The sequence below is a fragment of the Salmo salar genome, chromosome ssa20 (assembly GCF_905237065.1).
Source record: "Salmo salar chromosome ssa20, Ssal_v3.1, whole genome shotgun sequence".
In the NCBI taxonomy this organism is placed as follows: Eukaryota; Metazoa; Chordata; class Actinopteri; order Salmoniformes; family Salmonidae; genus Salmo; species Salmo salar.
Window position 1 is genome coordinate 69958657 of NC_059461.1, and position 111370 is coordinate 70070026.

General features: G+C 43.0%; 5 protein-coding genes and 3 long non-coding RNA genes across 12 annotated transcripts; 5 read left to right on the forward strand and 3 right to left on the reverse strand.

Moving 5' to 3' along the window:
* The first annotated feature begins 5321 nt into the window (after positions 1-5321).
* siae (sialic acid acetylesterase) lies at positions 5322-30141 on the forward strand. Of its 3 annotated transcripts, none has more exons than XM_045703860.1 (10): positions 5324-5663; positions 12937-13101; positions 13819-13976; positions 14048-14186; positions 14329-14509; positions 14756-14874; positions 14965-15098; positions 18795-18961; positions 19183-19369; positions 19767-20410. In XM_045703860.1, the coding sequence occupies exons 1-10, from the start codon at positions 5606-5608 to the stop codon at positions 20010-20012; spliced, it is 1554 nt and encodes a 517-aa protein (XP_045559816.1). In that variant the 5' UTR covers positions 5324-5605; the 3' UTR covers positions 20013-20410. The 3 variants fall into 3 exon arrangements, with proteins under 3 accessions (XP_045559817.1, XP_045559816.1, XP_014018620.2); XM_014163145.2 differs by having other exon boundaries at positions 5326-5663; positions 18807-18961; XM_045703861.1 differs by lacking the exons at positions 18795-18961; positions 19183-19369; positions 19767-20410 and adding an exon at positions 30085-30141 and having other exon boundaries at positions 5322-5663.
* Positions 30142-33195: 3054 nt separating this feature from the next.
* LOC106581216 (sialate O-acetylesterase) lies at positions 33196-37706 on the forward strand. The gene is made up of 9 exons (XM_045703399.1): positions 33196-33199; positions 33293-33457; positions 33778-33935; positions 34180-34282; positions 34415-34586; positions 34785-34888; positions 36621-36798; positions 37020-37206; positions 37354-37706. Exons 1-9 carry the CDS (start codon positions 33196-33198, stop codon positions 37558-37560), a joined length of 1278 nt encoding a protein of 425 aa, XP_045559355.1. The 3' UTR covers positions 37561-37706.
* Positions 37707-38301: 595 nt separating this feature from the next.
* Positions 38302-43327, reverse strand: tbrg1 (transforming growth factor beta regulator 1). 3 transcript variants are annotated; one of them, XM_014163144.2, is made up of 15 exons: positions 43009-43323; positions 42582-42754; positions 42315-42372; positions 42112-42194; positions 41879-41915; positions 41328-41390; positions 40744-40980; positions 40482-40552; positions 40133-40356; positions 39880-40019; positions 39469-39615; positions 39242-39339; positions 39037-39147; positions 38691-38835; positions 38302-38495 (listed from the first exon to the last, which is right to left on the reverse strand). In XM_014163144.2, the coding sequence occupies exons 1-15, from the start codon at positions 43303-43305 to the stop codon at positions 38490-38492; spliced, it is 1890 nt and encodes a 629-aa protein (XP_014018619.1). In that variant the 5' UTR covers positions 43306-43323; the 3' UTR covers positions 38302-38489. The 3 variants fall into 3 exon arrangements, with proteins under 3 accessions (XP_014018619.1, XP_014018617.1, XP_014018618.1); XM_014163142.2 differs by having other exon boundaries at positions 38687-38835; positions 43009-43322; XM_014163143.2 differs by lacking the exon at positions 41328-41390 and having other exon boundaries at positions 38687-38835; positions 43009-43327.
* A 128-nt stretch (positions 43328-43455) lies between these two features.
* Positions 43456-51651, forward strand: LOC123729286 (uncharacterized). The gene is made up of 2 exons (XR_006761012.1): positions 43456-43578; positions 49297-51651. It is a non-coding gene; the product is annotated as an uncharacterized lncRNA (long non-coding RNA).
* Positions 51652-52243: 592 nt separating this feature from the next.
* On the reverse strand, positions 52244-57030 carry LOC106581228 (collagenase 3). The gene is made up of 5 exons (XR_006760945.1): positions 56015-57030; positions 53286-53434; positions 52981-53112; positions 52708-52861; positions 52244-52424 (listed from the first exon to the last, which is right to left on the reverse strand). It is a non-coding gene; the product is annotated as a collagenase 3 (long non-coding RNA).
* Positions 57031-58675: 1645 nt separating this feature from the next.
* On the reverse strand, positions 58676-65390 carry mmp20b (matrix metallopeptidase 20b (enamelysin)). Its single transcript, XM_014163141.2, has 10 exons — positions 65151-65390; positions 61640-61884; positions 61158-61306; positions 60792-60917; positions 60497-60658; positions 60161-60332; positions 59927-60060; positions 59270-59426; positions 59048-59151; positions 58676-58945 (listed from the first exon to the last, which is right to left on the reverse strand). Exons 1-10 carry the CDS (start codon positions 65289-65291, stop codon positions 58845-58847), a joined length of 1491 nt encoding a protein of 496 aa, XP_014018616.1. The 5' UTR covers positions 65292-65390; the 3' UTR covers positions 58676-58844.
* Positions 59609-61933, forward strand: LOC106581225 (uncharacterized). Its single transcript, XR_001323043.2, has 4 exons — positions 59609-59762; positions 59857-59936; positions 60146-60216; positions 61646-61933. It is a non-coding gene; the product is annotated as an uncharacterized lncRNA (long non-coding RNA).
* A 28124-nt stretch (positions 65391-93514) lies between the features above and the next one.
* LOC106581219 (collagenase 3) lies at positions 93515-98551 on the forward strand. Its single transcript, XM_014163130.2, has 10 exons — positions 93515-93648; positions 94007-94251; positions 94454-94602; positions 94843-94968; positions 95058-95213; positions 96783-96903; positions 97003-97136; positions 97447-97606; positions 97730-97833; positions 97947-98551. The coding sequence occupies exons 1-10, from the start codon at positions 93550-93552 to the stop codon at positions 98045-98047; spliced, it is 1395 nt and encodes a 464-aa protein (XP_014018605.1). The 5' UTR covers positions 93515-93549; the 3' UTR covers positions 98048-98551.
* The last annotated feature ends 12819 nt before the right edge of the window (positions 98552-111370 follow it).

Here is a 111370-nt window from a genome sequence, read left to right on the forward strand (position 1 = left end):
CTAAATTATAGATGGGCTATGTACAGGTGCAGTGAGCTGCTCTGACAGCTGGTGCTTAAAGCTAGTGAGAATGAGAATGTGTTCTCAGTCAACTTACCTGGTGAAATAAGTGTTAAGAAAAAAATGGAGTGCCAGCTAGCTAGCTGGAGCTTATGCTTTCAGTATGAAATTACTTCTCTGATCCTTTGATTGGGTGGATGACATGTCAGTTCCTCCTGCAAGAGCTCTAGTAGGTTGGAAGACGTCCTCCGGAAGTTGTCATAATTACTGTGTAAATCTATGAGCCTCCTAGGTTTTGTATTGAAGAAAATGTACCCTGAGGAGGATGGAAGCGAGCTGTCAACTGGCTACACCATGGTGCTACTCTACAGAATGCTGCTGACGCTACTGTAGACCTTCATTGCAAAACATTGTGTTTTAATCAATTGTGAATATATTTAGTATAGTTGTATCTAAAAATGATAACTTTTTAAATGTTTCACTTTTTATTTTAGGAAATTCACTGAGGAGGATGGTCCTCCCCTTTCTCCTCTGAGGAGCCTCCACTGCTGTATACAATTATTATTTCCAGGGTCTTAGGCATTTTTATGAAAAACAAAAGATGGTGTACAAAATAGAATTAGGAGGAACTGTCTGCAGCTGTGCACTTGGCCTTTCTCTTATAAGAAAGGCACGTAGAAATGTATGAAAAAGCATGTCTGAAAGGACGTGTATTTTGTCTGCATATTACTAGCACTTTATGGTACAGTACAGCACAGGCATTCTGAGTGTGCACATACCTCCAACACACAGATGTGTGGGCGAGCACAGCAAAATCTCTAAGTGTGTGGGATTAGAAAAATAAGATTAGTCTGAATAGCCATATTATAGTCCGGCTCAGACAAAGAAATACATTCAAAGCACTGTCTGTTAATGAAAATCAAATTATTCATATACATATACTAACATCTAAGAGAACACACAGTTTCTCTGACATTTATAATCCTCTGTGGAGATACCATACGGCTAAATACACAATGAAAAACAATATCCTCATTTTTACAGTGTGTTGTTTATCATTTGAATGACACGTTTTGTAACTCTACTGTTAGAAGTGGTTTGCAGGTGTGCTGACAAGCTTGTAGCTTGATATGTTGCTAGGGACTCTTTTGGAAGAAGCTAGCTAGCTAACGAAGAACAACAAAGAATATCTAGTTAACAGAAGAAAAGAAAGAGAAAATCAGGACAGAAGAAAAAGGATATCAAAGTGAAACAGTTCTCTAAAGACACAGGAGACAATAATACAAGAAACAACACTTCTGTAGCTTGTCAACTATGTGTCTGTCTATCCCTGTTCTCTCCTCTCTGCACAGGCCATACAAACGCTTCACACCGCGTGGCCGCTGCCATTCTAACCTGGTGGTCCCAGCGCGCACGACCCACGTGGAGTTCCAGGTCTCCGGCAGCCTCTGGAACTGCCGGTCTGCAGCCAACAAGGCTGAGTTCATCTCAGCCTATGCTACCCTCCAGTCCCTAGACTTCCTGGCGCTGACGGAAACATGGATTACCACAGATAACACTGCTACTCCTACTGCTCTCTCTTCGTCTGCCCACGTTTTCTCGCATACCCCTAGAGCATCGAGCCAGCGGGGTGGTGGCACTGGAATCCTCGTCTCTCCCAAGTGGACATTCTCTCTTTCTCCCCTGACCCATCTGTCTATCTCCTCATTTGAATTCCATGCTGTCACAGTTACCAGCCCTTTCAAGCTTAACATCCTTATCATTTATCGCCCTCCAGGTTCCCTTGGAGAGTTCATCAATGAGCTTGACGCCTTGATAAGTTCCTTTCCTGAGGATGGCTCACCTCTCACAGTTCTGGGTGACTTTAACCTCCCCACGTCTACCTTTGACTCATTCCTCTCTGCCTCTTTCCACTCCTCTCCTCTTTTGACCTCACCCTCTCACCTTCCCCCCCTACTCACAAGGCAGGCAATATGCTTGACCTCATCTTTACTAGATGCTGTTCTTCCACTAATCTCATTGCAACTCCCCTCCAAATCTCCGACCACTACCTTGTATCCTTTTCCCTCTTGCTCTCATCCAACACTTCTCACTCTGCCCCTACTCGGATGGTATTGCGCCGTCCCAACCTTCGCTCTCTCTCTCCCGCTACTCTCTCCTCTTCCATCCTATCATCTCTTCCCTCTGCTCAAACCTTCTCCAACCTATCTCCTGATTCTGCCTCCTCAACCCTCCTCTCCTCCCTTTCTGCATCCTTTGATTTTCTCTGTCCCCTATCCTCCAGGCCGGCTCGGTCCTCCCCTCCTGCTCCGTGGCTCGACGACTCACTACGAGCTCACAGAACAAGGCTCCGGGCAGCCGAGCGGAAATGGAGGAAAACTCGCCTCCCCTGCGGACCTGGCATCCTTTCACTCACTCCTCTCTACATTCTCCTCTTCTGTCTCTGCTGCTAAAGCCACTTTCTACCACTCTAAATTCCAAGCATCTGCCTCTAACCCTAGGAAGCTCTTTGCTACCTTCTCCTCCCTCCTGAATCCTCCTCCCCCTCCCCCCCCTCCTCCCTCTCTGCGGATGACTTCGTCAACCATTTTGAAAAGAAGGTTGACGATATCCGATCCTCGTTTGCTAAGTCAAACGACACCGCTGGTCCTGCTCACACTGCCCTACCCTGTGCTTTGACCTCTTTCTCCCCTCTCTCTCCAGATGAAATCTCGCGTCTTGTGACGGCCGGCCGCCCAACAACCTGCCCACTTGACCCTATCCCCTCCTCTCTTCTCCAGACCATTTCCGGAGACCTTCTCCCCTTCCTCACCTCGCTCATCAACTCATCCTTGACCGCTGGCTACGTCCCTTCCGTCTTCAAGAGAGCGAGAGTTGCACCCCTTCTGAAAAAAACCTACACTCGATCCCTCCGATATCAACAACTACAGACCAGTATCCCTTCTTTCTTTTCTCTCCAAAACTCTTGAACGTGCCGTCCTTGGCCAGCTCTCCTGCTATCTCTCTCAGAATGACCTTCTTGATCCTAATCAGTCAGGTTTCAAGACTGGGCATTCAACTGAGACTGCTCTTCTCTATGTCACGGAGGCTCTCCGCACTGCTAAAGCTAACTCTCTCTCCTCTGCTCTCATCCTTCTAGACCTATCTGCTGCCTTTGATACTGTGAACCATCAGATCCTCCTCTCCACCCTCTCCGAGTTGGGCATCTCCGGCGCGGCCCACGCTTGGATTGCGTCCTACCTGACAGGTCGCTCCTACCAGGTGGCGTGGCGAGAATCTGTCTCCGCACCATGCGCTCTCACCACTGGTGTCCCCCAGGGCTCTGTTCTAGGCCCTCTCCTATTCTCGCTATACACCAAGTCACTTGGCTCTGTCATATCCTCACATGGTCTCTCCTATCATTGCTATGCAGACGACACACAATTAATCTTCTCCTTTCCCCCTTCTGATAACCAGGCGGCGAATCGCATCTCTGCATGTCTGTCAGACATATCAGTGTGGATGACGGATCACCAGCTCAAGCTGAACCTCGGCAAGACGGAGCTGCTCTTCCTCCCAGGGAAGGACTGCCCGTTCCATGATCTCGCCATCACGGTTGACAACTCCCTTGTGTCCTCCTCCCAGAGTGCTAAGAACCTTGGCGTGATCCTGGACAACACCCTGTCGTTCTCCACTAACATCAAGGCGGTGACCCGATCCTGTAGGTTCATGCTCTACAACATTCGCAGAGTACGACCCTGCCTCACACAGGAAGCGGCGCAGGTCCTAATCCAGGCACTTGTCATCTCCCGTCTGGATTACTGCAACTCGCTGTTGGCTGGGCTCCCTGCCTGTGCCATTAAACCCCTACAACTCATCCAGAACGCCGCAGCCCGTCTGGTGTTCAACCTTCCCAAGTTCTCTCACGTCACCCCGCTCCTCCGCTCTCTCCACTGGCTTCCAGTTGAAGCTCGCATCCGCTACAAGACCATGGTGATTGCCTACGGAGCTGTGAAGGGAACGGCACCTCCATACCTTCAGGCTCTGATCAGGCCCTACACCCAAACAAGGGCACTGCGTTCATCCACCACTGGCCTGCTGGCCCCCCTACCTCTGAGGAAGCACAGTTCCCGCTCAGCCCAGTCAAAACTGTTCGCTGCTCTGGCACCCCAATGGTGGAACAAGCTCCCTCATGACGCCAGGACAGCGGAGTCAATCACCACCTTCCGGAGACACCTGAAACCCCACCTCTTTAAGGAATACCTAGGATAGGATAAAGTAATCCTTCTAACCCCTCCCCCCCCTTAAAAGATTTAGATGCACTATTGTAAAGTGGTTGTTCCACTGGATATCATAAGGTGAATGCACGATTTTGTAAGTCGCTCTGGATAAGAGCATCTGCTAAATGACTTAAATGTAAATGTAAATGTAAATATGACAGCAAGTCCAATTATCAGAGATGTCTGTTGGGGAATGGCCAAGCATGAAGAACTCTAACAACATACAGGGACTTTAAAGTAAACAAATGAATTAACGCTAGCAGAAAATAACATCTTCAGCAGATATCCAAGTTGTTTGTGAAGCAGACTGCCAAGAGAACAATTAAGACATAAACATGTAGTATAAGTAGCACCTCTCTCTGGAGAACAACTTCTTTAATATTTATCAGTTTGTGAAATGACCACAAACATAAACGAATCACTCCTGTGTGTAGCCTTTTCACGGAGCTGAACATATGAAGTGTAATTCTCTCGTTAGTTATCGCGCCATCCAAGGCAATCTTTTCAATTATTTTCCCATCATCTATCACTAATTTCTGCTGAATGGGAAGTTTATTTTAATTATATGCATGCCAGTAAATCATGGCCTGTTCATGTCTTCACAAAAGGCCAACATGTAAAAAAAAAAATGTCTTACATAAACACATTAATATTGTGTTTCTCATTTGTCACTTTTGACTTATTCTGTCTGTTTTACTGTGCAATAATCACAGTCGCACTATTTAAATATTAACTGGAAGAAACATGTGGCGTCAACCAATATTGATGCAACAGTAATAACCTGCTATAGCTAAGTTACCCTACTCCCCCTCTTCATTCAAGATCCTCCTAATTTTAAGATAGCCAACATAATAATATGCTTAAAAATATGCCATGATGCTCATACAATTTTATTTTTATTTTCATGCAACATTTGTCTGATGCACTCACACGCTACGGAGGCGCTTACCGGAAGGTTGAACAACTGCCTCGGTCAGCCAGAGATGGATGTGGACAATGAAGCTGTAGGCTACTAACATAACGTTTTCACTGTCGCACTGTTTGTCCTTCGCGGCAGCAGTAGTCTGTGCATTTTTTTCCGTTCACAAATCAAAACAAAAGTTGACGAACTATGATACATAGTACTGTAGCGAGCATGATTATTATCAATGTGAACATGTGTGAGCGACAGACTGATACGTATCACATTGGCCTTCAGTAGATTGTTAGAAACAGCGTTATAATGTTCCAGATGGAATATGAAGAAGAATCACGTGACATTTAGCGTTTAAAAGGCAATTACTTCCTTGTTTGGATTGTAGTGTATCCTAGCTAACGTTAGCTACAGTAGCAAGTCAAGTTTAACAATGTGTCTGAGGATATGTTTGTGTTTTCTCACTATTTTAGGATCCTTGTATGCCTCTGGTGAGTCTGTTAATTTCTTGTTTAATACATATTTGAATTGCTACCCATGGAATTAGAATACTAGAACCTTCTTATGATGGTCCAAAGGTCAGCCATGTTGGTCGGGGAGTTGGTCAACCTTGATTTGCCAGTGCTGTGTTAAGATAATGTGTAAAACAATGAATGTGAAGAATTCATGTGCACTGTATGTGTGTGTTAGCTACCTAGCCAGACAATTTTAGAGGAATAATTCCATACACTTTTTCAAATTAACTGCCAATATGCCAACATTGCATTCAAACAATGCAGTTAATCCACAGCCATACACTGGCTCAAATCAGTTGATGATAGGGACCCATGTCATACAAAAAGTTATAATTTTGAGTCATTTATTATTTGTTTTACCTTTTTAAGTCAGTTAAAAGCACATTCTTATTTACAATGACGGCCTACCGAAATGCAAAATGCCTTCTGGGGGGACAGGGGCTGGGATTACACATATTACAGAGACAACACTACATGGAGAGATTTAAGACAACATAGCAAGGCAGAAACGCATGACAATACAGCGTGGTAGCAACACAACATGACAACAACATGGTAGCAGCATAACATGGTAGCAGCGCAAAACATGGTACAGATATTATTGGGCACAGACAACAGCACAAATGGCAAGAAGGTAGAGGCAACAATACATCACACGACGCAGACACAACTGTCAGTAAGAGTGTTCATGATTGAGTCTTTGACTGAAGAGATCGAGATAAAACTGTCCAGTTTGAGTGTTTGTTGCAGCTCGTTCCAGTCGCTAGCTGCAGCGAACTGAAAAGACGAGAGACCCAGGGATGCGTGTGCTTTGGGGACCTTTAACAGAATGTGACTGGCAGAACGGGTGTTGTATGTGGAGGATGAAGGCTGCAGTGAGGCCTGAGAGTTATATAAATAAGCATCAACCAGTGGGTCTTGCGACAGGTATACAGAGATGCCCAGTTTACAGAGGAGTATAGAGTGCAGTGATGTGTCCTGTAAGGAGCATTGGTGGCAAATCTGATGGCCGAATGGTAAAGAACATCTAGCTGCTCGAGAGCACCCTTACCTGCCGATCTATTAATTGTCTCCGTAATCTAGGATGGCCAACTGAATCATTGTTAGTGTGGCAGCTGGGGTGAAAGTGGAGCGATTTACAATAGAGGAAACCAAGTCTAGATTAAACTTTAGCCTGCAGCTTTGATATGTGCTGAGAGAAGGATGGTGTACTGTCTAGCCATACTCCCAAGTACTTGTATGAGGTGACTACCTCAAGCTCTAAACCCTCCAAGGTAGTAATCACACCTGTGGGGAGAGGGACATTCTTCTTATCAAACCAAATGACCTTTTGTTTTGGAGTGTTCAGAACAAGGTTAAGGGCAGAGAAAGCTTGTTGGACGCTAACAAAGCTTTGTTGTAGAGCGTTTAACACAAAATTCGGGGCGGGGCCAGCTGAGTATAAGACTGTATCATCTGCATATAAATGGATGAGAGATCTTCCTACTGCTTGAGCTATGTTGATGTAAATTGAGATGAGTGTGGGGCCTAGGATCGAGCCTTGGGGTTCTTCCTTGCTGACAGGTAATGGCTGAGACAGCAGATGTTCTGATTTTATATACTGTACTCTTTGATCTTCCCCTTTATTTAAGGATGAACTGTGGCTGCCTTCCAAGCAATGGGAACCTTCCCAGAGAGGAGAGGCCGGTTAAAAGGGTCAGAGATAGGCTTGGAGATGATAGGGTCAGCAACCTTAAAGAAGAAAGGGTCTAAACCATCTGACCCAGATGTTTTTTGGGTGGTCAGGTTTTTAAAGAGCTCCTTTAGCACCTCGGACTCAGTGACCGCCTGCAGGGAGAGCTTTGTAGCAGGGCAGGGGAAAAAGAGGGAGGAGTGTTGGCTAGTCGCATTAGAAGGGGTGGGAGATGAGGAAATGTTGGACAGGCAAGGAGGCATGGCTAAGTCAAATACGAGTCCTGACTTAATGAAGTGTCCATTGTGTCCATCTGTCCATAGAACATTCTTTCAAGAGTTTTGATGATCATCCAGGTGCTTTTTGGCAAACCTGAGTCAACGTTTTGGATGACGTGGGTTCCATTATGTCTGGCGAAAACCAAACTCTGCATTCCACAGTAAGAACCTTATACCAACTGTCAAGCATGGTGGTGGTAGTGTGATGGTTTGGGGATGCTTTGCTTCCTTGGGATCTGGACGACTTGCCTTTAATAGAAGGAACCATGAATTCTGCTCTGTATAAGAGAATTCTACAGGAGGATGTCAGGACATCCATATGTGAGCTGAAACTGAAGCGCAGCAGGGTCATGCAGCAAGACAATGATCCAAAACAAACAGTTTTGGAATGGCCTAGTCAAAGTCCAGACCTAATCCCAATTTGATGTTGTGGCAGGACTTGAAAGGAACAGTTCATGCTTGAAAACCCACAAGTCACTGAGCTAAAGCAGTTATGAATGCAAGAGTGGGCCACAATTCCTCCACAGCAAGGAGGAAGCATTTGGTTGCAGTCATTGCAGCTGAAGGTGGCACAACCAGTTATTGTGTGTAAGGGGGCAATTACTTTTTCATAAGGGAATTGGGTGTTGCATGAGTTTGTTAAGTATTTAATTATTATTTGTAAACTCTGGTTCCCTTCAACTAAAACCTAATATTAGATAAAGATCTTATACATTCAGTATCCAAAGATATGCACAAAGACAGAAAATCAGAAAGGGCTCATACTTTTTCACAGCACTGTGTATATACGTAAACTCAGCAAAAAAAGAAACGTCCTCTCACTGTCAACTGTGTTTATTTTCAGCTAACTTAACGTGTAAATATTTGTATGAACATAACAAGATTCAACAACTGAGACATAAACTGAACAAGTTCCACAGAAATGGATTAATTTATCCCTGAACAAAGGGTGGTCAAAAGTAACAGTCAGTATCTGGTGTGGCCACCAGCTGCATTAAGTACTCCAGTGCATCTCCTCCTCTTTACTGCACCAGATTTGCCAGTTCTTGCTGTGAGCTGTTACTCCACTCTTCCACCATGGCACCTGCAAGTTCCTGGACATTTCTGTCCGGGAATGGCACTGGCCCTCACCCTCCGATCCAACAGGTCTCAGACGTGCTCAATGGGATTGAGATCCGGGCTCTTCGCTGTCTATGGCAGAACACTGACATTCCTGTCTTGCAGGAAATCATGCACAGAACGAGCAGTATGGCTGGTGGTACTGTCATGCTGGAGGGTCATGTCAGGATGAGCCTGCAGGAAGGGTACCATATGAGGGAGGACAATGTCTTCCCTGTAACGCACAGTGTTGAGATTGCCTGCAATGACGACAAGCTCAGTCCGATGATGCTGTGAGACTCCGCCCCAGACCATGACGGACCCTCCACCTTCAAATCGATCCCGCGCCAGAGTACAGGGCTCAGTGTAACGCTCATTCCTTCGATGATAAACGCGATTCCGACCATCACCCCTGGTGAGACAAAACCGAGACTCGTCAGTGAAGAGCACTTTTTGCCAGTCCTGTCTGGTCCATCAACGGTGGGTTTGTGCCCATAGGCGACGTTGTTGCCGGTGACGTCTGGTGGGGACCTGCCTTACAACAGGCCTACAAGCCCTCAGTCCAGCCTCTTAGCCAATTGCGGATAGTTTCTGAGCACTGATGGAGGGATTGTGCGTTCCTGGTGTAACTCGGGCAGTTGTTGTTGCCATCCTGTACCTGTCCCGCAGGTGTGATGTTCGGATGTATCGATCCTGTGCAGGTGTTGTTACACGTGGTCTGCCACTGCGAGGTTTTTCAGAGTCCGTAGAAAGGCCTCTTTAGTGTCCTAAGTTTTCATAACTGTGACCTTAATTGCCTACCGTCTAAGCTATTAGTGTCTTAACGACCGTTCCACAGGTGCATGTTCATTAATTGTTTGTGGTTTATTGAAAAAGCATGGGGAAACGGTGTGTAAACCCTTTACAATGAAGATCTGTGAAGTTTATTTGGATTTTTACGAATTATCTTTGAAAGATGAGGTCCTGAAAAAGGGACATTTCTTTTTTTTTTTACTGAGTTTATGTATGTTTAATTGTCATGTAAATGCACCAGTACTTATACGATAGAATATAATAGCACTGAGCTTTCCAAGAAAACAAAATCGGAGCAAATTCTACAAATAATTGCTAAAAACCTGTATAAACTATTTCAGGTTGACTAATTCCATTACAGTAACAGATTGTATCATTGTTTGTAGCTACACTGCATTCGGGAAGTATTCAGACCTCTTTACTTTTTCCACGTTTTGTTACGTTACAGCCTTATTCTAAAATGTATTAAATGGTTTTTTCCCCCTCATCAATCTACACAAAATACCTAATAATGACAAAGCAAAAACAGGTTTAGACATTTTTGCAAATGTATTAAAAATAAACTGAAATCACATTTACATACAGTACCAGTCAAAAGTTTGGACACACCTTATTCAAGGGTTTCTGTATTTTTTTACTATTTTCTACATTGTAGATCAATAGTGAAGAAAGACATCAAAACTATGAAATAATGTAGTAACCAAAAAAGTGTGAAACAAATCGACATTTGCCTTTAACAGCTTTGTACACTCTTGGCATTCTCTCAACCAGCTTCAAGAATGCTTTTCCAACAGCCTTAAAGGAGTTCCCACATATGTTGAGCACTTGTTGGCTGCATTTCCTTCGCTCTGCGGTCCAACTCATTCCAAACCATCTCAATTGGGTTGAGGTCAAGTGATTGTGGAGGCCAGGTCATCTGATGCAGCACTCCATTCTCTCCTTGGTAAAATAGCCCTTACACAGCCCGGGGGTGTGTTTTTGGGTCATTGTCCTGTTGAAAAACAAATGATAGTTGGGACTAAGTGCAAACCAGATGGGATGGCGTAATGCTGTGGTAGCCATGCTGGTTAAGTGTGCCTTGAATCAAACATGCAGAGATCATCTGTTCACCTACCCTGCGTCTCACATGGATACGGCAAAAATCTAAAATTGACTCATCAGACCAAAGGACATATTTCCACCGGTCTAATGTCCATTGCTCCTGTTTCTTGGCCCAAGAAAGTCTCTTCTTATTGGTGTCCTTTTAGTAGTGGTTTCTTTGCAGCAATTCGACCATGACGGCCTGATTCAGTCTCCTCTGAACAGGTGATGTTGACATGTCTGTTACTTGAACTCTGTGAAGCATTTATTTGGGCTGCAATTTCTGAGGCTGGTAACTCTAATAAACTTATCCTCTGCAGCTGAGTTAACTCTGGGTCTTCCTTTCCTGTGGCGGTCCTTATTAGAGCCAGTAATGATGGACTGTCATTTCCCTTTGCTTATTTGAGCTGTTCTTGCCATAATATGGACTTGGTCTTTTACCAAATAGGGCCATCTTCTTTATACCACCCCTACCTTGTCACAACACAACGGATTGGCTCAAATGCATTAAGAAGGAAAGAATTCCACAAATTAACTTTTAACAAGGCACACCTGTAAATTGAAAGGCATTCCAGGTGACTACCTCCATGAAGCTGGTTGAGAGAATACCAAGAGTATGCAAAGGTGGCTACTTTGAAGAATCTCAAATATATAAAATATATTTTGATTTGTTGAACACTTTTTGTTGTTGTTGTTGATTACTACATGATTCCATATGTGTTATTTCATAGTTTGTCTTCACTATTGATCTACAATGTAGAAAATGGTAAAAATAAAGAAACCCTGGAATGATTAGGTCTGGACAAACCTTTGACTGGTACTGTAAGTATTCAGACCCTTTACTCAGGACTTTGGCAGTGATTACACTTGTTGGGTATGATGCTGCAAGCTTGGTGCACCTGTATTTTGGGAAGTTTCTCCCATTCTTCTCTGCAGATCCCCCTCAAGCTCTGTCAGGTTGGATGGGGAGCGTCGCTGCACAGCTATTTTCAGGTCTCGATGTTCAAGTCCAGGCTCTGGCTGGGCAACTCAAGGACATTCAGAGACTTGTCCTGAAGCCACTCCTGCGTTGACCCTAAGCACACAGCCAAGACATTGTCCTGTTGGAAGGTGAACCTTCACCCCAGTTCTCATCAAGGATCTCTCTGTACTTTTCTCTGATCTTTCCCTCTACTGACTAGTCTCCCAGTCCATGCCGCTGAAAAAACATCCCCACAGCATGATGCTGCCACCACCATGTTTCACCGTAAGGATGGTGCCAGGCTTCCTCCAGATGTGACACTTGGCATTCAGGCCAAAAACTTCAGTCTTGGTTTCATCAGACCAGAGAATCTTGTTTCTCATGGTCTGAGTCTTTAGGTGCCTTTGGGCAAACTCCAAGCAGGCTGTCATGTGCCTTTTTTACTGAGGAATGGTTCTGTCTGGCCACTCTACTATAAAGGCCTGATTGGTGGAGTGTTGCACAGATGGTTGGCCTTCTGGAAGGTTCTCCCATCTCCACAGAGAAACTCTGGAGCTCTGTCAGAGTGACCATCTGGTTCTTGGTCACCTCCCTGACCAAGGCCCTTCTCCCCCGATTGCTGAGGTTAGCCGGGCAGCCAGCTCTAGGAAGAGTCTTGGTGGTTCCAAACTTCTTCCATTTAAGAATGATGAACTGTGTTCTTGGGGACTTTCAATGCTGCAGAAATGTTTTGATACCCTTCCCCAGATCTGTGCTTTGACATGATCCGGTCTCGGAGCTCTACAGACAATTCCTTTGACCTCATGGCTTGTTTATTTTTTTCCTCTGACATCCACTGTCAACTGTAGGACCTTACATCGTGTGTGTGCCTTTCCAAATCATGTCCAGTCAGTTGAATTTACCACAGGTGGACTCCAATCAAGTTGTGGTAACATCTTACGGATGGATGATCAATGGAAAGTATGCACCTGAGCTCAATTTCGAGTCTCATAGCAAAGGGTCTGAATACTTATGTAAATCAGGTGTTTTTCTAAACCTGTTTTCGCTTTGTCATTATGGGGTATTGAGGAATTTTGTTTTTATTTAATACATTTTAGAATAAGGCTGTAATGTAGGAAAATGTGGAAAAAGTCAAGGGGTCTGAATACTTTTTGAATGCACTGTACATTGAATGATGCATTTTACTGTCAAGGCAACTGAACAGGTAAATATGTCGATTATATTTTATTGGCCTTTATGCATACTGTCAAATAACATTGAAAGAGTAACTTTAAATATGCGTAATATGATTGTTTAATTGCCTTGAATATTGACTTGGATAAATATTTTCTAATACAGTAGATTTAATAATATTGTTTTTGTTTCCAGGTGGTAGGTTCCGCTTTGCCTCCTATTATGGCGATCACATGGTTCTGCAGAAGGCCCCAGAGAGGGCTGTGTTGTGGGGCTATGGACCCGATGATACTGAGGTCACGGTCTTTCTATCAGGAGGACCATTCACTAACAATGCACCTGCTGTCAGTGTGGCTGCCGGTGAGTTATCTGATCGCAACAATGCCTTTAGTTTAGCGTGCCTATCCAGTCATGTCATGAAGTTGAGGATGAAGTAAGCTGAACTGTAAATTCAATGAGAGTTGATAAAACCCTAAGCTCTTGTCAAGTTATTTTTCTAACAAATGTTAACATCGTACTGTAAAGGTGACTGTGACATGTCCGTCAGAATGAGGAAAAAGCTGAGGAAGTGTGAGGTACCAAAAAAAGCACATTGTTTAAAGTTAATTGTGATCAGTGTGCCACTTTTCTGCCTTGCAATGTACTGTACAGTGTATTTGGAAAGTATTCAGACACCTTGACTTTTTCCACATTTTGTTAAGTTATAGCCTTTATTCTGTTTCCTAATGTAATTTGCTTTGTCATTATGGGGTATTGTGTGTAGATTGAGGACATTTTTTTATTTAATCAATTTTAGAATAAAGGCTGTAACGTAACAAAATGCTGAAATTGAAGGGATTCCAAATACTCTAAGGTATTGCTGTTTTTTGTTTTGTGCAAAATGTTCTAAAAACTATTTTTTTTTTTTTTTTTTTTCATTATGGGGTATTGTGTGTAGATTGCTGAGGAATTGGTTTTATTTAATCCATTTTAGAATAAGGCTCTAACAATGTGGAACAGGGGAAGGGTTCTGAATACACTATATATGAAGAGATTAGCGTAACCTTCACTGATCCATGGTTTTGGATCTCTTCCCAGGGATATGGAGGGTGACCCTTGACCCAATGGAAGCTGGCGGTCCCTACAACGTGACTGCAGTCCTCCAGAACAACCACAGTATCACTCTCACAGATGTGCTGTTTGGGGATGTCTGGCTGTGTGGGGGACAGAGCAACATGGCTTTCACAACTTCTCAGGTATACTCTGCAATGTTAAAATAAGTCTGAGTTTGCATAGTTGTAATAACCATTTATGTCTTGTCCTCAAGGTGTTCAATGCATCAGAGGAGCTAGCTCTGGCCTCCAAGTTCCCTCAGGTGCGGATCTTTATGGCTGCCTTGGAGCAGAGCTACACTGAGCTGACTGACCTGGCTGGAGTGGAGGTGCCCTGGTCTGTCCCCACAGCAAGTATGGACAGGCTCCATACAGTCTATTAGCTCAATAAGATGTGAAATTGAATGTATTTGATAGCTGTCAGCCAACGGACTAATTGAAATGGTACTAATACATTCAGCTGATAATGGAAATTAATCTTAACCCTCCTGAACAGAGTTGCTGGGTGGTGGGGATTTCAAGCACTACTCTGCAGTGTGCTGGATGTTTGGGCGCCACTTGTACAAGGCGCTGAAGTACCCCATCGGCCTAGTGACGTCCTGCTGGGGAGGCACACCTGTAGAGGCATGGTCCTCCCCCCGAGCACTCAAACACTGTGACTTGGACAGGATTAACGGGTAAGTGTAAAGGGACCCTGGAGCTTTACTCTTGCAATAGAGATGTTCGGTAGGTATGCTACTTTACATCTGAAATTAGACATTTTCTTAAGGATTGTAGACTAGTGAATATTTTTGTCTTGTTTCTTTTGGACTAAGTTAATGTGAGCGTTGTTACAGAAATATACAGGTAGCATGCACCTTAAAATATCCTCTCACCTATGGTACTTGATATCAGTTGGCCTATGTCCTGTTCTTTTCATCCAGGTTCCCCATACCATATACACCTTCAATGTATTTGTCTGTGTGGACTCACTCTGTGTTGTGGAATGCCATGATCCATCCACTTCTGAACATGACCATCAAAGGAGCTATCTGGTACCAAGGTAAAACAGCTTGGCGTCACATCTGTTAGCATACAGTAACAGCATAGAAACTGAAGACATGTCTGACCTCTGACCTGACCCCTGTGATAGGTGAGGCCAACACAGACTACAATCAGAAGAAATACTCCTGTTCCTTTCCCTCCATGATTGATGACTGGAGGATGGCTTTCCACCAGAGCTCAGGGGGACAGACGGCACCAGATTTCCCCTTTGGATTTGTACAGGTACTGACTAAATGTTAAAGTTTGACACCAGACTGAGCTGATAACATATCTGTGACACTGTGATTCTGCAGCAGTTGGTGTTGAGACGTCCTACAAGCCTCTCGGCTGGTGTTTACAGAACATTCAGTGCCGTGTGTTAAGGCCCTTCTTATCGTGACAACACCTAATCCCCTGTGAATGCAAACTCAGCAAAAAAAGAAACGTCCTCTCACTGACAACTGTGTTTATTTTCAGCAAACTTAACATGTGTAAATATTTGTATGAACAAAATATTCAACAACTGAGACAAACTGAACAAGTTCCACAGACATGTGACTAACAGAAATGGATTGTGTCCCTGAACAAAGGGGGAGTCAAAAGTAATAGTCAGTATCTGGTGTGGCCACCTGCTGCATTAAGTACTGCAGTGCATCTCCTCCTCATTACTGCACCAGATTTGCCAGTTCTTGCTGTGAGATGTTACCCAACTCTTCCACCAAGGCACCTGCAAGTTACCAGACATTTCTGTCGGGAATGGCAATGGCCCTCACCCTCCGATCAAACAGGTCCCAGACGTGCTCAATGGGATTGAGATCCGGGCTCTTCGCTGGCCATGGCAGAACACTGGCATTCCTGTCTTGCAGGAAATCACGCACAGAACGAGCAGTATGGCTGGTGGCATTGTCATGTCAGGATGAGCCTGCAGGAAGGGTACCACATGAGGGAGGAGGATGTCTTCCCTGTAACGCACAGCATTGAGATTGCCTGCAATGACAACAAGCTCAGTCCGATAATGCTGTGAGACTCGGGCCCCAGACCATGACGGACCCTCCATCTCCAAATCGATCCCGTTCCAGAGTACAGGCATCGGTGTAACGCTCATTCCTTCGATGATAAACACAAATCCGACCATCACCCCTGGTGAGACAAAACCACGACTCGTCAGTGAAGAGCACTTCTTGCCAGTCCTGTCTGGTCCATTTACTGTGGGTTTGTACCCATGGGCGACGTTGTTGCCGGTGATGTCTGGTGAGGACCTGCTTACAACAGGCCTACAAGCCCTCAGTCCAGCCGCTCTCAGCCTATTGCGGATCGTTTCTGAGCACTGATGGAGTGATTGTGCGTTCCTGGTGTAACTCGGGCAGTTGTTGTTGCCATCCTGTACCTGTCCCGCAGGTGTGATGTTCGGATGTACCGATCTTGTGCAGGTGTTGTTACACGTGGTCTGCCACTGTGAGGACAATCAGCTGTCCGGCCTGTCTCCCTGTAGCGCTGTCTTAGGCGTCTCACAGTACGGACATTGCAATTTATTGCCCTGGCCACATCTGCAGTCCTCATGCCTCCTTGCAGCATGCCTAAGGCACGTTCACGCAGAGCAGGGACCCTGAAAAACACCAAAAGAAAGATGCCCAGTCTGTAGAAAGGCCTCTTTAGTGTCCTCTTTAGTGTCCTTAATTGCTTAACTGTGACCTTAATTGCCTACCGTCTGTAAGCTTAGTGATTTAACGACCTTTCCACAGGTGCATGTTCATTAATTGTTTATGGATCATTGAGCAAGCATGAGAAAGTGTTTAAACCCTTTTAAAATGAAGATCTGTGAAGTTATTTGGATTTTTACTAATTATCTTTTAAAGACAGGGTCCTGAAACTCAGCAAAAAAAAATGTCCCTTTATCTAGCATAGTAGCAATCACTACATTGTTTTGTCAATGTATCATACCAGGATGTTATCAACTGCTGCTTATGCTGTTACATTGATTCTGTCTATATATTTGTCTCTACGTCTAGAAAGGTTGAAAAAGTATGTTAACCCCTAGGCTAATGACTCCTCCAAGCTAATTGGAGTCAGGAACCCGCTGACCTGGAGTCCAATCAATGAGACAAGATTGGAGATGTTGATTAGAGCTGCCTTGCCGATAAAACTCACAAAATTTGAGTTTGCTATTCACAAGAAGCATTGCCTGATGTTTTATTTTATTTATTTAACCAGGTAGGCAAGTTGAATGAGTTCTCATTTACAATTGCGACCTGGCCAAGACAAAGCAAGCAGTTTGACACATACAACAACAGTTACACGTGGAGTAAAACAAACATACAGTCAATAATATAGTAGAAAAATAAGTCTATATACAAAGTGAGCAAATGAGGTGAGATAAGGGAGGTAAAGGCAAAAAAGGCCATGGTGGCGAAGTAAATACAATATAGCAAGTAAAACACTGGAATGGTAGATTTGCAGTGGAAGAAAGTGCAAAGTAGAAATAATGGGGTGCAAAGGAGCTAAATAAATACAGTAGGGGAAGAGGTAGTTGTTAGGGCTAAATTATAGATGGGCTATGTACAGGTTTATTAATCTGTGAGCTGCTCTGACAGCTGGTGCTTAAAGCTAGTGAGGGAGATAAGTGTTTTAGATGTTTGTCACCCATGCCTCGAACAAAAGAGATCTCAGAAGACCTAAGATTAAGAATTGTTGACTTTCATAAAGTTGGAAAGGGTTACAAAAGTATCTTTAAAAGCCTTTATGTTCATCAGTCCACACTAAGACAAATTGTCTATGAATGGAGAAAGTTCAGCACAGTTGCTATTCTCCCTAGGAGTGGCCATCCTGCAAAGATGACTGCAAGAGCACAGTGCAGAATGCTCAATGAGGTTGAGAGGAATCCTAGAGTTTCAGCTATAGACTTAAAGAAATCTCTGGAACATGCTAACATCTCTGACGAGTCTACAATACGTAAAACACCAAATAAGTATGGTGTTCATGGGAGGACACCATGGAAGAAGCCACTCCTGTCCAAAAAAAACATTGCTGCACATCTGAAGTTTGCAAAAGTGCACCTGGATGTTCCACAGCGCTACTGGCAAAATATTCTGTGGCCAGATGAAACTACAGTTGAGTTGTTTGGAAGGACCACACAACACTATGTGGGGGGGGAAGAAAAAAAAAAAGGCACACCAACATCAACCTCATCCCAACTGTAAAGTATGGTGGAGGGAGCATCATGGTTAGGGGCTGCCTCAGGGCCTGGACAGCTTGCTATCATTGACGGAAAAATGAATTCCCAAGTTTATCAAGACATTTTTCAGGAGAATGTCCACCAATTGAAGCTCAACAGAAGTTGGGTGATGCAGCAGGACAATAACCCAAAACAGAAATAAATCAACATCAGAATGGTTTTAAAATAAGAAAATACACCTTCTGGAGTGGCCCAGTCAGAGTCCTGACCTCAACCCGATTGAGATGCTTTGGCATGACCTCGAGAGCAGTTCACACCAGACATCCCAAGAATATTTCTGAGCTGAAACAGTTTTGTAAAGAGGAATGGTCCAAAATTCCTCCTGACCGTTGTGCAGGTGTGATCCGCAACTACAGAAACGTTTGGTTGAGGTTATTGCTGCCAAAGGAGGGTCAACCAGTTATTAAATCGAAGGGTTCACACACTTGTTCCACCCTGCTGTATGAATGTTTACATGGTGTGTTCAATAAAGACATTACAATGTATAATTGTTTAAGCAGACTGTTTTGTCTATTGTTGTGACCTAGATGAAGATCGGATCAAATTTTATGACCAATTTATGCAGAAATACAGGTATTTCCAAAGGGTTCGCATACTTTTTCTTGCCACCATCTTGAATAGTAGGAATCACTACATTGCTTTGACAATGTATCACTCCAGGATGTTATCCACTGCTTCTTACGCTGTTACGTTGATTCTGTCTATATATTTGTCCTGAGGTCTCTACATATATAAAGGCCTCCTTAAGTGAGGGATTTCCAAACATACGCTGGCACCAGACTGCAGACTATGGCTTTGCTCCCAACCTGCGTATGAAGAACACATTCATGGCCGTTGCTATGGACTTAGGAGATGAAATGTCTCCTTTTGGCAGGTAAGTAACAATCATAGAATGGATACCACAGTATTTGATAAGCCTGTACTCTTCTAAAAGCTTTAAGCAGTTCACATTTGAATACTGTGAGAATACAAGGCTACGTTCCAATATCGAAACTAACATACCACTTAGGATGCATGCATTGCATCATTCTAAGTGGTACACTAATGAGGATATTAGAATGTGGAACAAGATGTTTACCAGTGACTTTGTTCCAGTATCCATCCCCGGGACAAGCAGGACGTGGCCTATAGACTGTCTCTAGGGGCGAGAGCTGTGGCTTATGGGGAGGAGGGCGTCTCATTCCAGGGGCCTTTCCCTAGCCGGGTCCTGGTCAATGACCAGTATATCAACGTAACCTATGACCAGAGAGTGTCTGTCACTCAATCCAAAGACATCTTTCAGGTAAGTGTGATGGCTGTAGTTGTAATGTGTTCAAAGGTATGGGGTAGCATTTAGCCTAGTGGTTAGAGTGCTTGGCTGGTAACCAAAATGTTGCATGTTTGAATATCTGATCGGACAATGTGAAAAATCTGATCTGCCCTTGAGCAAGGCAATAAACCCTCATTTGCCCCAGAGGCACCACACTACTATGGATGACCCTGTAAAACAACACATTTCACTGCACCTATCTGGTGTATGTGACAGTACAACTTTTATTATTATTATTATTATTATTATTGTTTCTACCGACCATGATCAGGTTGGGCTGGATCTGAATTCTTTCTTTGTTATTGTCAGCAGCTTGGCATGTTGTCATGCCATGGGAAACCATTTCTTAACCAGACTGTTTCTTCCTCAGATTTGCTGCTCAGTGGTGAGGGCACCCTGTGACTCTCTGTCACTGTGGGTCCCAGCTCCCATACTGCAGTGGGGCGTTAGCGCTGTCCAAGTGTCCACGAATTACTGTTCCATGGACAATGTAGCCGGCCTGCGCTACGCATGGAGGGACTGGGCTTGTGACTTTAAGGCATGTCCTGTTTACAGTGCTGATGGGGTTCTACCTGCACCTCCCTTCACTCTCAACCGCTGGCCAGACAAGCAGTGAGACGAGAACCCCCCCCCCTGCTAGGAATGGATTATTCCACCCAAATATGGTAATGGTGGTTAACGAGATGCACTTGTGTCAAGACTGGAAATGAAATGCTTACATTTTCTCTTGAGTCATCAGTGTGAAACTGATTGCAGTCTTGCAGTCTTTCAGTGTGTATCTTTGAATTGTCTTGAACATAATTATGTGGTTTTTGTAGATAACTAATCACCTCTTTGGCTTGTTTACAATTGCACTGAAGCTGAATCATTCTATAATTTTTCATATTGTATTCTACGATTATTTACGCAGTGGGAAATGTGTTTTTGAATGATACAATATGAGCAATGGTTGTCAATCTCTATTGCCTTATTTCATTTTACTATCATTGATCATCAAATAAATAAATAAACAAGTTAGTGGGTTTTTATTGAAATGCCAGGCGTGGTCCATCTACACTTTCCACCAAATCAACTATAGTTCTATCTACACAGTGCTACAGGGGTCAACTTAAAGGTGCTCTACACAAAGAGACCTGAAGAGGGAGATCAGATGAACTGTTTCTTTCACATGATAGCAACAATGTGGTACGCTAACGAGGGTATTAGAATGTGCAACAAGGTTTACCATTGACTTTGTTCCAGTATCCATCCCTGAGACAAGCAGAACGTGGCCTACAGACTGTCTCTAGGGGTGAGAACTGTGGCTTATGGGGAGGAAGGCGTCTCATTCCAGGGGCCTTTCCCTAGCCTTTACCCATGAGCAGAGTCTGTCACTCAAGCCACATATGTATATACTACCGTTCAAAGGTTTGGGGTCACTTAGAAAAGCACTTTTTGTCCATTAAAATAACATCAAATTGATCAGAAATAATGTGTATATGTTGTAAATTACTGTTGTAGCTGGAAATGGCTGATTTTTGATGGAATATCTACATAGGTGTACAGAGGCCCATTATCAGCAACCGGCACGTTGTGTTAGCTAATACAAGTTTATCATTTTAAAAGGCTAATTGATCATTGGTAAACCCTTTTGCAATTATGTTAGCACAGCGGAAAACTGTTCTGATTTCAAAGAAGCAATAAAACTGGCCTTTACATGAGTTGAGGATCTGGAGCATCAGCATTTGTAGGTTTGATTACAGGCTAAAAAGGGCCAGAAACAAAGACTTTCTTCTGAAACTCAAGTCTATTCTTGTTCTGAGAAATGAAGGCTATTCCATGTGAGAAATTGCCAAGAAACTGAATATCTCGTATAATGCTGTGTACTACTCCCTTCATAGAACAGCACAAACTGGCCCTAACCAGAATAGAAAGAGTGGGAGGCCCCGGTGCACAACTGAGCAAATAAACTAGTAAGGACAAGTAAACTCAGCAAAAAAAGAAACACCTTCTCACTGTCAACTGTGTTTATTTTCAGCAAACTTAACATGTGTAAATATTTGTATGAACAAAATATTCAACAACTGAGACATAAACTGAACAAGTTCCAGAGACATGTGACTAACAGAAATTGATTGTGTCCCTGAACAAATGGGGGGTCAAAAGTAATAGTCAGTATCTGGTGTGGCCACCAGCTGCATTAAGTACTGCAGTGCATCTCCTCATGGACTGCACCAGATTTGCCAGTTCCTGTTGTGAGATGGTACCCCACTCTTCCACTAAGGCACCTGCAATTTCCCGGACATTTCTGGGGGGAATGGCCCCTAGCCCTCACCCTCCAACAGGTCCCAGATGTGCTCAATGGGATTGAGATCTGGGCTCTTTGCTGGCTATGGCAGAACATTGACATTCCTATCTTGCAGGAAATCATGCACAGAATGAGCAGTATGGCTGGTGGCATTGTCATGCTGGAGGGTCATGTCAGGATGAGCCTGCAGGAAGGGTACCACATGAGGGATGACGATGTCTTCCCTGTAACACACAGCATTGAGATTGCCTGCAATGACAACAAGCTCAGTCAGATGATGCTGTGACATACCGCCCCAGACCATGACAGACCCTCCACCTCCAAATCGATCCCGCTCCAGAGTACAGGCCTCGGTGTAACGCTCATTCCTTCGCGAATCCCAGCATCACCCCTGGTGAGACAAACCCTCGACTCGTCAGTGAAGAGCACTTTTTGCCAGTCCTGTTTGGTCCATCGACAGTGGGTTTGTGCCCATAGGCGACGTTGTTGCCGGTGATATCTGGTGAAGACCTGCCTTACAACAGGCCTACAAGCCCTCAGTTCAGCCTATTGCGGAGAGTCTCTGAGCACTGATGGAGGGATTGTGCGTTCCTGGTGTAACTTGGGCAGTTGTTGTTGCTATCCTGTACCTGTCCCGCAGGAGTGATGTTCGGATGTACTGATCCTGTGCAGGTGTTGTTACATGTGCCACTGCGAGGACGATCAGCTGTCTGGCCTGTAGCGCTGTCTTAGGCGTCTCACAATACGGACATTGCAATTTATTTCCCTGGCCACATCTGCAGTCCTCATGCCTCCTTGCAGCATGCCTAAGGCACGTTCACGCAGAGGAGCAGGGACCCTGGGCATCTTTCTTTTGGTGTTTTTCAGAGTCTGTAGAAAGGCCTCTTTTAGTGTCCTAAGTTTTCATAACTGTGACCTTAATTGCCTACCATCTCTAAGCTGTTAGTGTCTTAATGACCGTTCCACAGGTGCATGTTCATTAATTGTTTATCGTTCATTGAACAAGCATTGGAAACAGTGTTTAAACCCTTTACAATGAAGATCTGTGAAGTTATTTGGATTTTTACTAATTATCTTTCAAGACAGGGTCCTGAAAAAGGGACATTTCTTTTATTGCTGAGTTTGTATTAGTGTGTCTAGTTTGTTAAACCGACGCCTCACAACTTTTCAACTGGCAGCTTCATTAAATAGTACCTGCAAAACACCAGTCTCAACGTCAACAGTGAAGAGGCGACTCCGGGATGCTGGCCTTCTAGGCAGAGTTGCAAAGAAAAAGACAATAAAAAGACTGGCCAATAAAAAGTTATTATTAAAATGGTTAAAACACCACAGACACTGGACAGAGGTCAGACTTACCTCAAAGATATGTGAATTGAGTGAGACACCCTTCTACCCATAAGCCAAAGCTCTCGCCCCTACAGTCTGTAGGCCACGTCCTGCTTGTCCCAAGGATGGATTCTGGAACATAAAGTCACTGGTAAACCTCTTTTTCCACATTCCAATAGCCACACAAGAATACCACTTAGAATGAAGCAATGCATGCATCCTAAGTGGTATGCTAATATCAATATTGGAATGTAGCCTTATGTTCTCACATTATTCATAACTTGTCTGAAGTTAGAGCTGATTTGGACAACCTGAAACCCAACATTTAGAAAAGCATTAATACTATAACAATTCATTTTAAAGTTTGTAATTTGGTCATGTTTTATTTATTACTATTCTACATTCCAAAACAGGCTGTCTAGCAATGATAAACAACCAATTTGACAGCTTGAAGTATACTTAAAATAATGTGCAAATATTGTACACTCCAGGTGTGCAAAGCTCTTACTTACCCAGAAAGACTCACAGCTGTAATTGCAGCCAAAGGTGATTCTAACATGTATTGACTCAGGGTTGTGAATACGTATGTCAATGAGATTTCTGTATTTCATTTTCAATAAATTAACAAAAACATCTAAAAACATGATGAGTGACATAAAAATCATTAAATCCATTCTGAATTCAGGATGTAACACAAAATGCGGAATAAGTCAGAGGGTATGAATACTTTCTGAAAACACTGAAAAACAGGAGGGATTTCACAGAAAATAATATTGTTCCTTGAGTTTTGTTGGAGTTTAGAGTGACAAAGTAGCTAACAGCTAACTTCTCTCTCCTGTCTCTTCATTGAGCAGTGCAGCCCAAGTGGACCTGTTGCTATGGATACTCACATTTTTATAGCCCCCATGAGCAGAGTACAGTCGTGGCCAAAAGTTTTGAGAATTACACAAATATTAATTTCCACAGAGTTTGCTGCTTCAGTGTCTTTAGATATTTTTGTCAGATGTTACTATGGAATACTGAAGTATAATTACATGCATTTCATAAGTGTCAAAGGCTTTTATTGACAATTACATGAAGTTGATGCAAAGAGTCAATATTTGCAGTGTTGAACCTTCTTTTTCAAGACCTCTGCAATCCGCCCTGGCATGCTGTCAATTAACTTCTGGGCCACATCCTGACTGATGGCAGCCCATTTTTGCATAATCAATGCTTGGAGTTTGTCAGAATTTGTGGGTTTTTGTTTGTCCACCCGCCTCTTGAGGATTAAGGTCTGGGGAGTTTCCTGGCCATGGGCCCAAAATATCGATGTTTTGTTCCCCGAGCCACTTAGTTATCACTTTTGCCTTATGGCAAGGTGCTCCATCATGCTGGAAAAGGCACTGTTCGTCACCAAACTGTTCCTGGATGGTTGGGAGAAGTTGCTCTCGGAGGATGTGTTGGTACCATTCTTTATTCATGGCTGTGTTCTTAAGCAAAATTGTGAGTGAGCCCACTCCCTTGGCTGAGAAGCAACCCCACACATGAATGGTCTTAGGATGCTTTACTGTTGGCATGACACAGGACTGATGGTAGCGCTCACCTTGTCTTCTCCGGACAAGCTTTTTTCCGGATGCCCCAAACAATCGGAAAGGGGGATTCATCAGAGAAAATGACTTTTTTTTCTCAGTCCTCAGCAGTCCAATCCCTGTAACTTTTGCAGAATATCAGTCTGTCCCTGATGTTTTTCCTGGAGAGAAGTAGCTTCTTTGCTGCCCTTCTTGACACCAGGCCATCCTCCAAAAGTCTTCGCCTCATTGTGAGTGCAAATGCACTCACACCTGCCTGCTGCCATTCCTGAGCAAGCTCTGTACTGGTGGTGCCCCGATCCCGCAGCTGAATCAACTTTAGGAGACGGTCCTGGCACTTGCTGGACTTTCTTGGGCGCCCTGAAGCCTTCTTCACAACAATTGAACCGCTCTCCTTGAAGTTCTTGATGATCCGATAAATGGTTGATTTACGTGCAATCTTACTGGCAGCAATATCCTTGCCTGTAAAGCCCTTTTTGTGCAAAGCAATGATGACGACACGTGTTTCCTTGCAGGTAACCATGGTTGACAGAGGAAGAACAATGATTCCAACCACCACCCTCCTTTTGAAGCTTCCAGTCTGTTATTCGAACTCAATCAGCATGACAGAGTGATCTCCAGCCTTGTCCTCATCAACTCACACCTGTGTTAACGAGAGAATCACTGACATGATGTCAGCTGGTCCTTTTGTGGCAGGGCTGAAATGCAGTGGAATTTTTTTGGGGGGGATTCAGTTCATTTGCATAGCAAGGAGGGACTTTGCAATTAATTGCAATTCATCTGATCGCTCTTCATAACATTCTGGAGAATATGCAAATTGCCATCATACAAACTGAGGCAGCAGACTTTGTGAAAATTAATATTTATGGAAATTCTCAAAACTTTTGGCCACGACTGTACATGCATAGTGAGCTGCCTGCGCGCAGGGAGCGAGTGACAGAAAGAGAGGAGCAGGTAATGGATTTACAAATGGAGGAAGTTATTTCGGGCATGGCTGGGCCTTAAATTTGGCAGAAGCAATTGGGCCTGGGTAGGGTAGGGCCTGAACGTCGTGGGTAGGGCTTGGGCTTAAAGTTTAAGTCCGTACAGAGCTCTAGCACAGGGAGCAGCACAAGCAGCGATGACATCATCACATTATCCAAAAACATTGCAGACATTGGATGAATATAACATTGTAATATCTTCTGCTGTGAGTGATGGAAAAAAGAAATTAGCGACAATTATTTGAATAATTCAATGGATGTTTTGTGCACAAAGGTGATGACTAAAGTGTCTTAATTAGGAATTTTCAAATCTGACTTGGAATTCTTATTTCTGGGTCCGCGTAAGTTCAACTGCAGTACCGAAGCAAAACTGTATGAGCAGTCGAAACCGTACATCTAGACTGCAACCCTAGTTTCCTCTTGAGTCATCAGTGTGAAACTGCTGGCAATAATAATAATCTACAAAACCTATCACCGCAATTTGAGTAATGCATTGATATATAGCGCCACAATTTAGATGATGGATCTTTCTATAAACTAGGGTACGAGTGAGGATTTCCTATGCTGGACAACTTGTTACAGCTGTTTAAATCATTGATAATCTGCCAATTGTTTTTATGTCATTACATTTCATTAACCTTTATTTAACTAGGCAAGTCAGTTAAGAACACATTCTTATTTTCAATCAAGGCCTAGGAACAGTGTTCGCCTGCGCCTTGTTCAGGAGCAGAACGACAGATTTTTACCTTGTCAGCTCAGGGATTCAATCTACCAACCTTTCGGTTACATGTCCAACGCTCTAACCACTAGGCTACCTGCCGCCCCACATTACCATATAAGGGAGAACATAGCTATAATCAATAGCTGCAACAAGCTCTGTCTCACGTCAGAATTAGACGTTCATCCATGTTTCTCAAACGTCAAATTTCAAAGTTGTTCCAAACGTCAAATTTCAAAGTGTTTAAGGTTAGGTTTAGGCCTTAACTCTGAAATTGTAAGGTTTGGGATAGGCTTAAAACAAAAATCTCAAACAACTTTCAATTGTTGGATTCAAACATGCAACCTTTGGCACCAGAGGCAGGTGCTTATGCCCATCTGCAATCGCCGTCCACAACGCCAAAACCTACTTGAAGGTAACACCGCTCACTGTTGCCCCTAGGGGCCAATTTCCACGTCATCTCCCGAATTCCTCAGACATGGATGGACGTTGAATACAGACTTGTTTCACGGGTGTCCTGGCTTCTATATTAAGCCCTATATGTACAATTATATATGTTATACAATTGTATAATTGTATAACATTGAGGCCCTAAAATTACAATTAAGTCCTTGAATTTGAATTGTCAATGTCTGTATGAACCCTGCTTAACTTTTTTGGGATAGGGGGCAGTATTTTCATGGCCGGATAAAAAACGTGCCCGATTTAATCTGGTTACTACTCCTGCCCAGAAACTAGAATATGCATATAATTAGTAGATGTGGATAGAAAACACTCTAAAGTTTCTAAAACTGTTTGAATGGTGTCTGTGAGTATAACAGAACTCATATGGCAGGCCAAAACCTGAGAAGATTCCATACAGGAAGTGCCCTGTCTGACAATTTGTTGTCCTTCTGTTGCATCTCTATCGACATTACAGCATCTGTGCTGTAACGTGACACTTTCTAAGGCTTCCATTGGCTCTCTAAAGCCGCCAGAAAGTGGAATGGGGTGTCTGCTGTCGCTGGGCAAAGTATAGGAGCAGAGTTTGTAAGTGGTCAGCCTGGGGACAGTAAGACTGGAGATGCGCGGTCACGAGAACTCGCCATGTTTTTCTTTCAGTCTTTGAATGAATACAACGTTGCCCGGTTGGAATATTATCGGTATTTTATGAGAAAATAGCATAAAATAGATTTTAAACAGCGTTTGACATGCTTCTAAGTACGGTAATGGAATATTTTGATTTTTTTTGTCACAAAATGCGCTCGCGCGTTACCCTTCGGATAGTGACCTGAACGCACGAACAAAAAACGGAGGTATTTGGATATAACTATGGATTATTTAGAACCAAAACAACATTTGTTGTTGAAGTAGAAGTCCTGGGAGTGCATACTGACGAAGAACAGCAAAGGTAATCCAATTTTTCTAATAGTAATTCTGAGTTTAGTTGACCCCGAAGTTGGCGGATGTCAAAATAGCTAGCCGTGATGGCCGAGCTATGTACTCAGAATATTGCAAAATGTGCTTTCACCGAAAAGCTATTTTAAAATCGGACATAGCGATTGCATAAAGGAGTTCTGTATCTATAATTCTTAAAATAATTGTTATGTATTTTGTGAACATTTATCATGAGTAATTTAGTAAATTCACCGGAAGTTTTCGGTGGGTATGCTAGTTCTGAACATCACATGCTAATGTAAAAAGCTGGTTTTTGATATAAATATGAACTTGATTGAACAAAACATGCACGTATTGTATAACATAATGTCCTAGGAGTGTCATCTGATGAAGATCATCAAAGGTTAGTGCGGCATTTAGCTGTGGTTTGGGTTTATGTGACATATATGCTTGCTTGGAAAATGGCTGTGTGATTATTTGTGTCTATGTACTCTCCTGACATAATCTAATGTTTTGCTTTCGCTGAAAAGCCTTTTTGAAATCGGACAATGTGGTTAGATTAACGAGAGTCTTATCTTTAAAATGGTGTAAAATATACTGCTCAAAAAAATAAAGGGAACACTTAAACAACACATCCTAGATCTGAATGCAAGAAACAATCTTATTAAATATTTTTTCTTTACATAGTTGAATGTGCTGACAACAAAATCACACAAAAATAATCAATGGAAATACAATTTATCAACCCATGGAGGTCTGGATTTGGAGTCACACTCAAAATTAAAGTGGAAAACCACACTACAGGCTGATCCAACTTTGATGTAATGTCCTTAAAACAAGTCAAAATGAGGCTCAGTAGTGTGTGTGGCCTCCACGTGCCTGTATGACCTCCATACAACGCCTGGGCATGCTCCTGATGAGGTGGCGGATGGTCTCCTGAGGGATCTCCTCCCAGACCTGGACTAAAGCATCCGCCAACTCCTGGACAGTCTGTGGTGCAACGTGGTGTTGGTGGATGGAGCGAGACATGATGTCCCAGATGTGCTCAATTGGATTCAGGTCTGGGGAACGGGCGGGCCAGTCCATAGCATCAATGCCTTCCTCTTGCAGGAACTGCTGACACACTCCAGCCACATGAGGTCTAGCATTGTCTTGCATTAGGAGGAACGCAGGGCCAACCGCACCAGCATATGGTCTCACAAGGGGTCTGAGGATCTCATCTCGGTACCTAATGGCAGTCAGGCTACCTCTGGCGAGCACATGGAGGGCTGTGCGGCCCCCCAAAGAAATGCCACCCCACACCATGACTGACCCACCGCCAAACCGGTCATGCTGGAGGATGTTGCAGGCAGCAGAACGTTCTCCACGGCGTCTCCAGACTCTGTCACGTCTGTCACGTGCTCAGTGTGAACCTGCTTTCATCTGTGAAGAGCACAGGGCGCCAGTGGAGAATTTGCCAATCTTGGTGTTCTCTGGCAAATGCCAAACGTCCTGCACGGTGTTGGGCTGTAAGCACAACCCCCACCTGTGGACGTCGGGCCCTCATACCACCCTCATGGAGTCTGTTTCTGACCGTTTGAGCAGACACATGCACATTTGTGGCCTGCTGGAGGTCATTTTGCAGGGCTCTGGCAGTGCTTCTCCTGCTCCTCCTTGCACAAGGGCGGAGGTAGCGGTCCTGCTGCTGGGTTGTTGCCCTCCTACGGCCTCCTCCACGTCTCCTGATGTACTGGCCTGTCTCCTGGTAGCGCCTCCATGCTCTGGACACTACGCTGACAGACACAGCAAACCTTCTTGCCATAGCTCGCATTGATGTGCCATCCTGGATGAGCTGCACTACCTGAGCCACTTGTGTGGGTTGTAGACTCCGTCTCATGCTACCACTATAGTGAAAGCACCGCCAGCATTCAAAAGTGACCAAAACATCAGCCAGGAAGCATAGGAACTGAGAAGTGGTCTGTGGTCCCCACCTGCAGAACCACTCCTTTATTGGGGGTGTCTTGCTAATTGCCTATAATTTCCACCTGTTGTCTATTCCATTTGCACAACAGCATGTGAAATTTATTGTCAATCAGTGTTGCTTCCTAAGTGGACAGTTTGATTTCACAGAAGTGTGATTGACTTGTCTCGGGATGGTAAGTTGGTGGTTGAAGGTATCCCTCTAGTGGTGTGGGGGCTGTGCTTTGGCAAAGTGGGTGGGGTTATATCCTGCCTGTTTGGCCCTGTCCGGGGGTATCGTCGGATGGGGCCACAGTGTCTCCCGACCCCTCCTGTCTCAGCCTCCAGTATTTATGCTGCAGTAGTTTGTGTCGGGGGGCTAGGGTCAGTCTGTTATATCTGTAGTATTTCTCCTGTCTTGTCCTGTGTGAATTGAAGTATGCTCTCTCTAATTCTTTCTCTCTTTCTTTCTTTCTTTCTTTCTCTCGGAGGACCTGAGCCCTAGGACCATGCCTCAGGACTACCTGGCCTGATGACTCCTTGCTGTCCCCAGTCCACCTGGCCGTGGTGCTGCTCCAGTTTCAACTGTTCTGCCTGCGGCTATGGAACCCTGACCTGTTCACCAGACGTGCTACCTGTCCCAGACCTGCTGTTTTCAACTCTCTAGAGACAGCAGGAGCCATAGAGATACTCTGAATGATTGGCTATGAAAAGCCAACTGACATTTACTCCTTAGGTGCTGACCTGTTGCACCCTCGACAACCACTGTGATTATTATTATTTGACCGTGCTGGTCATCTATGAACATTTGAACATCTTGGCCATGTTCTGTTATAATATCCACCCAGCACAGCCAGAAGAGGACTGGCCACCCCTCATAGCATGGTTCCTATCTAGGCTTCTTCCTAGGTTCTGGCCTTTCTAGGGAGTTTTTCCTAGCCACCGTGCTTCTACACCTGCATTGCTTGCTGTTTGGGGTTTTAGGCTGGGTTTCTGTACAGCACTTTGAGATATCAGCTGATGTAAGAAGGGCCTTACAAATAAATTTGATATGTAACAAAACGTATGGCAACGGCCTATAGGGAGGAGGTCAGAGAACTGTCAGTGTGGTGCCAGGACAACAAACTCTCCCTCAATGTGAGAAAGACAAAGGAGCTGATTGTGCACTACAGGGAAAGGTGGGCCGAACAGCCCACCATTAACATTGACGGGGCTGTAGTAGAACGGGTCGAGAGTTTCAAGTTCCTTGGTGTCCACATCACCAACAAACTATCATGGTCCAAACATACAAAGACAGTTGTGAAGAGGGGACGACAAAACCTTTTCCCCCTCTGGAGACTGAAAATATTTGGCATGCGTCCCCAGATCCTCAAAAGGTTCTACAGCTGCGCCATCAAGAGCATCCTGACTGGTTGCATCGCCCCTTGGTATGGGAACTGCTCGCATCTGACCGTAAGGCGCTACAGAGGGTAGTGCGAACGGCCCAGTACATCACTGGGGCCAACCTTCCTGCCATCCAGGACCTACAGTGGGGGAAAAAAGTATTTGATCCCCTGCTGATTTTGTACATTTGCCCACTTACAAAGAAATGATCAGTCTATCATTTTAATGGTAGGTTTATTTGAACAGTGAGAGACAGAATAACAACAAAAAAATCCAGAAAAACACATGTTAAAAACTTTATAAATTGATTTCCATTTTAATGAGGGAAATAAGTATTTGACCCCTCTGCAAAACATGACTTAGCACTTGGCACAAGGCAAAACCCTTGTTGGCAATCACAGAGGTCAGACGTTTCTTGTAGTTGGCCACCAGGTTTGCACACATCTCAGGAGGGATTTTGTCCCACTCCTCTTTGCAGATCTTCATTAAATCATTAAGTTTTGAGGCTGACGTTTGGCAACTTGATCCTTCAGCTCCCTCCACAGATTTTCTATGGGATTGAGGTCTGGAGACTGGCTAGGCCACTCCAGGACCTTAATGTGCTTCTTCTTGAGCCACTCCTTTGTTGCCTTGGCCATGTGTTTTGGGTCATTGTCATGCTAGAATACCCATCCACGACCCATTTTCAATGCCCTGGCTGAGGGAAGGAGGTTCTCTCCCAAGATTTGACGGTACATGGCCCCGTCCATCATCCCTTTGATGCGGTGAAGTTGTCCTGTCCCCTTAGCAGAAAAACACCCCCAAAGCATAATGTTTCCACCTCCATGTTTGACGGTGGAGATGGTGTTCTTGGGGTCATAGGCAGCGTTCCTCCTCCTCCTAACACGGCGAGTTGAGTTGATGCCAAAGAGCTCCATTTTGGTCTCATCTGACCACAACACTTTCACCCAGTTGTCCTCTGAATCATTCAGATGTTCATTGGCAAACTTCAGACGGGCATGTATATGTGCTTTCTTGAGCAGGGGGACCTTGCGGGCACTGCAGGATTTCAGTCCTTCACGGCATAGTGTTACCAATTGTTTTCTTGGTAACTATGGTCCCAGCTGCCTTGAGATCATTGACAAGATTCTCCCGTGTAGTTCTGGGCTGATTCCTCACCGTTCTCATGATCATTGCAACTCCACAAGGTGAGATCTTGTATGGAGCCCCAGGCCGAGGGAGATTGACAGTTATTTTGTGTTTCTTCCATTTGCGAATAATCGCACCAACTGTTGTCACCTTCTCACCAAACTGCTTGGCGCCGGTCTTGTAGCCCATTCCAGCCTTGTGCAGGTCTACAATCTTGTCCCTGACATCCTTGGAGAGCTCTTTGGTCTTGGCCATGGTGGAGAGTTTGGAATCTGATTGATTGATTGCTTCTGTGGACAGGTGTCTTTTATACAGGTAACAAGCTGAGATTAGGAGCACTCCCTTTAAGAGTGTGCTCCTAATCTCAGCTCGTTACCTGTATAAAAGACAACTGGGAGCCAGAAATCTTTCTGATTGAGGGGGTCAAATACTTATTTCCCTCATTAAAATGCAAATCAATTTATAACATTTTTGACATGCGTTTTTTTCTGGATTTTTTTTCTCTTTTCTGTCTCTCACTGTTCAAATAAACCTACCATTAAAATGATAGACTGATCATTACTTTGTCAGCGGGCAAACATACAAAATCAGCAGGGGATCAAAAACTTTTTTCCCTCACTGTAAGTGTGTGAATTTAGACTATTTTCCTGTCCTGCTAAGCGCTCAAAAACGAGTACTTTTGGGTGTCAAGGTAAATGTATGGAGTAAAAGGTACATCATTTTCTTCAGGAATGTTGTGAAGTTAGTTGTCAAAAATATAAATAGTAAAGTACAGATACCCCAAAAAACTACTTAAGTAGTTCTTTCAAGTATTTTTACTTAAATACTTTACACCACTGGTATCAACAATGGTCCACCACCCAAAGGACATCCAGCCAACTTGACAACTGTGGGAATCATTGGAGTCAACACGGGCCAGCATCCATGTGGAACACTTTCAACACCTTGTAGAGTCTTTGCCCCGACAAATTGAGGCTTTTGCAACTCAAAATTAGGAAGGTTGTTACTAATGTTTTGTATGCTCTGTATATTTCAATATATTTTTCTGTTTGGATAATATTTAGATGTTATTTGACAGTCTTACTTTGAATATGTGTAATATGATTTAGTTTAATTGCCTTGAATATTGACTGGATAAATATATATTTTCTAATACAGTAGATGAATAATAGTCATTTTTGTTTCCAGACAGTGGGTTACAATTTGCCTCCTATTATGGCGATCACATGGTTCTGCAGAAGGCCCCAGAGAGGGCTGTGTTGTGGGGCTATGGACCCGATGATACTGAGGTCACGGTCTTTCTATCAGGAGGACCATTCACTAACAATGCACCTGCTGTCAGTGTGGCTGCCGGTGAGTTATCTGATCGCAACAATGCCTTTAGTTTAGCGTGACTATCCAGTCATGTCATGAAGCTGAGGATGAAGTAAGCAGAATTTCAAAGAGGAAAGTTGATAAATCCCTAAACTCATGTCAAGTTATTTTTCTAACAAATAACATTGTACTGTAAAGGTGATGGTGACACATCTGTTAGAATGAGGAAAAGGGTATGAGGAATAAAGAAAGCACCAAAATTGTTTGAAGTTAATTGTGCTGTGTTCCACTTTTTTTGCCTTGTACATAAACACATAAGGGTAACCTTCACTGATCCATGGTTTTGAATCTCTTCCCAGGGAAATGGAGGATGACCCTTGACCCAATGGAAGCTGGCGGGCCCTACAATGTGACTGCAGTCCTCCAGAACAACCACAGTATCACTCTCACAGATGTGCTGTTTGGGGATGTCTGGCTGTGTGGGGGACAGAGCAACATGGCTTTCACAACGTCTCTGGTGAAAACGGCATGATTCCAAAGATTCCCTCTGAGACTACTCTGCAATGTTAATATAAGTCTGAGTCTGCATTGTTTTAAAACATTTATTTGAGTCATTTAGCAAACGCTCTTATCCAGAGCGACTTAGAGTATTGAGTGCATTTTCATACTGGTCCCCCTTGGGAATCAAACCCACAACCAGGGCGTTGCAAGCGCCACGCTCTACCAACTGAGTTATACCATTATTATGTCTTGTCCTCAAGGTGTTCAAAGCATCAGAGGAGCTAGCTCTGGCCTCCAAGTTCCTTCAGGAGTGGAGATGCCCTGGTCTGTCCCCACAGCAAGTATGGATAGGCTCTGGAGTCAGTCTATTAGCTCAATTAGATGTGAAATTTCATGCAAATGATAGCTGTCAGCCAACTGACTAAGTGAAATGGTATTAATACATTTAATTGATAATGGGAATAAATCTTAAACCTCCTGAACAGAGTTGCTGAGTGGGGGAGGATTTCAAGCACTACTCTGCAGTGTGCTGGATGTTTGGGCGCCACTTGTACAAGGCGCTGAAGTACCCCATCGGCCTAGTGACGTCCTGCTGGGGAGGCACACCTGTAGAGGCATGGTCCTCCCCCCGAGCACTCAAACACTGTGACCTGGACAGGATTAACGGGTAAGTGTACAGGGACCCTGGAGCTTTACTCTTGCAATAGAGATGTTTGTTAGGTATGCAAATTATTGCATTTTTCTTAGGGATTGTAGATGGGTAGACTAGTGAATATTTGTGTCTTGTTCTTTTGGACTAAGAAAAATATCCTCTCATCTATGGTACTTGATATCAGTTGGACTATGTTATGTTCTTTTCATCCAGGATCCCCATGCCATATACACCTTCAATGTATTTGTCTAAGCGGACTAACTCTGTTGTGGAATGCCATGATCCATCCACTTCTCAACATGACCTCTGGTACCAAGGTAAAACAGCTTGGAGTCATCTGTTTTCTCCCATCTTTTAGCATACAGTAACAGCATACAGTAACAGCATACAAACAGCATAGAAACAGCCACGTTAACATGTCTGACATGCCCGTAAGACATTTTCTTTGCTTCAGCTCTGAAGGTGTTCTCCCTAAATGATTGTAATAAACCGGATAGATTTTTATTGGATTCATCAACAACTGCTCTCCTCTTTGTTCACTAAATGAAATCGTGACAAAACCTAATCCCCTGTGAATGTACAGTGGCAAGAAAAAGTATATGAACCCTTTGGAATTACCTGGATTTATGCATAAATTGGTCATCAAATTTGATCTGATCTACATCTAAGTCACAACAATAGACATAGTGTGCTTAACCTAGTAACACAAATTATTGTATTTTTCTTGTTTATATTGAATACATCATTTAAACATTCACACTGTAGGTTGAGAAAGTATGTGAACCTCTAGGTTAATGACTTCTCCAAGCTAATTCGAGTCAGGAACCCGCTGACCTGGAGTCCAATCAATGAGACGAGATTGGAGATGTTGTTTAGAGCTGCCTTGCCGATAACAAAACTCACAAAATTTGAATTTGCTATTCACAAGAAGCATTGCCTGATGTGACCCATGCCTCGAACAAATGAGATCTTAGAAGACCTAAGATTAAGAATTGACTTTCATAAAGTTGGAAAGAGTTACAAAAGTATCTTTAAAAGCCTTGATGTTCATCAGTCCACACTAAGACAAATTGTCTATGAATGGAGAAAGTTCAGCACAGTTGCTATTCTCCCTAGGAGTGGCCATCCTGCAAAGATGACTGCAAGAGCACAGTGCAGAACGCTCAATGAGGTTAAGAAGAATCCTAGAGTTTCAGCTAAAGACTTACAGAAATCTCTGGAACATGCTAACATCTCTGTTGACGAGTCTACAATACGTAAAACACCAAATAAGAATGGTGTTCATGGGAGGACACCATGGAAGAAGCCACTCCTGTCCAAAAAAAACATTGCTGCACATCTGAAGTTTGCAAAAGTGCACCTGGATGTTCCACAGCGCTACTGGCAAAATATTCTGTGGACAGATGAAACTACAGTTGAGTTGTTTGGAAGGACCACACAACACTGTGTGGAGAAAAAAAGGCACAGCACACCAACATCAAAACCTCATCCCAACTGTAAAGTATGGTGGAGGGAGCATCATGGTTAGGGGCTGCTTTGCTGCCTCAGGGCCTGGGCAGCGTGCTATCATTGACGGAAAAATGAATTCCCAAGTTTATCAAGACATTTTTCAGGAGAATGTCCACCAATTAAAGTTCAGAAGTTGGGTGATGCAGCAGGACAATAACCCAAAACAGAAATAAATCAACAACATTATGGTTTTAAAAGAAGAAAATACACCTTCTGGAGTGGCCCAGTCAGAGTCCTGACCTCAACCCGATTGAGATACTTTTTCCACCCTGCACTGTGAATGTTTACACGGTGTGTTCAATAAAGACATTAAAATGTATACTTGTTTATGTTATTAGTTTAAGCAGACTGTGTTGTCTATTGTGACCTAGATGAAGATCAGATCAAATTGTATGACCAATTTATGCAAAAATCCAGGTATTTCCAAAGGGTTCACATACTTTTTCTTGCAACCATCTTGAATAGTAGGAATCACTACATTGCTTTGACAATGTATCACTCCAGGATGTTATCCACTGCTTCTTACGCTGTTACGTTGATTCTGTCTATATATTTGTCCTGAGGTCTCTACATATATAAAGGCCTCCTTAAGTGAGGGATTTCCAAACATACGCTGGCACCAGACTGCAGACTATGGCTTTGCTCCCAACCTGCGTATGAAGAACACATTCATGGCCGTTGCTATGGACTTAGGAGATGAAATGTCTCCTTTTGGCAGGTAAGTAACAATCATAGAATGGATACCACAGTATTTGATAAGCCTGTACTCTTCTAAAAGCTTTAAGCAGTTCACATTTGAATACTGTGAGAATACAAGGCTATGTTCCAATATCGAAACTAACATACCACTTAGGATGCATGCATTGCATCATTCTAAGTGGTACACTAATGAGGATATTAGAATGTGGAACAAGATGTTTACCAGTGACTTTGTTCCAGTATCCATCCCCGGGACAAGCAGGGCGTGGCCTATAGACTGTCTCTAGGGGCGAGAGCTGTGGCTTATGGGGAGGAGGGCGTCTCATTCCAGGGGCCTTTCCCTAGCCGGGTCCTGGTCAATGACCAGTATCTCAACATTATTTATAACCAGAGAATCTTCGTCGCTCAATCCAAAGATATCTTTCAAGTCTGATTGCTGTACTTGTAATGTGTATTAACTTATAGTGTAGTGTTTCTACCGACCATGAACAGGATGGGCTGTATCAACTTGGTCTGAATTCTTTCTTTGGTGTTGTCAGCAGCTTGGCTCATGCAGGCTTTTCCACCTTGATAAAAGGTGTGGGTCCCAGCTCCCATACTGCAGTGGGGCGTTAACGCCGTCCAAGTGTACACGAATTACTGTTCCATGGACAATGTAGCCGGCCTGCGCTACGCATGGAGGGACTGGCCTTGTGACTTTAAGGCATGTCCTGTTTACAGTGCTGATGGGGTTCTACCTGCACCTCCCTTCACTCTCAACCGCTGGCCAGACGAGCAGTGAGACGAGAACCCCCCCCCGCTAGGAATGGATTAGTCAACCCATCTGGGTAGGAAATGTGTTTTTGAATGATACAATATGAGAAATGATTTTTACCTTGTTCTATTATTTGATGATCAATGAAATAAAATGTTTTTATTGAAATGCCAGGTGTAGTCCATTTTACATTGTCCACCAAATCAACTATAGTTAAGCAGTAAGGCAGGAGGGGGTGTGGTATATGGCCAATATACCACGGTTAAGGACTGTTAAGTGCCTGGATACAGCCCTTAGCCTTGGTATATTGGCCATATATCACAAACCCCCGAGGTGCCTTATTGTTATTAAACTGGTTACCAATGTAATTAGAACAGTAAAAATAAATGTTTTGTCATACCCGTGGTATACCAATCAGCATTCAGGGCTCGAACCACCCATTTTATAGTACTAACTACAGTATTACATACAGGGGCCAACTTGATCATCTACACAAAGAGACCTGCAGAGGGCGGTCAGATCAACTTTCTTTCACATGATAACAACAACAACGTACATTGATCGTTTAAATGGAAGAGAACATGATTCTGTAGTCTCCTCTTCTTGGTTCCTTCTAGGACTGTCAATGTCAGTACAGACGCAACTGGTCCTATTGAGAACCTCCACACAGGCGTCACCAGGCTTTCTAGAGCAGTGGTGTAGTGGAGGGTAAATGCCATTTAATTTATTTTGCACGAGCATTTACCCACCTATCACAAATAAATGCATTGAAAATATATGGAGCGTTACTTTATTAACCGCAAAAGGCGATCATCGTTTATCAGTTTTTTCTTTTCCACTACTTCACTGGTCTGGAGGTTGAGGAGGAACGGATCAGTGGCTGAAGTAAGATGTAGAAGGTTGAAGGGTGGGTGAGCTCAGAAGATGCTGGTGAGAGGAACCAGGGGATTGTGGAGTCATGCCTGGGGAAAGAAAATGGGATTGAGTGGTTGAAATCAGATCTTGACTGTGGATCGTTGACCCATAATATCATTGCTTTCTATTTCCGCTAGCAGACAACAAGAATAATAAACAAAGGCCATTATATGCTAAATGCTGAGCCTAGGGGGTGTACAGGTAGGTAGAGAAAGTGTGGCAAACTGCTCGGCCTCACCTACTAGATTGTGCTCCCCCCTGATGCTGTCATCAAAGCCCTGGTGTCTCTGGTAGGCCTCAAAGTTGACTGAGGCATCGTCCTCAGACAGGCTGTGTGGAACCTGGCCGTCGCCTGGACGACACACCTCAAAACGGATCCACTGATAACTACAGGGACATATCACACCAATAAGCAACACATAAGTTGTTCAGCTACATGTACTTTAGCAGATATGAGAGAGTATATTAAAGGTCAGTTCATCTGAACTCAGGAAATGCACCAATTACAATCTCCACAAAGATAATGTGCAACGTTCAATTAATTTCCTGTGAGGTCCATGACATTATACTTGAGTACTAGAGACGCACTTGCTGCACTTGCGTGCTCCTGGGCAGCTCTGGATCAGATTCTGGATGGTGGGGTGGGAGAAGCCGAAAAAGTCTGCTCCAGAAGGCACGATGGGTGCCACCGGTTTAGATCTGTAGGGGTATAGACGTAAGATAATGAGAGAAAAGTCATACAATGAAATGCATCCACTGATTCTGTAAGCCAGTCTGTACAGCAAGCAGGTACCTTAGAGCACCAATGGCCTTCAGCAGGTTGGAATGGCAGGTGAGGGCAGAGGAGGCAGCTATGGCATTCTGAGGGTCTTCCTCAGGCACGATCTCAAACTGGGAGGAGGGAGATGGTTTGATAAGGAAAACACTCCTCACAAAAACATAAGCTGTCTCACAGCACCTCATTGACTTACTTAGCACTTGACTTCATAATGTTTTATAGCTCCATTAGTGCGAGTGTACCTGTGGGCCACCACCCCCGTCCTTAATCTGGCAGGTGTAGAGGCACTGCTGATCAGGGCTCTTCATGCTGGCGAAGAAGCGTGTGCTACAGAAACCCACTGGGTAGATGGCACACTGGTCATGGAACAGCATCCTGTCTGTGATAATCTGGAACAAGGAAGGACATCATTCATTATTCTCTAGCCACTGATCTGAGAAGTCATGGGCTGTGTCCCAACAGTCTTAAATAGCCTCTCCTGGTCTCCTTTCATAGACACTGATCCTGACCAACATGAATGTTCTGCCTATGGTGGAAATCTGTTCAGTACTTTCAACAGAATGGTTATGCAAGTGAGGAGAACAATGTAAGATAAGTTGGACAGTGTTTATAAAGAGCAAATGTGAGGCATAAGTATGAGTTGAGACACAGACCTCCCCTAGACTGTACACAGTCAGACCCCCCAGTACTATGGGGAAGACAGGACGTCCTGAGGAGTCCAGAGCGATGGGCTGAACCAGCTTACGAGACCCCGCGTCAGCAAGCTTCCGCTTTTTTGACATTCTTTTTGGACCTGAGGAAAATGTATTTTATGGAGTCAAAGAAAATACTGTGCTACCCATCATTACAAGACATAAGAATCTGTCTTATCTACAGGTAGGCTGGTATAAACATGGCTCTACCCACCGTCGTCTTTTCCATTCTCCCTGCCTCGTTCCTTCTTAGGCTTCTTAGGAAGGCCCTCCTCTGCCCCAGAGGTCCCAGAGGCCAGGTTATGACCCACAGGCAGGACTGACGCCCCCGTTGGGACGGCACTGAAGGTCACAGGGGGGTGAGAGCTGGTAGTAGCAGCAGTGAGCAGCTCCCCCTCTGACACAGACTGGTACTGCAACAGCGATTTCAGTAAGAACCTGGAAAACAAAGCACAAGAGATGCCCGATTAGACAACAAAAACTGTTTTCAAAGTACCTGTCAATCAGTGTCCAAAAGAAAAAAAGGGGGGGAAAATGCATCAATATAGCACAGTTAAACTCACCTGCGCTCCTCTTTTGCTCGCACAAACTTCTCCTCTAAGTGGGCAACTTCATCACAGAGAGCCGCATTCTCCTGTGGGATATTCAGTTTGTGACTTCAGCCCTCGGCCTATAATACCATAGTCTACTATACATCTCCAACATTTCTCTTCCATACATCTAAGTGTTATGGTGGACGCATGTAGCATCTGAACACATTGTGTTACAGAAATAACTTGAATAATACTGATTCAAGTGATTGTCTTTAGTATGTAGAGTACTCACAAAAATCATGGCCAGTGCTGCTTTGCGTAGTCTGAGGTACTTTAGTCTGTACTTTTCGTTCTGGTTCTTGCGTGGGCCTTTCTTGGTCTTGGGCCTGGTCTCAGAGAGACCTGTGGGGGAGGGGAAGGGAGGCAGAGAGGCTGCAGAGCCAGAGCTGGAGAAGGTTGACTGGGGGGGAGACCCCATGAAAGACTGGGTGGTGAAGGACTGTAGAGCCTGCTGCCCCTCATCATCTGTCTGTGAATGGCGAGAGACCAAACTCAGTGGGCATTGCATCATAACACCACATTCAAATACTAGTGGCAATGTAGGCCATGATCCACATCATATGATTGTGCATACAATGACAATGTTATGTGGATGAGGTATATCTGGAACAGTAACTGATGCAACGCAAAATGAAAACTGTGACAGAGCAAAGTAACATGGCTACAATGACTATATAAGGAAAAAAAATATGTTAATTATCCAAACACATTGATCTTCCACTGCACTCTCCTAAATGTCTATATTTGTCAGATCAGCAGTGATAGAATTGAACTAAAGGGATTTCTTCTGACATCCTTTGCATAATGATAACTTACCAACAGTGCAAAGACTCCATTTCTGTTCTCAATCCTCTTGAATCTCCTGCTGCCTTTCTGTGTCTGCAACATAGTGGGATACTAAGGCCAAGGCTAGGTGTTGGGGAACTGACAAATGTCTTAAGGGCAGGTCTCACTGTTGTAACCTTGAATGAATAAGATCTAGCCTGTGTTAACTGCTACTTAAGAGCATCATGATGAATGTTCTAATCCTGGCACACTATAGCAGAGAGCACAATTGCATTCTCTCTGGTTCAAGGCACAGGCCTTTGATGTGCAAACCTGTCTTACGTTCAACTAACGGCCTTTCTTTCAATAACAAAAGGAAGGGAAAGCAACAGAGAAATGATATGCAGAAAGCAAAAAAAATGTATTTTTTTGTAATACTGAAATATCCACTTCGATAATGTACAGCACAAATAATGAAAATAAAGTGAACTGCTTAATTTATAGTGGCCTTGGTGTGGAGTCCATTGGAGTACAGCAAAGAAAATGGAGATGCTATGAGCTTTGGACCTATCACGGCCATTGAAGTGTCTCATTAGTCTTACCTCACGGTACATGACAGCCTCAAGGCTTGACTTCGCACTGTCCAGAAATAGAATATAAATGTGGTTATGGACAGTTGAGGAATGATTACTGGGAATATCATGCTGTTGATCTATCAGGAATGTTTTTGAAAGCTTCAAATATATATATTTTTTTTAAAAGCATGCAGTTGACGCATTTTGTCTTTATTTAAAATGCATTGTATATCTATAGAATTGATAATGATGTACTGTACTTGGACTGAACCAATCCCCTGTCAATGATTTGCTGTTTGATCTCCTTGATATGCATTGGGCGTCCAGCTGCCTCCAGTACAATCTGGGAAAGAGCAGACTGTATTGCTGCTGTATTTCACTGACAGACAGCAATCTGATTTTAAATGTCAACATGGTACATACAGTAGCCTACAGACAGTGCTGTGTTAAAAAAATACCGTACCTGCGCAGCATCAAGCCATGTGAGATTGGGCTTGTCTGCAACATCGTTAGCTGGTTCACTGTGGAAAAATAATGAATAGACATATTCATATTTAGGTAGAAAGTTTAAGACAAAGCAAATAAATATTCAAGTAAGAGACTTGTCCTCATATCATACTAGCAGAAAGACCCAACATTATATTTCCTGTGTAGTGGCAGCCTATTTGTCCTCCTACACACAACAGAATAAGGACGTGTGTGTGTATGCTGTACATTTGGCATTGCTTACCTCTCTAGAGCCTCGGCAGCTCCTGCCAGGCTGGCCATGTTGTCCAAGGCAGGGAAGAGAGAGTAGTTTCCCTGTCCGTCTGGCTCCATCTCTGACTCGAAGTTGGACAGTGTGTTCAGTGGGTCCATAGGTGAGAGAGGAGTTCCTGTGGTCTGGTTTCTGCTCGTTGAGGGCTGGAACAAGACGAAGACACACATCCAAGAACTGGTCATCTAGATTACTTTGTAGAACATAGCTACTGCATGGGAAAATAAGAGGCATGAGGATGTTTTGGAAATTGTTTGAAATGGTCATCGGCGACGGCGCATGAGCAGCTACTACCAGCTAGTTATCTATCAATGAACGCAGGCGAGAGGTTTGTAGGAAGTAGATAACTCGGCAGTTTACGCTAATGAACGTTTGTACGAGTATTCGTTTTATAACTTACCCCACTCCTGTCAATTCGTGCTTGCTCTTTTCCGTGAATCATCGGAGAACCCTGAAGCACTTCTTCGCTTGTCTCCATTGCATTGTTTACATAACTTACACGTTGCAGCAAAAGCTTGACGCTAGCAAACAAACACGTTTCCCGGAGAGTATGTTTGTTTCTAATCTCAAAAATTACTATGATGAAAGGTTTGCAAAAATCCAACAACGCGTTGTGCAGTCGACTTGTTTTTATCGCCTGAACTATTTCAGAAAACTGACGGAAACTAAGCTTCGGAGGTATTAAAACGAGCACCATGCCTTTCCTGTCATTTAATCGCTTTTTTTAGATTTGGGAAATGTAGTTCTTTATGCAGCCTGTTGTCAACAGCTGATGTCCTCAAGTATGCTGTATCTGTAGTTGGAACTGAGTATGAGCTACGTTCACAATAATACTAATCAATATTTGTATCAATTGCATTTATTTAATGATAAATGTTTTATCAATGAACATCTCGAATCTTGCTCTCTGACAACAGATATGATCAAATGAGAAACAAACAAGTGCCAGCAGTCCTGCCAATGCCAGAAGGTACAGTAAACACGTCGACTTACACAACATCTGACTTTTATTTGAATCCCTAGGCTATGCTGATAGGAGTTTGACATTAATTAAGAAATAGACAACAACCCTTGATCTATTATACTGTTAGGGTTGAACTGGATATTTGTTTGCATAACTTATATAATATACCGGGGAAGCTATGCTACAATAATAAGTATATAAACTACGAATAAATCAACTGCTGAAGACAGGAAGAACGACACCCGGCGACAGGAAGTGCGTCACGAGGCTGGGACCAGCCTGCACGCCGACGATAGGAGGAGCGAGTTTAAACCACGCTCCTCCTCCCTCTGACAGGCCAGCATTGAGCAGGAACTAACTCTGTCAGAGAATAAAAGAGAGAACAAAGGAGGTGTCGTCCTCTTCTCTGTTTGCCCTGCGAGGTGTCATAGAGAGACCGTATACGAACGACATATTTACCATACACGTGTTTGCATTAATTAAAGTACAGATAAATTAGAAGTTACTATGTGCTGACTATTTTGTTCTGATACCAGAAACGAACTGTCGCAATATTAACAATACACATACCCAACAGTTATATGCACGTCATTTGACATAAATCAAATACAGCAATCACTTGTTTATTGCATTTCAACTTTATTTTGACAGGGAGTCATGCTGAGACCAAGGTCTCTTTTAGAGATGAGCCCATACACATATTCATATTTATGGATGAATATAAAAGTAGACATACACTCTATAACAGCTTTCCCTTGTTTTGTAGTGATAGACAAGCAAGAAACACAGTAGTAAGCCTACAACAGTTTTGCAATTATTTACAGAGATAGAAAATTAGCGAAACTGCAGTAGTAGTATCTTAGGAGCAATCCAGCCAGCCTTAGTTCAGAAGAACACCAATCACCCGTTTGTACTCACTCTGCCTTGGACAATCTGAGAAGTAAAGGTAACCTATAGGAAGAAACATTGGCTTTATCAGCAAAAGTTTTGTCCAGAGCAAATGTTGTGCTGAACGCTTTATAAACTCATGTATGTAATAATATGAAGATAATATTCATTGCAAAACAAATTCTCAAAGACAGCGTCCACTTTGGAGCCAATGCCTGGGAAATCCTGAGTTATGGATTGAGGATATCCATAGTCCATTTGTCATCTTGCCTCAAAGCTGAAACATAATTATCAATCAAATCATTATTTTGTATTATTATTATTATTAAATCTAAAGATTCATGTTATCATACAGAAAAATGCATGACATATATATATTATTGGCATCTTTATTAAATCATGTTCTAAACTCTAAGAAGCTAGCTAGCTAACGAAGAACAACAAAGAATATCTAGTTAACAGAAGAAAAGAAAGAGAAAATCAGGACAGAAGAAAAAGGATATCAAAGTGAAACAGTTCTCTAAAGACACAAGAGACAATAATACAAGAAACAACACTTCTGTAGCTTGTCAACTATGTGTCTGTCTATCCCTGTTCTCTCCCCTCTGCACAGGCCATACAAACGCTTCACACCGCGTGGCCGCTGCCACTCTAACCTAGTGGTCCCAGCGCGCACGACCCACGTGGAGTTCCAGGTCTCCGGCAGCCTCTGGAACTGCCGGTCTGCAGCCAACAAGGCTGAGTTCATCTCAGCCTATGCTACCCTCCAGTCCCTAGACTTCCTGGCGCTGACGGAAACATGGATTACCACAGATAACACTGCTACTCCTACTGCTCTCTCTTCGTCTGCCCACGTGTTCTCGCATACCCCTAGAGCATCGAGCCAGAGGGGTGGTGGCACTGGAATCCTCATCTCTCCCAAGTGGACATTCTCTCTTTCTCCCCTGACCCATCTGTCTATCTCCTCATTTGAATTCCATGCTGTCACAGTTACCAGCCCTTTCAAGCTTAACATCCTTATCATTTATCGCCCTCCAGGTTCCCTTGGAGAGTTCATCAATGAGCTTGACGCCTTGATAAGTTCCTTCCTGAGGATGGCTCACCTCTCACAGTTCTGGGTGACTTTAACCTCCCCACGTCTACCTTCGACTCATTCCTCTCTGCCTCCTTCTTTCCACTCCTCTCCTCTTTTGACCTCACCCTCTCACCTTCCCCCCCTACTCACAAGGCAGGCAATACGCTTGACCTCATCTTTACTAGATGCTGTTCTTCCACTAATCTCATTGCAACTCCCCTCCAAATCTCCGACCACTACCTTGTATCCTTTTCCCTCTTGCTCTCATCCAACACTTCTCACTCTGCCCCTACTCGGATGGTATTGCGCCGTCCCAACCTTCGCTCTCTCTCTCCCGCTACTCTCTCCTCTTCCATCCTATCATCTTTTCCCTCTGCTCAAACCTTCTCCAACCTATCTCCTGATTCTGCCTCCTCAACTCCTCTCCTCCCTTTCTGCATCATTTGATTTTCTCTGTCCCCTATCCTCCAGGCCGGCTCGGTCCTCCCCTCCTGCTCCGTGGCTCGACGACTCACTACGAGCTCACAGAACAAGGCTCCGGGCAGCCGAGTGGAAATGGAGGAAAACTCGCCTCCCTGCGGACCTGGCATCCTTTCACTCACTCCTCTCTACATTCTCCTCTTCTGTCTCTGCTGCTAAAGCCACTTTCTACCACTCTAAATTCCAAGCATCTGCCTCTAACCCTAGGAAGCTCTTTGCTACCTTCTCCTCCCTCCTGAATCCTCCTCCCCCTCCCCCCCTCCTCCCTCTCTGCGGATGACTTCGTCAACCATTTTGAAAAGAAGGTTGACGATATCCGATCCTCGTTTGCTAAGTCAAACGACACCGCTGGTCCTGCTCACACTGCCCTACCCTGTGCTTTGACCTCTTTCTCCCCTCTCTCCAGATGAAATCTCGCGTCTTGTGACGGCCGGCCACCCAACAACCTGCCCACTTGACCCTATCCCCTCCTCTCTTCTCCAGACCATTTCCGGAGACCTTCTCCCCTTCCTCACCTCGCTCATCAACTCATCCTTGACCGCTGGCTACGTCCCTTCCGTCTTCAAGAGAGCGAGAGTTGCACCCCTTCTGAAAAAAACCTACACTCGATCCCTCCGATGTCAACAACTACAGACCAGTATCCCTTCTTTCTTTTCTCTCCAAAACTCTTGAACGTGCCGTCCTTGGCCAGCTCTCCTGCTATCTCTCTCAGAATGACCTTCTTGATCCTAATCAGTCAGGTTTCAAGACTGGGCATTCAACTGAGACTGCTCTTCTCTGTGTCACGGAGGCTCTCCGCACTGCTAAAGCTAACTCTCTCTCCTCTGCTCTCATCCTTCTAGACCTATCTGCTGCCTTTGATACTGTGAACCATCAGATCCTCCTCTCCACCCTCTCCGAGTTGGGCATCTCCGGCGCGGCCCACGCTTGGATTGCGTCCTACCTGACAGGTCGCTCCTACCAGATGGCGTGGCGAGAATCTGTCTCCGCACCATGCGCTCTCACCACTGGTGTCCCCCAGGGCTCTGTTCTAGGCCCTCTCCTATTCTCGCTATACACCAAGTCACTTGGCTCTGTCATATCCTCACATGGTCTCTCCTATCATTGCTATGCAGACGACACACAATTAATCTTCTCCTTTCCCCCTTCTGATAACCAGGCGGCGAATCGCATCTCTACATGTCTGTCAGACATATCAGTGTGGATGACGGATCACCAGCTCAAGCTGAACCTCGGCAAGACGGAGCTGCTCTTCCTCCCGGGGAAGGACTGCCCGTTCCATGATCTCGCCATCACGGTTGACAACTCCCTTGTGTCCTCCTCCCAGAGTGCTAAGAACCTTGGCGTGATCCTGGACAACACCCTGTCGTTCTCCACTAACATCAAGGCGCTGACCCGATCCTGTAGGTTCATGCTCTACAACATTCGCAGAGTACGACCCTGCCTCACGCAGGTCCTAATCCAGGCACTTGTCATCTCCCGTCTGGATTACTGCAACTCGCTGTTGGCTGGGCTCCCTGCCTGTGCCATTAAACCCCTACAACTCATCCAGAACGCCGCAGCCCGTCTGGTGTTCAACCTTCCCAAGTTCTCTCACGTCACCCCGCTCCTCCGCTCTCTCCACTGGCTTCCAGTTGAAGCTCGCATCCGCTACAAGACCATGGTGATTGCCTACGGAGCTGTGAAGGGAACGGCACCTCCATACCTTCAGGCTCTGATCAGGCCCTACACCCAAACAAGGGCACTGCGTTCATCCACCACTGGCCTGCTGGCCCCCCTACCTCTGAGGAAGCACAGTTCCCGCTCAGCCCAGTCAAAACTGTTCGCTGCTCTGGCACCCCAATGGTGGAACAAACTCCCTCACGACGCCAGGACAGCGGAGTCAATCACCACCTTCCGGAGACACCTGAAACCCCACCTCTTTAAGGAATACCTAGGATAGGATAAAGTAATCCTTCTAACCCCCCCTTAAAAGATTTAGATGCACTATTGTAAAGTGGTTGTTCCACTGGATATCATAAGGTGAATGCACTATTTTGTAAGTCGCTCTGGATAAGAGCGTCTGCTAAATGACTTAAATGTAAAATGTAAATGTAAACTCACCTCCAGCATTTGTTGCCAACTAAGAAGAGAGTTTTCCCTCTGGTTGGCACATACACAGATGCATCTAACTTAGTCACTGATAAGGGGGTACCCAAGTTGGAGATTGACTTTTGATAACCAGGGAGGATTGTCTTTGCATTAGCCCTTACAGTGTCTTGCGAAAGTATTCACCCCTTGGCATTTCTCCTGTTATTTTACCTTACAACCTGGAATTAAAATTGATTTTGTATCATTTGATTTACACAACATGCCTACCACTTTGAAGATACAACATATTTTTTATTGTTAAACAAAGAAATAAGACAAAAAAAACTGCAAACTTGATCGTGCATAACCATTCAATTACAGGTTCTAATGCAACAAAATAGGAAAAAACACCAAGGGGGATGAATACTTTTGCAAGGCACTGTATTCCCCAGTATTTGTCACCTGTGGAAATATGAGACGAAGGACATACTGTTTGTACGAGAGAGTTTGGGAGTGGGAGTACACAAATCAAATTTAGCTGTCCTTTTTTGGTGCTTTTGACATTCCTGTCATTACTGTACCTTCAAACAGATATACCACATATTTAGCTGGGATTTCATAGGCAGCATCGACATAGTTAATCTGAGCCCATCTCGAGCTCACTTTAGTCAGCCTAATTCCTTGGACAGCAGTGCTCTTCAGCCAGTAGTACCTATAATGACAGAGAATCAGCTTGAAACACAGGTTGCAATCATTCAGGCCTTTTCTTACAAGATAATGATCAAATTGTCTTGCATTGGAAATGTTTGCAAGGATCCAACTCACCCATTTTTGAAGAAGTACAGTTCTCCCCTGATAGAGGAGGCTGCGTGAAACACCAGGTCCCGGTTGCACTGCTCGTCTTTGGGGTTGGGTCTGGAGTCTGGCTTGGGGTTCTCTGTTGGCTCCTCAGGTTCTGGCTCTGGTCCTAGTTTGGGTTCTGGCTTGGGTGTAGGCTTGGGATGAGGTGTACGTGTACCTTTAAGATAACACACACCGCACAAACATGTACTGTAAATAGGATTCCATAAAGATAGTAATAAAAAACACAGGTAGTGAACAGAATTATTCTATAGAAATGCTGTCAATGTGTTTGATTACCATAGAGGGCTTGGACCCCACGTCTGTCATCATCAGGCAGTGTGTATCCATTGGTATTTACATACTGATAGGTGGGGAACATCAGAGCTCTCCTGTCCCTGGAGTGGTCAAGTCCCGGAGCGTGACCAAACTCATGGGCCGCCACCAACTGCAGATTCACTCCTGAGGACAACATTACACGTGAGTCTTTTGAATAAGTGAATCGGTCAACACTATGTTTTAAATATTGTTGTGTGTTCAGATGGTCACCCCTCTAGCTCATTGTCCAGGTTTTGTCATCGTCAAAGTGTGTTTCCCCGCCTTGGTCCCGTCCAGGGGAGTTGGCAAGGGCTAAGACACCATTTGGCCATCAAAAGGATAGAAGTCCCCATGATCTGTGTTTGCGAGATTTAAGATATTTTGTCAGTAGTGTATAGAGATGGTATTGAATCCTTACCATTGTGATAGTCCATACTCACATCAACCCTTGAAGAGGATCATGATGTCGGCAGTGTCAGTGTAGATCTGTTTGAAGTCTTGAGCGATTACATCACTGTAGATTTGGAAGGCCTGAGCTATAGTTGCATCTACATCACTCTGCCTCAGGTCTGGTGTGTACTGAGTGATTCTGTCAAACACAAGTCATTCGGCACTCACTCATTGACATTACCTGACAAGTAAAAGGGACCCATTTTACTCCTGCAGTGCAGTGCAACCTAGGCATTGCACAATGACCCAGGCTGGGTAACAACGGATTTGACATTTCAGCAGATGATCAACAATTATCCATGAATACCATATTATTTTCAATGATTTTAGCTGTCAAACTTAATGCACTTAAAGAGCTTTTACTATACCTGTAGGTGACAGTGCTCTTCTCCCATTTTGGTTTCCTGTGGAAGTGTCCATATCTGCTGATGTCAGACACTCCACACCTGGACTCCTTCATCACCTCCAGAGTGTTTTTGTCCAGAACCCCAGTGACCTCCAGGCCAAAGAACGCCTGCATGGCCTCCAGGCTCTTGTGAATGTCAGGCTTGATAATACTCTGGGAAGTTGATTTCGTCAACCCCACATCTGTGTAGTATTGAGACAGGTAGTCCTGGTGTAGAAGGAGGATTAGAGACAACATTTGAAACTATCATGCCTATTAGGACTCTCATGCAAAACAGTACATAACAAGCATAACAAGTAGACTAACAAGTATTTTCTCGCCTCATTCTGAGATAATACTGACAGTACGGGTAGCAACACACTGAGCCATGTAATGCTAAATTACCCTAGCAACTGTCTCGTCATCCTCTGGTGATGTTTGGACCTCTGGAGTGCTGGTGGGGGCAGCCTGACACAGACCCAAACAGGCCAGAAACAGGACCGCGGAACCCGTAGAAAGACCCATAATTTACAAACCTGTCATAATGCAGAGAGGGAGACCCTCACTTTCTCTATCACCCTGCCCTGTCCACACTCTATTTTAACCTGTGGTGTGCATGGTTCCAATCAGAACATGAGTGAGATGCCAAAGTCGGCTTTGTGCTGTTGAACATTGCTGTAAACGTTAGGACAAGCCCCTATTCTCACGGAAGAGGGATCATCCTCCTGATAACATTTCAGGAGGTGGTGCGTAGAGTTTGGGGTGATTGTTAGGGTGAGGTTTAGGCATACTGTAGGTATACATTGTCAGGATAATGCAGTGGTTAGTTTGAATATCTTTGATCAGTCAATGGAAGCACATCTATTAACATTCAAAATTCAAAATACCTATTTTATTGAAATACAATTCAGAAGTGTAACATGTTACTACATTATAATACAATTAATACATTTGTATTTTATGTTCTGTACACATACAGAAAGATACCACTGGGATTTAAGTGAACTGGCCTTGAAGACGGTTGCTTGATGATGTCATTTAACTCCTTGCAACACTGTCATCAACATTCAACTGATGAGTTATCTTGGTTCATGCAAGGTGAGGTGCTTCTGTAAGTCGCTCTGGATAAGAGCGTCTGCTAAATGACTTAAATGTAAAATGTCTGTAAGTAGTATTCCTTTTCATGAAGGAGTGTAGGATCACGTCTAGTGTCTTTGACAGATATGTTAGCAGCCCAGCCATGCATTTGCTAGGATTCGACTCAGCTCCCGGTTCTGTCTGTAGTCATAGTTGTATGCCTTTGTTCCACTGAAGAGGTAGATTGTACCTGTTGGTGAGAAAACATGATAATGTTTTGTTAAAGTGGGCCTTGTAATCAAGATAACACAAATGTGTCATGATATCAAAATGTATGCAATTGAAGGCAAGGTGACATGGCAAACTGTTTTATAGGCTACCTTGTAACTCAAATGCGGCATCAACCCTCCTCCCAATACCTGGCCAGTCTGATGAACGTCTGTGTTCATCGTATCTATACATTGTATAAAAAAATAAACATTGAACTTATAAATGATGGATTGCTTAAGTGCAGTTATTTCTAACAAATGTCTCATTGTTAAACACTAGATGGCAGGCTTTGCCTCTCAGGAGCTGGAATGCCTATTCATCAAAACACTGCAACAGTCAAGACATACCGCTCTTACCAAAACAGTGGACGTTTGGAAACATTATATTTTCTGCAACAGAATACTGTATTATACTGTAATTACCATTCACTTTATGTTTGTCATTTACCCAAAAACATTTTGTTAGAGACTGTGTTTACCTGTAGTAATTGTGTCCGATGAAGAATAAGGTTTTTCCATATTCACTGATATGAACAGCAGCGTCAATGTTCCTTACTCTGGCCATAGTCATATATGGAGCCAAAGTGGCTTTTCATCTTAAGCTGTCAAACCACCCAGTACTTAGGACCTGAAACACAGAGCACCGCCACTGCATTTGGAACATTATGAAAACCATACCACAAGAACTGCCAGATGGCAATAAGCTTCGTGAGTTTCTTGCATGAGGTGCGACAATTATGACATAGTGCTATAATTTAGGTCCAGTTGTTCTTTGAAACAGTTTTCTGTTTCAAATCTAGCCTTGTCATGCTGCAAGGCCTAAGTGAGGCCTTTGAGGCGATCAGACTGCACATTACCAGTGAAGACATATGCCACGCCTTTGGCAGGGATGTCATAGGCCGCACCCACAGGAGAGTTGATGCTGGGAAGGTATGTGCTGCTGGGGCCCTCTCTCAGACGATTCCAGTATGTCGTCCATGTTGTCCTCAACCACATGTACCTGGAGGGAAACAAACAGCTGTGTTGGGGCAAATAAGAATTTATACCATAAAAATCATATTGCATAATTCAAAACTCCTTTACATGCTTTTTAAAGAGAACTATCTCCTTCCCGAACACTGCCACTGCATCAACAGAGAAGTTGGGATCGCACTTCTTAGGAAGATTAGGTGGATCCTGTTTTCTGACCGGCTTGCTTTGGAAATAAAAGCAAAGTCTCCAATGTTTAGATAGAAATCCACCAAAAATGGACCATTTGATAACTATGGTGACTTCAACTCAACTGCTGGATTCCCAGCGCGTCACCTCATGGCAGTGTGTACTGTGCTCCATTGTAATACTTGTAGTTGGGGTACATGAGAGATGAGGGGTCTTTGGAATGGGAGATACCAAGGGAGTGGCCTGACTCATGGGCCACAACAGTGAACAGGTTGTAACCTAAAACAACATCCAATGAGAAAATGTTTATTTGTCTATAATCATATTTGAAATCCTATTTTATTGTGTTTTTAAAAACTATTCAGATCCTCATGTTATGCTTGGAGCAGTGGCCCTACCTAGCTTGCGATGCCACACTGTCCAGATTTCATCCTTGTCAAAGTGCACGTCTCCCCCCATGCACTCCCTTGGCTTGAAGGCGTGAGCCAGAATACCTGTGGGGCCATCAAAGGGAAAGAATTTTCCATGAGCTACGATGGACAAATGGAGAGAGATGTACTAACAGTCATGTACCTGGAAACTGGCTCCAGTAGGTATATAATTATAGCGCAATTAAAATCTCACATGCAGCCACACACATTCTCTACCACCTCTATTAGAAACTACACTGAACTGAGCAGAGACTGATTTAGGGTCAGAATACTCTTTCTTGCTTAGGAGAGGATAATGTCTGCCTTGTCGTGGTTGACATTGATGAATTTCAGTGGGGCCTCATCACTCCAGATTTTCAGGGCCAAACGGAATGAGGTATCCACCACTTCCCTTGTAAGGTCAGGGGTGTACTGAGCAATCCTGCTGGTCATTGGCACACAGACAACACAGAAAAGCATGAAGCAACCTGAACGAAACATGACTAGTTATATCCAGTGAGCTTGTAATCTATTGGCAGGTATTGATTGTTGCAATTCAGTGATGAAACAAAACTGTGAAGTTATGATAACATAGTTAATTTTGTGGATTATGTAGTTCCTCTTATACACTGAATGTACAAAACATTAGGAACAGATTGCTAATATTGAGTTGCACCCCCTTTGCCCTCAGAACAGCCTCAATTCAATGGGGCGTGGACTCTACATGGTGTCGAAAGAATTCCAAAGGGATGCTGGCCCATGTTGACTCCAACGCTTCCCACAGTTGTGTCAAGTTGACTGGATGTCCTTTGGGTGGTGGACCATTCTTGATACACACGGGAAACTGTTGAGTGTGAAAAATCCAGAAGCGTTGCAGTTCTTGACACACTCAAACCGGTGCGCCTGGCACATACTACCATACCCCGTTCAAAGGCACTTAAATCTTTAGTCTTGCCCATTCACCCTCTGAATGGCACACATACACAATCCATGTCTCAATTGTCTCAAGGTTTAAAAATCCTTCTTTAACCTGTTTCCTCCTATCCATCTACACTGATTGAAGTGGATTTAACAAGTGACATCAATAAGGGATCATAGCTTTCACCTGGATTCACCTGGTCAGTCTATGTCATGTTCCTAATGTTTTGTACACTCAGTGTAACTCCCTGCAGTTAAAACATATGAAAGTCTGTTTTGGGAAGTGGCAGTGCCTTCGGAAAGTATTCAGACCCCTTGACTTTTTCGACATTTTGTTACGTTACAGCCTTATTCGAAAATGTATTAAATAAATAAAAAATCCTCAGCAATCTACACACTACCCCATAATGACAAAGCGAAAACAGGTTTTTAGAACGTTTTGCACATTTATTACAATTAAAAACTGAAATAGCTTTTTTACATAAGTATTCAGACCCTTTGCTATGAGACTCGACATTGAGCTCAGGTGCATCCTGTTTCCATTTACCATCCTTGAGATGTGGTAAATTAAATTGATTGGACATGATTTGGAAAACCACACACCTGTCTATATAAGTTCCCACAGTTGACAGTGCATGTCAGAGCAAAAACCAAGCCATGAAGTCGAAGAAATTGTCCGCAGGATTGCGTCGAGGCACAGATCTGGGGAAGGGTACCAAAACAGTTCTACAGCATTTAAAGTCCCCAAAAACACAGTGGCCTCCATCATTCTTCAATGGAAGAAGTTTGGAACCACCAAGACTCTTCCTAGAGCTGGCTGCCCGGCCAAACTTAGCAATCAGGGGAGAAGGGCCTTGGTGAGGGAGGTTACCAAGAACCCGATGATCACTCTGACAGAGCTCTAGAGTTCCTCTGTGGAGATGGGAGAACCTTCCAGAAGGACAACCATCTCTGAAGCACTCCACTAATCAGGCCTTTATGGTAGAGTGGCCAGACGGAAGCCACTCCTCTGTAAAAGGCACATGACAGCCCGCTCTGAGTTTGCCCAAAGGCACCTAAAGATTCTCAGACCATGAGAAACAAGATTCTCTGGTCTGATGAAACCAAGATTGAACTCTTTGGCCTGAATGACAAGTGTCACGTCTGGAGGAAACCTGGCACCATCCCTATGGCGAAGCATGGTGGTGGCAGCATTTTTCATCTGCAAGGACTGGGAGACTAGTCAGAATTGAGGCAAAGATGAACTGAGCAAAGTACAGAGAGATCCATGATGAAAACCTGCTCCAGAGTGCTCAGGACCTCAGGCTGGGGCGAAGGTTCACCTTCCAACAAGACAACGACCCTAAGCACACAGCCAAGACAAAACAGGAGTGGCTTCGGGACAAGTCTGTGAATGTCCTTGAGTGGCCCAGCCAGAGTCCGGACTTGAACCCATTCGAACATCTCTGGAGAGACCTGAAAATAGCTGTGCAGCAACGCTCGCCATCCAACCTAACAGAGCTTGAGAGGATCTGCAGAGAAGAATGGGAGAAACTCCCCAAATGCAGGTGTGCCAAGCTTAAAGCGTCATACCCAAGAAGACTCAAGGCTCTAACTGCTGCCAAAGGTGCTTGAGTAAAGGGTCTGAATACTTATGCAAATGTGATATATTTATAAATTAGCAAAAATGTTTTAAAAAAAATTAAAAATACGTTTTTGCTTTGTCATTATGGGGTATTGTGTATAGATTGATGAGGGCAAAAAAACACTATTTAATCGATTTTAGAACAAGGCTGTAACCTAACAAAATGTGGAAAAAGTCAAGGGGTCTGAACACTTTCTGAAGGCACTGTATATCTATATTCTGACAGATATTTAGAATATCAGTGGAGAAAAAGTCAAAAGATCAAATGTATTTCTTTATTTTACTAGTCAGGTTAATTAAGAACAAATCCATATTTACAAAGACGGCCTGGCTTGAGGCAAAAGGCCTCCTGTGGGGCAGGGGGAGGAAATAAAAAGAAATGGTACAACAAGATGGACAACACAGACAGAAGACACTTGTCAGCAGAAAGAAGAAGACATTGTGACCGCTAACAGATAACAGGTAATAACATGCGCCTACCTGTAGGTGAAGGTGTGATTCTTCCACTGGTCAGGGTAAAAGCTGTAGTTTTCCACAGCAGGCAGTACACACCTGTGCTTCCTCATCAGAGAGAGGGTTTGGAGATCCAGTCTACCAGTCTTCTTCAGACTAAAGAAACCCTGCATCTCCCTGATCTTCTCCTCCAGGGCTGAGGTGGAGGTGGCCCTCTTACTGCAGGGCAGGGGACCACTGCTGTGGCTCATGTGGTAGAACATCCTCAGGTACCTTATCAACCAGCTGGTTACTAACCAAATTCCCACTGATAGCAGGTCGCTTCTCTTATATGGACAAATACGTCTTATTTGTCCTAAAGTAGGCAACATTTTAAGTTATCCAGAAAATAGCTTTTGCTTGATCTAAAGTAGTCATAACTTTTAGTTGTCCTAAAGTGCACCTCCTACTGTAAGTATACTCAACTATTACCATTGAAAAACAGAAAATAACTAGAATTGCAATACCTGAGGAATTAGTCAAAACAATCAATGTACTCCAATGCAGTATTTTTTTACTCTTTTCCAGATGATTTTCAAAAGAGTGGATGAAGACACAAAACTCAGCCAGTTCCATGTTCTTAGGCCTTGGCCATTGTTCCTTAGAGATGGGTAAAGTCCACAGGTCTGTGAGGACTAGAATACACAGCACATGGATCCAGGGCCACAGCCGCTCCATCTTTAAATGAACAAGCTCTTTACATTTTAGTTCATGGCTTTATAGATAGGAGCATACTAAAGGTCTGCGGTGAATCACGTGGTTTCAAAGCCTTCAATTCTGCAGTTGCTGCCACTATTACCATGAGGTGTGTGGTAAGAATAATTGCTCTATAGAAAGCCCTGAACTACATATAGGTCTTAAGAGTATGAAACAGGACTAAAAGGGTATCTTATGGCCCTTTCTGTCAATGCTGGGATTGTTACTTTGGTTATCAAGTACAGTTGAAGTCGGAAGTTTACATACACTTAATTTTTTCAACAATTGTTTACAGACAGATTATTTCACTGTATCACAATTCCAGCGGGTCAGAAGTTTACATACACTAAGTTGACTGTGTTTTTAAACAGCTTGGAAAATTCAAGAAAATTATGTCATGGCTTTAGAAGCTTCTGATAGGCTAATTGACATCATTTGAGTGAATTGGAGGTGGCCCTGTGGGTACATTTCAAGGCCTACCTTCAAACTCAGTCCCTCTTTGCTTGACATCATGGGAAAATCAAAAGAAATCAGCCAAGACCTCAGAAAAAAATTATAGACCTCCACAAGTCTGGTTCATTCTTGGGAGCAATTTCCAAACGCCTGAAGGTACCACGTTCATCTGTACAAACAATAGTATGCAAGTATTACCACCATGGGACCACGCAGCCGTCATACTGCTCAGGAATGAGACTTTGGTGCGATTAGTGCAAATCAATCCCAGAATAACAGCAAAGGACCTTGTGAAGATGCTGGAGAAAACAGGCACAAAAGTATCTATATCCACAGTAAAACGAATCCTATATCGACATAACCTGAAAGGCCGCTAAGCAAGGAAGACGCCACTGCTTCAAAACCGCCATAAAAAAACCGGGCTATGATTTGCAACTGCACATGGGGACAAAGATTGTACTTTTTGGAGAAATGTCCTCTAGTAGGATGAAACAAAAATAGAACTGTTTGGCCATAATTACCATCATTATGTTTGGAGGAAAAAGGGGGAAGCTTGCAAGCCGAAGAACACCATCCCAACCGTGAAGCATCATGTTGTGGGGGTGCTTTGCTGCAGGAGGGACTGGTGCACTTCACAAAATAGATGGCATCATGAGGAGGGAAAATTATGTGGATATATTGAAGCAACATCTCATGACATCAGTCAGGAAGTTAAAGCTTGGTCGCAAATGGGTCTTCCAAATGGACAATGACCCCAAGCATACTTCCAAAGTTGTGGCAAAATGGCTTAAGGACAACAAAGTCAAGGTATTGGAGTGGCCGTCACAAAGCCCTAACCTCAATCCTATAGAACATTTGTGGGCAGAACTGAAAAAGCGTGTGCAAGCAAGGAAGCCTACAAACCTTACTCAGTTACACCAGCTCTGTCAGGAGGAATGGGACAAGATTCACCCAACTTATTGTGGGAAGCTTGTGGAAGGCTACCCGAAACGTTTGACCCAAGTTAAACAATTTAAAGGCAATGCTACCAAATGCTAATTGAGTGTATGTAAACTTCTTACCCCCTGGGAATGTGATGAGAGAAATAAAAGCTGAAATAAATCCTTCTCTCTACTATTATTTTGACATTTCACATTCTTAAAATTAAGTGGTGATCCTAACTGACCTAAGACAAGGAATTTTTACTAGGATTACATTTCAGGAATTGTGAAAAACGGAGTTTAAATGTATTTGGCTAAGGTGTATGTAAACTTCCGACTTCAACTGTATATTGTTTCCTGCACGTTAGCTACACGTTTGCACATCAATCGTCTACTTAATCTTTCCAAATGTCCAAATTACATTTTGACTGGTTTCATATCTTCATTTCAATCTCAACCGCACTTGCTGATGTGTGAACTGAAATATATGATCGAGGCAATGTTTATGAAATGAGCCACATAAACTTACCCGTTCATTTCTGTCTAATGTGCTGCGAGTATGTTGGTATTATGTAACACATTCTTGTCTCACAGTTTATTCATGAACCTGCACATATTTACTAAATGTTATCCTTACAGGCAACCTAATACATTGGACTAAATTCAACATGTTATCATTATGCATACTGTTTTGTACAGCTTTGCATTATTGCATTTTGGACAAAAACGTTTAAATTCCCATGAATTCACTAGCATCCGAGCCAGGTATTTGCTTTCTCAGTTCCAACAACTTGTTTCTGGGTATAATCGTACTTGTACACTTGTGGTCCAACGAAGAAGTAGATGAAGCCTAGGATGAACAAAAATTGAACAATTAGGAGGAGTTTTACAAAATGAAATGTTCAAATTGAGCTGACATGGTCTTTGTTGTCGTGATGTAACAGTAGCTAACCATCTTTGTAGACAGCTGCATCGATAGTAGTATTGAGCCCTTGGAAATCATCACTGATGTACTGTGGGTATCCAGCATCCATAACTCTTCGGTTTTCATTATAACTGAAAAAACAATGTCCACAATACAGTTTCTCTGCAATATATTCAATATGCTATAATGATATTTTGTACTGTAGGTTAATGACTGTACACTAGTGATGTTTCAGAATGCCAGGCTCACCTGTAGTAAATGTCGTGAATGAAGAACAGCGTGCGTCCTGTTTTGACAATGTGTACCGCTGCATCTATTTCCTGAACCCATGGTGGGAAGCCAAAGTTGCTGATGGGTTTAGGTTTGCCTTTCACAATGGAACCCTTCACCGTCCAGTATATGGATTCTGGAACAAACAGAGGATGGCTCATAGTTAGAAAGGAAACACCATGTAGAAATATGTTTAACCTTTTATTCAATAATTAATAATGCAAGTCTTGGCGATATAGACTCTGCTCCTTCAGGGTAGCTCACTGCCCAAGCAAAGCGTCAATATATAAAAGGACTTACAAGCAGTGAAGCGCGGTAGACTATACCAATCCCCCAGCAGGAAACAGAACCTAACAGGTGGAGCCTGGGGCGGTGGTCGGAGCAAAAGAAGGAAACACATACTAGCAGTAGCAGCAAGCGGCAGCAGGGTGTCTGAGCAGAACCGGTCAGCTGAAATAGACCGCTAAATAAGGTAGGCGTGATTGATACCAGCATCTAATTAGTGCAATCTCAGCTGATACGGGCACTAGGGTTCCCATTCCAAACTGGCTTCACTTTATTTTCAGAAAATGAGTCCTATACATTCGTTACACACCGTTAACCATGATGGGGTAGTATGGTAGGAGATGTCTGTACCATGAATCAGGTAAGCAGTGGATCGCCGAGGGACCCAGAAGGCAGCATCAATTTTGGATTCAATCTTTGGCATGAAGTTGTTAATAGGACCTTCTTTTATATCATATTGCTGGTTGTGCTTGATCCATAGATACCTCCAGAAGGGGGGGAAAAAACATGACATTTGGAACCCCAGATTTGTTTGCTTTTCATTCATCAATACTATTGGCATTTCAACAGGGTGGATGGACATACTTGTCTTTGAAAAAGAAGGTGGCATCCCCCAGGGTGGAGACAGCATCAAAGGACAGGTCAGCTGAACATTTGTTCTGCATCATCAGAGGGAAGTGGGAACCCAGGAACCAGGGGTTGTAAAGTGGATTCCAGCCATATCTGGAGTAGTAATATGGCTGACTGTTTTTTGGACCTAAGGCACACCAAAATAAACATTTAGTCTGTGTCGAAATTGCTATCCCCTATATATACACTATGCACTATAGTGCACTACTTTTAACAAGGGCCAAAGGGCCGTTACTGTATGATCTTATCTTACATTCAGAATTTGAATTTGTTGAATGGTCTCCTCCTTACCGTAAAGTGAGTTGATTATTGCAATGTCCTCTTTGGAGAGCAGGTTGTGTGAACTGCGACTGGATTTGTATGTAGGATACATCAGTGACTCTGGGTTTTGGGAGTGCCTTAAGCCTAAAGAATGACCAAACTCATGGGCTGCCACTAGATACAGGTTGAACCCTGAAATCACACAAACAGGAACATGCACAATCCGTTTATTTGGTCATTCTCTCTTGTTTAAAAAAATAAATAAACTACTGATCAGTACATCTAAAAAAAAATTCTAATGATTCTATAAAATGAAAAAGGATACCCTTTGACCCTGCCGTCCAAGTTTCATCGTCGTCAAAGTGGGCATCGCCTCCAATTCCCTCTCCAGGGCCAAAGGCATGTGCCAAAGTGCCCTTAGACCCATCAAATGGGTAGGCATCACCGTGCTCTTTATGTCCCAGAGGTTAGAGAAAACACACAACAAAATGTCAGAGTCAAAGCAATTGTTTTTGCTACTCCCTTGTTTTGGAGCTGAGTATTAGGAGCATCAAACAGCAAGTTCAATGTTTATTATTGATTCATAAAGTATCTGTAAATCTATAAATAGTCAATAAAGTATATAAACCCTTCATAAAGTATACCTTAATGTAAAGTGTTATCTAGAAAGACCACTATAGGTGTTACCCACCAAAGGTAGCAAACTCCACCATGATGTCGGCCCTCTGTGTGCGTGACCTGACAAAGGTCAGAGTGCTGGCCCTGGCCCAGACGCTGAGCGCCGACTCGATCAGAGAGTCCACCATGCTGTGAGGCAAATCACTGGTGTACCTGCCAATGCTGCAAGATCAAACAATTACATTTTAATAATTTAGCAGACACTCTTATCCAGAGCGACTTACAGGAGCAATTAGAGTTAAGTGCCTTGCTCAAAGGCACAAGTGCCTTGCTCAAAGGCACATTTGGTTACTGGGCCAATGCTTTTAACCACTAGTCTACCTGCTACAGCCTCCAGTGAGCTAATACACAAATCCTGTGATAATATCATGCCTTCCAGTTGCCATGGATCTAATTTCAGAAGAATAGGGAAAGGGGGATACCTAGTCAGTAGTACAACTGAATGGATTCAACTGAAATGTGTCTTCCGCATTTAACCCAACCCCTAACTGTTACCTGTAGGTGATGACGTTCTTGTTCCAGCGGTTGACTCGGTTGTTGTGACTGTAGTCCTCTACATCAGAGACCCCACAGCGAGGGGTACTCATCACCTCCAGGGTCTCAGAGTCCAGACTGCCTGTGGTGTTGAGGCCAAAGAAGCTCTGCATGTCCTTCACCTTGGAGGTGAACGAGGGCAGGTTCCTCTTGATCCGAGCCAAAGGTTGTTCTTTCTTCAGGTTGTAATAATGCCGGAGGTACTCCTGAGAACAGATGAAAGCTTCTTTAGAGTCTCACTATCATATAACGTAACATCTTAAATCAATATTATGCTGACTGAGTAAGGACTCAATCACTTTGTTACAACTTCTTGTTGGAAACACTAGACATGTGGAAACACTGTACCAAGGACAAACTTTATAGGGAATTGGAGACAAAGGGTTCATATTATTTTCCCCATTCTTTCTAGTTCTGATACTCTAGCACAACTGTTGTGTGAGACTTGGCATAGCAGAACCATTAATGCTCAAACATCATTTTACATCAGTGGTTAAGCAATAATGCATAGTTTACTCAAATCCATAAAATAAATATAGGGTTTGTTCAGACGCAACCTTGAAATAATCACAATTATCCTTCAGTTTAATGGTCCCACAGTGCATATCACATTTACATTCTAAATTAAAAACAGATTTATTTTGGAGCCTTGCCTTGCCAATCTTGGAACATATACTGTGCTTGATTGTGAGGGCATGTACATTCTGAGGTAATTGTGTTTAGCTCCGCCTCCCACCCACGACAACAAAAAAGGATAAAAAAAGATTATCTCAATATCTCACACTGTGCCGTTACAGTATTTTGGGGGGGATTTTATTAGGATCACCATTAGCCAACGGCAATGGTGACAGCTAGTCTTACTGGAGTCCGGCACATAACAAAAAATACATTACATTACAGACAAAAGACTTTACAATTTACATACATTTAAAAACACTGACGTGTGTGTGTGTGTGTGTGTGTGTGTGTGTGTGTGTGTGTGTGTGTGTGTGTGTGTGTGTGTGTGTGTGTGTGTGTGTGTGTGTGTGTGTGTGTGTGTGTGTGTGTGTGTGTGTGTGTGTGTGCATCTATCAGTTACACGTCAGTACATACACACAAAAAGTAGGACACATGGGGGAGAGGTGTTGTGCCTGAGGTATTGCTTTTTTTGTTTTTTGAAACCAGGTTTGCTGTTCACTCTCGCTATATGAGATGGAAGGGAGTTCCATGCAATCATGGTTCTGTATAACACTGTATGTTTCCTTGAATTTGTTTTGGATCTGGATACTGTGAACAGATCCCTGGTGGCATGTCTGATGGGATAAGTGTGTGTGTGTCAGTGCTGTGTAAGTAAAATATTCAAGCAATTTGGAATTTCCAACACATTGTTTCTTATAAAAACAAGAAGCAAGGCAGTCAATCTTTCCTCAATTCTTAGCCAAGAGAGACTGGCATGCATGGTATTGATATTAGCCCTCTCACTACAATGAAGAGCAAAACGTACCGCTCTCTTCTGGGCCAGCTGTAGATTAACTAGATTAACTCTCTTTGCAGCACTTGACCATATGACTGGACAATAATCAAGATAAGATAAGAGCCTGCAGGACTTTTACTTACTAATTATAACATGTTGAATTTAGTCCAATATATTAGGTTGCCTGTAAGGATAACATTTAGGAAATATTTGCAGGTTCATGAATCAAAACTGTGAGACAGGATACTATGTGTTACATAATATGTACACACCCCCAGCACATTAGACAGAAATCTTTACAACCATTGAATCAATATGTTTTGACCATGACAGTTTACAATCTAAGGTAACACCAAGTAATTTAGTCTCCTCAACTTGCTCAACAGCCACACCATTCATTGACAGATTCAGCTGAGGTCTAGAACTTAGGGAATGATTTGTACCAAATACATTGTTCTTAGTTTTAGAGCTGTTCAGGACCAGTTTATTAATGGCCACCCATTCTAAAACTGACTGCAACTCTTTGTTTAGGGTTGCAGTGATTTCACTAGCTGTCGTTGCTGACAAGTATAGGGTTGAATTATCGGTATACATGGACACACAGGCTTTGTTTAATGCCAGTGGCAGGTCATTTGTAAAAAAAATTGAAAAGAGTAGAGGCCCAAGAGAGCTGCCCTGCAGAACACCACACTTTACATGTTCAAAATTAGAGAAGCTTCCATTAAAGAACACCCTCTCTCTTCTATTAGATAGATAGATAGATAGATAGATAGATAGATAGATAGATAGATAGATAGATAGATAGATAGATAGATAGATAGATAGATAGATAGATAGATAGATAGATAGATAGATAGATAGATAGATAGATAGATAGATAGATAGATAGATAGATAGATAGATAGATAGATAGATAGATAGATAGATAGATAGATAGATAGATAGATAGATAGATAGATCCACAATATGGCAGATGTTGAAAAGCCATAACACATGTTTTTTCAACAACAGGTCATGGTCAATAATATCAAAGGTTGCACTGAAAACTAACAGTACAGCTACCACAATCTTCTTATTATCAATTTATTTCAACCAATAATAAGTAATTTGTGTCAGTGTAGTACATGTTGAGTGCCCTTCTCTATAAGCATGCTGAAAGGCTGTTGTTAATTTGTTTAGATAGAAATAGCATTGTATTTGGTCAAACACAATTTGCTAAGAGCTGGCAGCAAACTGATATGTCAGCTATTAGAACCAGTGAAGGCAGCTTTACCATTCTTGGGTAGCGGAATGACTTTAGCTTCCCTCCAGGCCTGACACTTTTCTGTAGGCTCAGATTAAAGATATGACAGATAGGAGTGGCTAATACTGGCTAAAGATTCAGTTACCATCCTCAGTAGCTTTGTTGAAGTGATTTAATTTGATGATCTGATTCGATGAAAGAATGAGGTGAATTTATCTTTCTGCACAAAATTATTTTCTGTCATTGTTTATATCATTGATCTTGACTTCATAATACAGATTATTATTATTTTTGAGTTTAGTCACATCATTTCTCAATTTGCAGTAAGTCAACCAGTCAGATGTTCAGCCAGACTCCTTAGCCACTCCAATTTCCTCATCTCTTTCAACCATAAGTTTTTCAATTCCTCATCAATCCATAGAGCCTTAACAGTTCTAACAGTCAGTTTCTTAACAGGTGCATGTTTATCAATAATTGGAAAATCTTATACACAATTTTATACACTAGCTTTTGGAGCCTTTACTTTCTGGGATATAGCCACTATATTGTGATCACTGCATCCAATGGGTACAGATACATCTTTAGAACAAAGTTCTAAAGTATTGATCACATTTTTACAAATACATGTGGATGATATAGTTTTTTCACATCCGCAGTCATCCGCAGTCAAACGTGAACATGTTATTTAAAATGTGCATTTTTACGTACAGTAAACAATGTAACATGCAGTCCTTGTCTGTAATTTTGTAATTTAACTCATTCAATTATACACTTACTGTGGCCAGCTTTAGGTCCTCTTGGGTCTGTCCTGTGAGGAGTGCCGTGACCTCTTCTTCAGGAATAGATGTAGGAGCTGTAGAACATGGACCAAGCAGAACCAAGACCAGAACACAGGTCCAACAGAACAGAAGATGCATTTCTAATAGTAACCACACAGGATTGAAGTGGGGCTAGTTTGCATAGAGTAGCAAGTCCTGGTTAATGGGAAAGCCTTTTAACTGGTTATTATGAGTCATACTCACTCCGCCAAAGCCATGGAAGCCTCAAACAGCAGTATGGAAATAGGGAGGGGTTTAGTTAGAGCAAAGGGAGAGACAAAATGCATAAAAGATCATATCAAATGTAATATTTTATTGACGTTTTTATATAATATGATAATACTGTATGATGTGTTTTCCTTTGACTATTGAAATTGATATTAAAAGGATATATCTTAATGATATTCTCTGTCAAGCTATGTCCATGACTCTGTGCTGATGTTGTGACGTGGATAAGTCCCTAAGACCCAAGTTTCTGTCAACAGTTAGTGACTAAGTTGCTAACCCAGAGATAACCCCAGAGAAATGATGAAACTGATGCAGTAGTGAAGAAAACAGATTTGTTTTCACAATTAGCCTATGATCTGCAAAATATATTTGTCAGAAGACGGAAATAATTATTTTCTTCCAAAATCAAATGATAAACATTTGTCATTTCATCATTTCTGGTAGCTACCTTAATTTTGTATTGCATGTGAACTGACACAACCAATATAGCTATGCTGTCCACCAACGCATTCCAGTGTCTCCTGAAATACATTTAAAAGTTAACTGTTGTCCTAATTTAGCAAATCCATGTAACTCGTTTCTATGAAGAGCATCTAAAAAGGAACTCAAACTGGCTGTAATTATAACTGTTGCAACTGTGGTTGGCTTTGGGCCTTTGATAAAGACAATGGCTGCCAGCCAGGATGCCTGCAGTAGGCCTGGTGGTTCCATGGCAAATTCAGGCTACAATTAGGCTCGATTGGGTGCTTCTGAGCTGAGATTTATAGCATCAGCAACATTCCACTGCTTGGCAGCATCCTCATTCTACATGGATTTTTCTCTGCCCACCGTAGCAGGACTGCAGAATGCATTAGTGCATGATTTGTGTTATGATAGAATTTCATAGTTCTGAAACATACACTTTAAAATATATACAGTGCTAGCCAAAAGTTTGGACACACCTACTCATTCAAGGGTTTTTCTTTATTTTTACCATTTTCTACAATGTAGAATAATAGTAAAGACATCAAAACTATGAAATAACACATGTAGTAGGCAAAAAAAGTGTTAAACATATCAAAATATATTTTATATTTGAGATTCTTGAAAGCAGCCACCCTTTGCCTTTATGACAGCTTTGCACACTCTTTTTTGTGGCTTTTTTCCCCTTCTTAATGTGTTTGAGCCAATCAGTTGTGTTGTGACAAGGTAGGGGTGGTATACAGAATATAGCCCTATTTGGTAAAAGACCAAGTCCATATTATGGAAAGAACAGCTCAAATAAGCAAAGAGAAACGACAGTCCATCATTACTTTAAGTCATGAAGGTCAGTCAATACGGAAAATTTCAAGAACTTTGAAAGTTTCTTCAAGTGCAGTTGCAAAAACCATCAAGCACTATGATGAAACTGGCTCTCAGAGGACCGCCAATGGAAAGGAAGACCCAGAGTTACCTCTGCTGCAAAGAATACGTTCATTAGAGTTACCAGACTCAGAAATTGGTAATTAACTGCACCTCAGAAAGTACCTCACAGAGTTCAAGTAGCAGACACAGCTCAACATCAACTGTTCAGAGACTGCGTGAATCAGACCTTCATGGTCAAATTGCTGCAAAGAAACCACTACTAAAGGACACCAATAAGAAGAAGAGACTTGCTTAGACCAAGAAACAGGAGCAATGGACATTAGACTGGTGGAAATCTGTGATGAGTCCAAATTTGAGATTTTTGGTTCCAACTGTCGTGTCTTTGTGAAACGCTGAGTAGGTGAATGGATGATCTCCGCATGTGTGGTTCCCACTGTGATGCATTGAGGAGGAGGTGTGATGGTGTGGTGGTGCTTTGCTGGTGACACTGTCAGTGATTTATTTAGAATTCAAGGCCCACTTAACCAGCATAGCTACCACAGCATTCTGCAGCAATAGGCCGTCACATGTAGTTTGAACTTAGTGGGACTTTCATTTGTTTTTCAACAGGACAATGGCCCAACACACCTCCAGGCTGTGTAAGGGCTATTTGACGAAGAAGGAGAGTGTTGGAGTGCTGCACCAGATGACCTGGCCTCCACAATCACCAGACCTCAACCCAATTGAGAGGGTTTGGGATGAGTTGGACCGCAGAGTGAAGGAAAAGCAGCCAACAAGTGCTCAGCATATGTGGGAACTCCTTCAAGACTGTAAGAAAAGCATTCCAGGTGAAGCTGGTTGAGAGAATGCCAAGAGTGTACAAAGCTGTCATCAAGGCAAAGGTTTGCTGCTTTCAAGAATCTCAAATATAAAATAGAGTCTGATTTGTTTAACACTTTTTTAGTTACTACATGATTCCAAATGTGTTATTTCATAGTTTTGATGTCTTTACTATTATTCTACAATATAGAAAATAGTAAAAATAAAGAAAATCCCTTCAATGAGTAGGTGTATCCAAACATTTTACTGGTACTGTATATCTTTATTTTTGAGAGTTACGTTAATAAAAGCTGATGTTTATAGTTTATTAGGCTGTTAAGTGTAATTTTGTGTGGGAACATTTGTGGGCCCCCAGATTGGGGTGGAGAGGAAATGCGCTGAGAGAGTGAGGAGGGTAATTAAACAAGCAGGAGCAGTGTCTTTCCTTTCCCATAGTCATGTTTGCCAGAACAAAACCATTGCCAGATTTGCTCTGAGTAAAACATCGGAAATTATTCGAAATCCCTTATGAGAAGTATTCTGCTTTGCTGCCCTCCCCTGGGTGCCTCTGTCTGCGCCCTGTGCCTGCCTCCAAAGGGAAGGCCTAATGCTAAATCAGAATACCATTATGTTGTGTGCTCATCTGCTCCATTGTAATTGTTAAGATTGTTTTAAATAACCTTTTGAATGGAATGGATTACTGATGAGTCAGTTATTTTAAAGCTTCTCTAGTGTCCGTGAGTTATTTACTCAGAAAAATAAGAACCTAACAGAAGGTAATTGGTTGCACCAGATCTTATTTAGGGGCTTCATAGCAAAGGGGGTGAATACACAGTCACACTCCACTTTTCAGTTTGAAATGTTTTTACATTTTTTGAAACAAGTTATTTTTTTCATTTCACTTCACTAATTTGGACTAGTTTGTGTATGTCCATTACATGAAATCCAAATAAAAATCTATTTAAATTACAGGTTGTAATGCAAAAAAATGTGAAAAATACCAAGGGGGGTGAATACATTTGCAAGGCACTGTATACAATATGATTGGCCTATACAGTATATATCACACCATATACTATATCACACCCTCTCATGTATTGTTACAGTTATTCCAAATCTTAGCTATTTTTATATTTAATGAGGGAACATAAGGCAAGATCATAATAGTATTAATCATTATGTTGTGCCCCTCCGATCAGCATCAGGCTTCTTGGGGCTTTGTTCCTGTATTGAATTCTGGTTCTTAGCGATGTTGAGTCTTCTCAGGTTGGAAATCTATCCCTAGGGGTACAAGTTCTCTCATGGTCTGTCAGAGAGATGGCAGATATTAGATGACTATGTTTCTACAGTCAGTGTTATAGGCATATCATTGGCCTTAAACTGTAGTACGTGTGTAGTGTTTGTGTAAGAACTAAGAACAAAGCCAACAGTCGTGCTTCTGATGTCTTCACAATCAGAATGTTTTCTGCAACTAAGGGCTTTCACAATCCATAGCCTAAAGGAGATGAGCCATAGAAGGTATGCAGGTGCCCTAAGCACACCACTTGCATTGCACAACCCAGACTCACAGGAGCTTGCTTTTAACCACTGAAAACCACTTAATCACCAAAACTAAAATGTCAACACAATAATCTACACCAAAGGCACAAAATGTCAATAATTTATAAAAAGAATTTAAAAAGAATATAAAAAGAACAATTAACTAACAAACCATTCTCAGTAGCTTCATAACCATATCCATTGCAGATGTACAATATTTACTTTGTTATATTTGCCAATTTTAATCTGACATCTGAAAACCACATGTTACATGTCTTGTGTAACTTGGTCTTGGTACACTAAGATTCATGTCTAATCCAAATAAAATCTGATTACGAATGATGTTTCATATGATATTTTGTGACACAAAAAAACATGTGACTCACCTGTCACCTCACACATTCGTTTTGGGCCACCCTGGAACAAGAACATGTCTCAGACAGTGTTGTCATTGTTCAGCAGTGCTTTGCTGCCCTCCCCTGGTGCCTCTGTCTGTGCCCTGTGCCTGCCTCCAAAGGGAAGGCCTAATGCTAAATCAGAATACCATTATGTTGTGTGCTCAGCTGCTCCATTGTAATTGTAAGATTGTTTTAAATAACCTTTTGAATGGAATGAATTACTGATGAGTCAGTTATTTTCAAAAGAAACGGTCATTCCCTTACGTATAATGATCTATGAACTGCTCCAAATACAGGTAAATGCCACCAAATCAGAGGGGTTGGGTTAAATGCGGAGGACACATTTCAGATGAATACATTCAGTTGGACAACTGACCAGGTATACCCCTTTCCGTTTCCCTAAAGGTTATGTGTTATTGTACACTACATGACCAAAAGTATGTGGACAATTGCTCGTTGAACATCTCATTCTAAAATCATGGGCATTAATATGGAGTTGGTCCCCCCTTTGCTGCTATAACAGCCTCCACTATTCTGGGAAGGCTTTCCACTAGTTGTTGGAACATTGCTGCGTGGACTTGCTTCCATTCAGCCACAAGAGCATTTGTGAGGTCGGGCACTGATGTTGGGCAATTAGACCTGGCTCGCAGTCGGTGTTCCAATTCATCCCAAAGGTATTTGATGGGGTTGAGGTCAGGGTTCTAGACAGGCCAGTCAAGTTCTTCCACACCGATCTTGACAAACAATTTCTATATGGACCTCGCTTTGTACACAGGGGCATTGTCATGAAAACAGGAAAGGGCCTTCCCCAAACTGTTGCCACAAAGTTTGAAGCACAGAATTGTCTAGAATGTCATTGTATGCTGTAGCATTAAGATTTCCCTTCACTGGAACTAAGGGGCCTAGCCCGAACCATGAAAAACAGCCCAAACTATTATTCCTCCTCCATCAAACTTTACAGTTGGCACTATGCATTTGGGAAGGTAGCGTTCTCCTGGCATCCGTCAAACCCAGATTTGTCCATCGGACTTCCAGATGGTGAAGCTTGATTCATCACTCCAGAGAATGCATTTCGACTGCTCCAGAGTCCAATGGCAGCAAGCTTTACCCCACTCCAGCCGACGATTGGCATGGCGCATGGTGATCTTAGGCTTGTGTGCGGCGGCTCGGCCATGGAAACCCATTTCATGACGCACCTGACTAACAGTTCTTATGCTGAAGTTGCTTCCAGAGGCAGTTTGGAACTCGTTGCTACCGAGGACAGTCCGATCCTGTGAGCTTGTGTGGCCTACCACTTCGCGGCTGAGCCTTTGTTGCTCCTAGACGTTTCCACTTCACAATAACAGCGCTTACAGTTGACCTGGGCAGCTCTAGCAGGGCAGAAATTTGATGAACTGACTTGTTGGAAAGGTGTCATCCTATGACAGTGCCACGTTGAAAGTCACTGAGCTCTTCAGTAAGGCTATTCTACTGCCAGTGTTCGCCAGTAGAGATTGCATGGCTGTGTGCTTGATTTGATACACCTGTTAGCAACGGGTGTGGCTGAAATAGCCGAATCCACATACTTTTGTATATATAGTGTTTTTTGTGTGTTGTTTGTGTTAATTGGCTACTTTACCATGATATAGTCCTACAGTAGTTAGTAGATCACCAGTGAACCTCTTCATAATGTTTACATCAATGATCTAAGCTGCAGGTGTATCAGTGATACAGGATGTTTGGCGTTTACAGTAAATGTGATAAGCAAGCCTATACACTATGTGTTGGTTTCCAGACAGTGATTAAGCCTAGTCCTGGACTAAGAAGCTATCTCCACTAAAGGTGCATTTTAGTCCAAGACTATGCTTAATCTGGGACCAATATATGATAAGCCTACACAGTAATAACACCATACAGTGGCTTGGGAAAGTACTCACCCCCCTTGGCATTTTTCTTATTTTGTTGCCTTACAACCTTGAAATAAAATAGATTTTTTGGGGGGGTTTGTATCGTTTGATTTACACAACATGCCTACCACTTTGAAGATGCAAAATATATTTTTTTGTGAAACAAACAACAAATAAGACAAAAAAACTGAAAACTTGAGCGTGCATAACTATTCACCCCCCCAAAGCCAATACTTTGTAGCGACACCTTTTGCAGCAATTGCAGCTGCAAGTCTCTTGGAGTATGTCTCTATAAGCTTGGCACATCTAGCCACTGGGATTTTTGCCCATTCTTCAAGGCAAAACTACTCAAGCTCAAGTTAGATTGGTTCCGCTGGTGTACAGCAATCTTTAAGTCATACCACAGATTCTCAATTGGATTGAGGTCTGGGCTTTGACCAGGCCATTCCAAGACATTTAAATGTTTCCCCTGAAACCACTCAAGTATTGCTTTAGCAGTATGCTTAGGGTCATTATCCTGCTGGAAGGTGAACCTCTGTCCCAGTCTCAAATTTCTTGAAGACTAAAAAAAAGGTTTCCCTCAAGAATTTCCAACCATCATTCCTTCAATTCTGACCAGTTTTCCAGTCCCTGCTGATGAAAACCAAACCCACAGCATGATGCTGCCACCACTATGCTTCACTGTGGGGATGAGGTTATCGGGGTGATGAGAGTTGTTGGGTTTGCAACAGACATAGCGATTTCCTTGATGGCCAAAAAGCTCAATTTTAGCCTCATCTAACCAGAGTACCTTCTTCCATATGTTTGGGGAGTCTCCCACATGCCTTTTGGCGAACACCAAATGTGTTTGCTTATTTTTTTCTTTAAGCAATGGCTTTTTTTCTGGCCACTCTTCCGTAAAGCCCAGCTCTGTGGAGTGTACGACTTAAAGTGGTCCTATGGACAGATACTCTAATCTCCGGTGTGGAGCTTTGCAGCTCCTTCAGGGTTATCTTTGTTCTCTTTCTTGCCTCTCTGATTAATGCCCTCCCTGCCTGGTCCGTGAGTTTTGGTGGGCGGCCCTCTCTTGGCAGGTTTGTTGTGGTACCATTTTCTTTCAATTTTCTTATAATGGATTTAATGGTGCTCCGTGGAATGTTCAAAGTTTCTGATCAGAACAGGTGTATATCTACTGAGATCCTGTGACAGATCATGTGACACTTAGATTGCACACAAGTGGACTTTATTGAACTAATTATGTGACTTCTGAACTTTTGGATTCGACATTTTGAGCCTTGAGATATTAAATAAATGATAAGAAAGAAGCATAGAATCAAAGGAGAAAGAGACTGGGCCTCTGTAGAAAGACAGATAGCTGTGGAATGTGTTGGAATGGGTTGGGGGAAGGGAGTAGAGCAACGGTTGAGATAGGGGAGACAGATGGACATCTGTGGACTACGGGAAGGTACGGTTGAGGTCAGGAGGTGAGGTCAGTTCCCCTTAAGGGAGTAATCAGGGTTTAGTATCTGGTTTCCTTCTTCCTGTTGAGCACAAGATGTAAGGATTGGAGAGAAGGGGGAGTGTCTTAAGTGGGATATAAATATCTGGATGGGACAAATGTTGGGTTGTCTGATTACAGCTGTACAGAACCTTTGGGAATAATTCAACTTGATTAAAGCTTCTCTAGTGTCCGTGAGTTATTTACTCAAAATAAGAACCTAACAGAACATAATTGGTTGCACCAGATCATATTTAGGGGCTTCATAGCAAAGGGGATGAATACACATGCACGCTCCACTTTTCAGTTTGAAATGTTTTTGAATTTTTTTGAAACAAGTTATTTTTTTCATTTCACTTCACTAATTTGGACTATTTTGTGTATGTCCATTACATGAAACCCAAACAAAAAGCAATATTTTTTTTAAATACCAAGGGGGTGAATACATTTGCAAGACACTGTATACAATATGATTGGCCTATACCGTATATATCACACCATATACAATATCACACCCTCTCATGTATTGTTACAGTTATTCCAAATAGTTTACACACTAAAACTGTCGCATGAGGCACAATGACCCAAACCTTTGTTGGAATCGGCTAAACTTTGATCATTGAGATAGTAAATGAATGATAGGAAATGAGAAGAGACTGGGTTTTATGTCTCTGAGGAAAGACAGATGGACATCTGTGTATTAGATGAAAGAGGGGTTGAGGTCAGGAGGTGAGGACAGATTCTCTTAAGAGAATAATAAATGTTTGGAATCCTGTTACCCTCTTAATTAGCTTCCTGTAGAGCCATAAAATGTAAGGATTGGAGAGAAAGAGGAGTGTCTTAAGTGGGATGTATATAACTGTGATGTGAGAAATGTTTTGCTGTCTGATTACAGCTGTACAGAACCTTTGGGAAGAATTAAACTTGGTTAAAGCTTCTCTAGTGTCCGTGGGTTATTTACTCTGAAAAATAAGAACCTAACAGATGGCGCTGTGAGCAGGCTTCACCACGATTTATAGTCAAGCCATGGAGTCCAGATTAGTGGAGCAGAGCTGGCAACAAACAAAAGGTAGGCTAAGTTCCTATATCTGTTTCCACTCATTTTGACATCTTGGGGAGATGAGAATTGTTGGCTGAACTAACTATGGGATACGGACCTGGAGAGCCTAACTTTAATTCTATAGGCCCATTGTGTAACGACCGGTCGTAGCTTTATAGTAAATGGTAAGGCCCGGAAGGTAAACTCATACAGGCTGGTACCTGTAGGGTAAGTCCTAGGGGGTAACTCCCTGGTAGGTTGGTTCCTGCTAGTACTATAAAGTCAATAGTTAATCCTAGTGGATTAATACCTGTGATTACTATTAATATAGGGTGAGTCCCAGAAGGTAAGCTCGCGCAGGCTGGAACCTGCGAAGGGTGAGTCCTAGGGGGTAAATACCAGCAGGGTTGGTTCCCTGCATAGCTATAACAGGGTGAGAGCCTAGTTGTATTGGCCATAAAAGTGTGAATGGAAGGTTAGTTGTGTGCCCTGTTGGGGTGGTGAACCATGGCAGATTATGTGGAAATAGGAAGACAAATGTAAATCATTTTGGTGATGTGTTATCAATAATAGGGATATTGGAGGAGATATGGCACAAAGACATTAAGAAATCCGTATTCTCCAGTAATAGATTCGCAGACGTTTATGGTATCGGTTTTAATACAAGGTATTAAGTGCCGTGTCCAATTAATTATTATCCGGGGAAGTGTGTAGTGCTATCTTAGAAAATAGTTAATAATAGAATGTGTGTATAATCGACGGGAGTTAAGGAAACTAAGATATCCTGAACACCGTCGGGAGTGTTTAGGGAATAATAACTATAGATAGGGCGACAAACAGACCCGTTTCTCCCTGTAATATAGAGATAGCGGAATTTAATAAAGCCATGGAGGCGCTAAAAAAAGTGCACGAGCATTCTACCAATTCAGCTGGAATATTAAACATTTCTAATGAAGAATGATCAACTTCATTGGGAATTAAATAGAAGGGGGGTTTCAGCATAAAATTCATGAGAAACACCATTCTCTATCCAAATTGTATCATTACTTTAGGAGATTATTATTATTTCTATAGGGAGTTAGAAAGAGTTGTAATTCTAAATTGTTTTTTTTTATTGATCACGTGTTTGAAAGGGGTAAATGACCAGTTCCCTGAGGTCCTGGTTTTTGGGGTACTTATACAGTGGTACTGTGTTCAGGCTGCATATAGAAAGGAAAATATATGTTAATAAGGGATGACAGTAACTTCAAATGGACTGTGATATATGTATTGCTATCTTCATGATCTGGTAACTCTTCCTAGAGGTCGCCAGTAGAATAAGGGAGTATTGACTAATTTAGAAAATGTTTTTAGCAGTAACGTTATGTTATGCTATTTGACATTTGTCTTAGAGATGTTATTAAGAAAAGGTTTATGTCATAATTCGTCATATAGTCAATGTTCGTCTAGTTTCCTGAAACAGAAATGTAATGAACTTAACTGTTGTTATGATCTGTGTTTTTTTGAGGTTATCATGGAAGGTGACATCAGATCGTGTTTCAATGCATGGTAGAAATAATTTGACAGTGTGTGTCAACCTCAATACGCCCTGATAAATATTTAAACAGAAAATGCATTGAAATACTGATCTTTCTTTACCAGGCCACTCATGACAGAAAAACAGGGACAAAGGGGGGGCTGTAATGAGAAGAGTTATGACCAGCAATAAAAGGGTGTTTATAAATGTGTGTTCTAACAGGGATGATCTGTGCTAAGTTGGCAAACTGGAATTTGAGCCCTAGACTCAAAGTAAGAACTGAGGTCAGTCATTCTAAATTCGGTTTGGATAATTTATAAAAATGTGTTCGTTGTGATTGGGATACAGCGAGAGAGAATTGCTAAAGGACGATGAGGGGTGGGTGCGCTGCTAACATTTATGTGGCCGAGAGAGTTTCCAGAAACGTATCTCTAAGTGTCATTGTGAAGGGATGTAGTTTGTTAGGGGGAATCATTGGATGACAGTTTAAGACAACCATGAAAGTTTTTTTTGTTTTACCCTGTTTTCAGAGTTTTTATGTTACATCGCATCAATGAGTGGTGCTAAGTTATTAAACATGTACTTTGTTTCTCTTTTCTTTTCAAGTCAATATGTTTTTAGGTTTCATGGAACATGAGGGTGTTCATTGTTCCAGAGGAGGAGTTGAGAATGTGTTAGTATGTTTGTAAATGTAGAAAATGCATTAGGAGTATAGTGTGTTATGGGTTAGATGAAATGATAGAGGAGTATCATTCCCAGAGACTGTATATTGGTACAGGAGGTAGCTCATAGAAGGAGAGCAGCTAACTGTACACAATATGGGGATTTAATTGAACGTTACACATACACAGATCATGGTGAAAGTAGCAGAGATATTGTTGTCATTTTAGACACTATTGTCAACTTTCAGTAATGAGTTTGTCACAGAAGGCATAACACTTGAAAGAATAGCAACTGATCCCTGTATACAGGAGGCCACATCGCCAGAAGGAAAGTTTGCTGTGATAATAGCATCACATCTCCTGCAGAGTGTGATTAAGAAACATGTGACTCAAAGTTTTGTACGGTTGGATACTCTTCCAATGCCACTAATCTCTCCCCCATTTCTGACAGCTAGTAAACATTTGACATACCTCCCAGTAGACTGGTACCGAACCACGGTAAATGGTAAGTGTCAGAAGGTGGCTGCTTATCAACTGTTGGGGCCCAAAGTCTACACTGTAACAAAGGTGTTTACAAACGGGTGGGGGGTAGATCGGCCTTGGGGGGAGAGATGTGTACCTAACTTGAGCACAGGGATGTATTATCCACAGGTACCAACTGTAGCAGAATACAGGAGGTCAGTGGAGATGTTGGTGGCTAGAGACCAAGGGACAAACTGGGAAACAGGTAGGGGGTATCTGAAAGTTCAGTCCTAGACTTATCAGTAAAACACAAAGACAATAGGAGAGCAGGAGATACATTCCGAGCAATAGCTAGTCTCACAGCAGTTGCTGTAGGGACAGTAACAGAAGGAGCAGTACTAGTAGCGTAGAATGCTATATTGATAGCATGGAATTGGACTACTGCGCAAATGAGAGGTATTGTGAGACTATAGTCATGGGCCATGTTGGAAGTAGCAATGGTTATTTTTGTAGCATTGTTGGGATATTAGTTTATGATGACTTATGTCACATGGATTGGTTATTGGTAACTGGGGGACCAATGGGAGGACAGGCGATGCGGTTATTCACATATCACAAATTATGTTGTCAGGAAATAACCCATGTGTTGCTGTGTGTATATCAAATCAAATCAAAGTTTATTTGTCAAGTGCGCCGAATACAACATGTTTAGACCTTACAGTGAAATGCTTACTTACAGGCTCTAACCAATAGTGCAAAAAAGGTGTTAGGTGAACAATAGGTAAGTAAAGAAATAAAACAACAGTAAAAAGACAGGCTATATACAGTAGTGAGGCTATAAAAGGAGGTTAGTCAGGCTGATTGAGGTAGTATGTACATGTAGATATGGTTAAAGTTACTATGCATTTATGATGAACAGAGAGTAGCAGCAGCATAAAAAGAGGGTTGGGGGGGCACACAATGCAGATAGTCCAGGAATCCATTTGAATAGCTGTTCAGGAGTCTTATGGCTTGGGGGTAAAAACTGTTGAGAAGCCTTTTTGTCCTAGACTTGGCACTCTGGTACCGCTTGCCATGCGGTAGTAGAGAGAAAGTACTAGTAGCGTAGAATGCTATATTGATAGCATGGAATTGGATTACTGTGCAAATGAGGGGAACCAAGATAGAACCAAGGGCACAGGCTGAATTCTGGAGATTGAGTGTACATCAAGAGACACCAGGCGGGCTTGTTGGAACAGCATTGATTTAAGAAACACACTACTCCGTACAGTACCTGTAGTGGTTAAGATCGTCATGTCTCTCCTTGGGGGGTGCATAGTTTTCACGTGAAGTGAGGTCCAACTGCATAATGGGTGAGTGAAGACACCATTACACAGGAAGTGGAGCGAGAGAGAGACTAGATTCCACTGTAAGACATACAGATGGGTTGGGTCTGGGAACTACTATTAACATCATAGTTGGTTTGGGGTTTAGCTGCTTTATGGGTTAATGCATCATATGATAGAGGATAGAGGGGTAATTGTACTGTGAACAAAATGTTGAAGGCATTGATGTAAAAGCAGATACAGTGCTAAGTTCCCTCACGAGGATGGAACGTGGATTAGGGATACACACTTGCATATCAGGTGTTCGTGCCTATCTGGTGAAATGGAGACTATGGGGAACAAAGTGAAAATGACATGACTTGGGATCACTTCTCGGAACCTGGGGCCTAAAGGGGAAGACTGGGTGAAAGTATGAGGAAGCTTTTTAGAGCTTTCATTTTTGTGGAACCCAGCAGGAAATTATCCTGGAGGCATAGTCAGGTGAAGAGAGAGTGGGGATTGTCATGGTTTCAGACTTTGGTTTTCATGCATATATAAATATGCATAGCTTATCACATTGTTAATAATGTTATGTTTTAGTTTTTTTGCTTTCCAAGTTTTGTGCTCTCACGCTCTTAGAAACAGAAGGGGAAAGTGGAGAAACTAAAAGCTGCTCCATCTGCCATTGAAGGAGACGGCAGATTCAGCTGGAATGGCATTTTTTTGTGTGATCATAGTTTGGAGGCCATAAGTCTCTGAATTTGTACACCTTGCGGTGAATGTTTGTTCATTTGATTGTTTCTTTAATTCATGTTTTATTATTGTTTATCCATTTAAGTAATTTCCAAGTTTATGTAAAGTGAACATTAGGACGCTATTGTTCAAGAGGAAGGACTGTTGGAATCGGCTAAACTTTGATCATTGAGATAGTAAATGAATAATATGCAATTAAGAGACTGGGTTTTATGTCTCTGAGGAAAGACAGATGGACATCTGTGTATTAGATGAAAGAGGGGTTGAGGTCAGGAGGTGAGGACAGATTCTCTTAAGAGAGTAATAAATGTTTGGAATTGTCACGCCCGGGCCATAGAGGTTTATGGTCTATTTTGGTTAGGCCAGGTTGTGACTAGGGTGGGCATTCTATGTACTTTTTTCTATGTTTTTGTATTTCTTTGTTTTGGCCTGGTATGGTTCTCAATCAGGGACAGCTGTACATCGTTGTCGCTGACTGGGAGCCATACTTAGGCAGCCTGTTTTCCTTTGGGGTCTTGTGGGTAGTTGTTTTCTGTCTTGTGTGTTCACCTGGCAGAACTGTTGACTTTCATTTTCTTTAAAGTGTCATTAAAGTTAATATGAGCACTTACCATGCTGCATCTTGGTCCCCTCTGTCAGACGATTGTTACAGGAATCCTGTTACCCTCTTTATTAGCTTCCTGTAGAGCCATAAAATGTAAGGATTGGAGAGAAAGAAGTGTCTTAAGTGGGATCTATATAACTGTGATGTGAGAAATGTTTTGCTGTCTGATTACAGCTGTACAGAACCTTTGGGAGGAATTAAACTTGGTTAAAGCTTCACTAGTGTCCATGGGTTATTTACTCAGAAAAATAAGAACCTAACACCTTTAACTCATTTCACTAGGCAGGTAGCCTAGTGGTTAGAGCGTTGGACCAGTAACTGAAAGGTTGCATGATTGAATCACCGAGCTGACAAGGTAAAAATCTGTCGTTCTGCCTCTGAACAAGGACACTGTTCCTAGGCCGTCATTGAAAATAAGAATGTTCTTAACTTGCCTAGTGAAATAAAGGTAAAATAAAAGAACATTGTAGAACCAAATCCGCAATACTACTGGCACATGTTTTGCTTTACTCAGATTGCAATTCTATAACAAACATTTGGCAAAACACAACACACAACTCTCTACCTTTGGCAGAACCTTCACAACTAAAATGTCTTGTGTGCAAATGAAAAGCAACACTGTTCAACAAGCTAAGCTCAATTACCAATTGATCACTTGTTCTTTTCATATGTGCAAACTGTCACGATTCTCTAAAGCTGAACCCAGAAGCAGACCAGGACAAGGTGAGTAAAATGAAGGTGAGTATTTATGTACAGACTCGAGGTGAAAATAGAATAATCCTGGAGACGGAGCGGCAGCGGAGGTGAGTTGATGAGAGTGAATAGGCAGATCCAATGATGTCACTGAAACCACCGACGACCAGGCAAGGGGGGTGAATGTTCCGGGAGAATGACTGTAGACAGAGTAAAAGGGAGTGAGTAACCGGCAAAAAGTACAGAACAACAAAACCAACTCTGGAAACATGAGGCTGACACAACATACTGTTCATTGCTAACGATCCAGCAGGGAACGGATGTCAGGTCAGAGCTTATGAAGTGGAGAGGTGATGATCAGGACCAGGTGTGCAGATGGCTGATGCGATGCAGCTGCGGGTAATCGAGAGATCACCCGCCGAGCTTCGTCGCCCGGCAACCAGACAGGGTGTGTTCAGAAACCTCAGGAATCAACTCCAAAACAGAAAACAGGCAGCTCAAGCAGAAAACAGACTCAGGAAGCGGGATTCATGACACAAACAATAATTGTGTAAATGTTCACTTTGCAATCAAGAGTCTTTGGTATTGATAAAAAGGCCACTGTGTTTGGAGAACAATGGAATACAACTTGGTGGAGGTGGAGGTAGACCAAGAACAAGGAGAGTAATCTGTGATGAAATTCAGGCGACTATACTGGACCATGTGGTCAAATATGGCTTGACCTTTAGAAAGGCTGGGCAGAGAGTGTTGCCCAATCTGAGCCACTTCACAGTAGCATCCATCAGCCGGACGTTCCAAAATGAGAATAGGTACGTACTGCAGACATTGGACCTATCTGCTGCTTTTACTACTTGACAGTAGTATTTAATTATATATGAAAAAAATGTAACCTTTATTTAACTAGGCAGGTGGGTTAAGGACAAATCCTTATTTACAATGATAGCCTACCAGGGAACAGTGGGCTAACTGCCTTGTTCAGAACAACAGATTTTTACCTAGTCAGCTCGGGGATTCAATCCAGCAACCTTTCGGTTACTGGCCCAACACTCTAACCACTAGGCTACCTGCTGCCCCAACATAAAGCCACCCCAACATAAAGCACTGTAGATTCCAATACATACTGTAAGGAGAAACAAAGTCAATTTTTCATGTATTACTGTATGTATGAATTTGGGAGGTAAACTACTTTGCAACATGTTTATCTTGTATACTGTATTACTGCAGTAATACAGTATACAGTACTGCATGCTATTTTGTTTTTGTAGAACTGAAAGACGACCACCACGTGGAGGTAGAACGCCTCTATTTACAGACGAACAGGAGGCTGCCATTGTGCAAATGGTAGTTGAAAATAATGCCATAAGACTGCGGGAAATCCAACAACTGATTATTGAAAGCCCTGCCATCTTCCTTAACATCAGAGTGAGCTTATTAACCATAGACTGCATCTTTAAGAAACACAATCTCCGGATGAATCAAATCTACAGAGTCCCATTTGAAAGGATAAACGGTATGAAGGAATATGTTCAAGTAAGCAATGCAGAAGTATCACACTGTTGAAACATTAAAGACTCGTTGATGTTGCTGGAAATACCACCCAGTAACAACTGTCCCAGCTACATTATGCACTGCTGCCAGCTAGTAGAAAGAAATATAAAATGAATGGTTATCATGTGGACTAGACTAGTAGACTACATAATAAGCATAGTATGCTAGTAACGACATAATAAGATAACTGTTCTACATAAACCTCTACTATACCTGAGTGTTCTAAAACACTCAACACTTAAAAATATGCGAAAATACTGGACAGACTTTTAATACAGTAAAAGCTCCTCCCACACCCCAGACCGTGTGGACTGGCACCCTCATACCTCACTGACCTCCTACACACCCCTACACTCCACATTATAGATAGATTACACACCCCTACACTCCACATTATATATAGATTGCACACCCCTACACTCCACATTATAGATAGATTACACACCTCTACACTCCACATTATAGATAGATTGCACACCCCTACACTCCACATTATATATAGATTGCACACCCCTACACTCCACATTATAGATAGATTACACACCCCTACACTCCACATTATAGATAGATTACACACCCCTACACTCCACATTATAGATAGATTACACACCCCTACACTCCACAAGTGGCACCTTAATTGGGGAGGATGGGCTCATAGTGATGGCTGAAATGGAATGGTATCGAACTCATCAAAGACATGGTTTCAATGTGTTTGATGCCATTTACTCCATTCCAGACATTATTATGAGTCGTTCTCCCCTCAGCAGCCTTCTGTGCTACACTCCCACTCGTTCACTGCTGCACTCCTCTGACACTGGCCTCCTCACCATCTAACATTACTATGTTAGATGGTGAGTGATGTTCCTGAACCTCTGTGATGTTCCTGAACCGGTCGTTGTGTATGACTGTAGTTCATGACACTCTGTTATATCATTGAACTGAACAAGCAACACATGCAGAGCTGATGCAGATTTGATCCCTAAACCACACAATACACAGACTCCAGTCTTTGAGACCCTGTGGGGCTGGGCACCCTGATCAGTGGTGTATGTATTAGTTGGACACCATAGCAAAACGTTTAGAAACGGAAACCATTTGAAATGAAAAGTTTCTATTGGACAAGTTAAGATACATTCTGCCCTGTTTTGTTCCGTTTGCTTCTGTTTACTTCTGTTTAGTTTCTAGTGAATACACCCCTGTCATGTGGTGTCGGTAGCAGGGCACCATGGTTCAAGTTGTGATGCAGTGGGGAAATCAGATCATGCTCTGTGCTGAAACAACGGCAGATTGATGCTTTAGAATGTCACATGGAGCCGTATTCACAAAGTATCTCAGAGCAGGAGTGCTAATCTATGACCAGTTTTGGCTTTTAAATTATAATGAATAATAGTGGGGAGCTGATCCTAGATCAGCAGTCATACTCAGAGATGCTTTGTGAATAGAGCCCTGGGCTCTGATCACCATGGCTACATAAACCAGCTTCCTGTTCATACAGCACAGAGAGACAGCAGAGCAGAGTATTCATTCACAACACAGCAGAGAGAGAGACCAGACACACACAAACCCTGGAATAGAATAGATCTGGGAGAGAAGAGGCCTCCAACAGATTGCTTTTAATCTAATTTGATTTGTGCAACATTGAGGATGGCACACCTTCCATTTAGAGAACCAGGCGCTGCTAATCACTGTCATCAGACTGAACTAGTGCGGACTGATACACTTACTATCTACTGGACTACTTAAAGAGCAACTCAACTGGAGTACTTTGGTTCTACTCACTACGATTTACAGAACCTCAAACAAGATAGATGTTGATGTGAAATGTAGGACTTGTTTGCAAAGGAACCACTCTAATGCTCTGCCTGCTAAAATCTCAGATAGTCTCCTGGAGAGAATGAGTATGAAACCTCAGAATTTGAGAAGAAGACTAGCCAGACATCCTGTCCTTTCCTCTCCACTCCATGTACACCAAAGACAGTGAAAGTGGAGTCCAAGTGTTTGCCATTCCTGCAGAACTAAACATGTCTCCAGCAGAGTCCAGTGGTCAGTCTGTTGCTGTTCAGTCCTTCTCCAATGTGCAGTTCATTGCTAGTCAGTCTATGGCTGTTCAGTCTGTGGATGGTCAGTCTCTCTCCACTGGGCAACAGTATATGCTTGTTCCTTTTCTGTCCAGTCCGCCTATTGCTGGTCAGTTTGAGCCTGCTCTCCTGTCAATCTCCTTCTCTGGCTCCGGGTTCCAGGTCACATACCAGTTGGGTGTGGCCCAGAGCATGTTGGACCGGGCCCTGTGGGTGCTACAAGCGGCCCCAAATGTCATGGGGGCATCGTCGAGTCCCTAGTAGCTGCTGCCCTGGTCTGTAGATCCAGTCTGGGTGAGAAGGTTTATTTGGTACATTACACTGGTGATGATGTTTTAATGTTGGATGAAGGTACATGTAATGAGAGATGCAGGGGGTAGAGGGGCCTATTGCAAGTGTAGCCTACATCTGTGCCATACTGACTGTGTGCCATGCTAACTCTGTCTGTGCCTGTGTCTCTCTGTGTGTGCCATGCTAACTCTGTCTGTGCCTGTGGCTGACTGTGTGTGCCATGCTAACTCTGTCTGTGCCTGTGGCTGACTGTGTGTACCATGCTAACTCTGTCTGTGCCTGTGGCTGACTGTGTGTGCCATGCTAACTCTGTCTGTGCCTGTGGCTGACTGTGTGTGCCATGCTAACTCTGTCTGTGCCTGTGGCTGACTGTGTCATGCAGACATGGTGCGTGAAGAGATGCTGAGGTTGGAGCGGCTGATCAGGGAGCGTGTCCTGGGGCTGCTGCATCCGGCGGGGAACATGTCTGTGTGGATAGAACGTCTGCTGTGCTGCTCTGTAGGATAATAATAATTGTAATATACTTTCAGTTAATACACACACTCAAACACCTTTACACCTGTATCCAAGACACACTCCAATCAGGCTATCAGCAAACGTTTTATGATTTAGTTTCAGCCCTGAACTAGCACACCTGATTCAAGTAGTCAGGGGCTTAATTCATTTGTTGACAAGTTGGATCAGGTGTGCTAGCTCTGGAATTGTTCAAATACATGGAACTGCTGGGGTCCCTGAGGAGGGGTTTGAAAACAACTGCTATAAAGGTGTGTGTGTGTGTGTGTGTGTGTGTGTGTGTGTGTGTGTGTGTGCGTGCGTGCGTGCGTGCGTGCGTGCGTGCGTGCGTGCGTGCGTGCGTCTGTGTGTGTAACCACAGTCTTACGTGGACGGTGGTTTGTCCAGTATCCAGTCGACCCGCTCCTATCCCTCTGTCCACACCCTCACTGTGTCGCCATTCGCTGGCGAGCAGACATCTGCCCACCAGATTTATGTATTCCGGGGGTTTTTGGGGCACTGTTCTATGTTAGTGTATTTCTATGTTCTGTCTAGTCTTTTGTATTTCTATGTTTTGTTAATTGGGGTTGGACTCTCAATTGGAGGCAGGTGTTTTCTAGTTGCCTCTGATTGAGAGTCCTATATATAGGTATGTGTTTGTTGAGTGCTTTGTGGGAGATTGTTATGTGTATAGCCTTGTGCCTTACAAGCCTGTGAAGAGTCGTTGTGGTTTCTTTGTGTACGTGTTTATTTTGGTTCTCCTTCTTGTCGGATTATAATAAAGAAGATGAGTGCACATTTCCCCGCTGCATTTTGGTCTATATCCGACGACAGCCGTTACAGAATCTCCCACCAACCAAGGATCAAGCAGCGGGGTAAGGAGCAACGGGAGAATAATATGGACTATCGGGAAAAGTGGACGTGGGAGGAGATTATGGCCGGAGAAGGTCCATGGAGAAAGTGGAGCGAAGACCGGGAACGCTACAGGGGAACACGACTGGCGTTTAAGCCGGAGAGGCACCCCCAATAAAAAAAATTTGGGGGGCACATGAGTAGTTTGGCTGGGCCAGGCAGTAGACCTAAGCCAGCTCCCCGTGCTTTTTATGGGAAGCGTTTGGAGTGGAGAGCGCTGAGGTATGTAGAAGTGCGCACGATCTCGCCCATACGCACGCACAGTCCGGTGCGAGTGATCCCAGCCCCTCGCAAGTGCCGTGCTAGAGTGGGCATCCAGCCTGGTAGGAGGATGCCTGCGCAGCGCATCTGGTCACCGGTGCGCCTCCTAGGTCCAGGCTACCCTACGCCCGCTCCACGCACGGCAACCATCAGACCCCTGCACAGCCCAGTTCGCTCTGTACCAGCACTCCGCTCGTACAGGGCTACTAGTTCCATCCAGCCAGGACGGGTTGTGCAGGTGGTGCGATCGAGACCGCCAGTACTTCTCCACGGCCCGGTATATCCAGTACCAGTACCACGCACCAGGCCTCCAATACGTCAACCCAGTCCAACACAGCCCGTTCCTGCTCCCCGCACTAGCCATGAGGTGCGTGTTCCCAAACTGGCACTTCCAGTACCAGCACCACGCATCAGGCTTCCAGTGCGTAATACCAGTTCCACTCGGCTGGTTCCTGCTTCCCGCACTAGCCCTGAGGTGCGTGTCCCCAGGCTGGTACCTCCACTACCAGTCCCATGCATCAGGCTTCCAGTGCGTCAGCCCAGCCTCGAGTGTCCGGAAACAGTGCCCTGTCCAGAGTGTCCGGAGACGGTGCCCCGTCCAGAGTATTCGGCAACAGTGCCCCATCCAGAGTATCCGACAACAGTACCCCATCATGAGTATCCGGTAAGAGTGTTAAGCCCGGAATCGAGTGAGACGGCCTACAGTTCGGAACCAAAGGAGACAGCCCACTGTGCAGAACCGAGTGAGACGGCCTACAGTTCGGAACCAAGGGAGACGGCCCACTGTGCAGAACCGAGTGAGACGGCCCACAGTTCGGAGAGGGGTGAATGGGTCTACAGTCCGGAACCGAGTGAGTCTGCCTGCGATCCGGAACCGAGTGAGTCTGCCTGCGGTCCGGAACCGAGCGAGTCTGACTATAACTCCGAACCGAGTGAGTCTGCCTACGGCCTGGAACCAAGCGAGTATGCCTACAGTCTGGGTGGCTGTAGACCAGAACCTGAGCCACCTCCAGTATAGGTGGGTTGGGGAGGGGGGGTGTAGCACAGGTGCCGTCGTTAACGGCAGCCACCCTCCCTTCCCTCCCTTTAGTTTAGGGGATTTATGTTTGTTTTGGGGTGTTTTGTTTTTGTGTGAGGTGCATCCGGGGTCTGCACCTTGGGGGGGGGGGGGTACTGTCACGTCCTGACCAGGGTTATTTGTTATTGTAGTTTGGTCAGGATGTGGCAGAGGGTATTTGTTTTATGTGGTTCGGGGTGGTGGTTTGTTTAGTAGGATATTTGATTTATGTATTCCGGGGGTTTTTGGGCACTGTTCTATGTTAGTGTATTTCTATGTTCTGTCTAGTCTTTTGTATTTCTATGTTTTGTTATTCAGGGTTGGACTCTCAATTGGAGGCAGGTGTTTTCTAGTTGCCTCTGATTGAGTCCTATATATAGGTGTGTTTGTTGAGTGCTTTGTGGGAGATTGTTCTGTGTATAGCCTTGTGCCTTACCAGCCTGTGAATAGTCGTTGTGTTTTCTTTGTGTACGTGTTTATTTTGGTTCTCCTTCTTATCCGACTATAATAAAGAATATGAGTGCACATTTCCCCGCTGCATTTTGGTCTGTATCCGACGACAGCCGTTACACTCGGCCATCACAGGCTAGCTATTCAGACACCCACCAACTTCGAGGCTCACTCAACTCAGAATTACTATTAGAAAAATTGGATTACCTTTGCTGTTCTTCGTCAGAATGCACTCCCAGGACTTCTACTTCAACAACAAATGTTGTTTTGGTTCCAAATAATCCATAGTTATATCCAAATACCTCCGTTTTGTTCGTGCGTTCAGGTCACTATCCAAAGGGTGACGCGCGAGCGCATTTCGTGACAAAAAAATTCAAAATGTTCCTTTACCGTACTTCGACGCATGTCAAACGCTGTTTAAAATAAATGTTATGCTATTTTTCACATAAAATAGCGATAATATTCCAACCAGACAACGTTGTATTCATTCAAAGAGGGAAAGAAAAAAAATGGCGAGGTCTCGTGAAGCGCATCTCCAGTCTCTCTGTCACCAGGCAGTCCACTGACAAACTCTGCGTCTGTTATCTGCCAAGAGACAGGAGATGCGTCAATCTGGTTTCTGAAGGCTTTAGAGAGCCAATGGAAGCCTTAGAAAGTGTCACGTAACAGCACAGATACTGTAATTTCGATAGAGATGCAACAGAAGGACTACAAATTGTCAGACAGGCCACTTCCTGCTTGGAATCTTCTCAGGTTTTTGCCTGCCATATGAGTTCTGTTATACTCACAAACACCATTCAAACAGTTTTAGAAACATTAGTGTTTCTATCCAAATCTACTAATAATATGCATATTCTCGTTTCTGGGCAAGAGTAGTAACCAGTTTAAATCGGTTACGTTTTTTATCCGGCCGTGAAAATACTGCCCCCTTTCCCAGACAGGTTAAAGATAGCCATCTAAATATAGGCATATTAGTCTCCGTTTCAGCACCAATTGGTAGATTTAAAAATACTCTCATATTGTAGATTATTTAGGGTTAGGAAAGTATTTATGAATCATAAACAAAATGGTTTGGAGAGCCTTTACTCACAAAATAAAGAAAATGGTGGTTTGATTCATTCTGAAAATTGGCACATTCAGTTCTTTAACCCATAGTAATGTTGAAAGATTAGTGTACATAGAATTATAATAGGGAGAATGGTGTACAATAGTAGGCTATACCCTCGTCTATCGCCTGCACTAACCATGGAACTGTGTGATGACACAGCCAATTATTGCACCATGCGTCGGGTTCAAACTGTTATGGCGTGGTTTGTGCTCTGCTCCATTACGATTTAATTAGCCTACATGTCTTTTTTTATATTACCAACTGTTACTAACAATCTTCAGCAACAACCACATGGCCATGACGGCGTGTAAGGAAGAAGCAAATGCAGGTAAACACATTTTTTTTAATTTAATGTAATGATAATGTAGGCTATACCAACTGAAGGGAAATAACAGGGTAACAGTATTTAACATGCAAGTTAAAAGGCTGTACAATTTAAATTCTGCATAATGGCACAGCATTTCATAATCTTTACTGTGAGAAAGTTGATATGTTGAAATTCTTCAGTTTGCTGCAATATGACTGATTTCACATTTGTCTCCAGCAATTATAAGGTAAAATATATATAAATATATATAAAGTGTCATTTATATTCCGAATTCCCTTATCCAAATCGATTACTCATTTACCTAGCTCTTATCAATAACTCTTAATAAGCTGTAAATTACAGTACATGGAGAATGTCATTATTTCTATTGGGAAAAATAAAGTAGATGCTTTTTCAACTTGAAGCCGGTAGGTTCGCTAGACCTTTTTCATGGTTTCCTCGCGCGTAAAGGTGGTGGAATTATTAGGGAATCAAATCAAAGTTTATTTGTCACGTGCGCCAAATACAACAGGTTTAGACCTTACAGTAAAATGCTTACAATTAAGTCAAGGTCAGAAGACACCTCCGCCAGCACACCTTCATTTCTTAGAGCTCCACCCAAAATGAATAGCAGGTGAATAGCACACTTTTCTCATGCTTAAGTTCAAGGTCAGAATATGTGTAGAGAGAAAAGTGCATAAAAATGTAATTACATTCCATTTGCATGCGGTTAACTTCTCCAGGGCCAGTGGGACGATTTCGTCCCACCTACGTAACAGCCAGTGGAATCCCGTGGCGCGTTATTCAAATACCTTAGAAATGCTATTACTTCAATTTCTCAAACATATGACTATTTTACACCATTTTAAAGACAAGACTCTCGTTAATCTAACCACACTGTCCGATTTCAAAAAGGCTTTACAACGAAAGCAAAACATTAGATTATGTCAGCAGAGTACCCAGCCAGAAATAATCAGACACCCATTTTTCAAGCTAGCATAGAATGTCACATAAACCCAAATCACAGCTAAATGCAGCACTAACCTTTGATGATCTTCATCAGATGACAATCTTAGGACATTATGTTATACAATACATGCATGTTTTGTTCAATCAAGTTCATATTTATATCAAAAACCAGCTTTTTACATTAGCATGTGACGTTCAGAACTCACACCCCCTCAAACTTCCGGTGAATTTACTAAATTACTCACGATAAACGTTCACAAAAAACGTAACAATTATTTTAAGAATTATAGATACAGAACTCCTCTATGCACTCGCTATGTCCGATTTTAAAATAGCTTTTCGGTGAAAGCACATTTTGCAATATTCTAAGTAGATAGCCCGGCATCACAGGGCTAGCTATTTAGACACCCAGCAAGTTTAGCCCTCACCAAAGTCAGATTTACTATAAGAAAAATGTTATTACCTTTGCTGTTCTTCGTCAGAATGCACTCCCAGGACTTCTACTTCAATAAAAAATGTTGGTTTGGTCCCAAATAATCCATAGTTATATCCAAATAGCGGCGTTTTGTTTGTGCGTTCAAGACACTATCCGAAAGGGTAAATAAGGGTTACGCGCCCGACGCGTTTCATGACAAAAAAATTCTAAATATTCCATTACTGTACTTCGAAGCATGTCAACCGCTGTTTAAAATCAATTTTTATGCCATTTTTCTCGTAAAAAAGCGATAATATTCCGACCGGGAATCTGTGTTTTAGTACAAAGAGAGAGAAACTAAAAATGTGGTGTCGCCCCGTGCACGCGCCTCAGCTCATTGTCCTCTGATAGACCACTTAACCAAAGGCGCTAAAGTTTTTCAGCCAGCGGCTGGAATTACATCATTCAGCTTTTTCCCGGGTTCTGAGAGCCTATGGGAGCCGTAGGAAGTGTCACGTTACAGCAAAGATCCTACATTTTCAATAAACAGAGCCAAGAAGCCCAAGGAATGGTCAGAGAGGGTACTTCCTGTACAGAATCTTCTCAGGTTTTTGCCTGCCATATGAGTTCTGTTATACTCACAGACACCATTCAAACAGTTTCAGAAACTTTAGGGTGTTTTCCATCCAAAGCCAATAATTATATGCATATTCTAGTTTCTGGGCAGTAGTAATAACCAGATTAAATCGGGTACATTTTTTATCCGGACGTGTAAATACTGCCCCCTAGCCCTAACAGGTTAACTCGGGTCGGAATCGGGCCCTTGTGAGGTAATGATGCTTACTGATGGGAGCAGTTCTGGTGCTAAAGCTTCCAATGTTCCCCTCTAACCAATAAAGAAGCATTTTTAAAGGCAAAATGACTCTTGTATCATTCTACCATCAGTGACATAAACTTATTATTGGATATGTTAAAGTTTTAATTGGATGTATTATTTCTGTTCTAGTTAGTTGTGTTTGTGAATGTGGGTGACCTTCTTAGTCAGTTGCAAAAATCCCCAAGTCAAATTCCCCTCAATATGACTCAGCTCAGTGGCTCTGTTTCCACAGTCTAAAACAGTTTGGCTAATGCTCTCTCTCAACATAGTCATATGTCTCTGATAAAGTGATATACCGTAGGTATAATAGCGTCAGCCAATGTTCATAAATACCTATATTTTATCTTAACAGCATCTGCATGAGGTGCACAATGTATGTTTGGCAAGCTTTTAATCCCCATTAACTCTGTCAGAAACTTCAAGTTAATTGCAGTTAACCTGTTAGGGCTAGGGGGCAGTATTGACACGGCTGGATAAAAAACGTACCCGATTTAATCTGGTTACTACTCCTGCCCAGTAACTAGAATATGCATATAATTATTGGCTTTGGATAGAAAACACTCCAAAGTTTCTAAAACTGTTTGAATGGTGTCTGTGAGTATAACAGAACTCAAATGGCAGGTCAAAACCTGAGAAGATTCTGTACAGGAAGTACCCTGTCTGACCATTTCTTGGCCTTCTTTGCCATCTCTATCCATTACAAAGGATCTCTGCTGTTACGTGACACTTCCTACGGCTGCCATGGGCTCTCAGAAGGCGGCAAAAAGCTGAATCGTGGCTTTGCAGGCTCTGGCTGAAAAAAAGTAGCGCGTTTGGGTAGTGGCTGGTTACAGTACTGTGAGACTCAGGCGCATGCCCGCGTCGACCGAATGCTTTGTTTTCTTTCCTCTGTTTACCTAAACGGAGATTCCCGGTCAGAATATTATCGCTTTTTTACGAGAAAAATGGCATAAAAATGGATTTTAAACAGCGGTTGACATGCTTCGAAGTACGGTAATGGAATATTTACAATTTTTTTGTCACGAATTGTGCCATGCTCGTAACCCTGATTTACCATTTCGGATAGTGTCTGGAACGCACGAACAAAACGCCGCTATTTGGATATAACGATGGATTATTTTGGACCAAACCAACATTTGTTATTGAAGTAGCAGTCCTGGGAGTGCATTCTGACGAAGACAACAAAGGTAATCAAACTTTTGTAATAGTAAATCTGACTTTGGTCAGGGCTAAACTTGGTGGGTGTCTAAATGGCTAGCCGTGATGGCTGGGCTATCTACTGAGAATATTGCAAAATGTGCTTTCACCGAAAAGCTATTTTAAAATCGGACACCTCGATTGCACAAAGGAGTTCTGTATCTATAATTCTTAAAATAATTGTTATGTTTTTTGTGAACGTTTATCGTGAGTAATTTAGTAAATTGTTAGTAAATTCCCCGGAAGTTTGCAGGGGGTATGCTAGTTCTGAACGTCACATGCTAATGTAAAAAGCTGTTTTTTGATATAAATATGAACTTGATTGAACAAAACATGCATGTATTGTATAACATAATGTACTAGGATTGTCATCTGATGAAGATCATCAAAGGTTAGTGCTGCATTTAGCTGTCTTCTGGGTTTTTGTGACATTATATGCTAGCTTGAAAAATGGGTGTCTGATTATTTCTGGCTGGGTACTCTGCTGACATAATCTAATGTTTTGCTTTCGTTGTAAAGCCTTTTTGAAATCGGACAGTGTGGTTAGATTAACGAGAGTCTTGTCTTTAAAATGGCGTAAAATAGTCATATGTTTGAGAAATTGAAGTAATAGTATTTCTAAGGTATTTGAAAATCGCGCCACGGGATTCAACTGGCTGTTGCGTAGGTGGGACGAATTCTTCCCGCCCAGCCCAGAGAGGATAAGAGTGTTATTTACATGCCTGTTGTAAGGCTGCTTGTCATGTTATTTGTGAATTGCCATAAAATACCCCTCTTGGCTTGGAGTCTGGGTTCAGGAATTCCATTGTTATAGCAGACTGATGACCACATGTGGCAACACAGACACACACAGACACACAGAAGCAGCAGACATACAAGTGACAGGGCATGCCTTGACCTGCCCTGCCCCCAGTACTTAAACTCTGCTGCTACAAATTGGGACACAGGCTAGCCTTATCCAATATAATCTAATATATACATTTATATCAGTGACCAAATGTGAAATACATATCATGTTCTGCCAAGGTACGTGGTAAATCATGTTAGGTTGTATTTCGAGTGGATTATCCCTTTAACTGATTTCTCTATGGCCACCAACGGTCATCCTCTGTCTTACTCAAAATAACATGGAAGTGTATCACAGTCATGGGTGTCTGAAAGTTTTATAAATAGCATGTGTAGTCATCGACATGTATGTACATTACCATTTAAAGATACAGTATTTAATTAACTTTCTTACATAAAGCACAATATAATTTTTTGCATTATAGAGGAATTTAGAGATGTATTTATCTTTTGGAGAACATAGAATAGTGTTACAAAAGTTCCGAGACCTGGTCACTTGCCATATGCATTCATTGAATCTTTAAAAAAATTCGCCATGAACATTTGGTCAAAAAATGTGACATCACTGCTTATTCAGGTGTGTTTATAGCAGTCATGAACATTTGGTCAAAAAAATGTGACATCACTGCTTATTCAGATGAATTTATAGCAGTTACTAAACCACAAGCACTCCGTTTTCTGAACTACCAGCAGTTTTAGGCAGTCTTTGAGGAGGAAGTGGCTAGGTACATTTACATGAATCACAGACACTTAGAAAAAAAAACACGGAAACACTCAGTATAAAAACAGACTTGGCTCCTGGACCCCAGTCAGTCACTGTGCTGGACGCCATCAAGACAAGACAAGATGGAAATCACAGGTTTACTGCTCCTTGTGGTGGTTGCTCAGTCATTTGCTATGCCTCTATCATCGCCGGAGGATACTGACAAGTGGCTATTAGCCGAGGTAAGCCAACTAAAGCTGTGGTTCTGATGTCCTTTTGTTTATCAATGTCTGTTTGGTGCACTGAATATTTATGTTTTTAATATTGATTTTACAGTTATCCTCATACTCGACATAAGGATACATGCGATAATGTATAGTATAAACAAAATTAGCATTGTTTTATTTAAACAAAATTGTTAATTGCATACAATATGCCAGACGTTGTTGAAATAATATAACCCCTCAAATTGAACCCTGTGTTTCTCTTGTGAATTTGCTCCTTAAATGACCATATTTAAATTACATCCATTCTATCTGACCACGCTTAAACATCTGCATATCATGAAGGTGTTAACTTATGTTATTGTTTCCTCTTCAGAAATACCTCCGCAAGTTCTACCACCTTAGAGCTGGACTTCAGGGAACCCCGACCCACAGGTCGTCAGATGCCATGCAGGCTAAGATCAGGGAGATGCAGTCCTTCTTCAACCTCCAAGTGACAGGGAGCCTGGACGATAACACCCTGGAACTGATGAGCATGGCCAGGTGTGGTGTCCCTGATGTGGGGGAATACAATCACTTCCCCCGACACCTCAAATGGCAGAACACCAACGTGACCTTCAGGTGAGGCTTCTCAAACACTCTGGGTCATAGATTGTGTCATAACCCTAATTTGTATTTTTTTATGGTATTGGTGAAATAATGTTAATTTACTCCACATGACCTTGGAATCAATGGATATTATCAGCTTTCATTACTTTGGGTAAAACTTTTCAAGTTTCTCTTGAATGAAGACATGTTTCCTCTCTCTTGAACGGTCCTTCAGAATAGTGAATTATACTCCTGATCTGAAGAAGGCAGATGTGGACAGAGCTATCCGTAATGCCTTCAACATCTGGGCTGACGTCACTCCTCTGACCTTCAAGAAACTGCACGAGGGGAAGGCTGACATCATGATAGCATTTGGGACAAAAGGTAGACAAATTTCTTTATTCTGGCCTACAGTTGATACATTTTTGTCAGTAATACTATACAGAATATATGGAGAATATCTTGATTCATTTGATAATCTTACTGTAGTTTTGTTCAACATTCAGTGATCATTGTTTAGAGTTGTGCAAGACCCTGTCATAGAATAAATTGATTGAATGCTGGCAACACTTACTGAAACCATCCTCAAACATAATTTTTTCCCTGGCCTTTCTTTGTCTTTAGAACATGGAGACTTCAACCCCTTTGACGGCCCTGACGGTCTCTTAGCCCATGCCTATCCCCCTGGCAGAGACATTGGAGGAGACACACACTTTGATGAAGATGAACATTGGTCAAAAGACTCAGACGGTCAATATTTGGTACATTTATGAGGGAATCAGGTAAAATGTATGACATTTAATCAATGATTACTTACTGACATATTTCCTCCCCTGTAGCCTACAACCTTTTCCTGGTCGCTACTCATGAGTTTGGCCATGCCCTTGGCTTGTCCCATTCTTCTGATCCTGGAGCTCTGATGTACCCAGTCTACTCCTACAGCGAGGGTTATCCACTGTCTGAGGATGATATCACCGGCATTCAAGCTCTTTATGGTCAGTGTGCCACTTATTAACCCAAACAGAAAATAGTTACAGAAAATTAAGTCAAAAGAAAAGAAAAGTCAAAAGTTTGGACACACCTACTCATTCAAGGGTTTTTCTTTATTTGTACTATTTTCTTCATTGTAGAATAATAGTGAAGACATCAAAACTATGAAATAAGACATATGGAATCATGTAGTAACCGAAAAAGTGTTAAACAAATAAAAATATATGTTCTTCAAAGTAGCCTACCTTTGCCTTGATGACAGCTTTGCACACTCTTGGCATTCTCTTATCCAGCTTCATGCATTTCAATTAACAGATGTGCCTTGTGGAATTTCTTTCCTTCTCAAATGCATTTGAGCCAATCAGTTGTGTTGTGACAAGGTAGGGGTGGTATACAGAAGATAGCCCTATTTGGTAAAAGACAGAGTCCATATTATGGCAAGAACAGCTCAAATAAGCAAAGAGAAACGACAGTCCATCATTACTTTAAGACATGAAGGTCAGTCAATCTGGAAAATGTCAAGCGCTATGATGAAACTCTCTCATGAGGACTGCCACAGGAAAGGAAGACCCAGAGTTACCTCTGCTGTAGAGGATAAGTTCATTAGAGTTACCAGCCTCAGAAATTGCAGCCCAAATAAATGCTTCACAGAGTTTAATAACAGACACATGGAGGAGACTGCGTGAATCAGGCCTTCATGGTCGAATTGTTGCAAAGAAACCACTACTAATGGATTCCAATATGAAGAAGAGACTTGCTTTGGCCCAGAAACACGAACAATGAGATTCTTCGAAGTAGCCACCCGTTGCCTTGATGACAGCTTTGCACACTCTTGGCAAATTTGAGATTTTTGGTTCCAACCGCCTTGTCTTTGTGAGACGCAGAGTAGGTGAACGGATGATTTCCGCATGTGTGGTTCCCACTGTGAATCATGGAGGAGGTGTGATGGTGTGATGGTGCTTTGCTGGTGACACTGTCAGTGATTTATTTACAATTCAAGGCACACTTAACCAGCATGGGTACCACAGCATTCTGCAGCGATACGCCATCCCATCTGGTTTGTGCTTAGTGGGACTATCATTTGTCTCTCAACAGGACAATGACCCCACACACCTCCAGGCTGTTTAAGGGCTATTTGACCAAGAAGGAGCATGATGGAGTGCTGCATCAGATGACCTGGCCTCCACAATCACCCGACCTCAACCCAATTGAGATGGTTTGAGATGAGTTGGACCGCAGAGCGAAGGAAAAGCAGCCAACAAGTTCTCAGCATGTGGGAACTCCTTCAAGACTGTTGGAAAAATATTCCAGGTGAAGCTGGTTGAGAGAATGCCAAGAGTGTGCAAAGTTGTCATCAAGGCAAAGGGTGTCATCAAGTATAAAATATATTTGTTTTTTTTAAACACTTTTTTGGTTACTACATGATTCCATACGTGTTATTTCATAGTTTTGATGTCTTCACTATTATTCTACAATGTAGAATGAGTAGGTGTGTCCAAACTTTTGACTGGTACTGTAATTCCACCCACTGGAGACATATTTAGACATTTTCATTATGCGGTTCCATCCTTTAGGCCCGAACCCCAGTCACAGGAAAGTGAAGCCCAAGCCAGATGCCCCAAACAAATGTGACCCCATGTTGAGTTTTGATGCTGTTACTGAGCTCAGAGGAGAAACAATCATCTTCAAAGACAGGTAGGGAGTGTGTCCATTCATGAAAAAACTTTTTTGCACAAACTATAAGCTTAAAATTGACAAAATGTATGTGCATTGATGTTTTCTATTTGATGATAGGTTCTACTGGCGTCTCCATCCTCAGTTTGCAGAGCCTGAGCAAACCCTGATTAAATCCACCTGGCCCTCCCTCCCCAACAAAGTGGATGCTGCCTATGAGTACCCTGAGAAAGACATGGTCTTCATATTCAGTGGTGAGTTACATGCTGGCAACACTGTTCGCATAGTCCTCTGTCATCCTGAATATGCAATTACAGTTCTACTTTGCTCATTTCCGTCACATATACATTAGGTATCGTAGCCTAGTGGTTAGCGCGTTGGGCTAGTAACCGAAAGGTTGCAAGATCGAATCCCTGAGCTGACAAGGTACCAATCTGTTGTTCTGAACAAGGCAGTTAACCCACTGTTCCTAGGCTGTCATTGAAAATAAGAATTTGTTCTTAAGTGACTTGCCTAGTAAAAAAAAAAGGGTAATTTCATTGACAAATTGTAATATTTTTCCAGGTATTAGAATGTGGGCCCTGAACGGCTACAGCCTAGTGGAGGGCTACCCCAAATACATCCATAAACTGGGACTCCCCAAGACCGTGCGGACGGTGGATGCTGCTGTGTACATCCCAGACACTGGCAAGACCCTTCTGTTCTCTGAAGAGCAGTTCTGGAGGTAGGACGGTATGGTCTGGACTGGTCTGGTCTGGACTGGTCTGGTCTAGTCTTGTTGAGAGATGTTATCTGCAAACATAACTGTTCATTATCGGTTAAAGTCTTGGTTGTGTCTTATTGACAGTTATGATGAGAAGACTAACACAATGGACAGTGGCTTCCCAAGATCCATTGAGATGCATTTCCCTGGAATGGCAGATGAAGTGGATGCTGCCTTATATAAACATGGTATATCACAATCACTAATTTCAATAATATTCTTCTGTAGTTTCCGTTGCATTTGCTTTGAATATATAATAAATAGCTCTCTCTAAGAAATTCATCCTTTCTTCTCCTTGCAGGATATTTGCATTTCTTCCATGAACATACACAGTTTGAATATAGTTACAGTGCAAGGAAGGTCATTCAGATTGTTAGGACAAACTCTTTTCTCAACTGCTGATCCACTGGTGGAGAACTACTGTTATTTTATGGGAAACGTACCAATAGGTCATTTGTGCTGGACACTTGTTTGTTATTGTTATTTGTAACTCATCTCAAAGTACGCTGGAAAACTGCATGTAAAATGCATGTCTGAAGACTGAAGTATGTATAATATTTATTTGGAATTGGAAAACGGTTTGCTTATGCATCGAACAAATGCAGAAACCACTATGCAGGGTCTTGTTTTAGGGTATCAGAAAATGTGCATCATATTCACATTACTTGTTATAGTATTGAAGGGTGGGATAGAAATCACTCTGATATACTTTATAATACTGTAATTGCATTTCTCTCTGTATGTAAATGTTACTTGGGGAAGTTACATGTGTTGCAGATCCACCAATAGGTGGACACCATGGACACCAAATCTAGAGTACGAGCTAATGCTTTTTATGGACTGTGAATGTTTTTACTACTAATTTTAATGACATATTTTCATGAATAAAATAATACGTGCAAATGGTATTGTCTGAGTGTTTGTGATTTAAATACTCTATAGCAACATTTAGAGTGAGACATGTCCACATCATACTCAAAATACGATTTTTCTGTATCAAGACAAAATGCATCTGTTTGGAGAAAATATGGTAAGAGACGTGGGAAGAGATGAGATGTAGGAAAATAGATATAGGGATGGTAAGAGATGGGAATTTATGGGACCACATTCTACACTGGGTGCTTGTTTTGGCAGGCGTTGTCATACTACCACAGAGTCTGATCTTGGATCATCTAAGGTCATTGTGGTCAGGAAGTATACAAGATAGATAGAGCAGATGGCATAAAAGACTGCTTATGAATCACAAGTGCACACAAACCCCCTACACATCACCATGCCACGGTATTGAGTAACCAGCCACAACTGCCAAAATACTCCCCCTTTGTCATCAATACTGTAACAGGGATGACTTGGCAGCTGAATTGGCATAGCTCTGCCATTCTGGTGTAGGTTATGACTTTCCTAGCCCTCCCTGATTGTTTTTACATGGATACATCCTTGTATTGTCATTGGCCAGACAGCAGTTCTAAGTTTACACCACATGAGGGTGCTACGTCAACACGGTTTCGTGCTAGATCAGTCTGAATCAGAGGAGGCTGGTGGAAGGAGTTATAGTAGCACGGGCTCATTGTAATGGCTGGAATGGAATTAATCCAACACATCAAACACATGGAAACCGCATTCCATTCCAGCCATTACAATGAGCTAGTCCTCCTATAACTCCTTCCACCAGTCTCCTCTGGTATGAATGGTTGTTTACTGTGAGCTCAGTCTGAATGGTGGTTTACTTTGAGCTCAGCCCCCCAAACCAAAATGGGATACTCTGAGTAACATGTGTCACTCATTAAATGCTGTGATTCTTCCAAGAAAAGCGCTGCGTGTTAAGATGCAGCCACAGACCCACATACTATGTGTCTTAGCTCAACTATGGGAAAATTGACAACCCTATCAGTGCCAAACTGTAGCAGCTTATGTTGCTCAAATGTTTTAGTTTGTTCTGTCAAGCCTTCCATAGCCTACACCTGTAGTAAAAAGTATAAATCAAGTCCACTGATAAAAACATGTATGTTAGAGTGAGCAAATAGAGATTAAATCTTGTAGTTATATTCTTAGTACATGTTCTTGAGCTGAACTGATCAGAATGGTATCTATGATGCATCAGTGAGTCAGCATGAGGCTTCTGAAGCCCAGACAGGCTCTGAGACTCTCCAAGGTGGAACAGTTGCGATCCAAGACTCCCAACAAAAATAGCAATGAAGCTTGTGAGTTTAAGAAACGTAATCTTTGGGCCGGACCATGTGGATGCAATTACAGAGCAGGCCCCTAGTCTTCTCTTTTCCTCGTTAGCTGCGTCACCGATTTCTCTGAGACAAGCTCTGTTGTTGGCTGGTGGTACATTCCTCTCCCCCGACCATAGCTAAGAAGATATAGGAAAATATCCATAAGGTCTCAAAATGATACAACACCGGTCATGTTTCATATTGTTACCATCCTGATTCTGACTGATATTGGCCATTTACTCTCTGTCAGAGAACCCAATGTACTGTGGAAATGTAACATGTAGCGTGATAACACAATGAAACACCTAAAGAAAATGACTTTCAAATTAAGGAATGAGTTGTGTTAAGAAAACACCTCAAGTAGAGTAAAGACCCACAAATAGTTAACTGCATGGAGGTGCTCTATTGTGTCCTGCTGGAAGTAACTCCAGTCTTGGCACCTCTGATGGAAACCAGATGGGAGGAAAAGAGAGAGAGAGGCCATAAAATCTCAGGATGTGTCCCTTTTCCTTAGGAAAAATCCCATCTCAGACCACCACTACTGAGAGTGATGCAAGCTCTTTAAACTTCACCCCCCTCCTCCCCCCAAACAACACAGTTGGTGGAACTGATTATTTTGACAGTGAGTACGCATCAGGCCTGCTAGATTAGATAGGGTTTGGAAAGAGGGTATGGCTGAGTGTGAGGAATTCCTAGACAACAAACCAACATAACAACCACATAATAGCATAACTCGCTTGTGTAATCAATTTGTCTGAACTATTAAATCACCCCCTCTTAAAATACAGTACATGTTTTGTTCATGTTTCTGTCGTCTATGTAGTTTAGTGTTTTGTATGTAACAATCTTTCACCACACATCAAGTTCCCTATCAGGAATGAAATACCTGGGGTGGCAGGTAGCCTAGTGGTTAGAGCGTTGGGCCAGTAAGGTAAAATCTGTCGTTCTGCCCCTGAACAAGGCAGTTAACCCACTAGGTCGTCATTGTAAATAAGAATTTGTTCTTAACTGACTTACCTAGTTAAAAAAAAAAAGGATTTGAATAAAGCCTGCCGGATTACAAGTACAAACATTTATGCACTCACTACTTTAAGTCGCTTTGGATAAGAGCGTCTGCTAGATGACTAAAATGTAAATGTAAATTGAACGAGATTATAATCTGCTGTATTCTGCAATACACATACCTGACGTGTACTGTATACAATGCCATTCAAAAAATGTATCCTCAAATCAAATGTTATTTGTCACATGCACCGAATGCAACAAGTGCAGACCTTACTGTGAAATGCATAATTACAATCCCTTATCCAACAATACAATAAAATAAATAGAGTTGATAAAATATTACTTTTGTTTATTTAGTTTAAAAAAATCGAATCAATAAAAAAGTAACATGCATGTACATAACAATAACGAGGCTATAAATCAAATCTAATTTTATTTGTCACATGCGCCGAATACAACAGTGAAATGCTTACTTACAAGCCCTTAACCAACAATGCAGTTTTAAGAAAATACCCACAAAAAAGTAAGAGATAAGAATAACAAATAATTATAGAGCAGCAGTAAATAACAATAGCAGGGCTATATACAGGGGGTACCGGTACAGAGTCAATGTCATTGTGCGGGGGCACCGGTGTCGAGGTAATTGAGGTAATATGTACATGTAAGTCAAACCAAATCAAAATGTATTTGTCACATACACATGTTTAGCAGATGTTAATGCAAGTGTAGCGAAATGCATGCGCTTCTAGTTCCGACAGTGCAGTAATATCTAACAAGTAATCTAACAATTCCCCAACAACTACCTAATACACACAAATCTAAAGAGGTTGAATGAGAATATGTACATGTAAGTATATGGATGAGCGATGGCCGAGCGGCATAGGCAAGGTGCAATAGATGGTATAAATACAGTATATACATGTGATATGAGTAACGTAAGATATGTAAACATTATTAAAGTGGCATTATTTAGAGTGGCATTGTATAAAGTGACTAGTGATCCATTTATTAAAGTGGCCAGTGATGGGGTCTCTCAATGTAGGCAGCAGCCTCTCTGAGTTAGTGATTGCTGTCTGATGGCCTTGAGATAGAAGCTGTTTTTCAGTCTCTCGGTCCCAGCTTTGATGCACCTGCATTGACCTTGCCTTCTGGATGGTAGCGGTGTGAACAGGCATTGGCTTGGGTGGTTGATGTCCTTGATGATCTTTTTGGCCTTCCTGTGACCTCGGGTGCTGTAGGTGTCATGGAGAACAGGTAGTTTGCCCCCGGTGATGTGTTGTGCAGACCGCACCACCCTCTGGAGAGCCTTGCGGGTGAAGGCAGTGCAGTTGCCGTACAGGATGCTCTCGATTATGCATTTGTAAAATTTTGTCAGGGTTTTGGGTGACAAGCCAACTTTCTTCAGCCTACTGAGGTTGTAGAGGCACTGTTGCACCTTCTTCACATCACTGTCTGTGTGGGTGGACCATTTCAGTCTGTGATATGTACACCAAGGAACTTAAAACTTTACACCTTCTCCAAAGCTGTCCCTTCGATGTGGATAAGAGGGTGCTCCCTCTGCTGTTTCCTGAAGTCCATGATCATTTCCTTTGTTTTGTTGACGTTGAGTGAGAGGTTATTTTCCTGACACCACACTCTGAGGGCCCTCACCTCGTCGTTATTGGTAATCAAGCCCACTACTGTTGTGTCGTCTGCAAACCTGATGATTGAGTTGGAGCACGCACCCTTGTGGGGCCCCAGTGTTGATGGTCAGCGAAGTGGAGATGTTGTTTCCTACCTTCACCACCTGGGGGGGGGCCCATCAGAAAGTCCAGGACCCAATTGCACAGCGTGAGGTTGAGACCCAGGGCCTCCAACTTGATGATGAGCTTGGAGGGTACTATGGTGTTGAATGCTGAGCTGAAGTCAATGAACAGCATTCTTACATAGGTATTCCTCTTGTCCAGATGGGATAGGACAGTGTGCAGTGTGCAGTGTGATGGCGATTGCGTCGTCTGTGGACCTGTTGGGGCGGTATGCAAACTGAAGTGGGTCTAGGGTGGCCGGTAAGGTGGAGGCGCAGTCCTTGTTAGCGGGGCCGCGATGGTGGCACTGTATTATCCTCAAAGCGGGCAAAGAAGGTGTTTCGTTTGTCTGGAAGCGGGACGTCGGTGGCTGGTTTTCTTTTTGTAGACCGTGATTTCCTGTAGACCCTGCCACATACGTCTCGTGTCTGAGCCATTGAATTGCGACTCCACCTTGTCCCTGTACTGGCATTTTGCTTGTTTGATTGCCTTGCGGAGGAAATAACTACACTGTTTATATTCAATCATATTCCCAGACCTCTTTCCATGGTTAAATGAGGTGGATCGCGCTTTCAGTTTTGAGCGAATGCCGCAATCTATCCAGGCAACCCTTGCTCTAATTTCGTCTACCTTGTTGTCAAGAGACTGAACATTGGCTAGTAGTATAATCAGGAGCAGTGGGTGATGTGCATGTCAATGGAGCCTGACCAGGTGGCCGCTTTGTCTGCCCCATCTGCAGCACCGTTATTCTGGGTCGACTACTGGAATTAGATCCATTGTCCTGGGTGGTGGTCCGAACAGAGGATCCGCTTCAGGAATGTCGTATTCCTGGTCTTGATGTTGGTAAGTTGACGTTGCTCTTATATCGAATAGTTGTTGCCAGCTGTATGTAATAGACTTAAGATTTCCTGGGGTAACAATGTAAGAAATAATACATTTAAAAAAAATACTGCATAGTTTCCTAAGAACTGGAAGGTAGAGTTATTAAAGTGACTTTGCATAGATAATAACAGAGAGTAGCAGCAGCGTTCCGGGTGGGGGGGGGGCATTTGCGTAGCCATTTGATTAGCTGTTCAGGAGCCTTATGGCTTGGGTGTAGAAGCTATTTAGGAGCCTCTTGGACCTAGACTTGGCGTTCCGGTACCGCTTGCGGTGCTGTAGCAGAGAGAACAGTCTATGACTAAGACGGCCTTGCGGTCAGAGGCCAAGCAGCTGCCATACCAGGCAGTGATGCAACCCTTCAGGATGCTCTCGATGGTGCAGCTGTGAAACCTTTTGAGGATCTGAGGACCCATGCCAAATCATTTCAGTCTCCTGAGGGTGAATAGGTTTTGTCGTGCCCTCTTCACGACTGTCTTGGTGTGCTTGGACCATGTTAGTTTGTTGGTGATGTGGATGCCAAGGAACTTGAAGCGCTCAACCTGCTCCACTACAGCCCTGTGGATGAGAATGGGGGTGTGCTCAGTCCTCCTTTTCCTGTAGTCTACAATCATCTCCTTAGTCTTTACCACGTTGAGGGAGAAGTTGTTGTCCTTGCACCACACAGTCAGGTCTCTGACCTCCTCCCTATAGGCTGTCTCATCACTGTCAGTGATCAGGCCTACCACTGTTGTGTCATCAGCAAACTTAATGATGGTGTTGGAGTTGTGCCTGGCGGTGCAGTCATGAGTGAACAGGGAGTACAGGAGGGGGCTGAGCACACATCCCTGAGGGGCCCCCGTGTTGAGGATTAGCGTGGCAGATGTGTTGTTCCCTACCCTTACCACCTGGAGGCAGCCTGTCAGGAAGTCCAGGATCCAGTTGCAGAGGGAGGTGTTTAGTCCCAGGGTCCTTAGCTTAGTGATGAGCTTTGAAGGCACTGAGCTGTAGTCAATTAACAGTATTCTCACATAAACTCAGCAAAACAAGGAACGTCCTCTCACTGTCAAGTGTGTTTATTTTCAGCAAACTTAACATGTGTAAATATTTGTATGAACATAACAAGATTCAACAACTGAGACATAATCTGGACAAGTTCCACAGACATGTGACTAACAGAAATGGAATAATGTGTCCCTGAACAAAGGGGGGAGGAAATCAGGCACAGAACAAGCAGTATGGCTGGTGGCATTGTCATGCTGGAGGGTCATGTCAGGATGAATCTGCAGGAAGGGTAACTCATGAGGGAGGAGGATGTCTTCCCTGTAACGCACAGCGTTGAGATTGCCTGCAATGACAACAAGCTCAGTCAGATGATGCTGTGACACACCGCCCCAGACCATGACGAACCCTCCACCTCCAAATTGATCCTGCTCCAGAGTACAGGCCTCAGTATAATGCTCATTCCTTTGACGATAAACGCAAATCCGACCATCACCCCTGGTGAGACAAAACCGCGACTCGTCAGTGAATAGCACTTTTTGCCAGTCCTTTCTGGATCAGCGATGGTGGGTTTGTGCCCATAGGCGACGTTGTTTTGCGGTGATGTCTGGTGAGGACCTGCCTTACAACAGGCCTACAAGCCCTCAGTCCAGCCTCTCTCAGCCTATTGCGGACAGCCTGAGCATTGACGGAGGGATTGTGCGTTCTTGGTGTAACTCAGGCAGTTGTTGTTGCCATCCTGTACCTGTCTCGCAGGTGTGATGTTCGGATGTACCCATCCTGTGCAGGTGTTGCTACACATGGTCTGCCACTGCGAGGACGATCAGCTGTCCATCCTGTCACCCTGTAGCACTGTCTTAGGCATCTCAGTAAGGATATTGCAATTTATTGCCCTGGCCTCATCTGCAGTTCTCATGCCTCCTTGCAGCATGCCTAAGGCACGTTCACGCAGATGAGCAGGGACCCTGGGCATCTTTATTTTGGTGTTTTTCAGAGTCAGTAGAAAGGCCTCTTTAGTGTCCTAAGTTTTCTTTTTTTGCTGAGTTTTGGTGTTCCTTTTGTCCAGGTGTGAAAGGGCAGTGTGGAGTGCTGTGGATCTGTTGGTGCGGTATGCAAATTGGGCATAGCGGGATTTCTTATAATCTTCCGTGTTAGAGTCCCGCTCCTTGACAGTGGCAGCTCTACCCTTTAGCTCAGTGCGAATGTTGCCTGTAACCCATGGCTTCATGTTGGGGTATGTACGTACAGTCACTGTAGGGACAACGTCCTCGATGCACTTATTGATAAAGCCAGTGACTGATGTGGTGTACTCCTCAATGCCATCGGAAGTATCCCGGAACATATTCCAGTCTGTGCTAGCAAAACAGTCCTGTAGTTTAGTTTATCTCCTTCATCTGACCACTTTTTTATAGACCGAGTCACTGGTGCTTCCTGCTTTCATTTTTGCTTGTAAGCAGGAATCAGGAGGATAGAATTATGGTCAGTTTTGCGAAATGGAGGGCAAAGGAGAGCTTTGTACGTGTCTCTATGTGTGGAGTAAAGGTGGTCTAGATTTTTTTCCCCCTCTAGTTGCACATTTAACATACTGATAGAAATGAGGTAAAACTGATTTAAGTTTCCCTGCGTTAAAGTCCCCAGCCACTAGGAGTGCCGCCTCTGGATGAGCGTTTTCCTGTTTGCTTATGGAGGTATACAGCTCATCGAGTGTGGTTTTAGTGCCAGCATTGGTCTGTGGTGGTATGTAAACAGCTATGAAAAATACAGATGAAAACTCTAGGTAGATAGTGTGGTCAACAGCTTATCGTGAGATATTCTACATCAGGCGAGCAAAACCCAGAGACTTCCTTAGATATCATGCACCAGCTGTTGTTCACATATATGCATAGGCCCCAGCCCCGTGTCTTACCAGAGGCTGCTGTTCTGTCCTGCCGATGGAGTGTATAACCCGCCAGCTGTATGTTCTTAATGTCGTCGTTCTGCCCCGACTCGGTGAAACATACGATATTGCAGTTGTTAATCGATCTTTTTCCACAAAATCTCCAGCAAATCACGGGGATCTGGGCCTGGTCGGGTGTCTGTAGTAGTATATCCCTCCCGTCCGACTCATTGAAGAAGAACTCTTCGTCCAGTTTGAGGTGAGCAATCGGAGTTCTGATGTCGTGAAGCTCTTTTCGGTCATAAGAGACGAACAATGCGAAAAAACAAACAAAATAGCATGGTTGGGTGAGAGCCGATAAGACGGCAGCCCTTCCCTCCGGCTCCATCGTGACAAATGTTTTATTTTTTTTAAATGGTACTGAGTCAGTGTGCGGGGGTACAGGATAGTCGAGATAATTTGTAAAGTAATGTCAATGTTGATTGTCCGGTTGGCCATTGGATTAGTTGTTCAGAAGTCTTATGGCTTGGGGGTAGAAGCTGTTAAGGAACCTTTTGGTCCTAGACTTGGCACTCCGGTACCGCTTGCCGTGCGCTAGCAGAGAGAACAGTCTAGGACTTGGGGGACTGGAGTCTTTTTACAATTTTTTGGGCCTTCCTCTGACACCGCCTAGTATATAGGTCCTGGATGGCAGGAAGCTTGGCCCCAGTGATGTACTGGGCCATATGCACTACCCTCTGTAGCGCCTTACGGTCAGATGCTGAGCAGTTGCCATACCAAGCTGTAATTCAACCGGTCAGGATGCTCTTGGTGCAGCTGTATAACTTTTTGAGGATCTGGAGACCCATGTCCAATCTCCTGAGGGAGAAAAGGTGCTGTCGTGCCCTCTTCACAACTGTCTTGATGTGTTTGGACCGTGATAGTTTGTTGGTGATGTGGACACCAAGGAACTTGAAACTCTCGATCCGCTCCACTTCAGTCCCATTGATGTTAATGGTGGGCCTGTTCAGCCCTCCTTTTCCAGTAGTCCACTGTCGGCTCCTTTGTCTTGATCACGTTGAGAGAGAGGTTGTTGTCAGTGATCAGTCCTACCACTGTTGTGTTGTCAGCAAACTTAATGATGGTGTTGGAGCCGTGCTTGGCCACGCAGTCGTGGGTGAACAGGGAGTACAGGAGGGGACTAAGCACGCATCCCTGAGGGGCCCCAGTGTTAAGGATCAGCGTGGCATATGTGTTGTTCCCTACCCTTACCACCTGGGGGCGGCCCGCCAGGAAGTCCAGGATCCAGTTGCAGAGGGAGGTGTTTAGTTCCAGGGTCCTTAGCTTAGTGATGAGCTTTATGGGCACTATGGTGTTGAACACTGAGCTGTAGTCAATGAACAGTTCATTCTAATATGATGCTGACAGAGCCAATAGCTCTCTTTCCCATCAGGCCCAGCCCAGCCAGCTGGACAGGTCATGCTCTCTGAAGCCAGTTGGAAGGAAATTCTAACAGCAATTTTAAACGCTGTTCCTGAATAAGACCCATAGAGAAGACCCAGAAAAGAGACATTGTGAGTTGTACATGACATTTCTTTCCCCAAAATAGGGCTTTGACTTTTGACTTGAACTTAAGAGAGTATTACAGACATCTCATTCACAGAGGCAAAGTGGATTATTTTAATACCTTAGCATTATCAGTTCTGCTTTATCATGCATAAATACATTATTATTTGATCACAGGCAGTAATGAGTGACCTGTGTAACAAACTCATAGTGTCATGAGGAACATTCTAATTTGCCACTTTGCCTATGTTCAAAGTCATAACACTACTGCCATCGTCTTGCAAATGGTAACATCCTGCATGAATTTGTTTCTTTAGAAATTCACTTCTTTAAAGTTTTGTTTAGTGAACAGTAGGTCAGAACAGGTTGGTAACCATACTCAAACAGTCTACATACCAGCCTGTTTGTTCATCCCAGTTTGAAGGCTTGCTGCGGATAGTGACTCTGCTTTCATGTTGATAAAGAAAACCTTCAGTGAAGGGAGAATCGCTGGCTAAAAACTCTCAAAGACACATTCTTTGACGTTCTTTGCATGTTCGCCGCAGACACATCAATCAGAGATGATCCTGAACAGAATGTTAACAAAGTGGTGTCTCATTGGCTCAGTTACTCAAATCAAAGGGATCTTCATAGGCTAGTGTACAATAGTTATTGTAGTACTTTTACTATAATGGAAAATCAAGTTTTAAATATACAAAGGAAGTGTCTGGCATGGGGATTTGTGGTTGAAATCCCTGTGAACTGGTCTTTGGCCTTTGGCTAAGAATTTGGAAGGCTAATTCTCATCCGCGTACTCTTATGCAAAACTATGTATAAAGGCCATACAAAACAAATAACAAAAATTGGATTGGATTGGAGGTATCTAACAATGTGAGCTGCATTCCAACATGCAGCACTGGTCTCCAGCCAATTTGATTTTGGGATAAAATATGATCAACATAATGTACATGTAGCGGCAGGTAGCCCAGCGGTTAGGAGCGATGGGCCAGTAACCGAAAGGTCGCTGGTTTGAATCCCCAAGCCGACTAGGTGAAAAATCTGTTGATGTGCCCTTGAGCAAGGCACTTAATAATGATTGTTCCTGTAAGTCGCTCTGGAGAAGTGTGTCTGCTAAACTGTAAACTGATGACTGGATACCAGAGCCTCGATTGTATCTAATGTCACAGAAATTAACACCAAAAAGCAAAACACACAAGTCCAGTAAGTCTGTTGTAGTTGTCTGACATGACAATAGCACGTCCTCACAACCCGTAACATAGTGTGTCAGCTCCCATTGTTGCCCTGCATAGAAGCCCTAAACATTGTGTTCATTCACCCACTGTTTCCCGCCAGGCAGCAAACAATATCAGGTTGGCCTGTGCTGTCTAAACAAACCCCAGCTTTATGAGGAAAGAAATATCCTTTTCCCTTGAACTGCGGCAATCCTCTAAGGCCATACAAATCCTGCAGTTTACAGAGAACCATGAAGCAATAAGCTATGTGAGCTAAATGAATTAGCTGCTTCAATAACTCTCTGCTCTAGAGGATCTGTCCGTTTTAAGGTCAGATTGCATCTGTCTGATAGCGGTTCAAGCGAGCGTGGAGAAGTTAATAAAGACATCCTGGTCTTGCATGCCTGAACTAATTGCACACCCCAAAAGCTCCCTCCGTTTGTAGTAATTACATCTCAGAGCCAAACCACTGTGGCACAGGAGCCCGTGGCCTATTTCAATCAACCCAAATAACCAATAAGGATAATAAGAACCCTTACCCTATAAAAGCCTTATGAGCAGGTCAGAGGTAGATGGAGATGTGCACACACCTGCTCGGGTGCGGTATCATTCCCACAGTCCGTGAGAATAAGGCTTTTGCAGCTTGTTTGCCAATCCTCCTCCCCTCTATTTTACCTTCCCTCCTGTTTTTAGCCTTCCCTCCCTTGTTTTAGCTGTATTATTGTGCAAAAGGTGATAAACAATCCTACATGAAATAGGGCAGTGTAACCAATTTCCCCACATGACCTGCTACAGTGGGTCATTTACTGACTGTTTAGAGTCATGTCTGAAGCCTTGAGATGGCTGATTGTGTTTCTGATCGTATCACTTTAGCTCTCTCACTGGAAACAGAAAACAACCCTTCATGGCTTACATGCCCCCAATTTTCAACTCCAGCAGAGGCAACCGTAAAAGGGCAAATGTATTCTTGTAGTTTCTTCTTCTACTGTACTGTATGTGTCATTGTAGTAGGGCTAAGAGATTCAAAAAGTGGGTCATCCATCAACACATGGGCTAAAGCGGAACAAAGAAGGCACTTCATGTGTGATTATTAATAGGCCAGCTCCTTGGATCTGATCTACCCGTGGGTTTAACATCATCACATTTCCTATTCACATGACATTAGAGACAGAAGAGGAAGCGAGATCTCAATCACAGCTTTTTTTTCTGGTTCGTATACAGTCAATGAACTAAGCAGACCAGACCCAGCTGCTAATGCATTGGTGCCTATGGGAGAGCCATCCCTTAAGCAGACCAGAATTGTGACAATTTTCTTTCAATGGTAAACAGCCTGAGTTATCCACCATCTTTGTGGAATGCTTCTCTGTCTCTCTTGCTGGGATTCCCTAAAAACACGCCACTTCGATACAGCTACCACCAGAAGTCACTTTTTCGCAGCAGGTTAGGAGAATTAGGTTAACCTCTTTTAAGGTTATGAAAAGGTTTAGCGAAAATGCTCTACTAACCTGCTAGGAAAAGTCACTTCCAGTTGTAGCTGTATCGAAGTGGCGTATTTTTAAGGAGTCCCCTCTCTTGTTGGCAATAGATGTATAACTTCCTACTCTCAGGTGACCGGCCAGTCAAAATCCTCATCCGGCCGTGATTGGGAGTCCCATAGGGCGGCGGACAATTGGCCCAGCGTCGTCCGGGTTTGGCCGTCATTGTAAATAAGAATTTGTTTTTAACTGACTTGCCCAGCTAAATAAAGGTTAAATTAAAAAAATAAAAGCGTTATAATCAAGCCATATCCAGAGGCAAAGAGATTCTGTAGATAACTGGGCTATTGGTAAGGGTGCTGCTGTGGACTTTAAAATATATTTTGCCAAAACATGACATTAGTTCAGTGCATTACAAATGCCAATACGATATATTGCATGTATGCAGATAGCTACTGTAGCAGATAGCTACTTAGCAACCACTCTTAGACATCCAGGTTACAGTATGATCATTTTCTGTGAATTCCACATTATGTTACTCTATTTGTCAGATGAAGACACATTGTCATAGAAAGTGTAATGAAAATCTTCACATTTACTGGGAAGCATTGATTTTTCTCAGCCAGTGAATCCATAATGCATGGAGCAAATGGCCAGCTGTGTGTGTGTGTATCTTATATTTTATTATCCATTATGAAGTGCCCTGGGGATGTTGAACATGTCTCCAGAGGGTTCAGTAAGAAAAGCATT

Excerpts from the sequence above, each read along its gene's own strand:
- tbrg1 (XM_014163142.2), bottom strand. The coding sequence starts at position 43,305 with ATGGTGCTCGTTTTAATACCTCCGAAGCTTAGTTTCCGTCAGTTTTCT. Across the intron at positions 40,553-40,743 it reads CAGCACTGGCCATGATTTTT|GAGAATGCGGCTCTCTGTGA; the intron begins GTGAGTACTCTA and ends AATATCCCACAG. Across the intron at positions 39,340-39,468 it reads ACGGGGGTGGTGGCCCACAG|TTTGAGATCGTGCCTGAGGA; the intron begins GTACACTCGCAC and ends CCCTCCTCCCAG.
- siae (XM_045703860.1), top strand. The coding sequence starts at position 5,606 with ATGTGTCTGAGGATATGTTTGTGTTTTCTCACTATTTTAGGATCCTTG. Across the intron at positions 14,187-14,328 it reads CTGGTCTGTCCCCACAGCAA|AGTTGCTGGGTGGTGGGGAT; the intron begins GTATGGACAGGC and ends CCTCCTGAACAG. Across the intron at positions 18,962-19,182 it reads GAAATGTCTCCTTTTGGCAG|TATCCATCCCCGGGACAAGC; the intron begins GTAAGTAACAAT and ends ACTTTGTTCCAG.
- LOC106581216 (XM_045703399.1), top strand. Across the intron at positions 33,458-33,777 it reads TGCTGTCAGTGTGGCTGCCG|GGAAATGGAGGATGACCCTT; the intron begins GTGAGTTATCTG and ends ATCTCTTCCCAG. Across the intron at positions 33,936-34,179 it reads TGGCTTTCACAACGTCTCTG|GTGTTCAAAGCATCAGAGGA; the intron begins GTGAAAACGGCA and ends CTTGTCCTCAAG.
- mmp20b (XM_014163141.2), bottom strand. The coding sequence starts at position 65,291 with ATGCATCTTCTGTTCTGTTGGACCTGTGTTCTGGTCTTGGTTCTGCTT. Across the intron at positions 60,333-60,496 it reads AATAATCAACTCACTTTACG|GTCCAAAAAACAGTCAGCCA; the intron begins GTAAGGAGGAGA and ends GGTGTGCCTTAG. Across the intron at positions 58,946-59,047 it reads TGCAGCTGTCTACAAAGATG|GCTTCATCTACTTCTTCGTT; the intron begins GTTAGCTACTGT and ends TGTTCATCCTAG.
- LOC106581219 (XM_014163130.2), top strand. The coding sequence starts at position 93,550 with ATGGAAATCACAGGTTTACTGCTCCTTGTGGTGGTTGCTCAGTCATTT. Across the intron at positions 94,252-94,453 it reads AACACCAACGTGACCTTCAG|AATAGTGAATTATACTCCTG; the intron begins GTGAGGCTTCTC and ends ACGGTCCTTCAG. Across the intron at positions 94,969-95,057 it reads TTGGTCAAAAGACTCAGACG|CCTACAACCTTTTCCTGGTC; the intron begins GTCAATATTTGG and ends CCTCCCCTGTAG.